General features: G+C 44.5%; 2 protein-coding genes, 4 long non-coding RNA genes and 2 other non-coding genes across 14 annotated transcripts; 2 read left to right on the top strand and 6 right to left on the bottom strand.

The window, feature by feature from the left end:
- Nucleotides 1-15,658: 15,658 nt before the first annotated feature.
- Nucleotides 15,659-20,268, bottom strand: LOC109250752 (rhox homeobox family member 1-like). 2 transcript variants are annotated; one of them, XM_019421851.2, is made up of 5 exons: nucleotides 19,872-20,268; nucleotides 19,397-19,712; nucleotides 19,199-19,293; nucleotides 18,728-18,773; nucleotides 15,659-17,200 (listed from the first exon to the last, which is right to left on the bottom strand). In XM_019421851.2, exons 1-4 carry the CDS (start codon nucleotides 19,948-19,950, stop codon nucleotides 18,745-18,747), a joined length of 519 nt encoding a protein of 172 aa, XP_019277396.1. In that variant the 5' UTR covers nucleotides 19,951-20,268; the 3' UTR covers nucleotides 15,659-17,200; nucleotides 18,728-18,744. The 2 variants fall into 2 exon arrangements, with proteins under 2 accessions (XP_019277396.1, XP_019277397.1); XM_019421852.2 differs by lacking the exon at nucleotides 19,199-19,293 and having other exon boundaries at nucleotides 19,872-20,259.
- Nucleotides 20,269-40,681: 20,413 nt separating this feature from the next.
- LOC128774054 (U6 spliceosomal RNA) lies at nucleotides 40,682-40,788 on the bottom strand. Its single transcript, XR_008418519.1, has one exon. It is a non-coding gene; the product is annotated as a U6 spliceosomal RNA (small nuclear RNA).
- Nucleotides 40,789-41,288: 500 nt separating this feature from the next.
- LOC109250749 (uncharacterized) lies at nucleotides 41,289-85,604 on the bottom strand. Of its 3 annotated transcripts, XR_008418405.1 has the most exons (8): nucleotides 85,490-85,604; nucleotides 84,853-85,016; nucleotides 67,933-68,062; nucleotides 61,971-62,076; nucleotides 51,571-51,675; nucleotides 50,710-50,966; nucleotides 49,511-49,960; nucleotides 41,289-45,173 (listed from the first exon to the last, which is right to left on the bottom strand). It is a non-coding gene; the product is annotated as an uncharacterized LOC109250749 (long non-coding RNA). The 3 variants fall into 3 exon arrangements; XR_008418406.1 differs by lacking the exons at nucleotides 41,289-45,173; nucleotides 61,971-62,076; nucleotides 67,933-68,062 and having other exon boundaries at nucleotides 45,218-49,960; XR_008418407.1 differs by lacking the exons at nucleotides 41,289-45,173; nucleotides 51,571-51,675; nucleotides 61,971-62,076; nucleotides 67,933-68,062 and having other exon boundaries at nucleotides 45,218-49,960; nucleotides 50,710-50,962.
- Nucleotides 53,117-64,049, top strand: LOC109250750 (uncharacterized). Of its 2 annotated transcripts, XR_008418411.1 has the most exons (4): nucleotides 53,117-55,299; nucleotides 56,180-56,324; nucleotides 56,861-56,910; nucleotides 63,773-64,049. It is a non-coding gene; the product is annotated as an uncharacterized LOC109250750 (long non-coding RNA). The 2 variants fall into 2 exon arrangements; XR_002073164.2 differs by lacking the exon at nucleotides 63,773-64,049 and having other exon boundaries at nucleotides 56,861-58,770.
- LOC128773924 (uncharacterized) lies at nucleotides 72,224-72,863 on the bottom strand. Its single transcript, XR_008418413.1, has 2 exons — nucleotides 72,537-72,863; nucleotides 72,224-72,299 (listed from the first exon to the last, which is right to left on the bottom strand). It is a non-coding gene; the product is annotated as an uncharacterized LOC128773924 (long non-coding RNA).
- On the top strand, nucleotides 85,529-121,973 carry LOC109250747 (uncharacterized). 3 transcript variants are annotated; one of them, XR_008418410.1, is made up of 4 exons: nucleotides 85,529-85,643; nucleotides 116,691-116,905; nucleotides 117,402-117,535; nucleotides 120,694-121,973. It is a non-coding gene; the product is annotated as an uncharacterized LOC109250747 (long non-coding RNA). The 3 variants fall into 3 exon arrangements; XR_008418408.1 differs by lacking the exon at nucleotides 85,529-85,643 and adding an exon at nucleotides 85,833-86,408; XR_008418409.1 differs by lacking the exon at nucleotides 85,529-85,643 and adding an exon at nucleotides 109,640-110,534.
- On the bottom strand, nucleotides 86,767-94,260 carry LOC109250688 (homeobox protein ESX1-like). Its single transcript, XM_053892100.1, has 4 exons — nucleotides 94,111-94,260; nucleotides 93,533-93,950; nucleotides 91,352-91,397; nucleotides 86,767-87,406 (listed from the first exon to the last, which is right to left on the bottom strand). Exons 1-4 carry the CDS (start codon nucleotides 94,253-94,255, stop codon nucleotides 86,957-86,959), a joined length of 1,059 nt encoding a protein of 352 aa, XP_053748075.1. The 5' UTR covers nucleotides 94,256-94,260; the 3' UTR covers nucleotides 86,767-86,956.
- LOC128774012 (small Cajal body-specific RNA 20) lies at nucleotides 102,409-102,551 on the bottom strand. Its single transcript, XR_008418492.1, has one exon. It is a non-coding gene; the product is annotated as a small Cajal body-specific RNA 20 (non-coding RNA).
- Nucleotides 121,974-122,211: the final 238 nt, after the last annotated feature.

The following is a 122,211-nucleotide window of genomic DNA, read 5'->3' as shown; positions in this document are numbered from 1 at the left end:
TTTTTTACATTTATTTATTTTTGAGAGACAGAGCACAAGTGGGGGAGGGGCAGAGAGAGGAGACACAGAATCCGAAGCAGGCTCCAGGTTCCGAGCTGCCAGCACAGAGCCCGATGCGGGGCTCGAACCCACAAACCATGAGATCATGACCTGAGCCGAAGTCGGACGCTCAACCGACTGAGCCACCCAGGCGCCCCTCTAAGATTTTATTTTTAAGTATTCTTTACACCCAACATGGGGCTCACACTTACAGCCATGAGATCAAGGGTCACATGCTCTACCGACTGAGCCAGCCAAGCCCCCTACCACATTTTCTTTATCCACTCATCTATCGATGGACACTTGAGTTGTTTCCATATCTTAGCTATTGTAAATACTGCTACAGTAAACATGGGGTGCATATTTCTTTTCAAATTAGTATTTTTGTTTTCTTTGGGTAAACACCCAGGAGTGCAATTGCCGGATTGTGTGGTATTTCTATTTTGAACATTTTGAGGAACCTCCATACTGTTTTCCGTAGTGGCTGCACCAATTTACCCTCACGCCAACAGTGCACCAGGGTTCCCTTTTCTCGATATCCTTCCCAATATTTGTTATTTCCTATCTTTTTGATTCTAGCCGTTCTGACAGGTATAAAGTCACATCTCGCTGTGGTTTTGCTTTGCGTTTCCCTGATAACTGGTGATGTTGAGTATCTTTTCATGTGTCTGTTGGCCATCTCTGTATCTTCTTTGGGAAAATGTCTATTCCACTACTCTGCCCATTTTTAAATCGTTATGTCGGGGGGGGGGGTTTGGTGTTGAGTTATATGGGTTCCTTAGATATTCTGGATATTAACCCCCTTATCAGATATATCATTTGCAATCGTCTTCTCCATTAAGTACATTTCCTTTTCATTTTGTTGATGGCTTCCTTTGCTGTGCAAAAGCTTTGTAGTTTGATGTAGTCCTATTCATTTATTTTTGCTTTTTTTGCCCTCGCCTGAGAAAACAAGTCCAAAAAACATTGCTAAGACTGATGTTCAAGAGTTTATTGCCTAAGTTTTCTTTTTTTAATGTTTATTTATTTTGAGAGAGAGAGAGACAGACAGACAGACAGAGAGTGCACGTGCACAAGTGGGGGAGGGGCGGAGAGACAGAGGGAAACAGAGAATCCCAAGCAGGCTACGTGCTGTCAGCGCAAGGCCTGACGTGAGGCTTGATCTCATGAACCATGAGCTCATGACCTGAGCTGAAATCAAAAGTTGGACACCTAACTGACTGAGTCACCCAGGCACCCCACTGCCTATGTTTTCTTTTAAGAGTTTTGTGGTTTCAGGTTTTACATTTAGGTTTTTAATCCATTTTGAGTTTATTTTTGTGTATGGTGTAAAACAGTGGTCCAGTTTCATTCTTTTGCATGTAGCTGTCCAGTGTTCCCCATACCATTTATTTAGGAGACTGCCTTTTTTCCATTGTATATTCTCACCTCCTTTGGCATAGATTAATTGGCCATATAACTGTGGGTTTATTTCTGGGCTCTCTATTCTCTTCTACTGATCTATGTGTCTGTCTATTTTTATGTCCGTACCACACTGTTTTGATTATTACAGCTTTGTAGTATAGTTTGAAATCTGAGAATGTAATACTTTCTGCTTTGTTCTTTTTTCTAAAGATTGCTTTGGCTGCTCAGGGTCTCATGTTATTTCATACAAGTTTTAGGATTATTTGTTCCAGTTCTGTGAAAAATGCCATTGGTATTTTGATTGGGATTGCATTGAATCTGCAGATTGCTTTGGGTAGTATGGACATTTTAAGAATATTAATTTTTCTAATCCATGAGCATAGTATATTTTCCTACATATTTGCATCATCTTCAATTTCTTTCATCAATGTCTTATACTTTTCAGAGTACAGGTCTTTCACCTCCTTAAATTTATTCCTAAGTATTTTATTCCTTTTGCTGCAATTGTGTATGGGATTGTTTTCTTAATTTCTTTTTCTGACTGTTATTAGTGTAGAAAAATGCAACAGAGAGGCGCCTGGGTGGCTCAGTCGGTTAAGTGTCTGACTCTTGGTTTCGGCTCAGGTCATGAGGTCAAGCCCTGTGTCGGGCTCTGTGCTGACAGTGTGGAGCCTATTTGGGATTCTCTCTCTCCCTCTGTCTTTGCCCCTCCTCTGCGTGCACTCTCTCTATCTCTCTCTCAAAATAAATAAAATAAGCTTAAAAAAAAGAAAAATGCAACATATTTCTATTAATTTTGTATCCTTCAACTTACTGAATTCATTTATTAGTTCAAATAGTTTTTTGGTGGAGTCTAGGGTTTTCTATATATTGTATATCATGTCACCTGCAAATAGTGACAGTTTTTCTTCTTCCTTGCCAATTTGGATGCCTTTTATTTATTTATTTATTTTTATTTTTTTGTTAATCACCACAGCTAGAACTTCCAGTATTATGCTGAATAAAATTGGCAAGAACGGGAATGGGCATCCTTGTCTTGTTCCTGATCTTAGAGTTAAGTTCTCGGCTTTTCACAGTTGAGTATGGTGCTAGCTATGAGTATGTCACATGTGGCCTTTATTACGTTAAGGTACGTTCCCTCTATACTCACTTTGTTGAGAGTTTTTGTCATAACTGAATTTTGAATTCTGTCAAATGCTTTTTCTTAATTTATTAAGATGATCATGGGTGCCTGGGTGGCTCAGTCGGTTGAGCGTCAGACTTTGGCTCAGGACTTCGTCTCAGGCCATGATCTCAGTTTGTGAGTTCGAGTCTCGCATTGGGCTCTCTGCTGTCAGCGTGGAGCCACTTTGGATCCTCTGTCCCTCTCTCTCTGCACCTCCCCTGCTCGCTCTCTTTCTCTCAAAAATAAACACTTAAAAATTAAGGAAGATGACCGTATCATTTTTATCCTTCATTTTGTTAATGTGGTGTATCTCATTGATTGAGATAAGGATGTTAAACCATCCTTTCATCCCTGGAATAAATGCCACTTGATCATGGTGTATGATCCATTTAATGTATCGTTGAATTTAATTCGCTAATATATTGTTGAGGATTGTTGCATCTATGTTTATCAGGGATATTAACCTGTAATTTTCCTTTTTGTAGTATCTCTGGTTTTGGTATTAGGGTAATTTTGGCCTCATGGAATGAATTTGAAAGCATTTTTTCCTCTTCAAGTTTTTGAAATAGTTTGAGAAGGATAGGTGTCGACTCTCTTTAAGTGTCTAATATAATTTACCCGTGAAGCCATCTGGTCCTGGACTTTTGTTTGTTGAGAGTTTTTGACTATTGATTCAATTTTATTACTAGTAAGTGGCCTGTTCAGATTTTCTGTTTATTCATGATTCAATCTTGGAGGTTTGTATGTTTCTAGGAATTTATTATTCTTCCAGGTTGTGCAATTTGTTGGCATTTGGCATATATATATTTTTTGTAGTACTCCCTTAAGATGCTTTGTGATTCTGTGGTGTCACTTGTAACTTCTCTTTCATTTCTGATTTTACTCACTTGAGTCCCCTCTCTTTTTTCTTGATGAGTCTGGCTAAAGATTTATCAATTTTGTTTATCTTTTCAAAGAACTAGCTCTTAATTTCACTACCTTTCGTATTGCTTTTTTAGTCTCTATTTCATTTATTTCTGCTCTGATATTTATTCCTTATTATTATTATATATTTATTACTTTGGACTTTGTTGTTTTTCTAGTTTCTTTAGGTGTAAGGTTAGATTATTTCAGATTTTTCTTGTTTCTTGATGTAGGCTTGTATTGTTATAAACTTGCTTCCTAGAGCTGCTTTTGCTGTGTCCCAAAGATTTTGGAATGTTATTATTTTCATTTTCATTTTCATTTGTCTTATTTTTTAATTTTCTCTTACAGTGCTTTTGTCCTAAGGAAAGTTCCTACAGATTCCTGCCCCTCAGCACACCCCCAAAAATTAGTCAATAAATCTCCTTCATGTAAGGGCCAGGTGCCTTTCAAACTGTTGCCTCTGTGCTGGGTCTGAGTTCACGCACAGACCCTTTAGTAATGGAGCCTGTTTTCTATAGCCCTCTGGCTCCCCTAGGAGATTCCCCTAGGAATTTCTACCTAGACAATCATGTCATCTGTGAACAAAGACAGTTTTATTTCTACCTTCCCCATCTACATACCTTTTATTTTACTTTGTCTTATTGCATTAGTTAGGCCTACCAGTATGATGTTCAATAATAGTAGTTAGAGGGGACATCCCTGCTTTCTTCCTGATTTTAAGGTGAAAGCATCTAATTTCTCACCACTAAGTATGATAACTGTAGACATTTTTATAGATGTCCTTTTTTTTTTAATTTTTTTTAACGTTTATTTATTTTTGAGACAGAGAGAGACAGAGCATGAACGGGGGAGGGTCAGAGAGAGAGGGAGACACAGAATCTGAAACAGGCTCCAGGCTCTGAGCGGTCAGCACAGAGCCCGACGCGGGGCTCGAACTCACGGACCGTGAGATCATGACCTGAGCCGAAGTCGGCCGTTCAACCGACTGAGCCACCCAGGCGCCCCTAGATGTCCTTTATCATGTTGAGGAACTTCCTTTTTGTTCCTAGTTTGCTGAGCGTATTTAACATGAATTGGTGCTGGACCTTGTCAAGTGTTTTTTTCTGCATCTGATGATAGGATCATGTCATTTTTTCTCCTTTAGCCTGTTGATGTGATGGATTACATTAATTGACTTTTGAGTGTGAACCAGCCTTGTGTACCTGAGATGAATCCCAGTTGGTCATAGTATATAATTATTTTCATAACTTGTTGTATTTGATCTGCCAATATTTGGTTGATGGTTTTTGCATCTATATTAAGAGATACGGGTCTTTGGTTTTCCTTTTTTGTAATGTATTGTCTGGTTTTAGTATTAGGATGATGCTGATCTCATAGAATGAGTTAGAAAGCATTCCCCCTGCTTCTATTTTCTAGAACAGATTATAGAGAATTTGTATCATTTATTATGTTTGGTAGAATGCCCCAGTAAACTCATTTGTGCCTGTTGCTTTCTGTTTTGGAAGGTTACTAATTATTGGCTCAGTTTTAAAATAGATATAGACCTATTCATATAGTCTATTTCTCTTTTTATGAGTATTGTTAGATTATGTATTTCAAAGAATTGGTCCATTGCTTCTAAGTTATCAAATTTGTGACCATAGAGTTGTTCATAATATTCTTTTATTATCCTTTTAATGTCAGTGGAATCAGAAGTGATGGCCGCCTTTCTTTTTTTTGTTTCAAAATTTTTTTTAATGTTTATTAAGTTTTTGAGAGAGAAAGAATTCTCAAAAGCAGGCTTCAGGCTCTGAGCTGTCAGCACAGAGCCCAACATGGGGCTTGAACTCACAAACTGTGAGATCATGACCTGAGCCGAAGTTGGATGCTTAACTGACTGAGCCACCCAGGTGCCCCATGATGGCCCCCTTTCATTTCTGATAGTAGCAATTTGTGTCTTCTCTTTTTTTCTTGGTTAGCCTGGACAGATACTTATCACTTTTGTCAATATTTTCAAAATAACCACCTTTTGGTTTCATTGATTTTCTCTATTGTTTTCTTGTTTTCAATTTCTTTGATTTTTGCTCTGATTTTTTAATATCTTTTTTTCTGCTTACTTGCATTTAATTTCCTCTTCTTTCTCTAGGTTCCTAAGGTAGAAACTTAGATTATTAATTTTAGATTTTTCTTCTTTTCTAACATATGCATTCAGTGTGACAAATGTCCCTCTATGCATTGATACCAATGCATCTCCAAATTTTGATAAGTTGTATTTCCATTTCTATTTAGATAAAAATATTTTTTCAAATTCTCTTGAGATTTAGTCTTTGATCCATGTGTTATTTAGAAGTGTGTTTTATGGCCCAGAATATAGTCTGTTTTAGTGAATGTTTCATGTGAGCCTGAAAACAATGTGCATTCTGCTGTTGTTGAAGTATTCTACAAAGGTCAATTAGATCTGGTTTATTGATGATGCTCTTAGTTCAATTATATTTGATTATACTGATTTTCTACCTGCTGTATTTGTCAATTAGTAATAGAGGGGATGTTAAAGTTCTCAAGTACAACAGTAGATTTGTCTATTTCTCCTTGTAGTTCTGTCAATTTTGACTCATGTGTTTTGACACTGGGTTGACACATTAAGGTTTGCTGTCTTCTGGAAAATTGAATCTTTTGCTGTTATGTAATGGCCCTCTTTATCCCTGATAATTGTCCTTGTTCTGAAGCGTGCTTTGTCTGAAGTACTCCAGCTTTCTTTTGCTTAATGTTAGCATGGTATATCTTTCTCCATACCTTCAATGCCTCCATACCTTCAATTTATCTCTCTTTATATGTAAAGTAGGTTTCCTGGGGTGCCTGGGTGGCTCAGTCCGTTAAGCGTCTGACTTCGGTTCAGGTCATGATCTCACGGTCTGTGAGTTTGAGCCCGGTGTCGGGCTCTGTGCTGACAGCTCAGAGCCTGGAGCCTGCTTCGGATTCTGTGTCTCCCTCTCTCTGTGTCCCTCCCCTGCTCACACTCTGTCTCTCTCTTTCAAAAATAAATAAACATTAAAAAAACAAATAAAGTAGGTTTCTTGTTGGCAACATATAGTTGACTCTTGTGTTTTTTAAATCCAGTCTTACAGTCTCTATCTTTTAATTGCCATAGACTATTCACATTTAAAATTGTTATTGATACATTCAGATTAGTATCTACCATTTTTGTAATTGCTTTGTATTCATTGTCATTGTTCTTGGTTTCTATTTTATCTTCCACTCTTTTTCTGCCTTCTCTGGTTTTAATTGAGATTTTTATTATGATTCAATTTTCCCTATTCTCTTAACATACCATTAACACTTAGAAAAAAATTTTTTAGTGGTTGCCCTAGAATTCGCAATATGCATTTACAAGAAGTCTGAGTCCACTTCCAAATAACACTATATCATTTTACTGGTAGTACAAATACCTTATGCACAGTGTTCCCAATTCCTCTCTCCTGTCTTTCATAACATTGCTGTCATTCATTTCACTTATCCATATGCTATAATCACTGAAGACATTTTTACTGTTATTATTTTGGACAAACTGTTATCTGTTAGATCACATAAAAATATTATAAATAAAATGTTTCATCTTACCTTCATTTATTATTTCTCTAACACCTTTTCTTTCTTTATGCAAATCTGAATTTCTTTTTTTTTAATTTTTATTTATTTAAGTAATCTCTACCCCCCAATGTGGGACTTGAACTCACGACCCCAAGATCCAGAGTCGTATGCTTCTCCAAACTGAGCCAGCCAGGTACCCCACAAGTCTGAGTTTGTGACCTCCTCTCTAAGTGCTCCTCCTCTCTAAGTGCTAATTTTCCTCCTCTCTAAGTGCTCCTGTTAACATTTCTTGCAAAGGAGGTATACTGGTGACAAATTTTCTTAATTTTTATTTGTCTGAGAAAGTCTTTATTTCTCCACACTTTTGAAGGATAACTTTGATGGATACAGAATTCTAGGTTAATGGATTTTTTTCCTCCAACACTTTAAATATTTCACCTCACTTAGGGCACCTGGGTAGCTCAGTCAATGGAGCATCTGACTCTTGATTTCAGCTCAGGTCATGATCCCAGGGTCATGGGATCGTGCCCCGTATCAGGCTCCATGCTGAGCGTGGAGCCTGCTTAAGATTCGCTCTCTCCCTCCCCATGCACCTCTTCCTCGCTTGTACTCCCTCTCTCTCGAAAACATTTTTTTTTCCACTTCACCATCTTCTTGCTTGCATGTTTTCTAAAGAGAAGCCTGATGTGATTCTTATCCTTGCTCCTGTATAGGTATTTTTTTTTGATCTGGCTTCTTTCAAGATTTTCTCTTTGCCTTTGATTTTCTACAGTTTGAATATGATATGCCCCAGTATAGATTTTTTTGGTGTTTATCCTGCTTGATGTTCTGTGAACTTTCTGGATCTGTTGTTTGGTGTCTGCCATTAATTTGGAACAAATCTCTGCCAGTATAACTTTTTTTTTTTGAAGGTTTAAAAGAGTTTTTGAGTATAGTTGACACACAATGTTGTATTAGTTTCAGGTGTACAGCATAGTGATTTAATGCAATCCCTACCAAAATACCAACAGCATTTTTCACAAAACGAAAACAATACTAAAATTTGTATGGTACCACAGAAGACCCCCAATAGCCAAAGCAATATTGAGAAAGAAAAACAAAGCCGGAGGTATCACGATTCCAGATTTCAAGATATACTACAAAGCTGGAGTCATCAGAGAAGTATGGTACCGGCATCAAAATAGACACACAGATCAGTGCAACAGAACAGAGAGCCCAGAGAGAAATCCACACTCATATGGTCAATGAACTTATGCCAAAGGAGGCAAGAACGTACATTAGGGAAAAGACAGTCTCATCAATAAACGGTGTTGGGAAAACTGGACAGCGACACGCAAAAGAATGAATTTGAACTACTTTCTAACACCACACACAAAAATAAACTCAAAATGGATCGAAGACTTAAATTGGAGATCTGCCAATTTTACTTTAAACATTTCCTCCACTCTTTTTTCTTTCTCCTCCTTCTGGCATTCCCGTCACGCATGTTACACCTCTTGCAGTTGTCTACGGCTCTTAGGTGGTCTGTTTTGTTTGGTTTCCTTCATTCTTTTTTCTGTTTTTCATTTTCAGAAGTTTCTATTGTCATATTGGGGAGCCTCTGTCATATTGGGAAGTTGCTACTGTCATATCTTCCAGCTCATTGATCCTTACTTGCCTTGTACAGTCTCTCGATAAGCCCATCAAAGGCACTCTTCAGGGGCACCTGGCTGGCTCAGTTGGTGGAATGTGTGACTCTTGGTTTCAGGGTTGTGAGTTTGAGTCCCATGTTGGGTATAGACATTACTTAAAATCTTAAAAAAAAAAAAGGCCCTCTCCAGTTCTGTCACAGTGTTTTTGTTTTCTAGTATTTCCTTTTGGTTCTTTCTTAGAGTTTTTATTTCTTGGCTTTTACATTATTCATATGTTCTTGCATATTGTCCACTTTTTTCATGAGAGACTTTAGCATATTAATCATAGTTATTTTATTTTTTTATTTTTTGATATATTTTATTATTTTTAGAAGTTTATCTATTTTGAGCGAGAGAGAGAGGTAGTGGGGGAGGGGCAGAGAGAGAGGAAGAGAGAATCCCGAGCAGGCTCTGTGCTGTCACTGCAGAGCCTGATGCGAGGCTCCATTTCATGAACTGTGAGATCGTGACCTGAGCTGAAATCAAGAGTCAGATGCCTAATGGACCGAGCCACCCAGATGCCCCAAATCATAGTAATTTTAAATTCCACATCAAATAATTCCAAAATTTCTGCCATATTTGAGTCTACTTCTGATGCTATGTCTCTTCAGAATATGGGTTTGTGTTTTTAGCATATGCCTTGTACCTTTTTATTGAAAGCCAGACGTAATGTACTGGGTAAAAGAACTGGAGTAGATAGTGTTTTAGTGCAAAAGGTTTTCTGTTTATCTGGCTAGGAATTAGGATGTGTTTACTGTTTGCCGTGTCAGAGGCTAAAATTCCCTCTAGTGTCCTTGTGTTTGTCTCGGCTGTCATCTTTGAGTTTTCCTGGAGGCTTCTTCTTAAATAGGGTCTGAGGCTTGCAGTTCTTTTAGGTGTAGTCCACTATTAAGCAGGAGCACTATTCATTTGGTGGTAAGTCTGTGGGGAGGAAAAACGTTCTATAGTCCTATGATTAGATCTCGGTCCTTTAGGGAGTCCGTCTCCCTGGGCTGTGACCTTCACAAGGGCTTCTCAGCTTCTCCACCCTTTCCTCTAACTGAGACAGGAAGGCTGGAAGGGGCCAGAGTTGGGTGTACCTACCCCTTCTACCGTCACCCAGGCTTTGGTAAAACCCAAGTCCCTTAGGCTGTGGTTAAATAGTTTCCCTTCAGGGTAGGCCTTGGTTGAGAAAATCAGAGAGCTCTGGATATGTTTCAAAATAGTTTTCCCCTCTCCCTGCTTTAAGCAAGTGGAGTTTTCTCCAATTTTTACAGTGATAGCTCCTCGGAACCCCTCCCTGGCCAGAGTATTAACTCTTAAGGCAATCCATACTAAGCTTCTAAAATTTGTCAATTACAGGGCGCCTGGTGGCTCAGCCAGTTAAGTGTCCAACTCTTGATCTCAGCTCAGATCTTGATATCAGGGTCATCAGTTCAAGCCCTGCGTTGGGCTCCATGCTGGGCATGCAGCCTACTTAAAAAATAATAAATAAAATAAAATAATAAAATAAAATAAAATAAACTCATCAATTACAGTTTACTGTGTTCCAACTCATATTGGCTCTAACTGTGGGTTTCTGCTTAGGCTTCTGCTTCTGGCAAACTGTGTTTATCGGTCTTCTCCCTACTTTCCAGGGCAGCAGTTTGCCCTATGACCTCAATGCTCTAACAGATCTAAGAAGAATTGTTTCCAGTTTATTCCATTCTTTCTTGTTATGAAGATGAGAACTCCTTCCTTATTCTTTACATTTTGGACTGGAAACTGGAAGTCCTTGTCTTTCTTTTTAAAGTGTGAGAGTTTGGGGTGCCTGGTGGCTCAGTTGGTTGAGCGTCTGACTCTTGATTTTGGCTCTGGTCATGATCTCACAGTTTTGGGGATCGAGCCCTACATCGGGCTCTGCACTAACATGCGGAGCCTGCTTGAGATTCTCCCCCTCTCTCTCTGCCCCTCCAATGAGTGCTCTCTCTCAAAATAAATAAATATTTAAAAATAAAGTGTGAGAATTCTATATTTCCATTAATATTGTGTGTTCACACACTGCTTACCATTCAGACAGGGAAAGGGACTTTGCATTTTCTCTGAAAAATCACAGCTTAATCCACTTTTTTAAAATAACCACTTTTCGGGGCACCTGGATGGCTCAGTCGGTTGAGCGTCCAACTTCCACTCAGGTCATGATCTCCCGGTCTGTGAGTTTGAGCACCACGTCGGGCTCTGTGCTGACAGCTCAGCGCCTGGAGCCTGCTTCCCATTCTGTGTCTCCCTCTCTCTGTGCCCCTTCCCCGCTCATGCTCTCTCTCTCTCTGTCAAAAGTAAATAAACATTTAAAAAAATTTAAAAAAATAACCATTTTTTACTTTATTTACTTATTGTATTATATACATCATTAATGTTATATGTTGCCTTAAGTCCTAAGACAGAGAATAAATGGATGAACGAATGAATAACAAATAAGGTAGTTTAAACCATAGAAAAGAGAACCCATTTAATTGGTGCAAGAACAAGAAGAGATGAGAAATACTTAGTCCATACCTAATGCTTTAGTCTGCTTTTTAATTGAGAAATATCGCATAAAGGTATATTAATGTGAATCTGTCATTCAGCAGAATGTCTAACATATGAGGTTATTTTGGTTAATGAAATGTTATGGTGACCCGGTGGCCCGGGTGGCTCAGTCAGTTGAGTGTCCGACTCTCGATTTTGACTCAGGTCCTGATCCTAGGGTCGTGGGATCAAGCCCCGCATTGGGCTCCGAGCTGAGCATAGAGCCTACTTGGGATTCTCTCTCTCTCTCTTTTCCTCTGCCCCTCTTTCCCACTCACATTCTCTGTTTCTAAGATAAAAAAAAGAAAAGAAATGTGAAAACATGCACTACATTTTTCTCTCAAATTCAAAGAATTTATTAACGTGAATTGTATATTTGTTTCAGTGAATTTCATTGGAGCCGCTTGTCAGTTGTGTGATCTTAGGCATGTTATTTGGCCTCTCTCTGTGCTAGTTTCCTCGTCTGCAGAAGAGGTTAATGGTAATTCACGCAGGTTGCTTAGCACAGTACTTGGTACACAGTAAGCCCGCAGAAAACTGTAGCTATTATTGTCATTATTCATTGCTGTTACATGTAAACCACCACCTCGCCGTACTGGGGGAAACAAAAAATGCAGAAGACTCAATCTCGTGCAAGAATTATTCAAAAATATCAACTTGTCTATTGCTCAGGGGTTAAGGTCTTCTCCTGGTTGTCAGGGGAAGGAACGGTGACAAGGAGCAGGCTGAGGCTAATGGACCTCAATTCTCTGGCCTTGAATTTGAATTTGGTTGCTCTTCTTAGACAGTCACCTCATGATGGTGAGCTCTCTTTCCTCATCTTTCACACCCCCATCTCAACCAGGATGGTGGTCAGCTTTCTTGTTCCTGGAATAAACGGACTGAACACTCTTTTAAGCTAAAGGTTAAGTGGCGTTTTGAAACTATAGAATGCATTCATCTAACGGAAGGACAGGTTTGGCCGTGGAGACCCCTGAAGTCTAAGTCTCTAAAAATAGAGCTACCCTACGACCCAGCAATAGCACTACCAGGATTTACCCAAGGGATACAGGAGTGCTGATGCACAGGGGCACATGTACCCCAATATTTATAGCAGCACTTTCAACAATAGCCAAATTATGGAAAGAGCCTAAATGTCCAGCAACTGATGAATGGATAAAGAAGCTGTGGTTTATATATACGATGGAATACTACTTGGCAATGAGAAAGAATGAAATCTGGCCATTTGCAGCAACGTGGATGGAACTGGAAGGTATTACGCTGAGTGAAATAAGTCAGTCAGAGAAGGACAGATATCCTATGTTTTCACTCACATGTGGATCCTGAGAAACTTCACAGAAGACCATGGGGGCGGGGGAAGGGGGAAAAATAGTTACAAACAGAGAGGGAGGGAGGCAAACCATAAGAGACTGTTAAATACAGAGAACAAACTGAGGGTGGATGGGGGGGAGAGGGGAACATGGGTGATGGGCATTGAGGAGGGCACTTGTTGGGACGAGCACTGGGTGTTGTGTGGAAGCGATGAGCCACGGGAGTCTGCCCCCAAAACAAGAGCACGCTGTACACGCTGTAGGTTAGCCAATTTGACAATAAATTATATTTAAAAAACCCTGAAAAACATAAAATAAATAGCAGAAGAACCAATTTAACACCTTGAAATATTTTTGCCCGAGTCTCTGTTGGAATTGAGGTTTTGATGTGGTGGGTGGGCCTACAGAATTCATTGGAATTTCTTGGAAATTTCTTTTGCTTAAAATGAAGAAATAAGACCCTTCTGGATATTTCTTGGGCTGTTGTGGTTATGCGCCTGGGCCAGGGTTGAGTTAAAAGGAGGGTAGGCAAGTGAGAAAAAGAGAAAAGACAGCTCTGTTGCTTGACCTTGTGATGGGGGCTATGGAAGGAGATGTAAGGAGCTCATCTGCATATGGGCCTGAGTTCTGTTTTTTCCTTTCCCTTCTATGCCCAGCTGGCCAGAACCATCTCCTCGTGCCCCACTGGCTACCTCCCAGAGGAAGTGATGAGCTGCCAGCCTCCCTCACTCTCCCGCTCCCTAAACCTCATCAATAGCTCTGGGCCCAGCTTTTGACGTGGATTTCTTCCTCCCCTAGGGCTCCACAGTCTCTTTTTCCACTTCCTGTTTAAAAACATTTGTTTCGTCCTTTGTCTCTCTTCTTCAAGGGAGAAGTGGACAGAGACTTTTCCTTGGTCTTTATCTTGCCTCCTTTTTTCCCCCCTAAACCAAGATTCTTGGGCCTGGAATATGAGAATGTTGAGCTCCAAATCTGCAATTCTCATAGCAGCTCTAATTGTGTCTGGTCCTGTGCTTAGGATGGGTTGAGGCATCTCAATTATGTACCCAGGCCTGAATGCCACCACTTAAATCTCTTGTGTCCCTTGATTTTATAGTTTTTATTTTTTCTTAAAGTAGGCTCCATGCCCAACGTGGGGCTTGAACTCAGGACCCTGAGATCAGGAGTCACGGGCTCTACTGACTGAGCCAGCCTGGCGCCCCGTGTCCTTTGATTTTAAAAGCAAGAGTGCGTGCAGGCGGCACCTTTTGTATTTTTAGAATCCAAAATATTGGCCTGTAAATGTTGGGAATTAAGACATTCACCGTGAGACCTACCCTTTGTGTGTGGAAGGGATGGAGGTGGACTACAGCTCAACGCATTTGAAAATTGTATTTCTAGGGGTGCCTGGATGGCTCAGTTGGTTACGCGTCCGACCTCAGCCCAGGTCATGATCTCACGGTTCACGAGTTCCAGCCCCGCATCGGGCTCTGTGCTGACAGTGTAGAGCCCGCTTGGGATTCTCTCTTTCCCTCTCTGCCCTTCCCCTCCCTCCCTCAAAAATAAACAAATAAACATTTTTTAAAGTTAATTCACCACACGTTCAGAGCTGGCATTTGCTCACAGGTTGCACCACAGGTTGGCAAACTTGGTTTTGAAAGGAGACTGGGAGAAATGAGGGCGGTTATAATGGAAGCACACCCGGCCTTTTGTGGAAAGGGTACAAATCGCATCACTCTCTCAAGGCCCGAAGTTGTAAGCACCAGGAGGCTGAATGTCTCTAGGGGAGGTTGGTAACTTTTCCTATTTTCCTAGAAGTAAAATGACTCGGCGGGGAGTTGGGAACTTTGAGTCTCCAGCCCTTTGGAGAAAAGAGTTCTAGGCAGGACGCAGGTGGCACGCGCTGAGGCACTGAGCCCCAGCTGGCGTGTGCTGCCCAGAGCTGGATGATCTAGGTCTCGGGGGAGGGCGTGGCCACCCAGGGGCCGAGGAACTCTGCGCGCTTTCTTGAGCTGCCTGCTCCACCGTTCTGGGCCTGTGTCCCAAATCTGTGAAATGAAGGGAGTGGACTGGATGACCTTGAAAGCCCCTTGCGGTGCAGAGACTACTGAGGTTTCTTCTCCTAAGCCGGATACAGAAGAGAAAGGTACTTGGCTTGGAAGAGCCACGTGGCACAATGGGACTGGTTCTCCGTGGATGCCCGTCTTTTACCGCAGGGCCAATGAGCGTTTGTCTCACTTGCCGAATTAAAAAAACCTCATGTGAGAGTTCCACAGAGGAAAATGAGAATATGGTTCCTGAGATGATCTGGCCGAGGCAAGGACCGGCTCTCGCTGGGACACCTTACCGCCTGGGCTTAATGGGGGTGAGCAGAAGTCTCACTGAACCCCGCTGAAGGTAATGGCACGCAGCATTCCTAGGATGAGGGCTATGTTACCATAGCAACTGACTCCCGAGGCGTCCGCTCCAGGCGTTGAGAAGCCCAGGCCACATGTGGGCTACAGCAGGTCAAAGGAGGCCAAGTTTAGCTAACCTAGCAGGAAATGCAGTGGAGGATTCTATTTAGCTCCCTTATTCCACCTCCGGGACGCCAACGTTCCCCAGAGGTATCGTATCAGCACCAAACGACTGCAAGGCAGGTCAGCGCATCCACGCGTGTGCTCCGAGGACGCCCAATGATAAGCACGACGCCCCATCACCTCAATTCTGGCAAACGTATTTCTGTTTTTTATTATTTACTTATTTAAAGCAGGCTCCATGAGGGGCTTAAACTCATGACCCTGAGATCAAGACCTGATCTGAGATCGAGTCAGACGCTTAACCAACTGAGCCACCCAGGCACCCCAAAACATTTTTTCCTGTCCTTTTTAAAACAACTCAGAACGGGGTGCCTGGGTGGCTCAGTTGGCTAAGCATCTGACTCTTGATTTCAGCCCAGGTCATGATCTCACAGTTCGTTGAGTTCAAGCCCTACGTTGGGCTCTGTGCTGACAGATCTCTCCCTCTCTCTCTGCCCCCTGCCCTGCTCGTGCTCTAATTAAATACATAAACTTAAAAAGACTAAAACGACTCAGAACAAACTCCATTTCCCCTACTTTGTATGTAACTGCAGTGACTCTTTGTTTAAAAACTTACTTTTCACACTTACCTAGGAAAATTTACATTGATGTGAAAAAGCTTTAGAGACTTTAGAAAGATCCAGAATTTTTAATTCCTGTAAAATGCTGAAACTACTGTATACTCCCCTCCCCGAGACTGTGTTTATAACTTTTCAGCCCAAACTAACATCTACAGAGAACAGAAAAGGGACTCGTTATTCTCGCAGGCAGTCTGAGCATGAAAAAAGAAATGTTGTTAGTGTGTCAGACTAGATATGAATGTTGACTGCAGGATTTGGGCCGAGTGCCGTCTGGCTTTCAGTCTCAGCATGGCAAAGCCACGTGTTTGACTAAAAATTTTGTTTTGGGGCGCCTGGGTGGCTCAGTCGGTTAAGCACCCGACTCTCAGTTTGGGCTCAGGTCGTGATCTCATGGATGTGAGATCGAGCCCCATGTCTGGCTCTGCGCCGGGCTCGGAGCCTGCTTGGGATTCTCTCTCCCTCCCTCTCTCTCCCTGTCTCCCTCTCTCTCTGCCCTTCCCTCGCTCACGCGCACGTGCTCTCACTCTCTCTCAAAATAATAAAAATAAAAATATTGTTTTCAAAATCATCTGGTGAGGGTGGCGGTGGCATGCACAGGTGCATTCCTGAATGTTCCTCTCTCTCAACAGGGGCCCCAGCAGGTTGGACTTTTAAACAGGTTTCCCTCAAAGATACCTAATGGGTTATTCATCCTCTGAAACCTCTTGAGAGTTAAAAGGATGATCTGACGAGGAAGGCCTGGTTTGGAGGGCCCAGGGGGACTGTGGCTTCTTACTGGGATGTGAGAGCTGCTGACACCCTGAATACTGCCATGATATTTTCGTCTATAGAATTAAGGAAAATTTAGACAAACTGGGTCCAAATTCACTAAAACTCCATACCACCAGATCTACACCCCATCTGCATGACTGCACTCACGTACATACCATGGAACAAAAATAACAAACTCATCCCGGATTTTGTTTTTCACAAATAATCTCTTAATACAACATGACCTGGTACCGTCTCAAATGGTCATCTTTTGACACACAAATTAGACATCACTGCCCGAACAAATGAAAGAATATTTCAAATTAACACAGGTAAGAATCTGGCATAAACTGAAACCCTCCCCCCACCCAGCACCAAATTCCATAAAACCCATCTCTTCAAAATAGTACCACCAAAAAAAAAAAAAAAAAAAAAATCCTTAGATGTTAGAAAGTCCTCGAGAATATTCACTCATAGAGCTCAATCTGTGCCGTATCTTCAAGGTATATGTTTGTATGCAATTCTTCTCTAAGCTTTTCACCCTTCTTAGCTCAGTGAAACTGTATTAAAAATTGTTCTTGGGGCACCTGGGTGGTTCAATCGGTTAAGCGTCCGACGTCAGTTCAGTTCAGATCTCATGGTTTGTGAGTTTGAGCCCCGCGTCGGGTGCTCTGCTGTCAGTGAAGAGCCTGCTTCGGATCCTCTGTCTCCCTCTCTCTGTACCTCCCTCGCCTGTGTTCTATTGCTGTCAAAAATAAATAAATATTTTAAAAAATTGTTCTTAGGGTTGGGGTGCCTGGGTGGCTCAGTCAGTCTGACATCGGGTCAGGTCATAATCTCATGGCTCGTGAGTTCGAGTCCCACATGGGGCTCTGTGCTGACAGCTCAGAGCCTGAAGCGTCCTTCCGATTCTGTGTCTCCCTCTCTCTCTGCCCTCCCTCTCTCGCATTCTGTCTCTCTCTCTCTCAAAAATAAATAACGTTAAAAAAGAAATAAAAAAATTGTTCTTAGGGCACCCTGGTGGCTTTTGATGTCTCTCTCTCTCCCCCTCTGCTCCTCTCCCCGACGTGCACTCTTCCTCTCTCAAATTAAAAAAAAAAAAAAGGTTATTTCCCAGGTTTCGGCACCAAAAAAAATTGTTTGCTTCAAATTTTTCAAAATGTTTATTTATTTTTGAGAGAGACAGAGACAGAGCATGAGCAGGGGAGGGGCAGAGAGTGAGGGAGACACAGAATCCGAAGCAGGCTCCAAGCTCTGAGTGGTCAGCATAGGGCCCAACAAGGGGCTCGGACCCATGAGCCATGAGATCATGACCTGAGCCGAAGTCGGACGCTTAACTGACTGAGCCACCCAGGTGCCCCTGTTTGCTTCAATTTCTAAACAAATCTCCAGTTTCCTCCAACCCTCCACTATAATGTTTTCAGGCTGACACATGAGAGTTTCAGAACATTAAAAGTAGGGCCGCCACTTTCTACAATGCTTTACTACAGACTGAAACAGCAGGAGAACCAGGCACTTGGACTTTAAAGCCGTCTCCCTGCATTCGTCTTGGTGTAACTAAACAGACATTAGTTACTCATATCGTGTGTTCTCTGTATGTGAATAATTCCCTCACCCCAAGGCCTGAATGTACTTTTGTGTGTGTGTGGATTTAGCTAAGAACTTATGCCTGGTTTTAAATATTTAAAGTAACAATACAGTCGAACCCTCTCATAACCTAGGTCCTTTGTGTGTTAATGTGCATAGTTCCCAGATTTAACTGAGCCCAACATGACTCCACACAGAAATGCTCCCTAAAAGACGTGTTAGAAGGAGTTGAGCTTGGGGCACCTGGTTGGCTCAGTTGGTTAAGTGTCCAATTTCAGCTCAGGTCATGATGTCGGGCTCTGTGCTGATGGTGTGGAGCCTGCTTGGGATTCTCTCTTCCCACCCCACCCCCCACCTCTCAAAATAAATAAACTTTTACAAAAAAGGAGTTAAACTTTATCTACCCTTGATTTTGTACAGGGAATTCGAAGAAGCAGTTTGGTTCTCTTTTACTGTTTTCCTTTAAGAAATCAAGATCCTTCTGGTAATGGGCAATTTCCATAAACCGGGGTGTACTTATCCCAACTTCCATTCACCAAAGACCTAAAGTTCAAAACTTATTTCCCAAACATGGAAAAGGTAACCGAAGCAACAACTTGAGAATGTCTGGAACAAAAGTGTCCAAGACCCAAAGCAGATTTTAAAACGGCTGCCCAGCCACATTGCTTTTTTCAAGTTTACTGACCTGTGCCTCGGTTTGAGTCACATCCATACATATGGTAATCTCCTTTCTGAGGGAAGAAAATCGCCAATATTTAGTATCTGGAGTTGTGGATGAAATGAGATATACAATGTACAGTTCATGCTTGTTTTTAGATTTCTATTTTCCCCAATTCCCCAGCACACATTTCTGTAATACCCAAGTCCGGGCTTGCTTCAGGGACAACTTTCCTTTGTGGGCAAAATTTCAGGGTACGTTGAAAAACTCAGAGTTCAAGATCAATGTAACTTGAATCAAACGGATGCACAAAAAATTCCGGGACGACCAAATTATCAGCATTTTAAATAAAGACCAGATCCAACCCTGCACTTGCATGAGGGTGCCTGACTCCTCATCCTGATCTCAATCCTGAGCCAAGAGAATGAGATTTAGGAAAACAGGAGCGCGGCCCAAGTTTCTTGACGATTCATTTACATACTGCAGGAAAATATTTACCTCGATGCCCAGCCCTGTAGGCATCACTCCCACCTTGGACGGAGCTCAAGGGCTGGCAGATTTCGGTGGCTTCCAGCCCATAAGTAGCTTTGGCTCTGGAAGGGAGGGAGAGAGACCCGGGAGAGAGCCAAAGGCGTCCCACGCCGCCGAGCCCCTGGCGTCCTAGAGAACTGGGCCCCTCCAGAGCGAGCCACTCACCGCGCGAACACGTCGGGGTACTGGGTGCGTTGGAAAACGCTCTCCAGCTCCTTCAGTTCCAACCGCGTGAACAGGTGGCGGAGGCGTGGCTGCCTGTCCTGGGGCTGCGGATCCTCGGTGGCCGCGTGGGCCTCCTGCTGCTGCTGCGGGGGCTCCTCTCCACCGTCGCCGCCCTTCTGGATCTCGTCTACGGGGCCGGGAGCTCCCGCGCCGCCGTGGCTTTCTTCCCCTTCTGCTGCTGCTCCCCGCTCAGGTTCGGACAGTAGATCCTTCCCGACGTCTCCTCCAGTTACTGAGATCACGGTAGGCTTAGCGTCTGGAAAAGAAAAGAGAGATCACTACGTTGGAGCCCAGGGTACGTGGGGCAGCGACCCGAGAGCAGCGACGCTGGCCGCGCGTCCCGTCCCCTCGCCTCTCCCAGGGAAAGGGCGTTTCCCACGGTTCGCCAAACGGATGTCCCGGTTCAGGCCCCGACCCTGCCGTTCTCGGAACTCATCGTCTCCCAGGCTTTGGGAAGCGGTGTCTTCTAGGGGGCTCCCGGCCGGAGGTTCCATGTCCCGAGCGCTGTCGACGCAGCCGTGCGCCTTTATAGACTCCGCGCTGCGGCCCGCGGCAACCCCCCGGGTCGGGTCGTCTTTCTGGCACGGGGTCCGGGTTACCGCGCGCCTACCCCTGGATCAACGGTCGCTCGCTTAGAACGCCCACTACCCCGGCACCTGCGTGCGTGGTGGGCGGGACCTGCCGGGGAGCACACGAGGCTGGGGCGTGGCCACGAGGTAGGCGGAGCGCTTGCCGGAAGCGTGCTGCGGGAGGGGGCGTGCCCGAGGGCTCTAACTCGCCGCTTACCCGGGGCATTACCCTGGGGCAGGGGCCTTGCTGGGCGGTGCCAGCCAGCCGGGGGCGGGGCGGGGGGCGGGGCACGAAACCTCCCACCAGCCCCCAGAGCCCTGAGAGAAGTGTGGCGAGAACGTCTCACCGCCGGGCTGTCGCTGCACCGAGGTCGGTGCAGGGCTGTCGCCCTAAGCTCCTCCGGGGCGAGGGACTCAGAGGGAGGGCTGGAGAAAGCGCGGGGCCCCTGGCAGCCCCAGCACGGAAGCGACGGTGGTCGCCCTCGCCGCGTGGGCTCTGAGCGCATCTCTCCCCGCGGAGAAGTCGGTAGTTAATGGACGGGACTCTCTGGTTCGGCTCCCTTCGCACCCAGAGTCCACGAGCCGGGCTGGCGATTCAGACGAAACGATTAGCTGGGGGGTGGGCTGCTTGCTCTGGGGTTTTGCAATAACGCGCTGAAAGCGGAGCCCACCAAGCTTCCCTGGGCGATCAGGAGCGGGAGCTTGAGGCTAGGTTTGCAGAGCACCGTGGGTGCTCAGATCCACGCTGTAAAAAACCCAACCCGTCTCTTGCGAAAGCAACGAATATTCTAGATTGGTAGTAAGGAATTCAGGTTGGTAGTACAAGTGTAGAACCCTGCCCCCAGTTTTGTGCATCCAAGAATGCTTGCACTGCCCGCGGCCCTTCCTTTGGCCCTGGACTGTGGGGCTTGCCAACCTCTGCATGTCAAGCTCCGCTGTCCCCTCTCTAGCTGTAGGTCCTCTGCAAAAGCGCACGTGTTTCTGCGCTGGGCGGGTGCTGGGGACTTGGGTTAGTTTCCAGCTTTTTACTCTCCTCCTCCTCCTGTTCCTCTTGGTCCTCTTCGTCTTTCTCCATCTCCCTTTGTCTAGAACCACCTTCCTGAGTTCTTGCTCTGCGCTGATAAACGTCTAATAAAAAAGAAGGCAGATTGAGGGCTCTGTTTCTCCCTTCCAAAAATGTTTTGCATAGTGTCGAATACCGCTTAATGACAGTCTGCGCGCCCCTGCCACTTCCTCTGGCTATAGTCAAAAAATATGTATGTATATATACCCAGTGCCCAATAACTCGCTGGACCTGGTGCGAATGAAAGCTAACTTACACCCTGATGCCGAATCAGCAATCACGTAATGATCCGGTATCAGAAAGACGTCAGCATCTTAGTCCCTCAAGGAACATATGAACTATTCAGTGCTGTCCTCTTGGATAAGATCCAGGGTCATCGATTTTTCACAAACACCTTCTCATAAACACCATTCATACAATCCAGTTTTTAAGAAGTCCAAATATTTTGATGGTTTTCAATTTTACCCATGTCTCAAGGATGGGTGAAGAATTCATAGAATTTCGAGGATGGTGAAAAGTCAAGTTTTTCTTTATTTTTTTGATGTTTATTTATTTTTGAGAGACAGACAGAATGCGAGCGGGGGAGGGGCAGAGAAAGAGAGAAACCCAGAATCCAAAGCAGGTTCCAGGCTCCAGGCTCTGAGCTGTCAACACAGAGATGTGGGGCTCAAACCCATGAATCAGGAGATCATGACCTGAGCTGAAGTCAGATGCTTAACTGACTGAGCCACCCAGGCGCCCCAAAAGTCATGATTTTAATTATGTCCTTAAGATTTCTCTTTACTTGGGGCGCCTGGGTGGCGCAGTCGGTTAAGCCTCCGACTTCAGCCAGGTCACGATCTCGCGGTCCGTGAGTTCGAGCCCCGCGTCGGGCTCTGGGCTGATGGCTCGGAGCCTGGAGCCTGTTTCCGATTCTGTGTCTCCCTCTCTCTCTGCCCCTCCCCCGTTCATGCTCTGTCTCTCTCTGTCCCAAAAATAAATAAAAAACATTGAAAAAAAAATAAAAAAAAAATAAATAAAAAAAAAGATTTCTCTTTACTTTTCATCAAGCACCAGTAATCTGAGTTCTGGTCCCTGGAATTAAGCACCATCAAGGTCTCGTATTAATAAATTTAATTTAGATCCCCCCTCAAAAAAGAAATGTTTTGCAGGTGGGAATGTGTTAGTATCCTGAGTGCTGAGAATAGCCTCTAATAATGGGTCCCATGCTCGACAATGTACATGATTTATCCTGCTTTTACTTTCACAACCACCACTGTCAGACCCATTTAATAAAAGAAATGAAACCATTTTCATAGGCCCCTAAAATTATGGGGGCCCCTGTCCACCTCACATTATTCCAATTCATAACAATTATCACCTACTGTGCGCGCCAAGTAAACATACTCTCTCAATGCCTCTTGTTCCCGAAGGGTGAGTAGAAAAACAGTTACAGGATGGTGGTGGAATTCACTTTGAAAAAGCTGTCAAGGGGCGCCTGGGTGGCTCAGTTGGTTGAGTGCCGACTTCGGCTCAGGTCACGATCTCGCGGTCCGTGAGTTCGAGCCCCGCATCGCGCCCCTGTGCTGACAGCTCAGAGCCCGGAGCCTGTTTCGGATTCTGTGTCTCCCTCTCTCTGACCCTCCCCCATTCATGCTCTGTCTCTCTCTGTCTCAAAAATAAATAAACGTTAAAAAAAATTAAAAAAAAAAAAAAGAAAAAGCTGTCAAACCATTTCATTTCCACAGCCTCTCCCTAACTACTCAAGCCTCCTCAGGCCGCTCATGCTGGCTTCCGCAGGCCTCCCCCTCTCTCGGCTAGATACTCTACGATCAGTTTGGGCTTGGGATCAGTTATAACATGAGAGACCAACAGTGGTTAGGATCATGGTGTGTGTTAGCCTGGCTAGAACCCCCACTACAGTTTGCGTGGTGTGGTCTCTCATATTTGAGATTTCCACAATTTATTCCAGCGCTTTCTTTTTTAATGTTTATTTATTTTGGGGAGAGAGAGAGAGAGAGACAGAGCACAAGCGAGGGAGGGCCAGTTAGAGAGGGAGACACAGAATCTGAATCGGGCTCTGAGCTGTCAGCGCAGAGCCCGACGCAGGGCTCGAACTCACAAACCACGAGATCATGACCTGAGCCGAAGTCGGACGCTCAACCGGCTGAGCCACCCAGGTGCCCCTATTCCAGCACTTTCTAAACTCCAGCCATTTATGTGCTCCTTGGGTGAGTGTCGCCTCTCTAAGCATCAGGCAGGTTAGTATTTGCTTAAAACTTTTAGTTAATTCGCTTCTTGAAAGCCTTACATACCTAATTGAGCCCCGTCTACGTAAAAACAGGCATAGAAGAGAATCGCGGGTTTGCTGTACCAAATTCATGAGGGCAGAGAGCCTTGGAGTCAGACTGCTGGCATCTGTATTCTGGCTTTCCTTTTCTTGTGCTAGCTGGCTAAGCTGGTGAGTTGCTTTTTCTCCCTGTGCCTCCGTTTCCTCATCGGTAAAATTGAGTAATAATAGTACCTACCTCATGGGGTTGTTGTGAGTATTAACTGAGATAATAAGAGTAGCTCACACATAAGCTGGTTCTTACTGTGTTCCAGACGATGGTCTAAGTGATTTATTTATATTAACAGATTTAATTCTCTTAACAACCCTGTGGACTCAGAGCTGCTATTATCTTCATTTTATAGGTGATGTCATTGGGTCACAGAGATATTAAATAACCTGCTTAAAGTCACTCACTTGGGAAATGTACCAGTGAACTGTTTAAATGATTTGAACCTATCCTCTGAGAACCATCCCTCGCACAGAGGACGTGCTCAGTAACTTTTGCTATTATGCTATATGCTATTATTATACTTTTGTAGTTAGTTAAGGAGAGATAACCAGACGTAAGAGCATCTTTCAGCTCAACACTTTCTTTATTAACTAATAAATTAGTACCATAGAAATCTGGTGGTAACTCAGTCATCAGTAACCCAGGGACAAGTGGTGATACCTAGAATACCAAGTTGAAATCAAGATGCTGAAGAAAAGTAGTTGAATATTCAGGAAGATTGAGGGGGCGCCTGGGTGGCTCAGTCAGTTAGGCATCATGATCTCTTCAGCGCAGGTCATGATCTCACAATCGGTGGGTTCGAGCCCCGCGTCGGGCTCTGTGCTGACAGCTCAGAGCCTGGAGCCCATTTCAGATTCTGTGTCTCCCTCTCTCTCTGCCCCTCCCCTGTTCATACTCTGTCTCTCTCTGTCTCAAAAATAAATAAACGTTAAAAAAATTTTTTAAATAAATAAATAAAAATCTTTAAAAAAATAATAAAATCTTAAAAAAAAATCATTCTTTGGGGCACCTGCCTGGCTCAGTTGGTCGAGCATGCGACTCTTGATCTCAGGGTTGTGAGTTCGAGCCTCACATAGGACGCCGAGTTTACTTAATAAAAAAAAGCATCATTCTTCACTGCTCCAACTTATTTCTGCTCTTTTTTTTAAGAAGTTTATTTATTTTGAAAGAGAAAGAGAGAGAGCCAGGGAGAGGCAGAGAGAATCGCAAGCAGGCTCTGTGCTACCAGCACAGAGCCCTACGTGGGGCTTGAACACCACGATCCACGAGATCACCATCTGAGCCGAATGCCTAACTGACTGAGCCACCCAGGCGCCTTTCCTTCTAATAATGAGTTAGTAGCATATATCTCTAGTGAAAACCTGTTTCATTGGTTCACTGGAAGAAACACGAGGTAACCAGAACAAGTATTTGAAACCTGCAAGCTAAAAACCAGTCTTACAATACCGGGTTTTTATTTCTTGTTGGAATTTTGCCTGAAAACTGGAGATGAGTGATGATACCTAAAAAACAAACAAACAAGCAAACACTAGATAATCTAGAGAGAACTTAGAACTTAGTATATTGACTAGCATAAGCCAGGAAGCCAAAACTCATCCTTCCGAACTCTGAAATCATATTTCTTGATGGCATAGGGGGTGGATATTCTAGAATTTAGGATTCCTAAAGAATGAGTAAACTCAAGATGACCGTAGTAAGTAATTAGTTGAATCCAGAAAGCTGAAAACCGTATTTTTCTCAACTGTGCCTTCTTATTTCTTGTTGAAACAAACAGGTAATACTCGAGTTAACTAAGTGTCCTTGGGGCACTAGATACCTACAAATAAGTAGAGATACGCAGAAAAACTTGCAGACATCCGGAACCTGGAAAATATTTTTTTTTCCCCAAACCTAAATTCGAATTACTTGTGGAAAAATTAGGGAATAGGATGGTCATTTAGTGGTACGTAGGTAATGAGTTCATTGAAAGTGACTCACAATGGCCAGAGTACATCCTTGAGACAAGGCCGTTGAGAACAACATGATTCTCGGATGTAGCTGTTGTTTCTTGTGATCATAATGAGTTAGCATTGGGGTGCCCGGCTGGCTCAGCCAGTAGAACATGCGACTCTTGATCTCAGGGTTGTGACTTCGAGCCCCTTGTTGGGGGTAGAGTTTACTTGAAAAAAATAAGGAGAGGGGGCGCCTGGGGGGCTCAGTCCGTTAAGCGTCCCACTCTTGATTTCGGCTCAGGTCACGATCTCCCGGTTCGTGGGGTCAAGCCCCGTGTCGGGCAATGCGCTGATAGCGCGGAGCCTGCTTAGGATTCTCTCTCTTCTTCTCTCTACCCCTCCCCTGCTCTTGCTCGCGCTCTCTCTTTCTCTCAAAATAAATAAATAAACGTGAAAAAGTTAAACATGAAAAAATAGAGTTAATCGTATAAAAGCAGAATAAATAGTTGAAGCCAGAAGTCTAAAAGCACATTTTTCTTACACGTTAGTCTTAACAGAAGGAATGAGCTATAATTTCGCACCCAGCAGGTTGGCTGTTAACAGCAGTGTGGAGGAATTGGAACCCTGTGCATCACTGGTGGGGATGTAAATGGTGTCGTCACTGTGGAAAATGGTAGAGTGGCTCCTCAGAAATGTTGTCAGAATTACCACGTGATCCAGCAATCCCACTTCCGGGCACACACCCCAAAGAACTGAGAGCAAGGACACGAACAGATATTTGCATACACAAGTTCGGAACAGCATTATTCCCAAGAGCCAAAAGATGGAAACCACCCAAGTATCCGTTGATGGGTGAATGGGTAAAGACAGTGTGGTATACACATACAATAAAATTTGATTCAGCCTTAAAAAGGAGTGAAACTCTGACACATGTAGCATATGGGGATGAACCTTGAAGGCATTAAGCTTCAGAAAGACAAATATTGTATGATTCCATTTATCGGTGATACCTGGAGTAGTTAAATTTCTAGAACTAGAAAGTAGAATGGTAGGGGCGCCTGGCTGGCTCAGCCAGGGGGGGCATGCAACTCTGGATCTTGGGGTTGTGGGCTCAAGCCCCAGGGTGGGTGTAGAGATTAGTTAAAAAATAAAATCTTTAAAAAGATATCCCAAGGGGTGCTTGGGTGGCTCGGTCGGTTAAGCGTTCGATTCTTAATTTTGGCTCAGGTCATGATCTCACAGTTTATGAGTTCGAGCCCCACATCGGGCTCTGCGCTGACGGTGCAGAGCCTGCTTGGGATTCTCTCTCTCTCTCTTCCTCTTCCTCTGCCTCTCCTGCACGCTCTCTCTCTTTCTCTCGCTCCCTCTCTCAAGATAAATAAAGTTAAAAATAAATAAAAGAAAGAGATATCCCAGAAGAAACTTAAGAAAAAATAAAAATCTTTTAAAAATAATAAAAACTTAAAAATAAAATTAAAAAGAGAGAGAGAGAGAGGGAATCCAATTTTGGAGTGCCTGGCTGTCTCAGTCCGAAGAGCCTATGAGTCTTGATCTCGGGGTCGTGAATTTGAGCCCCACATTGGATGCAGAGATTACGAAAAAGTATAAATAAACTTAAAGAAAGAAAGAGAGGGAGTGAGGAAGGAAAGAAAGAAGGAAGGAAGGAAGGAAGGAGGGAAGGAAGTTAGCCAGTTAGTTAGTTAGTTAGTGTTTCCAGGGGCTGGGAGAAGCTGTACTGGGAAGTTATTGTTTAAAGGGTATGGAATTTCAGTTTGGGAAGGTGAAAAGTTCTGAAGATGGGTAGTGTTGATGGTTGCACAAAAATGTGAATGTGCTTAATGTCACTGAACTGTACACTTAAAAATGGTTAAGATGGTAATTTCTCTTTATCTGTATTTTATAACAATGAAATGACATTCGTCTTAATTCTGGTTGGAATGATGATTTTGTACTATGGATATTGGCACTACGTGTCTAGTTACTTAGGGGTAGGTAGAGATATCTAGAATAAGTAGTTGAAGTTAGGAGCTTATTTGATTTGATTTTACTTGTTTTTGAGAGAGAAAGAGAGCATGAGTGGGAGAGGGGCAGAGGAAGAGGGGGAGAGAGAATCTGAAGCAGGCTCCACACCAAGTGTGGACCCCGACACAGGGCTTGATCTCACAACCGTGAGATCATGACCCTGAGATCATGACCTGAGCTGAGATCAAGAGTCGGATGCTTAGCCAACTGAGCCACCGAGGCGTCCTTGAAGTTAGGAGCTTAAGTATGTAGGTTCTTCTGGACTTTAAATATTCTTTTTCTCCTGGTGGGTTAATGAATTAATAATGCAGATGAATAATGTTATTTAAGTAACTGAATACCTAAGGAATATTAGTATAAGGAGTTGAAGCCTTGCATTGGAAAACATTTCCTTCTCAATCTAACTTTGTATTTCATGTTGAAAGAACTCACAGGGGCGCCTGGGTGGCTCAGTCAGCTGAGTGTCATCAGACTCTTGATTTCGGCTCAGCTCGTGATCCTGGGGTTGTGGGATCGAGTCCTGCATAGGGCTCCATGCTGAACGTGGAGCCTGCTTAGGATTCTCTCTCTCCCTCTGCCCCTCTCCCCTGCTTGAGCACTCTTTGAAGTAAGTTTTTAAAAAAGAACTAGGGACGTCTGGGTGGCTCAGTCAGTTAAGCATCTGACTCTTGGTTTCAGCTCAGGTCATGATCTCACGGTTTGTGAGTTCAGGAACGCCCCACATCCGGCTCTGTGCTGACAGTGCAGGGACTTCTTGAGATTCTCTCCTCTCTCTTTCTCTCTGCCCCTCCCGTTCTCTCTCTCTCAACATAAATAAATAAACTTAAAAAAAAAAGAACTCATAAGTCTGAGATGAATAGTGGTTCATAGGTATCCAGTTTATAGGAGATACCTAGAAATAGCTAGTAATACTTGATATCAGGAAGCTAAAAAAGACATTCCTCTCAAATCTGAATTCTTATTTTCTTTTGGAACAATGAGTTAGTACCATAGATATGCAGGGGGACCCAGATGATTAGTTAACAATAGATAAGTAATGATAACGCGAATAACTGGTCCAAACCAGGAAGCTGAAAACCACAATCATTTCATGTCTAAATTCTTATTCCTTGTCCTAAAAACGAGTTCATTGGGGGCGCCTGGCTGGCTGAGTCAGAAGAGCAAGGGACTCTTGATTTCACAGTGGTGAGTTCGAGCCCCACGTTAGGTGTAGAGATTACTAAAAAAAATAATTAAACTTAAAAAAATAAAAATGAGTTCATTGTAGAGCATCCAGTGGGATCTAGGTAAACCAGAAAAATATGAGTTGTAAATGTTCAAGAGATTTCTAGGCCGACTAAGGAAAACTATATGACCACAAGGTGGCAGTAAGATACACAAGACTTACTTGGGTGAGGCTTTGCCAGTTTTCTCAGTGGGCAAGGCTTGTGTCCCCAGGATAAGGCTTGTGGGTGCCACCATTTGGAAGGGGGGGTAGGTAAGTTAACTCCTGGGGGAGAAGGGGATCAACGAGAGAGGCTTACAAGTTTAGGTGATGTCATTTAGCAGCACGTTGGAGAGTATCTGTGTCAAAAAGAACCAAAGGGCAGGGTGCCTGGGTGGCTCAGTTCAAAGAGCAGGAGACCCTTGATCTTGGGGTCATGAGTTCGAACTCCACATTGGGGGTAGAGATTACTAAGAAAATAAAAAACTTTGGGGCGCCTGGGTGGCTCAGTTGGCGGGTCAGGATCCTGTGGTCTTGAGCTTGAGCCCCAGCATCGGCATGGAGCCCGCTTAAGATGCTCTCTCTCCCTTTGCCCCTCGTGCGTGCTCGCTTTAAAAAAAAAAAAAAGGCACCAAAGACGGGGCTTGCAGTCTTTACGGCCCGGGGCCTATTTTATCTATGGCTAGCATATGTTGGGAACAATTTCATGGAGTATGTAAAGCAGCTGGGCTATAAATGGCTAAAAATAAGGCTACGGGGAGTGCCTGGCTGGCTCAGTCAGTAGAACATGTGACTCTTGGTCTCAGGGTCACGAGTTTGAGCCCCGTGTTGGGTGTAGAGTTTGCTTTTTAAAAAAAATGTGATTATGATTATTTCGGATAGGTTCTAAAGCATTTGGATGTGTGAAAATTTGAGTTTGGCTCCAGCAGGCTTTTGAGGTAATGGGTCTCAGCCTGGAGTGAAGAAACAAAGCAGCCTGGAGGCCAATAGACTGAGGCCAGTCTTGGCTCCTTTATAGAAACTGAAGTCACCAAGTGGAAAAAAACATCTTCTGAACCCAAATTCATATTTCATGTTGGAATAAATTATTAATACAGGAGATGACTAGTATACTTTAAGCAACTACTTTACTAGAGTTAACTAGAGGCGACTAAGAAAATTGATGAAACCAGCAAATTGTAAAATCACTCTTTTCAACACTAGCTTCTTATCTCATTTGAATAATGAATCCGTACAAGAAATAGTTAATGGTAACAAGTTAAGCAGAAATGTAAGGTGATCACATGAGATCGGGAAACGGGAAACAACTTATCCTCACATCTAAATTCATCTGTGTTGTTGGATTAGTGTATTGGTGCAATGGGACATTAATCATACGTACACATTTATTTTATCAGAGGTATCTAGATGTAACAAGATGCACTGGCATATTGATGCTGTTGAAAAAACCGTTCTTCCTTCTCACATACAAATTCTCGTATCTTTGGGCGCCTGGGTGGCTCAATCGGTTAAGTGTCTGACTCTTGGTTTTGGCTCGGGTCATGACCTCACAGTTTGTGAGTTTGAGCCCCGCATCGGGCTCCGCCCTGTCAATGCGGAGCCTGTTTGGGATTCTCTCTCCCTCTATGCCCCTCCCCCACTCACCTTCTCTGTCTTTCTCTCAACATAACTAAATAAACTTTTTAAAATTTTTAAACTAAAAAAATAAAAATAAATAATTTTTAAAAATCTTTTTAGAATGTGGAAGTGGTACTATAATGTTTATTTATTTTTGAGAGAGAGACAGAGCATGAGCGGGGGGTGGGGGACAGACACAGGATCCGAAGAGGCTCCAGGCTCTGAGCTGTCAGCACAGAGTCCGATGCGGGGCTCGAACTCACGGGCTGTGAGATCATGACCTGAGCCGAGGTCGGACGCTCGACCGACTGAGCCATGCAGGGGCCCCTGGAAGTGGTACTATAAATAACTAGATTCATCATGTTCGGTTTATATAGAGGTAATTGTATATCATCTGAATATACAATTCAGGTGAAGACAGGAAGCTGAAAAACAAGTGTTTCCCTTTTTCTCTTTTCTCATTGAAATGTGTTAGTAATATAATTAAAATTAGTGGTAATTGGGTAACTTTACCCAAAGACAACTACAGAAAACTAGAAAAGTAATTGAAATCAGGATGCTAAAAAGCAGATTCTTTTGAAGTGCAACTTATTTCTCCTTGAATAAGATATTGGAAAGGTAGGTAATTAGTAAGTAAGGAAGTAAGGCATGGAATGGGACATACAATTTAACTAGAAGTAACTAGATATAACTGGAAAACTACTTGAAGCCCAGATGCTGAGAAACACATACATCTCATCTCTAAAATCTTTTTTTTTTAACATTTATTTATTTTTGAGACAGAGAGAGACAGAGCATGAACGGGAAAGGGGCAGAGAGAGAGGGAGACACAGTATCAGAAGCAGGCTCTAGGCTCTGAGCCATCGGCCCAGAGCCCGACGCGGGGCTCGAACTCACGGACTGGGAGATCGTGACCTGAGCTGAAGTCGGACGCGTAACTGACTGAGCCACCCAGGCGCCCCTCTAAAATCTTTTTTTTAAAGGAAGAACGAATTATCACTAGAAATAATTAGCAGTATATAGTAAACTATGGCTATCGAGAGCTAAGAACAACTAGTTAAGTCTGTGGATGTGAAAAACATAACCTGCCCAACTACGGATTCTCATTTCTTGTTGGAAAAATGAATTACTGCTGATTTTCATTGTACTTTTGGAAGTACTTACCTAGAGACAACCAGAGATAGTGAGAATAACTAACTAGTTGAAGGCAGGGAGCTAAAACTCAAGTTCTCTGCAGCTCTAAATTCTCTTTACGTGTTAGTGCCATATATATCTAGTGATACCTTAACCTTGTGCAACCTAGGGATAAATGATGACATTCAGAATCATGAGTCAAAACCAGGATACTGAAGAAAAGTGGTTGAATCCAAGAATTTGATAATAATTCTTCTCAATGCTACATTCTTATCTGGAGTGTGAATAATGAGTTAGTACTACAGATAACAACTTGTACCCAGGAAACTAGTTAATTGGAGATGACTAGAGAGATACGCAGATGAAGCCAACGAGTGAAAACACATTCTTTTTATACTCTTGCTACCATAATCAGTTAGTTCCATATAACTAGTTGTACCTAGGTAACTACTGAACTGGAGACCACTAAAGATAACTGAAAAATTGAGAGAAGCCCAGAAGCTGGAAAGCACATCCTTCCCAATTCTGAATCCCTACTTTAAAAAAATGAATGTGTACTATAGATCAAATATCTATAGTGGTACCTAGGTGGGTGATAAAATTAAGCTCATGGGAAATTGCCACAGGAAATCTTTAAAACCAGAAACTGGGGGCACCTAGTTGGCTCTATCGGTAGAGCACGCAATTCTTGATCTGGGGGTTGTGAGTTCAAGCCCCCACTGGGGGTAGGGTTTACTTTTAAAACTTGTATTAAAATAAATAAATAAAACCAGAAGTTGGGAATTCATGACTCACCACTCGAAGTTCTTATCCTTTGGTATAATAGTGAGTTAGTACAATAGACGGCTGGTGTACTTATTTCATCAGTTAACTAGAGGTAACTGGATATAATTAGAATGGGTATTTGAAGCCTGAAAGCTGAAAAACATAGCCTTCTAATACTCTGTTGTAATTCTTTGCTGGAACATTGCCTTAGAACTATACAGCCTACAATTGAGACGACAGAACTAGGGGCTCCTGGGTGGCTCAGTCAGTTAAGCATCCGACCGTTGATTTCAGCTCAGGTCATGATCTCACGGTTCGTGGATTCGAGCCCTGCGTTGGGCTCTGCACTGATGGTGCGGAGCCTGCTTGGGATTCTCTCTCCCCCTCTCTCTGCCGCTCTCCTGCTCTCCCTCTCTTTCTCTCTCAAATAAATAAACTTTTAAAAATTAAAAAAAAAAAGAACTAGCACCTAAAAAACTAGATATTGAGGGATTACTGGAGATAACTAGAATGAGCCGAGTAAGCCAGGAAGACGAAAAGCATTCTTCTCAGCCCTAATGAATCCCACTTCCGATTGGCATAACGTATTGGTATTCTGCTAATTCATGACACCTAGGGAATGAGCAAACTACAGTTTGTGATAATTAAGATAATTAGTTGAATCCAGCAAATTGAAAACATAGTCTACTCAACCCTTTCTTCTTCTTTCTCTTTGGGATGATGAATTACTACTACAGTTAACCAGGTTATCAAGCGAACTAGTTAACTAGAAATAAGCAGAGAGAAGTAGAAAAACTGGTAGAAGCCAATAACCCAGAAAACACTTTCTTCAAATTTAAACCCTTATTTCTGGGAATAATGAGTGAGTGGTATGGTTATCTAGTGTTACCCCAGGTAGTTAGGGACATAGAGATGAGTAAAAGTAGCCAGAACAAATATTTGAGACCAGGAAGTTAATCAAGACATTATTCTCAAATCCAACGTTTATTTCTTTTGATAATATTGGGTTAGTATTATTGATAACAGTAAAAACTATTTAATAAGAGGTAGCTAGACATACTAAGAATAACTGAAACAGGAAGTTGAAAAGCTGTTCTTATCACTACTAGACATTAATTCTTACTATTTTATTTATATTTATCTATCCATCCATCCATTCATTATTGCTGTTATTTATTTATCTATTTTTATTTTTATTTTAGAGAGAGTGCACAAGCTGGGGTGAGGAGCAGAGGGAGGGAGAGGGAGAGAGAGAGAGAGAGAGAGAAAGAAAGAATCTCAAGCAGTCTTCCACGCTCAGCACGGAGCCCGACGTGGGGCTGGATCCTATGACCCTGGGATCATGACCTGAGCTGAAATCAAGAGTCAGATGCTTAACCGACTGAGCCACCCAGGCGCCCCTCGAAATCCTAATTCTTATCTCTGTGGTCATAAAGGTTTGCTACTGTAGCTTACTTGGTACTTGTAGTAAGTATAGATAAATAGCTGAAGCTAGAATATAGAAACCACATTATACTCAACCAAAAATTCTTATTTGCCAGTGAAATAATACATCGGTTCCTCAATGTTCAAAGACTGGGTAGGGAAAAGGTCACCAGGTAGCTGAATTCCTCAGCCCTCTATTGCAAAAAAAAAAAAAAAAAATTTTTTTTTTTACTTTTGCTATCAAGCTATTCAGCAAGCCACGAGGTTAAAAAGAAAGAAAAACCAAGAAGCAAGGATCTATCAAGCCAAAGTAATTCCAGTATGGCCAAAGGGCAAGAAGTATAATTCCTGTGAAGCATTACAAAATGCCTGAAGAAGCACATAAAGTTAGGCTTGGAACTAAACGCAAATATGTATTGTGCTATGTCCGAGTATGTACTAACACAGAGAAGAGAGGCGGAATGAGTTACAAAGGGCAGTTTATTAAAAAAAAAAAATTCTGCTTCAGCATCAGGCATTAGGCTTTCTTCCATTTCAGCAGAATTCCTCTATCAACTTAGGTTGTTGGAGGTGACATTAAAATTGTTCTTCCTCAGGGCGCGTGGGTGGCTCAGTCAGTTGAGCATCTGACTTTGGCTCAGGTCATGATCTCACGGTTGGTGAGTTCAAGCCCCGCGTCGGGCTGTGTCTGCTGTCAATACAGAGCCCGCTTTGGATCCTCTGTCCCCCTCTCTCTCTGTCCTTCCCCCATTTGTTCTCTCTCTCTCTCTCTCTCAAAAATAAGCATCTAAATAAATAAATAAAATTGTCCTTAATGAAAGTAGGACTAGATAAAGGACTAGCTGGGTGACAGGGCAGTGGCAAAGACAAGTCACCTTGAAATGTAAACTGTATTGGGGCACCTGGGTGGCTCAGTCGGTTGAACGACCGACTTCGGCTCAGGCCATGATCTCACGGTCTGTGAGTTCAAGCCCTGAGTTAGGCTCTGTGCTGACAGCTCAGAGCCTGGAGCCTGCTTCAGATTCTGTGTCTCCCTCTCTCTCTGCCCCTCCCCCGTTCATGCTCTGTCTCTCTCTGTCTCAGAAATAAATAAACATTTAAAAAAAAAAGGGGGTGCCTGGGTGGCTCAGTCGGTTAAGCATCCGACTTCGGCTCAGGTCATGATCTCACAGTTCGTGAGTTCGAGCCCTGTGTCGGGCTCTGTGCTGACAGCTCAGAGCCTGGAGCCTGCTTCACATTCTGTGTCTCCCTCTCTCTCTGCCCCTTCCCTGCTCATGCTCTGTCTCTCTCTGTCTCAAAAATAAATAAACATTAAAAAAAATTAAAATAAAAAAGAAATGTAAACTGTATTACTCAGGAAGGTGACAAGGGCTTCTGTGACATTCTCCTGAGCCTATACATCCATCTAGATGCTATATACAGCTCAAAGTCAATGGACTCCATTATTGATACGTACCAGGTGACCCACAAAGCATTCATGGTATTAAAGTTAGCAATATAGAAGTGAACCTGAGAAAACAAATTAGCAATATATAAGCGAACCTGAGACAACAAAGTACATGCAAAACAGAAGCTGGTCCTGGTCCTTCTGATCAGCTAGAGGAAAACCATGTCTCCAGGAGAATTAGGCAGAAATTGAAAATGGAAGGGATGTATTAATATGGAGGCAACACAATCTGGTCTTGAAAAAGAATAAAACCATGTGCAATTTAAATAAAGTTTCTGCTTTCCCATGCCAGTTACAAAGAGTACTCCCAGAGGATTCCAACAGAGATAGTGCTGGTCTGATATCTTGAAACATGATGTTGCTCGAAGAGAGAAGGGACTGCAAGTTTCACCCTAGACGCCCCTGGTTGAGTAAGACTTGGAAGGAAAAAATAAACATTCAGTATTCGACCGTCAGAGTCTGGAGTAGGTTACAATAATTAACGTTCTATAGTGTTCAATTTCTAAATTTTGTAATTTGTCCAACAGAATAGGTGCAAAAATGTCTTAAGCAGTAGGGATGAGTGAAAACAGAAGCCACATTCTAGTACCTTCTTTATGGAAAGAGTGCGAAAATAGTGCTTTAAACTTTCAGCAAGTTTACACTTTGTGTACTCAGCAAAAGGTGAGGGAAAACCATTTTATCTCACTATCTTGAGCAGCCAGGGTTAACTCGATTTTAACAGAATCTTCCCAAATGCTTCCAAGAACATAGGTGCCTTAGAACAACCAGGAAGATCGTACAACATGGTACATTTTTTTACACCTGGACAAAATAGAATATTTTAACTTCTTTCTCTAAAGTCCTACCTTCTCTCTTTCCTGATGAATCCTCTGCGTAGCTTTGTTTCTTCACCACTCTTACCGCATAGATGTGAATCCAGCTTTGCCGTAAGCTGGCCTGGAAGTTATTAACAACAGCCCTTCTCAGGGGTGCCTGGGTGGCTCAGTCAGTTAAGCGTCTGACTCTGGACTTCGGCTCAGGTCACGCTCTCACAGTTTGTGAGATCGAGCCCCATGTCGGGCCCTGTGCTGACGGCATGGACCCTGCTTGGGATTCTCTCTCTCCCTCTCTGCCCCTCCCTCGCCCATGCTCGTGCTCTCTCTCTCTCAGAAATAAATAAATAAAAATAAAAAAGCATATATAAAAGAACAGCCCTTCTCAGATCCAGGCAACTTTTCTGGCCCAGGGAGGAAAGATGACAACGAAGGCAACATCACACGAATGACACCCGCTGTACACAGTCTGTGCAGTGACAGCTTGGGTATATTGGTCAACCTAGGAGAGGATAAATTCTCCATAACCCTAGTAAGTGCCATCTATTCTTTGTACTGTGTCCTTCAGTTCTGGAACTCTCCTTTTGTAGAACATTACTTTGAAGTTGCCCAAACGCCGTCTTCCTATGATATTGCCTAAAACGCACGCTATCCCCCACGCTGGACTTCCAGCGCTCCACGTGTGGGGCGTGCTGGCTCAAACTCTCCTGTATTGCCCCCGGCCCCCGAGACGCAAGAATGCAGAGGCTACATGTGCACACTTGTTGATTTATCCCGTGTCACCACAGCATGACAGTTTCGAGCAGGGGCCTGATGTCAGACAGACAGGAGGCGAAGACTCAGCTCTGCCACCTGCAGGCACAGGGATCTTGGGCAAATCACCTAACCTCTCGGTTTTGGCATCCGTAGGCTGGGAATAATTATAGTCATAGAGCTAAGACATAAAGAACAAGAGACGATGTCCTGGTAGAGTAACACCCAGCTGCTGAGAACACGCATGGCTGCAGCAGAACTCACTTATCTCTCCCAAGAATGAGATGTAACGTGGGTCAAATCATATTCCTACCAGAATAAGCTACATACAGAAAGCTTATAAAATCATCTTAAGCTATTTTCTCCAGATATCAGCCTTAAACTAGGAGTGGAGTATAATTTAAAAAAAAAAACAGGATTAATGATATCTAGTACCATGTGTGGCCACATGCCACACAGATTAGGTATTTTATTTATTTCAACTACTCTAAATCATGGATTTAGAACACGTGACCAAGGAAGCCAAAAGCTAGAGTAAGTGAAGAATAATTATGTTACAACTGCAGTCCTGTAGGGGGCGCTGTGCGATTTGGTTTCAAAATGTATACCTTTAAACTAGGAGTGCTGGGGCACCTGCCTGGCTCCTCGCCCGCAACTCCTTGATCTCACGGTTGTGAGTTTGAGCCCCACGTTGGGTGTAGAGATTACTAAAAAAATAATAAAATAAGAGTACTGGCATGTTCTAAAATCATTTATTTCTGCCAAGACCATGGTTTCAAGATACTATTTCCTGCTAAAAGAATCAGAGTTCCTTGGTGAAATGGCTGATCTGAGATGTAGGGCAGGAAAAGTAAAAGGGTTGCTTAGGAAATTTTTGTTTTAGAAAACAACAAGTACACGCTCAAAGACCAATAAGGCCATGCCAGAAGGGATCAAAAGTACTTTCAAAGGAGTTTCTATTAGCAAATGTGGCAACTTGACCATCAAAGAGAATAATCAAAATAAAGAATAAAAAATAATGAAAATACAATCCACTGGCTTATGAAACACACGAGTCTATAATGAGAGAAAGAAGGAGAGAGAGTGGGAAAGAAGAGACAGAGGGTCAGAGGAAAGGAGGAAGAGAGGTGAGAGGGCCAGGGATAGAAAGAAAGATTTCTTTTTTTTTTTTAAAGAAAGATTTCTTTTTAAAAGAATACCAACTCAGATGGTAACTGCATTTATGGTGGTGAGCATTGCATAATGTATAGAATTGTGGAATCACTATGTTGTACACCCAAAACTAATATAGCATTGTGTGTCAACGATAGTTAAATTGAATAAAAATGGGTATCCCGGGGGGGAAAAATTGCATTATTGGTAATACATTCTAAATAGGCATTGTTGACTGTCACGGTCTCTAATCTTCAAAAAACAAAAAATATAAAAATATAAAAAATAAAGTACTATCAGCTTATAAAGGAGGAAACAACATCAACATTTATGAAGTAGTCTTGTCAAAATATTTAACCTGAACTGATTCAATTATATTGATAGATCTACCCCTCAGTTGATTGGAAATACAGGAAATATGGGACCAAATTAAATGACACCATAATAAAACAGGATAATTCAGAAGGTGGGACAATCTAGAAGACATTTATTATTATTATTATTATTATTATTATTACTATTATTTTAATTTAAATCAAAGTTAGTTAACATATAGTGTAATAATGATTTCAGGAATAGAATTTAGTGATTCATCTCCTATGTATAACACCCAGAGCTCATCCCAACAAGTGCCCTCCTTAATGCCCATCATCCATCTAGCCCATCCCCCCACCCAACACCCCACCAGCAACCCTCAGTTTGTTCTCTGTATTTAAGAGTCTTTTTATGGTTTGTCTCCCTCTCTATCTTATTTTTGCTTCCCTTCCCTTATGTCCGTCTGTTTTGTGTCTTAAATTCCACATATGAGTGAAATCGTATGATATTTGTCTTTCTCTGACTGACTTATTTTGCTTAGCATAATACACTCTAGTTCCATCCAAGTAGTTACAAATGGCAAGATTTCATTCTTTTTGATCACCAAGTAATATTCCATTGTGTGTGTGTATACATATACCACATCTTCTTTATGAGTTCATCCATCGATGGACATTTGGGCTCTTTCCATACTTTGGCTATTGTTGATAGTGCTGCTATAAACATTGGGGGTGCATATGCCCATTCGAATCAGCACACCTCTATCCTTTGGATAAATACCTAGTAGTGTACTTGCTGGGTCGTAGGGTAGTTCTGTTTTTAATTTTTTGAGGAACCTCCATACTGTTTTCCAGAGTGGCTGCACCAGTTTGCATTCCCACCAGCAACGCAAAAGTTTCCTCTTTCTCTGCATTCTTGCCAACATCTGTTGTTGCCTGAGTTGTGAATGTTAGCCATTCTGACAGGTGTGAGGTGATATCTCATTGTGGTTTTGATTTGTATGTCCCTGATGATGAGTGATGTGGAGCGTTTTTTTCAAGTGTCGGTTGGCCATCTGGATGTCTTTTTTGGAGAAGTGTCTATTCATGTCTTTTGCCCATCTCTTCACTGGATTATTTGTTTTTTGGGTGTTGAGTTTTATAAGTTGTTTATAGATTTTGGATACTAACCTTTTATCTGATATGTCATTTGCAAATAAATTCTCCCATTCCATCAGTTGCCTTTTGGATTTGCTGATTGTTTCCTTCGCTGTGGGGAAGCTTTTTATTTTGATGAGGTCCCAATAGTTCATTTTTGCTTTTGTTTCCCTTGCCTCTGGAGACATGTCAAGTAAGAAGCTGCTGTGGCCGAGGTCAAAGAGGTGTTTGCCTGTTTTTCCTCCAGGATTTTGATGGATTCCTGTCTAGGTCTTTCATCCATTTTGATTTTACTTTTGTGTGTGGTGTAAGAAAGTGGTCCAGGTTCATTCTTCTGCATGTCGCTGTCCAGTTTTCCCAACACCATTTGCAGAAGAGACTGCCTTTTTTCTGTTGGATATTCTTTCCTGCTTTGTCAAAGATTAGTTGGCCATACGTCTGTGGGTCCATTTCTGGATTCTCTATTCTGTTCCACTGATCTATGTGTCTGTTTTTGTGCCAGTACCATACTGTCTTCATGATTACAGCTTTGTAATACAACTTCAAGTCCAGAAGTGTGATGCCTCCCACTTTGGTTTTATTTTTCAGGGTTGCTTTGGCTATTTCGGGTGTTTTCTGGTTCCATACAAACTTTAGGATTGTTTGTCCTAGCTCTGTCAATAATGCTGGTGTTATTTTGATAGGGATTGCATTGAATACATAGATTGCTTTGGGTAATATTGACATTTTAACAATATTATTTAAAAATGGATTGTTCTTCCAATCCATGAGCATGGAATGTTTTCTTGTTTTTTTTTGTGTCTTCAGTTTTCATAAGCTTTCTATAGTTTTCAGTGTATAGATTTTTTGCCTCTTTGGTTAGGTTTATTCCTAGGTATTTTATAGGTTTTGGTGCAATTGTAAATGGGATCGATTCCTTGATTTCTCTTTCTGTTGCTACATTATTCGTGTATAGAAATGCAACCGATTTCTGTACATTGATTTTACATCCTGCGACTTTGCTGAATTCATGGATCCGTTCTAGCAGTTTTTTGGTGGAATTTTTTGAGTTTTCCATATATCATGTCATCTGGGAAGAGTGAAAGTCTGACCTCCTCCTGGCCGATCTGGATGCCTTTTATTCCTTTGTGTTGTCTGATTGCTGAGGCTAAGACTTCCAATACCGTGTTGAGTAACAGTGGTGAGAGTGGACATCCCTGTCTTGTTCCTGACCTTAGGGGGAAAGCTCTCAGTTTTTCCCCATTGAGGATGATATTAGCGTTGGGTCTTTCATATATGGCTTTTATGATCTTGAGGTATGATCCTTCTATCACTACTTTCTTGAGGGTTTTTTTATCAAGAAAGGATGCTGTATTTTGTCAAATGCTTTCTCTGCATCTGTTGAGAGGATCATGTGGTTCTTGTCCTTTCTTTTATTGATGTGATGAATCACATTGATTTTTTTACGGATACTGAACCAGCCCTGCATCCCAGGTATAAATCCCACTTGGTCGTGGTGAATAAATCTTTTAATGTTGGATCCGGTTGGCTAGTATCTTGTTGAGGATTTTTTTTTTTTTTATATGGAATGCTTCACGAATTTGCATGTCATCCTTGCGCAGGGGCCATGCTAATCTTCTCTGTATCGTTCCAATTTTAGTATATGTGCTGCCGAAGCGAGCACTTGTTGAGGATTTTTGCATCCATATTCATCAGGGAAATGGGTCTGTAGTTCTCCTTTTTAGTGGGGTCTTTGTCTGGTTTTGGAATCAAGGTAATGTTGGCTTCATAGGATGAGTTTGGAAGTTTTCCTTCCGTTTCTATTTTTAGAACAGCTTTAAGAGAATAGGTGTTAATTCTTCTTTAAGTGTTTTGTAGAATTCCCCTGGAAAGCCATCCGACCCTGGACTCTTGTGTTTTGTGAGATTTTTGATTACTGATTCGATTTCTTTACTGATTATGGGTCTACTCAAATTTTCTATTTCTTCCTGTTTCAGTTTTGGTACTTTATAAATAGTTTCTAGGAATTTGTCCATTTCGTCCAGATTGCCCATTTTGTTAGCATATAGTTGCTCATAATATTCTCTTATTATTGTTTGTATTTCTGTTGTGTTGGTTGTGATCTCTTTTCATTCTTTTTTTTTTTAATTTTTAATGCTTATTTTTGAGAGAGAGAGAGAGAGAGAGAGAGACAGACAGACAGAGCATGAGCAAGCAAGGGGCAGAGAGAGAGGAAGACACAGAATCCAAAGCAGGCTCCAGGCTCTGAGGTGTCAGCACAGAGCCTGATGCGGGGCTTGAATTCACAAACGGTGAGATCATGACCTGAGCCGAAGTCAGACACACAACCGACTGGACCACCCAGGTGCCTCTTTCCTCTTTCATTCTTGATTTTATTTATTTGGGTCCTTTCCTTTTTCTTTTTGATCAGTCTGGCCAGGGGTTATCAATTTTGTTAATTCAAAGAACCAGCTTCTGGTTTCATTGATCTATTCTACTGTTTTTTTTCTTTTTGTTTTGTTTTGGTTTGGTTTCGATAGCATTGATTTCTGCTCTGATCTTTATTATTTCCTGTCTTCTGATGGTTTGGGGCTTTATTTGCTGTTCTTTTTCCAGCTCCTTAAGGAGTAAGGTTAGGTTATGTATCTGAGGCACAACCCTCTTCCTTCTTTCTTCTTTAGGAAGGCCTGGATTGCTACATGCTTCCCCCTTATGACTGCCTTTGCTCCATCCCAGAGGTTTTGGGCTGTGGTGTTATCATTTATGTACTTTTTAATTTCCTCTTTAACTGCTTGGTTAGCCCATTCATTCTTTAGTAGGATGTTCTTTAGTCTCCAAGTATTTGTCATCTTTCCAAATTTTTTCTTGTGGTTGATTTTGAGTTTCATAGCATTGTGATCTGAAAATATGCATGGTACGATCTCAATCTTTGTACTTGTTAAGGGCTGATTTGTGTTCCAGCATGTGATCTATTCTGGAGAATGTTCCATATGCACTGGAGAAGAATATGTATTCCACTGCTTTAGGATGAAATGTTCTGAACATATCTGTGAAGTCCATCTGGTCCAGTGTGTCATTCCAAGCCATTGTGTCCTTGTTGATTTTCTGTTTAGATGATCTGTCCATTGCTGTAGGTGGGTGTTCAAGTCCCCTACTATTGTGATATTATTATCAATGAGTTTCCTTCTGTTTCTGACTAATTGATTTATATATTTGGGTACTCTCACATTTGGAGCATAAATATTTACAATTGTTAGATCTTCTTGATGGATAGACCCCTTCATTATGATATAATGCTCTTCTGCATCTCTTGTTACAGTCTTTATTTTAAGATCTACATTGTCTGATATAAGTATGTCTACTCTGGCTTTCTTTTGGCGACCATTAGCATGATAGATAGTTCTCCACCCCCCTACTTTCAATCTGAAGGTGTCTTTAGGTCTAAAGTGGGTCTCTTGTAAACAGCATATAGATGGATCTTGTTTTCTTATCCATTCTCTTACCCTATGTCTTTTGATTGGAGCATTTAGTCCATTGACATTTAGAGTGAGTACTGAAATATATGAATTTATTGCCATTATGTTGCCTGTAGAGTTGGTGTTTCCAGTGGTGTTCTCTGGTCCTTTCTAGTCTTTGTTGCTTTTGGTCTCTTTTTTTTTCATCTTTTCTCCCCTCAGAGTCCCCCTTAAATTTTTTTGCAGGGCTGGTTTAGTGGTCACGAACTCCTTTAATTTTTATTTGTCTGGGAAACTTTTTACCTCTCCTTCTATTCTGAATGACAGCCTTGCTGGATAAAACGTTCTTGGCTGCATATTTTTCCGATTTGGCACATTGACTACATCCTGGGGGGCATAATTATTTACAATTGTTAGATCTTCTTGGTAGATAGACCCCTTAATTATGATACAATGCCCTTTGTCATCTCTTGTTATAGCTTTTATTTTAAAATCTAGTTTGTCTGATGTAAGTATGGCTACTCCAGCTTTCTTTTGATGACTGTAGCATGATAGATGGTTCTCTATCCCCTGACTTTAAATCTGCAGGTGTCTTTAGGTCTAAAATGGGTCTCTTGTAAGCAGCATATAGATGGGTCTTGTTTTCTTATCCATTCTGGTACCCTGTGTCTTTTGATTGGAGCATTTAGTCCATTGACATTTAGAGTAAGTACTGAAAGATATGAATTTAGTGCCGTTGTGTTGCCAGTAGAATTGGTGTTTCTGGTGATGTTCTCTGGTCCTTTCTAGTCTTTGTTGCTTTTGGTCTTTTTAGTTTTGCTTTGTTTTGTCTTTTCTCCACTCAAAGAATCCGCCTTAAAATTTCTTGCAGGGCTGGTTTAGTGGTCATAAACTCCTTTAGTTTAGTTTTGTTTGTCTGAGAAACTCTTTATCTCTCTCTCCTTCTATTTTGATTGACAGTCTTGTTGGATAAAGAATTCTTGGCTGCAGATTTTTCCGGTTCAGTACGTTGAATATATCCTGCCACTCCTTTCTAGCCTGCCAAGTTTCTGTGGATAGGTCTGCTGTGAACCTGATCTGTCTTCCTTTATAGGTTAAGAACTTTTTTCCCCTTGCTGCTTTCATAATTCTTTCCTTACAAGACAACTTTTCAAAAAGCCAATGTCATAAGGAAGGTGGTAAATACAGTAAAACCTTGGATTGCAAGTAACTTGTTCTGGGAGTGTTCTGCAAGATGAGTGGAATAAATTTTAATTTAAAATAAATTTTAACTTGATAAATGAGTGATGTCTTGCAATACAAGTAGTACATGATGCTGAATGTCACATGATCATAACTGAGCCAATGGTTCTCGAAATTCACTTTGATATACAAGTGCTTTGGATTATAAGCATGTTTCCAGAACAAATTATGCTCGCAAACCAAGGTTTTACCATAGATGCGTTACAGATTAAAAGAATCTGAAGAGACATAATATCTAAACACAAGTGCAATGCATGAACTAGATACTTATTCTCAAAATAGCTATAAAAGACATTTGGGTAATTGGGGAAATTTGAATATGGACTAGGTATATGATGATATTATTACATTATTGTTAATTGTTTTTAGATGTGGCAATAGCATTGTGGTTATGAAGGAACATTTCTTTTTTGAAGAAGTTTAATGGATATATCTAGAATTATAAGTGTCATGACAACTGTAACTTATTTTCACAAGGTTCAGGAGACAGACACAAAGAAAACAAATATGACAGCATTTACATTAAAAAAGTATATAGGTGAGGGGCACCTGGGTGGCTCAGTCAGTTGAGCGTCTGACTTCAGCTCAGGTCATGATCTCACAGCTTGTGAGTTCGAGCCCCGTGTCGGGCTCTGTGCTGACAGCTCGGAGCCTGGAGCCTGCTTCAGGTTCTGTGTCTCCTCCTCTCTCTGCCCCTAACCCACTCGCATTCCTGTCTCTCTCAAAAATAAATAAACATTAAAAAAATTTTTTTTAAGTATATAGGTAAAAGATGTGCCAGGTTCATTATCCTAGTATTCCTTCAATTTTCCTGAGCGTTTGTGATAATTTGACAATAAAAATAAATTGGGCAAGGAAAGGATATAAAAATAAGTATTTCCAGACATGATATATGTCGCCATCATAAAACTCATTTTCAAGAAAATTATATAAAATGTCACTAATACTTGTAATACATTTATAAGGGGATTTCTAAATGAATTTGAGTACTTAGTTAAGCACCAGATTTACATTCTGCAAATTATACGCCCCAACAAAGTTACTCTTGTGCCTGGGGAAGTTTGTATACAAAACTGGTTAAAACAGGCAGAGGCAGGATCACTAAAATGCTTCTAAGGGTTTTGTTCTTGACAGAGAATGCAACCAAATCCAGCAGAAATACTACATATAGCTAGTACGTGACATCTTATACCCACCACATTTCCAGAGGGAGGGGTGGTTAGGTGGCTCAGTTGGTTAAGTGTTCGACTCTTGATTTTGGCTCAGGTCATGATCTCACATTTCATGGGTTCAAGCCCTGAGTTGGACTCTGCATTGACAGTGTGGAGCCTGCTTGGTGTCGTAGACTCTAAGTCTAAAGTTCTCTTTTGGCCTGCAAAAGAGCGGATGCAGGATTAAAGTGAGAGATGGCTAATGTCTGGGAAAAGACAAGAGCCCCGAATAAGGGTCCTTGCCCCATTTTTATTAGGATCAGAAGGTTTACAAACATGGCAATGGACACGCACAAAGGGACAATGCATCTGTGAACATTAACTTGTGGACATGAGGGAAAGGGAGTCTTGAAGATATTCGTGGTTAGGGGTTTGGGTTAATACAAAACAAAATCCGGGCCCCGGGCAGTCGGGAGGAGGGTTGTTTACAGCAGACTTGAGGCAGCATCTCTGTTTACCTTAGCCAGCCTAGGGGATGAGACAGGTAGGGGGAGTAACCTCAGGGTTGACAAGGCACCTTTTGTTTTGTTAACCATCTCCATTCCGGACTGCTTTGCCTGCAGGGCAGTGGGTCCATAGTCCAATTCACCAATTTACCTAACCTGGCCCTATTCTCCTGTGAAAGCAGCTTTCTGCTATAGTACTAAATTTGGGGTGCTTTCAGCCTGAATATATAATCTTGTTATTCCTATGTATTGGGCACCTTTGTGCCGTTTCTATTTCAGGCCTTTGCCTCTCTCTATTTTGGGGAGCTCTGCACCCTCTCACCCAAAATAGGGGTGCTTTTGCACCTCCCTAATCCTGGCACCTTTGTGCCTCCCTACTCTCGGGGTGTCTTTGCACCCCCCTATTCTTGGAGTGCCAATCTGGTTTCCCCAAACTCGGCTGTGAGCATTTTATGACTTTGTATTTCTTTATGCCTTGTCAACCCATTGGTGTAAGCCCGGGGGATTCTTGAGCTTATCCCCCACAGCTTGGGATTCTCTCTCTCCCTCTCTCTCTGCCCCTACCCATTTCTCTCTCAAAATAAACAAACTCGAAAAAAAAATTCTGGAGATAAAGATAGAAACGAAAACCATCAGGACTATAAAACCAAAGAGAAACTCACTTCTTCCAGGAGATCCAGTACAACCATTCCCTAATTTTCCCTTTTCCCATGCAGGGTTGAGATAGACAGGAGCCATGACAAATACCTTTTATTTCATGGTTAATATTTAGTGTGGCTAGTAAAACAAAATACTTAGCAAGTGTTCCTTAGCTAAATAATGAGCAAACCTTCTGATAAGCAATAGGTCCAAACCAAACATGGATGCTCGAAGGGGAGTATGATAATTACATGTTCATGCTAGAATTGAAAATTGCTTATATTTCAAGTATGCAATTTAAAATGGCTAAGTAATTTTTTTAAAAATCTCAATCAGCACCTGGTGCCAACCCCTCCACTCTGTCGCAAGGTCTGAGGCATGTCATGAAATAATTAAATATAATGCAAACTTCCTCAGTTAGGTAATAGGGACTTATCACTAAATTCAATTTAGTCACAAACACAAGGAACAATAAAATCTAAAGCAAACATCATATACTCAGGTTAATAGAAAAATGTCTACATTTCCAGAGCCCCACGCCAGGGGTGCTATATCCCAGGATAAGCAGGTCTGAGAACAAACTTAAATGTGTGTGTGTGTGTGTGTGCTCACATACACGTGCAGTTTGGCTTTGTAAGCCATTTGACTTCAAAGGGTGTGATATTCAGAACAATCAATGTGAAATGAAGAGTTATGGAAGCACTTTGGTTTTTGTTTTTAAGTTTCTTATTTTTCTTTATTTACATAATCTCTACACCCAACATGGGGCTTGAATTCATGACTCCAAGATCAAGAGCTGTATGGTCTCCTGGCTGAACCTGCCAGGCACTCCGAAACTACTTTGAAAAGTGAAGCCCTCATTCACTTTGGGTAAGAACATTTTATGTAGCGGCAATTTTCATTTTCCGAGTAGGAAGTCTTAACAAAAATACAGAGTTTTCTAAGTAAGTCATCAAATTGGCTGTCATGGGTAGACCCTGTGGTGGCCCCTATGTTCATACCCTGTATCATCTCCACCTTGAATGTGAGTGGGATTTGTGATTTGCTTCTCACTGACAGAATATGGCAAGAGTCATGGGATGTCACTGCTGTATGTTACCTTATACAAGACTATGTGTGGGGTGCCTGGGTGGTTCAGTTGGTTAAGCGTCTGACTCTGGATTTCAGCTCAGGTCATGATCTCACAGTTTGTGAGATTGAGCCCCATGTCAGGCTCTGTGCTGATAGTGTAGCACCTGCTTGGGATTCTCTCTCGTTCTGTCTCTCTCTGTCTCTCTCTCTGTCTCTCTGTCTCTCTCTCTCTGCCTCTATCTCTCCATCAAAATAAATAAAATGAACTTAAAAAGAAGAATCAAACTTAAAAAGAAAGACTATGTGTTAACAGACTAGAGAGAGACACAGAGAGAGAGGGACTCCCCTTGCTGGCTCTGGAAAAGTAACCTACAATGATGTGAGATGGTCTATGGTGAGGGCCCCACGGCCAAGAATTTCAGGCAGCTTCTAGAAGCTGAGAGTGCCCTTTGGCAGAGAGGCAGCTAACAAATACGGACCGTGGCCCTAAAACCACGAGGAGATGGATTCTGCCAACAACCTGAATGAGCTTCGGAGTAGATGCTTCCTTAGTCAAGGCTCCAGATAAGAACATGGTCTGACTGACACCTTGATTACAGGTCGTGAGAGCGTGAATGGAGGATCCCGTTAAGCTATGCTCAGACTCCTCTGACACAAAGAAATGATATAATAAATTTGCGTCGGTTTAAGTGGCTAAGTTCGGGGTAACATGTCACACAACAATAGAAAACTAACACACAGGGGCGCCTGGGCAGCTCAGTCGGTTGAGCGTCCAACTTTGGCTCAGGTCATGATCTCACGGTCGGTGAGTTCGAGCTCCGCGTCAGGCTCTGTGCTGACAGCTCAGAGCCTGGAGAGCCTGCTTTGGATTCTGTGTCTCCCTCTCTCTCTGCCCCTCCCCTGCCTGCGCTCTGTCTCTTTCTCTCAAAAATCAATAAACACTAAAAAAAAAAAAAAAAAAAGAAAAGAAAAAGAAAAAGAAAAAGAAAACAACACCCAGGTTGCAATGGGCGGAACCAAAGTCTAGATGTGTGGCTGCAAAAGGCCTACAACTCCCTATCATGATCTAGATCGGGGATGGCAAAGAAGTTTCATCTCCTCTTCCTATGCCAACTAGTGATAGCTCTCTGGATTGTCCTGTGGTAGATGGAACAGTTCACCAGAGGTGTCCATGCACAGATCCCTATATCCCCTGACTCTATTATGTTACGTACCAAAAAGGACACTTGGCAGATACAGTTAAGGTGATGGACCTTAACAGAGGGACGCTATCCTGGGTTAGCTGCGTGGGGCCGGTCTGATCACAGAAGCTTTTAAAAGCAGAGAACTTCACCTGGCCAGAGGCAACAGACATGTGGGAAAAGGAGCGGGTGGAGAGATGCAGATTGTGGGCGGGGCTCCACCAGCTGTTGCTGGAGGAAAGCCATGTGAAAAGCACGAGAAGGAATGAGAGCAGTTTCTAGAAGCAAAAACTGCCTCTCGGCTGACAGACGACAAGGAAATGAGGTCCTTAGTCCCCAAACTATAAGGAACTAAATTTAGCTAAAAACCTACATGAGCTGGGTGGTGAATTCATCCCCAAAACCTCCTGAAAGAAATGCAGGCCTGTTGACGGCTTGATTTCAGCCCTGTGACATTTTTTAAAATGTTTTTTCACTTTTGAGAGAAGAGTATGAGTGGGGGAGGAGGAGAGAGAGAGGGAGACACAGAATCCGAAGCAGGCTCCAGGCTCCGAGCTGTCAGCACAGAGCCCGATGCGGGGCTCGAACTCACGAACTGTGAGATCATGACCTGAGCCGAAGTCAGACGCTTAACCGACTGAGCCATCCGGGCACCCTGTCAGCCCTGTGACATTGTAAACAACGGATCCACGGAGCGACATACTACCTAGACTGCTGACCTACAGAACCGGGAGATAAGAAATTCGTGTTGAGTGACTGAGTTTGTGGCAGTTTGTTATGGCAGCAATGGCAAGTTAATACAAGCTGTGTTCGAGAGGATTCCAAGGCCATATCTGGGTACTGTGGGAAAGCGCTCATCGACTCATCAAAGATATGTGCCATGGAAGCAACATACGGGTGGCTTACGTGGTTCTTCATTTGTCCCCCATGATCTACATGCTGTGCTCAGGGGTAGAAATTACATAGGTATTGTTTCTGTTTGGAGAGCCCTGCCCCAAGGTATCTGTAAAGGCTTGTCCTCTCACTTTCTTCTGGCCTCTACTCCAAACCAATTCACCAGGAGGTCTTTACTGCACATTCTAACTAAAATTTCGTCTCTTCCCCCTCTCCTGGAAACATTTTCACCATGTCCCTGCTCCATGTTTCCCCTTTAGCTCTTACCACCTCGTAATATCCTTATTTGCTTGCCTTATTGCCTGTGTCCCCACCGGTAGAAAGTAAGCTCCGTGCCGACAGAGGTGTTTGTGTCTTTGGTTCGACGCTGCATTCCCAGAACCTACAACAGGTTATGCCAAGAGCACAAATGATGAAATAAAGAAATAAAGAGATAAAATTACCATTAAAATGAAGAGGCTTGTTTTTTTCTAGTTTGTCAAGTTCACACATCCCAACATCCTACAGTCATCTCCTGTGGAGGGGCTCTAAGGGGGGGTCGGTTGGCACAGAATACAGAAGGCATAACTGTGGCGGGCACACATGCCCATGGCGGAGCCATCACAGCTGGCAGCATGAATGGGAGCCAAGTCACCACACCCCCTTCAGGTCCCGGGAGGACTGGAGGAGAACGTGGTCGTAATACGCAAATGATTCCTCTGGCACTAGTCCTTTCCCCTGGAAGGAAGCAGAACGTGTGACAAAGTTGGACGTCCTCCCGGCCAGTTCGGTCCCTGGTGCTACAACACAGGGAAACCCTTAGGATTCTGGGCCAGTTCAGCTGCTTAGCCATGTAGAGCCTTCTTCTCACTCCAGGCTCCAACCAACTGTGGCTGTACTTTGCTTAAATGCTATAAATAACCAGATTAACCCATCCAGGAGGTGTGGGCCACAGACACTAAGCTCATGAAAAGAGAGGCTAGAACGTTCCCCAGGATGATGGGATTTATAGCAGGTTTACAAAGCAAATGGCCAGCACTACAAAATAACACTTGTGGGAGAGCCTGGGTGGCTCAGTCAGTTAAGCGTCCGACTCTTGGTTTCGGCTCAGGTCATGATCTGTTTTGTGAGTTCGAGCCCCATGTCATGCTCCACGCTAACCACGTGGAGCCTGCTTGGGATTCTCTGTCTCCCTCTCTCTCTCTGCCCCTTCCCCACCCGTGTTGTCTCTGTCTCTCTCAAAATAACTGAATAAACTTAAAAAAAAAGCACTTGCCCTGTGGAGGACTGCTGATTTCAGGGTCAGCAGAGGTGGATTTAGATTTGTGTACCCCTAAAGTGAGATACAAGCATCATTCTTGCTGGATACAGAAAACAGATTAAGGCCTGGCTGCAGGCCTGGGAATGTCCTGGTGAGCCTCTTCAATGAAGTTCTTGAGAGGCAGGTTCCCATTGGGAAGTGAGCTTCCAGATGAGTAAGCACTTACCTGACTATAGGTGGCCACAAAGGGCACTTTGGTTTGGGGCAGTTGAGGCAGTGAACTTGGTCGTCCATGATCTGGCTTCCAAAGTAGTCTCTCAAGGGGTGCCCAGGTGGCTCAGTCGGTTGAGGGTCCGACTCATGATTTTGGCTCAGGTCGTGATCCCAGAGACATGGGATTGATCCCCACGTTGAGCTCTGCGCTGAGTGTGGAGCCTGCTTACGTTTCTCTGTCTCTCCCCATTGTCTGCGTGCTCTCTCTTTCTAAAATAAAATTTAAAAAAATATTCCAAAGTAGTCTTTCAAACAGGCTCTGCCGTGTACATGCATTCACTGGCCAGCTTGAGCCAGAAACTGATATTAGCTGGGTGCATTTTCTGTGAAAGCACTTTTTTTTTCTGATTTTGATCAAAGTCCAAGACTACTTGGGACAGAATCAATAATCACACCACATCTGGCACAGCTCTGTCATGTGCATCTTCTTTTGGACTTTTCCATTGCTTCTCCAATGCCTAGTTCCCTTTTGGGAGGGGCTGGGACTGTCCTTTTCTACACGTTCCCCTGAGCACCCATCTTGAGCTCAAAGGGAGAGATCATGTTCAGATATGCGAGGGTCCCTTCCTTAAGAAATTGCACCCATGCAGACAGGACTGCTCTCACATTCTTTCTGCAGATTTTCTAAGTGCTGGAAGAAAGCAATTAGCTGCAAGAAATAAGGACACTGGTAAATTTGGAAAAGAAAGAATATGTTGCTTTCAACTCCTGACTCATAACTAAAAAATAAATTGTTATTCCTGAAACTCTCTGAAAATTGATTCTGTCACTTCTGTGACATCCCGTGCTGCAGAAGGAACTAATCATCTTATACCTCTGCTTAGAAATGTTTGCCTGGCCTGGTTGGCTCAGTCGGTGGAGCATGTGACTCTTGATCTCAGGGTCGTGATTTCGAGCCACACGTTGAGCATGGAGACTACTAAAAAAAAGAGAAAGAAATGAGAAATGTCTGCCTCAGTAAAGTCATATGATACGAGAAAGAAACATGATAAAAACAAGACGTGACTGAAAGACTCTACATGCATTGAGGACATTAAAAAAAATTTTTTTTAACGTTTATTCATTTTTGACAGAGACAGAGCATTAGCAGGGAAGGCATAGAGAGAGAGGGAGACACAGAATGTGAAGCAGGCTGCAGGCTCTGAGCTCTCAGCACAGAGCCCGATGTGAGGCTCGAACCCATAAACCGCGAGATCATGACCCAAGCCAAAGTTGGACCCTCAGCCAACTGAGCCACCCAGGTGCCCCTAGAACAGTTTAGATAAGAACTATAGCAATGAGGGATTTTTCTTCATTTCTTTGCGTTATTTTAAAATGTATCGTAGGGAGGCAAAAGAGAACTGGGTTGGGAGTAGAGTGTTTCTGATTCACTACAAGCCTGTCCTTTAGATACTCTGGAATAATTATTAGAAATAGAAAGATAAAAAATACTATCATGCTTACACCCATTACAAGTGCCCAAAAGGGTCTGACTCATAGGGGAAGGTCACATTTCTCAAGTTTAAGCAATCAAAGTAAAAAGCCTTTGACTGTTTCTTCCTTAAAAGTGGTCTGATCAATTTAATTTGGAGGGCACCTGTGTGGCTCAATCGGTTGAGCTTCTGACTCTTGGTTTCTGCTCAGGTCATGATCTCATTATTCATGAGTCTCTGGGCTGACAGCATGGAGCCTGCTTGGGATTCTCTCTCTCTCTCTCTCTCTCTCTCTCTCTCTCTCTCTCCCCCTCTCCTTCTCTCTGTCCCTTCCCCACTGGCTTGCTCACCTTCTCTCTCTCCCTCAAAATAAATAAATAAACTTGAAAAAACCTTTAATGTGGAAAGGGAATATGGAGGATTTTAAACTGAGAGATTTACAGTATTTTTCAGCGGAACAACTGTGATTAGAAAGTTTTTTTTTTTAAGGCAAATGTATAAAAATATACCTTCTGCAGGACAACGTTCTTTAAAAAACTGATGATATAAAATTAACAAGGAGTGGGGCACCTCTGTGGCTCAGTCAGTTGAGCATCCAACTCTAGCTTGGGTCATGATTTCATGGTTCATGAGTTCTGATGAGGGAGCGTGGGGCAAGCTGAGGGCAAAGTACATGCTAACAGCACCGCCCCTTCCTCCCCCCGCCCCCCCCAGGAGTATGTGTGCTATTCCTCGGACACTCCTGGCTGCCCAAGGACAGGGGAAAGGAAAGAAAGCAGATAGTTGGCCGATAGAGATCACAGTCATGCAGGACAGGAGTCTCCTTCAGTTCACGGATAACTGAGTAAATTGCAAGAAAAAGGCAATCTTCTCCATAGCCTAATCTCCGGAAACCTATAGACTCCGTTTCCTACAGCCTAATACCACCCTCACCAAGATGGAAGGGGGTTTAAGTGCCAGCCATGATGATGTGGGAAACTAAGGCAAGTGAGAAATTAAATTCCCTTACTGCCTACAGCCCACTGACAAGTCCTTGAGGCCAGCAGAGTGACCTCCCTCTAGGAGCTCAGCTGCCTCGATGATGACACTTTGCTAGGGGCAAAAGGGAGTCTTGGGTTAACATTATCCTGACGCCCCAGGATCCTGTAAGTCTACTGTACCATATAAAAATTCCTTTGGAAACTTCCTTTATCTCAACTCCCCGGAGATATATGCTGGCAATCATACTCCAGGCTTCTGGCCCCTGATATACATCTGAGGGGTCTCATGACTGAAGTTTTACTAAATGGTAATACATTGCATTTTCCTACCAGCAGCTGGCCCCTCAAGATCCTGGAAACCTTGCTTCCAAAATTCCTTAGAAACTTATGCTGTTCCTGACCCCCCTCCTAACCTGAGGGTATCTAATCAGTTACTCGTCACAACCCCAGTGCAGCTCTTTTGCCCACGGGTCCTGTCCCCGTGCTTTCATAAAATGACCTTTTTGCACCGAAGATGTCTTCAAGAATTCTTTCCTGGCCATCAGCTGTGAATCCCAACATCACCCCAAGACCTCACCAAAACCATCAGACACGCTGGGCTTTGTCCCCCACTGCTTCTCCCCGGGCAGACATCTGGTGAGGACACTGCCTGGAAAGAAGGTAGAGGCTTCAGCCTCTGGGAGAGACGAAGCCTCAGAGAGGATCACCTGAGGAAGAGGACGGGCGTGCTCCCGGGGGAGGCGGCACAACACCTCCCTGATGGTGATGAGAAGTGACCCTCTGCTTTGCTGTAACCACCCACAGTAATAAAGACAGAAAAGGTGAAGTGGGAGGGCCAAGGAGGGACCAGCTGCCCTACATACACACACACACACACACACACACACACGCACACACACACACACCTTGGCCCAGTCTTTCCCTAAGGGCCTAATCCAGGAGCCGAGCGAGAAGGGGGCTGCCGGCTACGTGGAATGAATCTGCTGGGGCGTCAGCTCCACTTAACGGGGGCTGGAAGGAAACAACTGGCTGCCGGAGCACAGGAGATAAAAATCCCCAGTAGTGTGGGAGGTGGGGATTCCTCCCGGAGGAGGCTTCACCCTGGGTCACATACACCTGGGTGAGGTGGTGTTTCTGGTGGGGGGGGCTGCCCAACCGAAGGTGGGCCTCGTGCCGACCCAGGCCGACTCAACGGAAAACGTTAGCTGAGGCCTCGTCTCCCTGTCCCGTGTCAGTACGTGCTCCTTCGGCCGCATGGGTATGTGGTCTAAAAAAGCCAGCGCTTGGAGCCCAGTTTGGGGGGACCCAAGTTTACCGGAGGTCAAATCTGCACGAACATAAGCCAAAGCACAAAGCGGGCCAACTGAAGAATCAGCTGGTACTGATGAGGGAGCGTGGGGTGGGCTGAGGACAGAATGCATTCCCCCCCCCCCCAGGTGGGGTATGTGTGACATTCCTCAGGTACTCCTGGCTGCCCAAGGACAAAGGAAAGGAGAGAAAACAAATGGTTAAGTGATAGAGATCACAGTCATACAGGGCATGAGTCCCCATCAGTTTGCAAATATCTTAGTAAATTACAAGAAAAAGGCAACCTTGTCAATAGCCTAATGTCCAGAAACCTATAGACTCAGTTTCCTGGAGCCCCAACATCACCCCTCCATAGTGATGTGGGGAACAAGGGCAGGAAGGCAACGGCAGGTAAAATTAAATTTCCTTATGACCTGCAGGCCATTGACAAATACTTGAGGCAAATACAGAGTATAACATTTCTCCAGGAAATCCTGCTGCCCTAATGCCAATGCCTTACTAGAGGGAAAAACAACCTTAGCTTGACAACAGCAAGGCCTCAGGTATCTTAGGAATCCTCTTTAGCACATCAAAGTCCCTCTGGAGGCCTCCCTTTCGTCTTGACCTCCCCAACTCCAGTGTATATAACCAGCCACACTTCACAACTCCAGTGCAGCTCTTCCTGCCCACGGGTCTTGGTCCCATGCTTTAATACAATCACCTTTTTGCATCAAAGACATCTTCAAGAATTGTTTCTTGTACGTCGCCTCCAGAACCCCCACCATCATCCCAAAACTTCATCATATGGTGCCCAGCTTGGGGCTACAAGTCCTTCCATCTGGACTCTGAGCTGGTGCAAACCCCGTGAGTACTTTCTCTTTTCTCCCTTTACTCTCATTTCAGGGGCTTTTCGAGGAGGATGGTCTTACTGGAACACTTTCATGTCAATTGCTCAGGCCGCAATCCTCTAGCCCGTGGCTACTCTATGGGGAGGAGAAAGCCTGCCTTTTGGCTGGTAGTACCCTCCCAGGAATGGTAATAAGACCCAGAAACTTGATGCCCTCTCTTTATTCCTGTCCTTATACAAAGTTGTCTGTCTTGGGCACGGGACAGCCACCTAAGTCACTAGGAAGGCTGCCAATCTAAAGACTCCCGGGTGAGGTTTCCTCCTCATTGGTCTAACGTGATCCCCTCCACATCTCTGGTCTAGCCGCTTCTGGCCGAGAGACCTCCACTGGGAGCCGGCGGAAACCAGTACCCCATTGAATGGAAACCATAGGGGGACTGTTTTCTAGGGAAGTTGGCTATAAAGACTAGGTGTTGGAATGTTGCTTAGATTATGATGGGTTTCCATCTTTACTGTTTTCCGTCAGTGTCCTCTACTAACTACTTAAATCATAAAATTGTGTTATCCCTCCTTGTAAAACTTTTCTAGTGTTTTCCATGGTTAAAGACGGAGGTTTCTTCTCTGCCTTCTCAGCAAGGCTAACTCAGGTCCATACACCAGGCACCCATCTGTAGCCTAGGATGCAATGGGGAAGCGGCGGGACGCTAGTATCCCTCCTCAGGGGCCCTTAGTGGCTGGTCAGCAGTCATAACGATTTCATTCGAGGGATGCCTCAGGTTGCTTTGACACCTCAGGAACCTCTGACATATCCTGTACGTGGGACGCCACCAGGGAGTTGGGGGATTCTCGTGGTAATGGGCCTTCACTACTTCTCTCTCTCTCTACTTTTCTCTCTAGGAGGAGCATGGGAGCATCTCTTCGGTCCCCAAGGGTTCTCCTTTGAGATGCCTTTTAACCACTGGAAACAATTTGGATTGCAAAATGTAGACAAGGACTGTCTCCTGTAACACTGCACGGCCTTAAACAGGGCAAAGGAACACAGGTACCCTAGGTCTAGCCTTCACGGCTCTAAATCAGGACCCAGACCAAAAGGCCTCTTGCAGAGAGGCTCTGGACCTCCCACCATCACCCCAAAACCCCATCAGTACTAGTGTTGTATATTTCTAAGGCTGGTTGCATAAAACAGCTCTTGCATAATAAGAGTATATGCAACATAAGAGTTGCATAATACAACTCTTACTGTATTTGCAAGATAGAGAGGGGGGCGTCCACTAACATTTTCTTCAGACAAACACGTTATTGCCTCAATTATATGTGGAATCTAAAACAGAAACAAAAACACCCCAAACTCCTACAAAAAGAGATCAGACTTGTGGTTAGCAGGGGAGGTAGGGAGGGGGATCTGGACAAAGGTGTTCAAGAGGCACAAACTCGCGCTGTAAGAAAAGGAAGTACCGGGTGCGATGCACAAGGGCCGTCTATAGGCAGCCCTGCAGGAGGGAGGATATGGAAGCTGGTAAGAGGCTCAGTCCTAGCAGCTGTCATCACAAATATCGTTTTCTTTGTTTGCATCTATAGGAGATGCTGGATGGTGACTAACTTATCGTGGTAATCACCTCACGACGTATGTAAGTCACATTATTATGCTGAACCCCTTAAACTTATACAGGGCTGCGTATCAATTGTATCTTAATAAAAAGGGGGAAATTTGTCTTCAAGAATTCATGCGTCGAGTTTGGAGACGGAGGAGAACAAGATGTCTTTTTTCTGATTTGTTTCCTGTGGCTCCTTTTCCCTTCAGAACTCCATTGAGAGAGCACTAGGCAAGCCCGGGGGGCGGAAATCAACTCAGCCAAATTCACCAAACTGAAGGGTTTCTTTTCCTGAGCTTTGCTTTGCCGGCCTGACAAAGCAGAGAGGCCCGGGGCTCCCAAGCCCTGGCCAGACCTGCCTGGGAGCCCCGTGCCGGGTCTCCGGGGCCCGCTTTGTCCGGCTGCCTGTCTGGCCTCCCCAGGTCCACCTGTGCTCGACCTTTCCGTCTCAAACCTACTCACACTCTCTGCAGCAAGGCTAATAAGCCCACCCTGAGTTTTCCTTTTCTGCTCTATTTTCTCCTTATTCTATTTTTTTTCTCCAAATTATCCTTTGATACAATTTAGCGTTTTCTATGGTCACAAACAATCCTCCCTTGATCCATTGACCCACAAATCAGCCATCACTGACTAAGCCAATGAAAAAGTATTTGGAATTAATACATGGAAGAATCCAGCCTGAGGTAATAGCCAGCCCCCATCAGTGACAAGTTCCAGACAAGGTCTTCAGCATAGGTCACAAAAAGGAAGATAAAAATTTGAGGTGTTAGAAATTTCTCAGAACTTTGACTCTTGCATTTGGTAGTTACAGAATTTTGAATGTGACCGATATCCCTAAGGCATAATTCTCCCCTAACATTTCTACCTTTGTTAGGTGGGTGGAACTTTGCTTGAAATTGTTTTTTTTTTTATTTTTTTTTTAACGTTTATTTATTTTTGAGACAGAGAGAGACAGAGCATGAACAGGGGAGGGTCAGAGAGAGAGGGAGACACAGAATCTGAAACAGGCTCCAGGCTCTGAGCCATCAGCACAGAGCCTGACGCGGGGCTTGAACTCACGAACCACGAGATCGTGACCTGAGCCGAAGTCGGACGCTTAACCGACTGAGCCACCCAGGCACCCCTGCTTCAAATTGTTTTTTATAGTCTGTTTCCTCTAACCTTCAAGGTACTCCTTGCTGTTTTAAGAATTAAAATCGACAGGAAAAAAAGAATTAAAATTGACAGGAGACAGACTAACAGGAGAATCAAAATTACATACATGGGGAGAAGCCACCATAAACATGAGAGATTTCAGACAGATAAAATGAGGTATAAATGTCCTTCTGGACTAAGGAGGAGGAGTGAGGAGTCTGGGCTTCAGAGGGAAGGAGGACAATTCACAGGAAGAATGGAAAGATGTTTGGTAAACAAATCTTTATGGGTCATAGAGACAATGGGACTTAGAGAAGAATTTTAACAAACAGATTTTACTAACTTCCTGCCTACCACCCCTAGTTCATATTATAATGTAGTTGTCCTTGGTGACTGCTCCTTTCCTGGAGCGGGTGCTCTATCTAAATTCTTTTTTTTTTTTTTTAATTTTTTAAAATGTTTATTCATTTTTGAGAGACAGAGAAAGACAGAGCAGGAGCAGGGCCAGGGCAGAGAGAGAGGGAAACACAGAATGTGAGGCAGGCTCCAGGCTCTGAGCTGTCAGCACAGAGCCCGATGCAGGGCTCAAACCCCACAAACTATGAGATCATGACCTGAGCCGAAGTCGGATGCTTAACCGACTGAGCCACCCAGGCGCCCCTCTAAATTCTTTAAGCAGTTAGTGGGAAGGTCTTCCCCCCACCCCAGCCCTAAATCCCAAATATTCTCTTCTATGTTTTTTTCTAAAGTTTTTAAATTTTACTTTTTTTTTTAAACATTTATTTATTTTTGAGACAGAGAGAGATCATGAACAGGGGAGGGTCAGAGAAAGAGGGAGACACAGAATCTGAAACAGGCTCCAGGCTCTGAGCTGTCAGCACAGAGCCCAACGCAGGGCTCAAACTCACGAACCGTGAGATCATGACCTGAGCTGAAGTCGGTCGCTTAACCGACTGAGCCACCCAGGCGCCCCTAAATTTTACTTTTAAGCCCATGATGCATTTTGAGTTGACTGTTGCATAAGAAGTGAGCTCTGATTCAAGGTCAGCTTTTTACCTACAGATGTCTGACTGCTTCCGCATCACTTGTTTAAAAGTCTACCTTTTGGGGCGCCTGGGTGGCTCAGTCGGTTGAGCGGCCGACTTCGGCTCAGGTCACGATCTCGCGGTCTGTGAGTTCGAGCCCCGCGTCGGGCTCTGTGCTGACAGCTCAGAGCCTGGAGCCTGTTTCTGATTCTGTGTCTCCCTCTCTCTGACCCTCCCCCGTTCATGCTCTGTCTGTCTCTCTCTGTCTCAAAAATGGATAAACGTTAAAAAAAAATTAAAAAAAAAAAGTCTACCTTTTTTCCATGAAATTGCTTTTGCAGCTTTTGCAAAAATAATTTGAGCATATATGTGTGAGTCTGTGTTTGGGCTATCTGGTTCTACTGATATATGTTTTTCCTTCTGCCAATACCACACTTTCTAAATTTCATTAAGTATATAATAAAACTTCACATCTGGTAGAATAATTCCTCCTCCTCTCATTCTTTTTTTTTTTTTTTTTTTTTTTTTTTTATTCTTTTAGCTCTGGGGATGCCTGGCTGTTTGAGGAGTCCTGACTTTAAGCCCCACGTTGGGCGAGGAGCCTACTGAAAAAAAAAATTCTTTTAGCTCTTCTGGGTCAATTGTCTTCCCATGTAAATTTTAGAACGTCCTAGCCTATGTCTGCAACAAACATTGCTGGAATTTTTATAGGAATTGCATTAAATATACAGATCAATTTAGGGGAATTTGAGGGTTACTGTTTCACTTTCATGAGTTATTCACTCATTCATTCCCTGACCACTGGGGAAACGATGTGTTTGATAGTCTGGATTTTCTATTATCTTCCCCTAAACCACGTTATGGTTTCTTCTAGTTACATTACTGACAGATTGTGTCTTTTTTGAGCACACGTCTGTCAGTTTTCCCTTTCTTTCCAGGGAGAATCTCCTGGTCCAGGTGTATGCTCTTTCATCCTAAAATGTGGCTTATGTTTTCCGTGGGAATCCTGGTGTCTTGTCCAGTGCCCCTAACTTGGGTTGAATAAACTCCTGCATGTGTCTCCACAGCGGTGGGCACAGCGGGACTCTTAGCTCATGTCTTTTCACCGTCCAGCTGTTGCCTTGCACCTGCACTCTTTGGATCTTAACTCCACACATGTACAATTTAGGAGTCTCTCAAGAATTTGAGAGAAGTTTGGGGCACCTGGGCGGCTCAGTCGGTTAAGCATCCGACTCTTGATCTCAGCTGAGGTCTCCATCTCAGGGTCCTGAGTTGAAGCCCCATGTTGAGTGTGGAGCCTACTTAAAAAAAAAAAAAAAAAAAAAAGAACTTGAGAGAAGCTTCTATGCAGATTTGAGAGCTTCCCTTCCTCCGCTCCCCATAGAACCTCCCTTTCCTAGTTTATCCCCAACATTCACAGCCATCCTAGCACCCCCTGAACGCTGTTCTCTGCCTGCAAAGACCATGGAGACTCCAGCTTTGCTCAGTTTCTATGGCCACATGCCACACAGCATGGGGGTTATTTGGGGGCAACAAACCTTGCAGATGGGGATGTGAACTATTCCCTTCTTCCAATGGCCTGATCCCTTTCAATTTCTACCTCTTTTAGGTCACTCTCTAATGCCTGCAAGCAGTTTTTCACTTTTGCCAGAATTTATACTTGTTATTGGCAAATGGGTTAGTTGGACATAAGCCAGTCCACCATCATCCTCTTTGTTCTTTCTTCTCCTTGTGAATTTTATATTTTTAATCTTTTTGTTTAATGTTTTATTTTTATTATTTGAGAGAGGGTGAGTTAGGGATGGGCAAAGAGAGAGGGTGACAGGAACTGAAGGGGGCTCTATGCTGACAGCAGACAGCCCAATGTGGGGCTCGAATGTGATGGGGTTTTGGGGGTGATGGTGGGGTGGTCTGGAGCCGATGGCCAGGTAAGAATTCTTGATGTTTTGGTGCAGAAAGCTGATTTCATTAAAGCATGGGGACAGGACCCGGGGCAGGGTAGAAAGGGCTGCACTGGGGTTGTGATGAGTAACTGATTTGATACCCTCAGGTTGGGGGGGGGTTAAGTTTCTAAGGAATTTTGGAAGCAAGGTTTCCAGGATCTTGAGGGGCCAGCTGCTGGTAGGAAAATGCAATGTATTACCATTTAGTAAAACTTCAGTCATGAGACCCTTCAGGTGTATATCAGGGGCCAGAAGCTTGGATTATGATTGCCAGCATTTATCTCTGGGGAGTTGAGATAAAGGAAGTTTCCAAAGGAATTTTTATATGGTACAGTAGACTTACAGGATCCTGGGGCGTCAGGATAATGTTAACCCAAGACTCCCTTTTGCCCCTAGCAAAGTGTCATCATCGAGGCAGCTGAGCTCCTAGAGGGAGGTCACTCTGCTGGCCTCAAGGACTTGTCAGTGGGCTGTAGGCAGTAAGGGAATTTAATTTCTCACTTGCCTTAGTTTCCCACATCATCATGGCTGGCACTTAAACCCCCTTCCATCTTGGTGAGGGTGATATTAGGGCTGTAGGAAACGGAGTCTATAGGTTTCCGGAGATTAGGCTATGGAGAAGATTGCCTTTTTCTTGCAGTTTTCTAAGTTATCCGTGAACTGAAGGAGACTCCTGTCCTGCATGACTGTCATCTCTATCAGCCAACTATCTGCTTTCTTTCCTTTCCCCTGTCCTTGGGCAGCCAGGAGTGTCCGAGGAATAGCACACATATCCCACCTGATGGGAGGGTGGTGGGGGGGCAGTGCTGTTACCCTGTACTTTGCTGTCAGCTTGCCCCACGCTCCCTCATCGTATCCCCCCTGAACAATTTTGACCCTTAAACCTTTATGGTTGCTGAAGGTGGAAGGTCTCATATTCTGTAGCTTCTTTCTGCCGAGTAAGGGTGTAGAGATGTCCCTACCTTTATGGGTCAATATTGGTCAGGGAACATACAGGGGAGTTAAGGTGGAGGCAGCAGAATCCAAGGCGGACAACGTGGATGAACCTTCTTGAGTAGAAAGGATCGTCTGTTGGCTTGAAGTTCCTGCAGTGATGGAGTCTTGGCACCAGGCAGAGAGACGGAGACATGGGAGAAAACAGCCAAAGATAATGAGAATAACTAGAAAGATTAGCCCAAATAAAAGTCCTTTGGTAGTTGACAAAAATCCTCTCGTCTAGGAGTTTAACCAATCACGAAAGGGAAGAGAGGGATTGTTTAAAGTGCCAATTCGAGTATTCATGGCAGTTAGAAATCCAAAAATATTTTTGTGGTCATCTGGGATGTATACACCGCATTTCGTTTTTATGACAGCTCAAGTTCCACCTTGTACAGCAGCTAAAGCATCTAATGCCATTCTATTTTGTAGAATGGCTGTATGCATATGAGGTATTTTAGCATTTAATAATATCATGTTACCTTGAGAGCCACTTAAGTCCTTCACTGTGTAGCAGGTGGTGTTTAGCCATCATATAGACTCTGTTTAGTAAGCAATTAGGTGATTAATAAGAGGTCCTTTTACAGAAATAAGAAAAATATAGGTTAGTGGTTAGAGCAAATTAGAAACCCAGTGTCTACCAGTGAGATTTTTAGATGTGAGGCTTGAAGCATCCTCAGATGGGAGTGGGAACAGGCAGCTGGAATCAAATTGGTCGTTCTGGTTTGTAACTCAAATGTCTGTGGTGATCCTTTTGAACGACCCGTTATAAGAAGGAATTGTGAATAGAAATTGGGAAAGGGGAATGAAAAAGAAAGGTACAACCATTATTTCCACTTGAAGAGAAGTTTGAGGTCTTCTACAGGTTTACGGGAATAGGAAGGCACATTAGTTTGCTCATTGAATTCCTGTAAAGGGGGTACAGGTTTTATTTAGATACGGGAGCCCATGAAGACCGCTCCTCTAACTTGACTGCAGTGGGAGTACATAATATGACCCAATATAGACCCTTCCATTTTAGAGTTAAATCCCCTGTTGTATTGGCTTTCAATCCTTTAAATAAACCAGGTCTTTTGGGTTTATGTGGGGTGGGTTTCTAGTAACTGTCAGATCAGGTTTAGGGAGGATATGGTTTGCATACTGAGAGATTTATGAATTGACCTCAAGTGAATAATTTAATAAAGCACCATAGTCTTTATCTATTTATCTATTACAGTGAGAAAAGTCTTTTTATGTACAATTGTTGGAGGAATCCATCCCATTTCCAGTTGTTTAAATAGTATGCCCATGGGGTTATTATTCCCACAGAATAACAAGCAAGACAATTGTCCATATACCTGTACTTATTGGGACAATTTTTCTGAAGTTGGCTAGTTTAGGCAAACAACGAACATTTCAAGACAACCAGAACTAGAATTTAACATCCATATGGTACATTATTGAAACAGTTTTTCTCTCTTAAAAATCCTCATTTCCAGAGACAGCCAAATCAAGACTCATTCTTTTGTAAAACAAATCCAGTTTAACAAACTTGGCCTAATTATTTACATATGCTCAGCAAGAATAGCGATTGATCATAAGGGTCTTTTAAAGTTTGCTTTGCCAACCTGGGTGGCTCATTCAGTTGAACATTCGACTTCAGCTCAGGTCGTGATCTCATGGTCCATGAGTTCGAGCCCCGCGTCAGGCTCTGTGCTGACAGCTCAGAGACTGGAGCCTGTTTGAGATTCTGTCTCCCTCTCTCTCTGCCCCTCCCCCACTCACGCTCTGTCTCTCTCTCTCTCTCTCTCTCAAAAATAAACATTAAAAAAAAATTTTAAGTTTGCTTTGCCAGAACCTGCCTCTCCAGGCCAGAAGCCAACGCAAGTATTTGCCCTCAGACATGCCTGCAACACCTGTAGAATTGGGTGAATTACTCTTCGCAAGGTTCCCAAGATATCCTGAGGTTCCTGCCCCTGCCAGGAAGTGACATTCTTTACTCACCTGGTAAGCCTGGTAGGAATTCTGTAAGCAAGGTATCAGCCCAACATTTCCAAGGGGCTTTATGGCTCCAGGTTTCATAAAGTCAACCCTAACTCCTTAGAGCTGTGGGGTCATATCTGAGTCTATGCATGTCTCACAAGTATGACATTCCAGTCAAAGCCTTGGGAAAGCAACCAGTATTTCCAATGGTGTCCTGTTACAAGGAGAAGATTCTTATTGAAATTATGCAAAAAGTATGATTGCTGGAAGAATACTCACTGAGACTTTTTGAATTTTAGAGGGTTCAGGTAGAGAGAAAATATAAATGCTTCAGTTTACAATTGAATACTTTATGAAATTTCTGTATATTATATATATCGAAAGAGAACATTTCCTCAATCTGGAAGAGCAAACATTAGACAACCAGCAATATTTCCAACAAGAGTCACAAAACTATAATCTTCCTCAGTTCATTTAGTCCCATGTTCCTAATTCTTGTTCAGTTTGAATGCAACTTTTTAGTTCTGGAAATTCTTACCCGTTTTAGTTTTAGGATTTTAAAGATGTCAAATACCTGTATTTGTCTTAAAAGTCCTTTTTATGAATCTCCTTGAAGATGAAATACATTTTGTGAGAGAATAAGAACAATTATAAATGACAAAATCTCAGAAATGGACATTGTGCCAGATCTGAGGAGAGTTCATTAGGATGCAATTGACAAGGAAACTGTTCTTTCTGTGACATATAACACTTCAATAATCAGAATATCAAGCGAGGACCTTATACCAAAACATTAAAATTTTAGGAACGGCAATACATACTTGAGCAGTTATAGCACTTACTCATGAAATACAACCTAAGGTTTACCATTATTTGAGAGCGCTTTTCCAAGTAACTTAACATACCAAATAAAAAGACTTCATTTACAATTTAAACCCTGGGAAGTTTGTTAAAATCTTAGAAAGTTTATAAAGCACATCCTACATGGGATTACAGATCATTACAAATCTTTATTTACCCAAGATGCCAATAAGAGATTCAAAGGCAAATATGTAGGGTTATGTACTTGTTAGCAAAGCTACGCTCCTTTAACACTGAGAAGTTTTAACTAAGTAATCAAAGACCTGAAAAAATCAAAACATAAGCTTTGGTTTTCCCTGCAGACAAAAGAGAAAAACGCCTTTGTTTACATTTTCTTATCAAGAGCAGATCAACAGTCCAAGAAAACATTGTCTTTTGAGCAGAAAGAATGGCAGAATTTTAATCTTGTACCAGGATACTTTTAAAATCCATTCATCTCAACCTCAGTCCATCCTGACCACACATATAGTTCCTTTCCAAAGATATCCCTTCACGAACCTTCTACAACTTTCCTTTGCCTTCAGATTTTCTCCCAAGCCAGTTCTCTCCAAATAACAGTCTCATTTAGGACAAAATTACTTTCTTTTACCTTCAACAAAAAATGTATTTCCACTCCTTGTATCTTTCTTACATATCACCTACTTTTCTACATACAGAGTTTTTTCCTCATTTCCATCAGTCTTAAGTACACTTAGCAGAATTTTAACTCTTGGAAACCTTCAACTCCCATGAAAACGTAGTAACCAATTGTAAACTGTTACACCAGAGTTCTTTAGATGGCAAATTTGCAAATCAATTAAGCACAAAAGCATGCTTACCAATAGACCCAAACAGCCTTAGTTTCTCTGCAGTAAGTCAAAAGCACAAACCTACAGCCAGTAATCAACGCTTTAGCTTCTTATCTCATTAGATATCCAATGAATTTAATCCCATGTATCATGCAATCAAAACTTTAAAGTTTTAGGTTACCAAAGGCTTTGAAGGCTATCTTAACAATTACCCATAAAAACTTTGAGACAGACAAAATTAACCATTAAGTCATCTCTTTGCTAACAAATTGCAACAGAGATAACATGAGTTTACTTGACCTTCAGTGAACCTTGGTAGAATAAGTTTCATATAATTTTTTTTTTAATGTTTATTTCTTTTTGAGAGAGAGAGACAGAGTGCGAGCAGGGGAGGGGCAGAGAGAGAGGGAGAGGCAGAATCCAAAGCAGAATCCAAAGCTGACAGCGCAGAGCCAGACACAGGGCAAGAACTCACAAACCTCGAGATCATGACCTGAGCCAACGTTGGATGTTTAACCAACTGAGCCACCCAGGTGCCCCTAAAAGTTTTATATTTAATGCTGGTAACTCTAAAGACAGATCTATCTTAATTAAACCAGCAAACTTAAATTAGCTTAAGCACCGAATATGTTTCACCTGCATCCATTTAAAAGTCAATCAATTTTTCCCCATTGTCAGTTTTTACCTGGGACACCAGTGCAGGAACCTGAGGTGAGCGGTCCAAGTGGATGCTCTTCACTCCTTGACATCGAGGGTGGGAGGAGGAGCCAGTGGTGCTGGCTGAGGATGGTATAGGAACCAGTAACGTAGGCCACACCCAAGGTGGTGCAGAAACAGGAAGAGGGGGAGGGGAAGGCAGGAGAGATGAGATGCCAGCAGAAGGCAGACAGAATTCCCGGTTCTAAACCTTGTCCACTCGGACAGAGGAGCAGACGCCATGTTTTTTCCACCAACGTGGAAATACGGAGTCCACGTTTGGCCGGAGTAGACAGGGAATTTCCCGGAAACAAATGGAGTTTTGGCAGCTGCTTGGGAATAGTCCTTAAAGTCCCCGTCCTGGGGTAGGCTAACCAGAGTTGGCTCCAATTATCATAGCCATTAACCTGGGAAATGAATGAGGGAGAAGCCCTCACATCTATTAGGAGGAGGAACAGGCAGAAAGAGTCAGCGTCTCCTTTGTCAGGGATGGCTGGTGCTTCCTCCAGCGACTGAGGTCTATTAGGAGGACGCCTATTTAGATCATGATCATCGGTATATCACAAGGGAGTTTACTGGCCTGGTTACTGACTAAACATGTTCTGCAAGAGGCCCTTGGGTCCAGGTCCTGATTTAGAGCGGTGAAGGCCTGGACCTAGGGTACCTCCGTCCATTTGCCCTGTTTACTAAGGCCATGCAATGTTACAGGAGATCAGTCCTTTCCTACATTTTGCAATGTTTTCATTGGTTTGTTTCCAGTGGTTAAAAAGGCATCCCAGGGGAGAGTCCCTGGGGACCGAAGAGAAGCTCCCATGCTTCTCCAGAGCAGAGACAGAGAAGTAGTGAAGGTCCATTACGAGAATCCCCCTGACACGTGGCATCCCATGTGCAGGATATGTCAGAGGTTCCTGAGGCATCCCTCAAACGAAGTCGCTATGATCATGGACCAGTCGCTATGGCCCCTGAGGAAAGATGCTAGTGTCTCCCCACCTCCCCATTGCATCCTAGGCTACAAGTGGGTGCCAGCGTATGGACCTGAGTTTGTCTTGCTAAGAAGGCAGAGAAGAAACCGCTGTTTTTAACCCATGGAGAATACTGGAAAAGTTTTACAAGGGGGAATCACCCAATTTTGTAATTTAAGTAGTAGTTAGTAGAGAACATTGACTAAAAACAGTAAAGACAGAAATCCATCATGAGCTAAGAACATTCCAACACATGTAGTCTTTACAGCATACTTCCCTAGAAAGCGGTCCCCAGTTGGGTTTTCATTCAATGGGGTACTGGTTTTGGCCGGCTCCCAGTGGAGGTCTCTCAGCCAGAAGCGGCTAGACCAGAGATGTGGAGGGGATCATGTTAGACCAATGAGGAGGAAACCTCAAACAGGAGTCTTAAGACTGACAGCCATCCTGGTGACTTAGTGGCTGTCCCGTGCCCAAGACAGACAACTTTGTATAAGGACAGGAATAAAGAGAGGGCATCAAGTTTCCGGGTCTTACTACCATTCCGGCCGGGGTACTAACTTCCAGCCGAAAGGCCGGCTTTCTCCTCCCCGTAGAGTAGCCACGGGCTAGAGGATTGCGGCCTGAGCAATTGACATGAAAGTGTTCCAGTAAGACCATCCTCCTCCAAAAGCCCCTGAAATGGGAGTAAAGGGAGAAAAGAGAAAGTACTCACCGGGTTTGCACCAGCTCAGAGCCCAGATGAAGAGACTCGAAGCCCATGTTAAAGTCACAAAATGATGGGGTTGTTGGGTGATGGTGGGGTGGTCCGTAGCCAACGGCCAGGAAAGAATTCTTGAAGACGTCTTTGGGGCAAAAAGGTGATTTTATTTTATCTTTATTTCAAAAAAATGTTTTAATGTTAATTTTTTTTGAGAGAGACAGAGTGTGAGCAAGGGAGGGGCAGAGAGAGAGGAGACACAGAATCCGAAGCAGGTTCCAGGCTCTGAGCTGCCAGCACAGAGCCGGATGTGGGGCTCAAAGTCATGAACTGCGAGATCATGACCTGAGCTGAAGTTGGACGCTTAACCGACTGAGCCACCCAAATGCCCCAAAAAAGTGATTTATTTTATTAAAGTGCAGGGACAGGACCCGTGGGCAGAAAGAGCTGTACTGGGGTTGTGACGAGTAACTGATTAGATACCCTCAGGTTGGGAGGGGGTCAGGGACAGCATAAGTTTCTAAGGAACTTTTTAAGCAAGCTTTCCAGGATCTTGAAGGGCCAGCTGCTGTTAGGAAAAGGCCATTTTTACCATTTAGTAAAGCCTCATTCATGAGACCCTTCAGATGTATATCAGGGGCCATAAGCTTGAAGTATGATTGTCAGCATATATCTTGGGGGAGTTGAGATAAAGGAAGTTTCCAAAGGAATTTTTACATGTTACAGTAGACTTACAGGATCATGGCTGGGGGGGGGGGGTCAGGATAATGTTAAGCCAAGATTCCCTTTTGCCAATACCAAAGTGTCGTCATCAAGGCAGCTGAGCTCCTAGAGGGAGGACACTCTCCTGGTCTCAAGGACTTGTCAGTGGGCTGTAGGCAGTAAGGGAGTTTAATTTCTCACTTGCCCTAGTTTCCCACATCACCATGGCAAACACTTAAACCCCTTTCCTTTGTTCTTGGGTAGTCAAGAGTGTCCAAGGAATATCACCCATATTCCACCTGCGGAGGAGACGGGCTCCTGCCGGCCTACTTTGCCCTCAGCTTGCCCCACGCTCCGTCATCAGTTTGAAGCACCTGTTCCAGAGGACGGCAGCCTCCGTCCTGGGAGGGACAGGAGTAGCAACCTCTCTGCCTTTTAGTCACTTCCAGGAGCACTAGCCAGCTCAGCCCAAGGATGGGGGGCCTCCATACCCCTGTGGGGAGAGGCTAGAGTGATGTCGTCTTCAACAGCAGAGGCAAGTGTGACAGCAGCAGAGACAAGCTTGCCGTTTACGAAGGTGACTGCTCCCAGTGTCCTCAGCATTCGGCCTCAGCCTGCCGTCTCCGCCCCGTGGGCTCCTTTACCTGCCACGGTGGTCCCCAGGGAGAAGGACATCCTCTTGTCTCAGAGCGCTGAAGCGGAGGAAAAATAAGTTCCCCTTTACCCTTCTATGTCTGGCTGTGTAGGGCAGCACAATTCGGACCCCCTCACCATACATGTACCTGTCTCATTGGAGTGTGGATTATTTTAGGTAGTTATATATATATTTTAATTTAAATCCAAATTAGTTAACATATGGTGTAATAATGATTTCAGGAATAGAATTTAGTGATTCATTCATCACTTACATATAACACTCAGTCCTCATCCCAACAAGTGTTCTCCTTAAAGCCCCTCACCCATTGAGCCCACCCCCCCCACCCAACAACCCTCCAGCAACACTCAGTTTGTTCTCTGTATTTAAGAGTCTCTTACAGTTTGTCTTCCTCTCTGTTTTTATATTATTTTTGCTTCCCTTCCCTTATGTTCATCTGTTTTGTGTCTTAAATTCCACATATGAATGAAATCATGATATTTGTCTTTCTGTGACTTTTTCGCTTAGCATAATATACTCTAGTTCCATCCATGTTGTTGCAAATGGCAAGATTTCATTCTTTCTGATCGTCAAATAATATTCCACTATATATATATATATATATATATATATATATACACATATATATGTATATATATATGTGTATATATATATATATACATACACCATATCTTCTTTATCCATTCATCAGTTGATAGACATTTGGGCTCTTCCCATACTTTGGCTATTGTCAATAGCACTGTTATAAACATTGGGGTACATGTGCCCCTTCGAATCAGCATACCTGTATCCTTTGGATAAACACCTAGTAGTGCAATTGCTGGGCCATAGGGTAGTTCTAGTTTTAATTTTTTGTAGAACTTCCATGCTGTTTTCCAGAGTGGCTGCATCAGTTTGCAGTGCAAAAGGTTCCTCTTTCTTCGCATCCTTGCCAACATCTGTTATTGCCTGAGTTGTTAATTTTATTTTATTTTTAAAAAAATTTTTAATGTTTATTTATTTTTGAAGGAGAGAGAGACAGAGTGTGAGTGGGGGAGGGGCAGAGAGAGGGGGAGACAGAATCTGAAGCAGGTTCCAGGCTCCGAGCTGTCAGCACAGAGCCCATTGCGGGGCTCAAACTCACGAACCGCGAGATCATGACCTGAGCCGAAGTCGGACGCTCAACCGACTGAGCCACCCAGGCGCCCCCCGTGAGTTGTTAATTTTACCCATTCTGACAGTTGTGAAGTGATATCTCATTGTGGTTTTGATTTGTATTTCCCTGATGATGAGTGACGTGGAGCATTTTTCATGTTTTGGTTGGCCATCTGGATGTCTTCTTTGGAGAAATGTCTATTTATGTCTTTTGCCCATTTCTTCACTGGATTATTTGTTTTTTGGGTGTTGAGTTTGATAAGTTCTTTATAGATTTTGGATACTAATCCTTTATCTGATATGTCATTTGCAAATATCTTCTCCCATTCTGTTGGTTGACAGTTTTCTGTGGTTTTGCTGGTTGTTTCCTTTGCTGTGCAGAAGCTTTTTAATTGATGAAGTCCCAATAATTCATTTTTGTTTTTGTTTCCTTTGCCTGCAGAGACATGTAGAGTAAGAAGTTGCTGTCGCCGAGGTCAAAGAGGTTGTTGTCTGTTCTCTCCTCTAGGATTTTGATGGCTTCTTGTCTTATGTTTAGGTCTTTCATTCATTTTGAATTTATTCTTGTGAATGGTGTAAGAAAGTGGTCCAGGTTCATTCTTCTGCGTGTCGCTGTCCAGTTTTCCCGGCACCATTTGCTGAAGAGACTGTTTTTGTTCCATTGGGTATTCTTCCCTGCTTTGTCAAAGATTAGTTGGCCATATGTTTGTGGGTTCATTTCTGGGTTTTCTATTCTGTTCCACTGATCTATGTGTCTGTTTTTCTGCCAGCACCATACTGTCTTCATGATTACAGCTTTGTAATACAGCTTGAAGTCTAGAAGTGTAATGCCTCCAGCTTTGGTTTTCTTTTTCAGGATTGCTTTGGCTATTTGGGGTCTTTTCTGGTTCCATACAAACTTTACAATTGTTTGTTCTAGCTCTGTGAAGAATGCTGGTGTTATTTTCATAGGGATTGCATTGAATATGTAGGTTGCTTTGAGTAGTATTGACATTTTAACAATATTTGTTCTTCCAATCCATGAGCATGGGATGTTTTTCTGTGTTTTTGTGTCTTTTTCAATTTTCTTCATAAGCCTTCTATAGTTTTCAGTGTATAGATTTTTCACCTCTTTGGTTAGGTTTATTCCTAGGTATTTTGTGGATTTTGGTGTAATTGTAAATGGGATCGATTCCTTGATTTCTCTTTCTGCTGCTTCATTACTGGTGTATAGAAATGCAACTGTTTTCTGTACATTGAGTTTATATCCTGCAACTTTGCTGAATTAATGGATCAGTTCTACCAGTTTTTTGGTGGAGTCTTTTGGGTTTTCCATGAGTATCATGTCGTCTGTGAAGAGTAAAAGTTTGATTTCCTCTTTGCTGATTTGAATATTAGGTGGTTATTTTCATTTTATTTTATTTTTTTAATGTTTATTTTTGAGAGAGAGAGAGCAGGAGAAGGGTAGATAGAGAGGGAGACACAGAATCCAAAGCAGGCCCCAGGCTCTGAGCTGTCAGCATAGAGCCCAATGTGGGGTTCGAACCCACTAACTGTGAGATCATGACCTGAGCCGAAGTCAGACGGCTCAATTGACTGAGCCACCCACGCACCCCTAGGGAGTTATTTTTAAGAAACAGAAGACTTTAAGAAGTTTTTCTTTTTTGCCTTCCTGCTAACTGCCTAAAAGAATTTAGATAGAGGACCTGTTCCAGGAAGGGAGCTATCACCATAACATAACTATATATAATATGAACTAGGTATGGTAGACGAGGAGAAATCTAGCATGGTATGTTTCATTGTTTCTTGATATCCCAGAAAACCTTTTGTTTAACAAACATTTACTCTTCCCTTTCTTCCTGTGACTTGCCTTCCTTCCCTTGAAAACTCCAGATCCCTACCCACTTTCTTTCTTTCTTTTTTTTTTTTTAACGTTTTTATTTATTTTTGAGACAGAGAGAGACAGAGCATGAATGGGGGAGGGGCAGAGAGAGAGGGAGACAGAATCGGAAGCAGGTTCCAGGCTCCGAGCCATCAGCCCAGAGCCCGATGCGGGGCTCGAACTCACAGACCGTGTGATCGTGACCTGAGCTGAAGTCGGACGCTCAACCGACTGAGCCACCCAGGCGCCCCTCTACCCACTTTCTACTTAGTCCAGCATGACTTACATACCTCATTTTGCCTGTCTATGGAATTGTTCCTGTTTATATGGCTTCCCTGTATTTACATAATTAAATTTGATATTCTCATGTTAATCTGTGTGATGTCAATTAAATATTTAGGCCAGTCAGAAGGACCTTCCAGGATAGAGAAAAAATTTTCCTTCCTAACACAGTATATGATATATGTGCAGGTGTGTTATATAGTACTAAATTTTTTAAAAATTAAAATGAGGGGTGGGGCACCTGGGTGGCTCAGTCAGTTAAACGTCCGACTTCAGCTCAGGTCATGATCTCGCGGTTTGTGAGTTTGAGCCCCTCATTGGGCTCTGTGCTTGTCAGCACAGATTCTGTGGCTTCCTCTCTCTCTGTCCCTTCCCCACTCTCACTCTCTCTCTCTCTCTCTCTCTCAAAAATAAATAAACATTAAAAAATTAAATTAAAATGAGGGGTGCCTGGCTGGCTTAGTCAGTAGAGCATGGGGCTCTTGACCTCAGGGTTTTGAGTTCAAGCCTCACACTGGGCATGGTATCTGTATGGTATCTATCTAGTTTTTAAAAAATTAAGATGAAAAAGAAAATTTTACTTATTTTAATAGTATTACACGACCAAAAAAATATAACTAATGCATCTTTATCACTTAAAAAAAACTAGAACACAACTGAAGTTTGTAAAATTATAGACATAATGTATCTCAAGCACCTATCACTGTGCCCAGTGCCTAATACTTCATAAAAGGTAGATCATTGAGCAATATAGGAAAAGCAAAAAGTATTGTTTCTTTCTAGTCCCTTTTCTGTGTGCAACCCAGAATGTTTAAATTTTCAGTTAGGGGGCGCCCGGGTGGCTCAGTCCCTTGAGCATCTGACTCTTGGTTTCTGCTCAGGTCATGATCTCACGGTTCGTGGGTTCAAGCCCCGCATCGGGCTCTCTGCTGACAGTGTGGAGCCTGCTCAGGATTCTTTCCCTCTCTCTCTGCCCCTTCCCCATTTGAGCGCCTGCACTCTCTCTCTCTCTCTCTCAAAATAAATAAATAAACTTAAAAAAATTTCGGTTAGGATTCTCTTAAAACTGCGATTTAACCTCCAGCTTTCATGCATTCTGTATGGTATCTAACGCATAATACTTGTGTAAACATTGATATTGATGTCGGTATAGAACAGAACAACAACGACCACAAAATAACCACAGGCACAACCAGAAACAGTTTTTGAAATGTCTATTACAAGGAGACTGTAGTGGTCAACTCAAATAAAGTGTCGCATGTCCACCCTTAAATGAAACCAAATAACATCTGTAAGAGCATGACTGCTCCTTATGTACACATCAGTGTCACAGGTGACATCGGTATCTGCAAGTGAGAAAACAAAATCGTGTATCATGATCTTTTGTGCCATCTAACTTTAAGTTTATTTATTTATTTTGAGAGAGAGAGAGAGAGAGAGAGAGAGCATGCATGGGAGGGGCAGAGAGAGAGGGAGAGGGAGAGAATCCTAAGCAGCCTCCACACTGTCAGTGTAGAGCCCCACACGGGGCTCGAACCCACGAACCATGAGATCACGACCTGAACCAAAATCAAGAGTCAGACGTTTAACCGACCGAGCCTCCCAGGTGCCCCTATGCAACCTAACTTTTGATCTCATGATGACCTTAAAAACATCTGCCCTGTGTGACTGCATTCACTTCATCATATAGGGCAGAGTTTACAGAAGGAAGCAGGTAGCCTTCCAGCCGAGAGGAATACTTTATATTGTGCCATCCCGATGATAAGGCAATGACCTTTAACTGTTAAGGGAAAGGTGTATAAGCTTCATGTACTGCAATCTCTAGTGTTGATTAAGTGCTTCACGGGCCTAATTGAGTTGACTGTTAAGGGAACTGTCTCTGTAAAGGAAGACAAATTAGGTGCCATGGAGATGATATTACTAAGTCTCCTTCTGAATCTCTTGATGCCTGTCTATTTCTCTCAACTTTTCTTAGAGCAGCTCTGACTGATGTGGTCCAGTCAATATGTGATATGCTCTTTTTTATAAGTTTTCTAAGGTTCATCCAAATTGTAGCATATATCAGTAATTTATTTGTTTGTTTGTTTGTTAGTTTAACTCAGCTCTACACCCGGTGTGGGGCTTAAACCCATGACTCGGAGATCAAGACTCACATGCTCTACCGAGTGAGCCAGCCAGACACCCCGATATGTCACCTGCTCTTAAAGCCTGTTGAAATGCTACTTGGAAACCATGCCATTCATTTGGTTTCATTTACTATCTTTAACATAATGGTATAGCTCAAAAATCCAAAATATAATATATTCAGTGAAAAGAATCACTGAAATCCCCTGCCCCACATGTACCCAATTACTACCCAGTGTATTATTTACGCAAGCATAAATATAAAAACACAAGGCGCCTGCATGGCTCAGTTGATTAAGCGTCCAACTTCGGCTCAGATCATGATCTCATGGTTCATGGGTTCAAGCCCCACATCAGGCTCGCTGCTGTCGGCGCAGAGCCCACTTTGGGGCCTCTGTTTCCCTCTCTGCCCCGACCCTGTGTGCATACGCTGCACGCTCTCTCAAAAATAAATAAAATAGGGGCGCCTGGGTGGCGCAGTCGGTTAAGCGTCCGACTTCAGCCAGGTCACGATCTCGCGGTCCGTGAGTTCGAGCCCCGCGTCAGGCTCTGGGCTGACAGCTCGGAGCCTGGAGCCTCTTTCCGATTCTGTGTCTCCTTCTCTCTCTGCCCCTCCCCCGTTCATGCTCTGTCTCTCTCTGTCCCAAAAATAAATAAAAAAACGTTGAAAAAAAAATTTAGAAAAAAATAAATAAAATAAACATTAAAAAATACAAAAACACGTTCTTGTGTCTTCCCTTTGTTACACAAAGGTAGAATTTTACAACGTTCTTCACCTTTATGCCATTTGGTTAGAAAAATGGTTTGTATAACAACAAAGAGTTTCTTTTTAACGTGTATTTATTTTTGAGACAGAGAGAGACAGAGCATGAACGGGGGAGGGGCAGAGAGAGAGGGAGACACAGAATCCAAAGCGGGCTCCAGGCTCCGAGCTGTCAGCACAGAGCCTGACGTGGGGCTCGAACTCAACAGACCGCGAGATCAGGACCTGAGCCAAAGTCAGACGCTTAAACGACCGAGCCACTTGGGCGCCCCAAGAGTTTCTTTGTTTTGTTTTTTTTTTTTTAAGTTTATTTATTTTGAGAGGAAGAGAGAGTGCAAGAGGGGAAGAGGCAGAGAGAGGGAGAGAGAGAATTCCCCAGATGTGGGGCTCGAACCAATGAACTGTGAGGTCATGACCTGAGCCAAAATCAAGACGGTTAACCGACTGAGCCACCTAGGTACCCCACAAGGAGTTTCTTTGTATGGATAGAAGAGTCCTATATCCTAATTTTGGCGACGGTTACATGCATTTACACATGTGATAAAATTTCATAGAGCTGTACAGCACAAATGAAAAACAAGAACCAACCAAACAAAACCCCCCAAACAATTAAAAAGTATATGTGAAAACAGGTTAAATCCAAATATGTTCAGAATTGGAGTTACTACAGTGGGTATCAATCTGAAATGACTTTTCACCTGGGTCGCATTAGTGAATGTCTGGAGATATTTTTGTTTATCACAACTGAGGGAGGGTATGAAAACTACTCCTTGAAGAAAGTTTTTCTGACGTGAAGGAGAGATGTTGGGAAGTTGCCAGAAGGAGAATGCAAAGTCCAGAGGAATTTTTTTTTGGTATTAAAGAATTTTTTTAAGTTTATTTATTTGGGGGGGGGGAGGGGCAGAGAGAGAGGGAGGGAATCCCAAGCAGGCCCCGCACTCTCAGTGCGCAGAGTCCGACGTGGGGCTCAAACTCGAGAACTGTGAGATCAGGACCTTAGCTGAAATCACCAGAGCCACCCGGGCCCCCTAGTGTTAAGGAAATTTGAATATGACTAATGTGGAGAAGGGAACTCCAGGGCTCCATCCCACCCCCCAGAGCAACTACTGAGCTGGCAAAAGCTGTCAGAATCCATTTCCGGTGAATGTTGGAATTCAGCTAAAAACTCACAACAACCTCATAAGGTTTGGTGTAAAAAGAATCCACTGCTTTGTGGTGTGGGGGCTCAAGGTGAGCCACCCCAAGATATGCCACAGTGAATAAACAGCCAGTGCAGGAACAACACTCTGATCCCCCTTTGTCTCCAGAAAGTGGGGAATAAATCTCCCATGTGAAAGGTACCCTCTCTGCACCAGGAGGTAGAGAAACATCTTTAACATCAGAGACAGGGAAGTCAGGGCCCAAGAAGTCTATGTAAACAAACCTTGTAACTTTGACTAATTTACTACCCCAGCCCAAATTTTGTTTGGAATTCCTTACTAAGTGAAGTTCCCAAACAGAAGTTTTCTTTGTCCTGTTGATCCCTCACAAATGTATCGTTTCTTTGTGTGAACAGTATAAATGCTACCTGCCTTGATCATTTCTTTTAAGTTTGTTTATTTTTGAGAGAGAGAGAGAGAGAGAGTGCAAGGGAGGGGCAGAGAGAGGGGGAGACACAGAATCTGAAGCAGGCTCCAAGCTCCGAGCTGTCAGCACAGAGCCCGACGCGGGGCTTGAACCCACGAACCATGAGATCATGACCTGAGCTGAAGTCCAATGCTCAACCGACTGAGCCGCCCAGGTGCCCCTGCCTTGATCATTTCTTAGGTCCTGCATCTTTGAGGCCTCCATACGTATGAATTAAACTTGATATTCTCTTGTTAATCTGTCTCATGGCAATTTAATTCTTAAGACTGCCCAGAAGAATTTGGAAGTCTAGAGGCAAATTCTTCCTCCCCGACAGTGGTAAGAGAACACTTTGGTGTTTCAAACTGTCTGCCTACCATCCCTCACACCCCAGACTTGCAGTGGCCTTGAGGATGGGAGGCCCGCACTCCTGGTACTAGAGGGAGCAGTATGGACCTTATTCTCAAAGGATTGTGGTTCCGGGTCTTTTCCACTCTGCCGGCTCCCTCAAGGACTGGCATGGTGTTTTGCCTTCGTTTTGTCCGACTAGGAGCGAACCCTGGGCCGAGGCTGCTTGCTCAAAGCGTTTAAAGGCACAAGCACTGGCCACAGCATCCTGGGGCAAGAGACAACAGTCAGGACAAGCAACAGACAACTGAAAAGAGTGGGAAACACAAGCTTGAGAAAATGTAGATGGAAGAACAAAGGCTTTGAAAAGATCTCAGGTATACAGAGGAATCAAGAAGGTCATGTGCTAGCCACATGCTCAGAAACAGCTGAGAGGACCACAAGCTTTCACTTCCGGATGGCTCTCAGGCTCTGTGCAAGCAGGAAGTAAGAGAGAAGGCAGACTTGTGAATAGTCTGGCTAAGCACTGAAGAAAAGCATAGCACAGACGCGATCCCCAAACACTGGGAGAGTATTACGTCTCCTTTTTCTTTTTTTGTCTTGCTTTTTTGAAGTAGAGTTGGCATATGATATTATATTAGCTTCAGGAGTACAACACAGTGATTCAACTTTATATACATTACGAAATGCTCAGGACTGTGAGTGTAGTTAACAGCTGTCACCGCATACGATTATCACATGATTATTGCCTGTATCCCCTGTGATGTACTTCTCATCACCCTGAATTACTTGTTTAATCACTGGAAACACATACCTTTTATTTATTTATTTTTTAAATACTTATTTTGGAGAGAGAGAGACAGGCAGAGAGAGAGGGAGACAGAGGATCAAAGCAGGCTTTACACTGTCAGCGCAGAGCCTGATGCAGAACTCAAACTCACAAACTGAGATCATGACCTGAGCTGAAGTTAGACACTTAACTGACTGAGCCACCCAGGCCCCCCAGAAACCTGTACCTTTTAATCCCCTTCTCCCACTTTGTCTATCTCCCCATCTTCCTCCCCTCTGGCAACCACCAATTTGTTCTGTTTCTGGGTTTTTTTGTGTGTGTGTTGTCTGTTTTGTTTAAGATTCCACATATAAGTGAAATCATACAGTTATTTGTCTTTGGGTGTCTGACTTACTTAATTCAGCATAATATCCTCTAGGTCCATCCATGTTGTCACAAATGGCAAGATTTTATTCTTTATCTTTTAGATTTTTTTAAAATATTTATTTACTTTTGAGAGACAGAGAGAGACAGAGCATGAGCAGGGGAGGGGCAGAGAGAGAGGGAAACACAGAATCCGAAGCAGGCTCCAGGCTCTGAGCTGTCAGCACAGAGTCCGTCGTGGGGCTTGAACTCATAAACTGCAAGATCATGACCTGAGCTGAAGTCAGACACTTAACCAACTGAGCCACCAGGCACCCCAATTTTTTTTTTTTTTTTTTTTTTAGAAGCGAGGCAAGATTTTATTCACGGCTGGGCCAAACCTGCTCTCCTGATCTTAAGGAGAAAAGTGCAGAGAATAGCCCCCTATTTTTTTAAGTTCATTTTATTTATTTATTTTGAAAGAGAGAGAGAGAGCATGAGTGGGTAAGGGGCAGAGAGAGAGAGGGAGAGAGAGAGAGAGAGAAAGAGAGAGAGAGAGAGAGAGAGAGAGAGAGAGAGAGAATTCCAGGCAGGCTCCATACCTGTCAGTGCAGAGCCTGACATGGGGCTCAAACCCACGAACCATGAGATCATGACCTGAGCATAAGATGGACGCTTTTAACCAACTGAGCCACTCAGGTGACCCAGCAAGATTTTATTCTTTATATGGCTGAGGAATATTCCAGTGTGTGTGTGTGTGTGTGTGTGTGTGTGTGTGTACATGTGTGTGTATCACATCTTCTTTATCTATTCATCTATTGATGGGCACTTAGGTTATTTCCATATCTTGGCTATTAAAAATAATGTAGTCAAATGCTCTACCCCTGAGCTATACCCCCAAATGCTACAATAAATATAAGAGTGCATATATCTTTTCAAATTAGTGTTTTTGTTTTTTTCAGCTAAATATCCAGGAGTGGAATTACTGGCTTGTAGGGTATTCTATTTTTAATTTTTAAAATTTTATTCATTCATTCACTCCATTCATTCACTCATTCATTCATTCATTTATTTATTTTGAGAGAGAGAGAGACAGACAGAGTGTGAACTGGGGAGGGGTAGAGAGAGAGGGAGACACAGAATCCGAAGCAGGCTCCAGGCTCTGAGCTGTCAGCACAGAGTCTGATGCGGGGCTTGAACTCATGAACCATAAGATCATGACCTGAGCTGAAGTTGGGCACTCAACCAACTGAGCCACCCAGGAGCCCCTCTATTTTTAATTTTTAGAGGAAACTGCACACTGTTTCCCATAGTGACTGTCCCAATTTACATTCCCACCAACAATGCTCAAGGGTTCCCTTTTCTCCACATCCTCACTAACACTTCTTATTTCTTGTCTTTTTGATATTAGCCATTCTGACTGGTGTGAGGTGATTTAGATTTGCATTTCCCTGACGATTAGTGATGTTTCATGTGTCTGTTGGCCATCTGTACGTCTTCTTTGGAAAAATGTCTAATTAGGTCCCCTGCTCATTTAATATTTTGATTGTGTCGTTTTTTGGGGTTTTTTTTTTTTGGTATTGAGTAGTAGGAGTTACTTATACATTTTGGATATTAATTCCTTATCAAAGATATCATTTGCAAGTATTTTTCTCCTATTCTTTTTTTCAATATTTAATTTTGAGAGAGAGAGAGGAGAGAGAGAAAGAAAGTGAGCGGGGGTGGGGCAGAGAGGGAGACAGAGGATACGAAGCAGGCTCTCCACAGACAGCAGAGAGTCTGATGTGGGGCTTGAACTCACAAACTGAGATCATGACCTGAGCCAAAGTTGGACGCTCTCCTATTCACTAGGTTGCCTTTTTGTTTTGTTGATCTTTATTCATTTTGAATCCAGGAATTGATGGTAAGTATTTCAAAACACTTGCTGGCCACTAAGCTAACGGAATGTAGATTTGAGTGGCTCTACGTGACAAAGAATGCAGGTGTTATGGAAAACAGTACGGAGGTTCCTCGAAAAATTAAAAATAGAAATACCATATGATTTAGCAAGTCCACTACTGGGTATTTACCCAATGAAAACAAAATACTAATTTGAAAAGATATATGTATTCCTATGTTTGCTGCAGCATTATTTACAATATCCAAGATACAGAAGCAATGTAAGTGTCCATCAATAGATGAATGGGTAAAGAAGACGCCATACACACACACACACACACACACACACACACACACAGCATGGAATATTATTCAAACCATAAAAAAGAATGAAATCTTGCCATTTGCAACAACATAGATGGACCCAGAACATATTATGTTAAGTGAAATACAACAGACAGAGGAAAGACAAATACCATGTGATTTTACTTATATATGGAATTCAAAAAACAACAAATCAGAAACAGAGTCATAAACACAGAGAACGAACTGGTGGTTGCCAGAAGGCTGGGGGTGGGGGTGGGGGACATGTGCAAAATAGGTGAATGGGGATTAAGAAGTACAAATTTCCAGTTATAAAATAAATGAGTCGGGGCACCTTGCTGGCTCAGTTGGTAAAGAATGTGACTTTTGAACTTGAGGTCATGGGTTTGAGCCCCACATCTGGGGTCGAGTTTACTTAAAAATAAATAAATAAATAAAATAAATGAGTCATGGAGATGAAAAGTACTGCATAGGGAATATAGTCCATCATACTATAATAATTTTGTATGATGGCAGATGATATCTACACTTATTGTGGTGAGCATTTCATGTTGTATATAATTGTCAAATCACTAAGTTGTATAACTGAAACTAATATAATATTGCATGTCAAATAGTGAAATTTTACTTATTTTCTTTGTATTTATTTTTATTTTTTAATACTGAAATTAAAAAAAACTAACACAGATATTGCCAAAAATAGCTTAGGAAGTCACTAAATAAGCCAACCACAGCAGCCCAAACAATTAGGAACAACAAACCTAGAAGAGGGGAGAAAATGTGTCTTCCAAAGTTGTCACATTCTAATATTCAGAGTTTCTGGTTTTTAACAAGAAATGTAAGGAACAAGAATTCTAAAATCATATGGAATTATAAGGGAATATAATAAGCCAAAATAATCTTTAAAAAGAAAATAAAAGTTGTAGGACCCTGACGTCTAAATTTCAAAACTTACTACAAAGCTACAGTAATCAAAACAGCATTGTACTGGCATAAGGATGGTCATACAGATCAATGGAATAGACTTGAGGAACCAGAAACCATAAATAAACCCATACACCAATGGTCAATCGATTCTGGATAAAGGTGCCAAGATAATTCAACTGGGAAATAATTGTTCAGGAAATGATGGACAACTAGATAGCTATATGCAAAAGAATTAAGTTGGAAATATACCTCATATCATATACCAAAACTAACTGAAAATGGACAAAATACCTAAATATGAGTTAAAATTTAAAAACTCTCATATGTATAGTTATATAAAACTCTCTCTCTCTCTCTCTCTCTCTCTCTATATATATATATATATATCCCACTATATATAGAGAGAGAGACAGAGAGACAGAGTATATATATATATATATATATATATATATGTATATATATATACACATATATATACACATATATATATACGTATATATATATACATATATATATGTATATATATATACACATATATATATATACACGTATATATATATACACGTATATATATATATATATATATATATATAGTGAGATATATATGGGGGGAGGGAGAGAGAGAGGGAGAGAGAGAGGAAGAGGGAGTTATAAAACTATAAAACTCCTTTTCTTCAGGAGAAAACGGAAAAACTCATGATCTTGGATTTGGCAATGGATTCTTTTTTTTTTTTAATGTTTATTTATTTTTGAGAGAGAGAGACAGAGCATGAGCATGGGAGGGCAGAAAAAGTGGGAGACACAGAACCCAAAGTAGGCTCCAGGTTCTGAGCTGTCAGCACAGAGCCCAAAGCATGGCTCAAATCCACGAGCCATAAGATCATGACCTGAGCTGAAGTCAGATGTTTAACTGACTGAGCCACTCAGGTGTCCCAGCAATGGATTCTTCAATATGACACCAAAGCATAATAGCAACAAAAGAAAAATTACATAACCGGATTTCATCAAAATTAAGAACTTCGTGCATCAAATGACACTATTAAGATAGTGGAAAGACAACCAACACAACGAGATAAAATATTTATAAGTCATATATCTGATAAGAGTATAGTTTCCAGGGGCGCCTGGGTGGCTCAGTCCGTTAAGTGTCCAACTCTTGATTTCAGCTCAGGTCATGATCTCACGGTTTGTGAGATCCGGCCCCTCGTCTCTGCACTGACAGTACGGAGCCTGCTTGGGATTCTCTCTCTCCCTCTCTGTCTCTGTCCCTCCCCTTCTTTCTCTCTCAAATCAATAAACTTAAGAAAAAAAAACCCTTAAAAATGAGTAGTTTCCAGGATACATAAAGAATCCTTACAACTCAGCAGTGAAAAAATAAACCACCAAATTAAATGAGTAGATGTTTTTTTCCCAAGAATATGTACAAATGGCCAACAAGCATGACAAGATGCTCGATATCATTCGTCGTTAGGGAAATGTAAATCAAAGCCACAACGAGATACCGTCTCACATCCACTAGGATGTCTGTAATTTAAAAAATGGGATATAAGAAGTGTTGGTGAGGATGTGAAGAAACAGGAGCCCCCGCACATGGCAAGTGGGAATGTAAAATGGTACAGTTGTTATATTTGACAGTTCCTCGAAAATTCAAACATAGAATTGCCTTGTGACCCAGCAATTCCAATTCTACGTATATACGTTAAAGAATCGAAAATGGGTATTCAAACAAATAATTGTACATGAATGTAGATAGAAGCACTATTTACAAGAGCCAAAAGGTGGAAATAACCCAAATTTCCATCCACTGAGGAATGGATAAACAAAATGTGGCATATTCACATAATGGACTGTTATTCAACTCAAAACCGGAATGAAGTACTAATACTTGCTACGAACTGGATGAACCTCAAAAACATTACGCTGTGAAAGAAGTCAGACACAGAAGGTCACATATTTTATGATTCCATAAATATTAAATATCCAGAAGAGGCAAATTCATAGAGACAGGAAGCAGACTAGAAGTTGCCAGGGGCTGGAGGAGGGAGGAATTGGGGGAATGATGGCCAAATGAATAAGGGGTTTCATTTTGGGGTGATGCATAAGCTTGGAAACTAGATGGTGGTCATGGTGGCAGAATATTGTGAATTAGGGCGCCTGAGTGGCTCAGTCGGTTGAGTGTCCGACCGGGCTCAGGTCATGATTTCACGGTTCGAGTTCGAACCCCACTGTCAATGCAGAGCCCGCTTTACATCTCTGTCCTCCTCTCTCTGTCTCTACCTCTCCCCTGCTCATGTGCTCTCTCTCTCTCTCAAAAATAAATAAACATTGAAAAAAAAAGGGAACATTGTGGATGCACTAAATGCCACTGAATCGTACACTTTAAAGTGGGTACTTTTGTTATTTGAATTTTACCACGACTTTTAAAAAAGATATAAGGGAAAAATAATCATTATGGAAAGACTGTGATAAAGGGCACAAGTGGCCGAAGACGTGGGACAAGGCATCAGTTTGAAGCTCATAGGCCTCTTGTATGTACTATGCTCCCCCAATTCAATCCCACTCTCCTGAAAATCTAGATTATTGTCTGGGCACGTACTGATGAAATGGGCAATAATAGAATGAACACTGAGAAAGAAAGCCTGAAGGTATAAAGGGTCAAAATCTAAAAGTAGGTCATTAATCCCTTTGTATTTTTTGTTCTTCCTGAAATTGGTTTCAAATTTTGAATTGTGGGAGGCTTGATGGTATTTTTTCCCCCCGTGGATAAATAAGGTCTAATATCCAGATTTCAAGATCAGGTAGAGCTTAAAACCATATGCTACTTTTGGCCTTAAGTTTTTTACACTGAAATGAATGCAGATACTGCCAAGTGAGACTTTGAATGAGCACTGAAAACGTGACCTGTGTCAAGGCACCATTCCATCTAAGGTCTCATGGTAGTTAAATCCCTTAGGATAGCGATGAGGACCCATGAAGCCAGATATTACAATTACAAACAGCCAGTTTGATTATCGAATCGCTACATTGTGCACCAGAGACGAATACAAGATTGTACATCAACTAAACTTTAAGAGTAATACTTTTTTTACAGAAATTAAATTAAATTAAAAATACCCAGTTTTCCTCTGGCATCTGACACTGTTAAAATACGCAAAAAAGAATAATAAAAAGAATACATTGATCTCCATCAAGGAACATACCTGGAAGTGGATTCAAAAACTGCTATTGAGACTGCAGATCTAGACAGTAGCCCAGTGAGTCTGGAATCCTCCCACCTGAGAAGATGGCTAATCCTTCTTGACAGGAATGCAGGGATTATGCAGTAACCTTAGCAAGGCGGGCTGAAGAGGTGGTTATTCAAGCTCTAAAAAGTGAAATGAATGTTATGGTTAAAAGTTTCCCATTGCCTTGCTATCTGAAACTAAACAAAAAACGGGGGGGGGGGGGATGCTTATCTGTTTTTCCTCAAACCTGCTTTTTAATTTCATAGCCACTGGATTCTATTCAGGTTCTAAATAGTCCTTGATGGTCCTTGGCTTATCAAATTCAAAAAGAAAACTGTCCTGGCATAAGATATTTTAACACTTTAATTTACTGTTTAGGCTTCTCCCTTGGCACGTGAACAGACTGTTAAGTGTTATTACAGTCTCACGTGAGCCTTGCGTTTGATAACACTTAAAGTGAACCGACAAAATTTTCATGGAAGAGGTGATTTTATTGTTGTGTACATTTAATATATATGATACAAAGATCTGACTATTGTAATTACTGATTTGGACCACAGGTCATGTGTAGTAAAAACGTTTCATACTGTTAAAGAAAAAAATTGCTATTTACACGCAAGGATCCTGGGGTCAGAAACGACGACGGTGCCCAGACTGCTCCTGCAAACACACCTGCCCGGGGAGATGTAGGATGGGCTTGCGGAGCCTGGGTGGAGGGCCCACGGCTACAGACCCAGGCCGCCCGGGTCCCGGCAGGGAAGAAGAAGGTGAGTCACGGCGGCGGCTACGCAGACAGCCTGCGGCTTCGCGGCGCTGGGGGAGGGGCGGGGGGCGGGGGACCGGCCTCGATGGGAGGCTACGCTTCCGCCAACCAGAGGCCACGGCCTGGAACCATCGCCACCGCGGAGGGCGGGGGGGGGGGGGAGGTGGTGGCCCGCGGGGGGGGGAGGTGGTGGCCCCCGATATCAGATCGGGGAGATCTGCGACGCCCCGGCTCACAGACCCCGCTGCGGCGCCACAACCCAAACCTGGGGGACGGGGGGAGACATTTTGGGTGCACCGGCGAAACTCGTCCCCGGGGCCGGGGTCGTCCTGGCAACGAGAAGGGCTGTGTGTGCCAGTGTAAACAACCCGATCGGGCACCAGGTACACGGTCTCGGTTCCGCAGGAGCCCCTCCGCCACCCCAAGTCCGAGGGGACAAAGACCCAGGTCCTTTCTCAGCTGCGGACTTGAAATGACCGCACGCGAGGGCGGCGGGCCATAGGAAGGATTTCGCGGAAAGGTGCCGGGCAGCTGCGAGCTGGGGGCCGAGCGATGCCGGGCCCTGCAACGCCTGGGGAGTGGGGGACAGGGGAGAGAGAGCGAGCCCAGCGCCGGCCTGGAAGGGGGTCTCGCCTCGCGGTGCCTCCGCAGGCGCCGGACCCTCCCGCTGGAAGGCCGCGCGGCCCGGTCTGGTCCGCCCGCGGGGCAGGCGCCGGACGCAACTTGGAGAGCACCAGATGCACACCCGGCTGCCGCTTCTCCGGGAGCTGTGAGTAGCCCCTTCCGAGTTTCCCTGCCAGTGCTCGGCTGTGCCCCAGCTCCTCGGGGCGACTGGGGCCCAGCCCCGCCCGGAAGCCCGCCGGTCCCTCCTTAGGGGCTGACGCCACCCGCTCCTGCACCTCTGCGGGGTCGGGCTTGCGCGCGGGGCGGGAGGACGGGGTGGCGGAGGAGAGGGTGGGTCTCTGTAACCCTGCCCCGGGCACGTGGGCACCTTCGGGGATGCGCCTGGCCTGCCGATGGTGGCTCAGGGACAGTGCTGCGTGAGAGCAGGTGTCCTCGCCTTTCCCTATGAATGGCATTGCCCATGCAACTGACTGACCCCACACCACACGCAAAAACAGTTGTAGAGAATTCACAACTTTATTGAAAACGTAAAAATTGCCCTAAAATAGAGGGTCAGTGAATTTGACTTCTCTTTAATACATTCAGCACACATTTAATGAACTATTCTTTATGGCGACAGATACAGAAACTTGAATCTGACTCAAAAACACCTCGGAAAAAAACTGTCACAGATCCCATTCTTTGGGAAAAGGATTAAAGAAGAGCCAAGGGTGGTACCGCACCAGGATGGGCCATAGGAGGACAGCCATAGCGAGGGAAAGGTGGAGGGCAGCCAAAGGGAAGGGAAAATGGAAGGCAGCCAGAGGGAAGGAAAAGTGGAGGGCAGCCATAGGGAGGGAAAGGTGGAAGGTAGCCATAGGGAAGGAAGGGTGGAGGGCAGCCATAGGGAGGGAAAGCTAGACAGAACCAAGGTTGAGGAAACAGGAACATAGGAGGAAAGGGTTGCATGGGCGGGCGAGGTGGCCCCGGCATCACTGGCTCCTGAAAAATCCACACAAAATTCAGCTGACGAATGAAGATGCCACGGTAGGGTCGACCCATGTTTATGATGGAAGGGGGGACCGTGGCCATGGGGGGCATGTTTCTGTGCCTCAGTGCCCTCCGCTGTCTTCTCAACTTGGCCCTCCTATTCTTAAACCAAACCTTCAATCAGAGAGAAAAAAGGATCGTTTTAGTATGTGGAGCATTGAATGTCATACATGAAAAAAAAAAAAAAAAAAAAAAAAAAAAAACAACCCAGCAGGCTACTCTCTACACCCTCAGGGTTTTAAACTGCACCAGGGAAGCTACTTCCTTGTTGCTAAATTATCCTAGGAAAGTTACCACCGAGGGGTCTCCCTTCAGCTCACCCTCAGACGGCACCCACTACGTGCCAGGCTGTGGCTTGGCTTATTGCTTTCACTCTGTCCTCCCACCTTGCGTATTATTTTTCCCCACCCTGACAAACAGGTGTAGCTGAGGAATGGCACTCCGTCCCTGCTGTTACTCTTACACGTGCTGGGCTGTGTCCTGACAGCTGGCCCTCAGCTGTCCAGCTGCCACTGACTCCTAATCACTAGGCTAGTGTCACCCTGCTTGTGGGGAAGCTCAGCATAAAGTCCTGCTGCGGCGACAACCCCCAGTTTGCAAAGCCCGTCTTCAATGTGCAGTAAATAATCCATAGGCACGTGTGGGATTTTGAAACCAAAGGTTTCTTTGAAGGATGACTAAAGGGTCATTCGTTTTCTGAAACCTCTTCATAGTTGAAAGGATGGTACTGTGAGCGAGGCTTGGGCTTGGAGGGCCCAGGAGCCTGTGGCTTGTCTTGCTGGGACACAAGTTAAGCTGAAGCACCGGACAGCACCTGGACGTTTTACACTTCGGGGGCAACGAAGGTTTAGCCTGACTAGGGCCACATTCACTCAAGTTCTCAAAATCTCTGCCCAGCCAACAGTTCGGGGGCAAAGAGGCACAGCACCGTTGTCCACTCTGCACCCTCCACCCTGCCCCACCCTCCAGACTTCCCTGGGCTCAGCACCCGGTCAGCGCCCTCTGCTCTGGCTACAGTTCCAGGACCCTGGACAGGAGCCGCTGCTGCCCAGCAGGGCAGGGCCCCCTAAGCCCCTCTCCTCAACCAGGAGAGCCCCATCCCATCCCTCCTTCTCCTTTCTTTTTTGAGTCGAAGCATAGCTGACAATACAGTATTATAGTAGTTTCAGGTGGACGGCACAGTGATTCGTCATTCCTCTACCTTACAAAATGCTCACCACGATCAGTGTAATCACCATCATCACCATACAAAGTCATTGCTGTATTTTGACTATATTCCTTCTGCTGTACTTTTCATCCCCGGGACCGATTTACTACATGACTGGAACTTGGCGCCTCCTAATCCACTTCACTTGTTTTGCCCGTCCCTCTCCCCCTACCCCGCAACCTCCAGTTTCTCCTCTGTATTACAGTCTGCTTCTGTTTTGTCTGTTCGGTTAAGATTCCACACATAAGTGAAATCATATGGTTTTCCTAAGGCAACAAGGCGAAACTGACACTTTAGGGAGACAGCTAAGCATGTGGGAGAGGAGTCACAAAATGGCTCCTCCCGCCTATCTGCCAGCTATGAACAGTACAAAAAACAAAACAAAACAAAACACCTGTCCTTTGGACTCCACTGTCCTTTCCACATCGTATTAATGGAATTCCTTTGTATTTAATATTTGTAGACATTCCCAGTTGGCAAAGGTTACTTGAGACTAAGGGCCTCTACTCTCTCTGTTGCCTCATTTTCCCTCTCCCAGCTTCGTAGTTACTTGGTCTTTCTGCTGCTTGAATATGAAAAGTCTAAAGAAACCAGTGCTGGGAGCTCCTTTTGGGGGATCCAAGTTTACCAGAGGCCAAGTCTACACAAGTGCAAAGCAGCCTAACTGAGGTGGGTTATCAAAACAACTCTTAACTGTATTCGCAAAATAGTCGAGGGGACACCCATTAAAATGTTCTTCACACAATCGCTTTATGTTCTCAGTTATATGTGGAATCTAAAAAAAAGCTCAACAAACTCATGGAGCAACATCGGGTCTGTGAGTGCTAGAAGGGTGGGTGGAGGAAGGGCCTAGAGTCGGTCACAAGGTAAAAATTGCCACTTTTGAGATAAACACGTACCAGGAAGATAATGTGACATAACGACTAGACTTAACACTGACACTGCCACGTGGCATGTATAGCAGTCAAGAGATTCAATTTTCTTAATGTTTTTTTATTTTTGAGAGAGAGCGCGAGCAGGCGAGGCCGGAGAGGCAGACAGAGAGGGAGACAGAGGATCCCAAGAGGGCTCCACGCTGACAGCGGCAAGCTGGGAGCCCCCTTCCTGCTCTTGTGCCCCCTGTCTCTCCCTCTCTCAAAATAAATAAGTACACTTAAAAACAGAAAAAGAAGACCAAAATCTCAGGTGTTAGACACTCCTCGAAGGACCATTCGCTAATGTGTTTGGTACTCTCACAAATTTGAACGTGAGTGATATCCCCAAATAATTCTCCCCTTACCCTCCACCGCGTTAGACTGGCTTCCCCCTTTGTTGAGCTGATGCAACCTTGTTTGAAATTGTTGTTTGGGTTTATTTTGTCTTGGACAGATTTCAAAGGTTGCGACTCCCCCCTCCCACGTCTACCATAATGCACAATCTACTCTTTAACTATGTTTTCAGGCTGACAGATCAAAGAATTCTGGGAAATTAAAGTGGAGGCCTGCCACTCTCCACACCCCTTTACCAAACACTTAAAAGCAATAGCTCCAAATTGGAATTGACTGAATTTTAAAATGTTGAAATAAAATATTTTTTTAATTAAAAAATAAAACTGCCTTACTCCAAATCCTAGAGTAACAAATCATAGATGTTAAAAAAACAAACAAAACACAAAACAAAACAAAACGAAAAGCAATTAAGCAGTGAAAATCAAAAACATTTTTGAAATTTTTAAATAAAATTTAAAAAATAAATCAAACGAATTTTATAATTAAAAAATAAAATTGCTTGGGGCGCCTGGGTGGCGCAGTCGGTTAAGCGTCCGACTTCAGCCAGGTCACGATCTCACGGTCCGTGAGTTCGAGCCCCGCGTCAGGCTCTGGGCTGATGGCTCAGAGCCTGGAGCCTGTTTCCGATTCTGTGTCTCCCTCTCTCTCTGTCCCTCCCCCGTTCATGCTCTGTCTCTCTCTGTCCCAAAAATAAATAAACGTTGAAAAAAAAAATTAAAAAAAAAAATAAAATTGCTTTAGCCTGGATCCTAGAGCAAAAGATCATATTCAAAAGGAAAACCACCACATAGGGCGCCTGGGTGGCTCAGTTGGTTAAGCGTCCAGCTCTTGATTTCTGCTCAGGTCATTATCTCAGGGTTCGGGAAATTAAGTCCCCATGTCAGGCTCTGTGCTAACAGCTCAGCACCTGCTTGGGATTCTCTCTCTGCCCCTCTCCTGCTCGCACAGACTCTCTCTCTCTCTCTCAAAATAAACTTAAAAAAGGAATATACGTGCAATATACTACATATTTTTTATATGTACATTTATATATTAAGTGAATTTCTACTTTAGATAAATATAAGCATTATTCTATGAATTAAATGTATTGTATATCTTATATAATTTATATTTACTCCATTACACACGTTTTTGTATTTATAATATATATAAAATACATATATAGTTATATTAGCACGTAAATATATATTGCACATAAAAATAAGTATACTATACATGTGACATATAATTATAAAAATATGTGTATTATAAGTCTAATTTAGTGACCTAAGAAAGTACATCCAGTAAGGTGTAGCTTAGACAAAGGTGTATATATATGTGTATGCAAGGGATACTATACTCTACCAATTTTTTCATTCCTTTAGGAAATCATGTTCCCTCTGGTAATGGGCAATTTCCAAAACCTGGGCTTTATGTATCCCACCTTCCCTTCCGCAAGACCCAAAAGTTCAACACTTATTTCCCAAATCTAAAAAAGGCAACAAAAACACAGAAACGTGAGAAAGTCTATGACCAAGGTGCCCCAAATCCTGAAACAGGTTTAAAATGGCTCCCAGCGAAATTGTTTTTTTCGGGTTTACTGACCTGCAGTCTGGCTACAGGCACATTCATGAATCTCGAAAGTTCCTGGCTGAGGGGAGAAAAATCGCAAAGATCAGTATATGGAGTTGGTGGTGAGTTAAAATACAGCATTTTTCATTCACCTTTTGAAAAATTGTTTTCGGGGAGAGGTCAGTGACATTTTATGAACCAGTTTCTGCACTAGGAAAAGTCACGCCATTTCAGGATTTACAGTGAGGTTCAGTTGACAAAGAATTTAAGGGAAGCCAAGTCTTGGTGGGTAAAGGAGGCACAGTCCCCAAGAACACGTGACATTCTAATTCAGTTTCTTTTAGTGTTATCAACACCAAAATGAAAAAGAATCTGACTGAGGAACTATCTGTATGGACTTTCAGTCATTGCTCTTACCCAATTTATGGGTTAAATTAGAGCCCTAAGGGGCACCTGGGTGGCTCAGTTGGTTGAGTGTCCGACTTTGGCTCAGGTCATGATCTCGCGGTCCCTGAGTTCCAGCCCCGTGTCCGGCTCTATGCTGACAGCTCAGAGCCCGGAGCCTGTTTCAGATTCTGTGTCTCCCTCTCTCTCTGACCCTCCCCCGTTCATGCTCTGTCTCAAAAATAAATAAACGTTAAAAAAAAATTTTAATGAAAATAAAAAATGATAAATTAGAGCCCTAAAACAACATGCGTTCTCTCTCTCTCTCTCTCTGTCTCTCCCTTCCCCTCCCATCCCGTCCCCTCCCCCATCTCTCTTTATCTATCAGTAATGAACCCAGTTAAGAGTACATTCCCACTAGAGGCTAAAGGATGGCACAAACTGCTGTTTATTCCTTGGTCGTGCTTTGTTACATTTTTCTATCACTAAATTCCCCCCTGCCATCCACCATCCACCCCCCAACACACACACACACACACACACACACACACACACACACACACACTCTCTCTCCCCCCCACCCCCCGCCCCCACTATTCTGTAAGGGGTAGCTTGAGGCTTCCTTTGAGGGCAGTTTTTCCTTCGGCACGATTTAATTTTAATTTTTTTTTCAATTTTATTATTTTTTCTTTTCTTTTTTTTTAAATGTTTATTTATAGTTGAGGCAGTGCCACGCGCAAGCGTGGAAGGGGTGAACAGGGAGGGAGACAGAATCCAAAGCATTTCAGGCAAAGTCAGAGGTGGGGCTGGAATCCCAGAACGCTGAGAGATCTCTCGACCTGATGAAGTGGGACGCTCAACCACTGAGCCACCCAGGCGCCCGATTTACGGTTTTCTTAAGTAGGCTACGGGTCCAAAATGGGGCTTGAACTCCCGACTCGAGATCAAAATTCATATGCTCTACGGACTGAGCCAGCCGCGCCCCTTTTCTTCTTTTTTAAATTTTAATTGATTTTTAAAGACCTCTAGCAAAGTTTAAGGGAATGCAGAACATTCACTACTCGAGACCGTTTTCCGGCGCACTATTTAAAAATATCGAAATCAGGGCAGGGCCGACTGGCGGGTTCGGTTGGAGGAGCCTGGGACTCTCGACGTCAAGGGTCATGAGTTCCAGCCCCACGTTGGGTGTATTTAAAATACATAAATTGGGATTACTTTAGTGAGTTGGGATTACCTCAAATACGTAAATAATTTTAAAATAACACTAAAATTTAAAAATAACACTAAAAACCGGTGCAGAAATAATCCACAACGAGCAGATTTATCACCATTTTAAGCAAAGGCGGGATCCTACTAGCCCGTTTGCTCCCGCGTCTCAGACTTCTCGCCCCCCCCTTTCCCCCCCTCCCCCTCCCCCCCGCTTCTAGTAGGATTTTCTAGGACTTTCTTCTATTAGCCGCAGCGGACAGTTTCCGGGCTCCAGATGTTCCCCTCCACCCGAACGTCCCCCTTGGTCCCCCCCCGCAGAGCCCTCAGCTCCCGCCTAAACCAAGGGAGGCGCGGGACCCGCAGCCTCGAGGGCCCGGTAGGTTTTACTTCAGCCACGAGGAGAGAGACACGTGACAAGCCTCCGCGCCACCCCCCCCCCCCCCACTCGCCGCCGTCCCGTTCCCGCCGTCGCTCCCCCCGCCAGTCTCCGCCGCGGTCCCCCCAACGCCCTAGTCCGCGTCCCTTCCCCCCCCCCGCCCCCTCCCCCCCGCGCCGTCCCCGCCAACCCCAGCCACTCCCCCCAAACCCGGGCACCCGCACCCAGCGCAGCGGCCCACTTACCGCGTGGTGGTGCTGGGATAGTGGGTGGTCTGGAACAAGCTCTCCAGCTGGCGCATCTGCTGGGGGGTGAACTTGATGAGGCGACCCACCGGCCACCTCCCTCCCCGAGCGGGACCCGGAGCCGGAGCCGCGGCCGGGGGCAACCGCCCCTCCGGCCTTGGCTCCTCCGGCTTCGGCTCCTCCGGCTTCGGCTCCTCAGGCTTCACATCGCGGGTTTTGCTACCCGCGGGCCACGGATATCCAGCGCGCACATCGCCGGCCCCCTCCTCGCCGTCACCGTCACCATGGTTGTCGTCCCCATGGCTGTCTCCTTCCTTCTTGATTTGTATGCCTGCCGCCTGCTGCTGAGGTGCGAACTCGGCCCCTGCTTCCTCAGCCGCATGGTCTCTGGTAAGCGACATCCCCACTTGCTTGCTTTCTGCTAAAGAAGAAATCCAGAGACAGATATCAGCATCAGAGCCCGGGCTGTGGGGAGGAGACCAGGGGAGGCATCTGAGGGGTGGCCAGACCGCTCCCCTCGCCCAGGGACCCTTCATTTCTGGGACTTGGCGAAGACGCTTGTCCCGACGGGCACAGACCACGCAGCTCTTCCCGGTCCTCGTCGACTCCCAGGCTGGGGAAGCCCGTGACTTCGCGCTTGAATTGGTTGAAAGGATCCATAGTATCCCTCTGCCGTCCTGTGTGGATCTGCGTCTGGATCTGCTGGATCGCTGGGTCACACATGAAGCGGTGGCCTGCTGAGCTCCGGCTACGCTGCCGTGCCGTCGAGTTCAGCTACCCAGCGTCCGGCTAGGCGCTTTATATATACCACCCTTTAGTGGGGGTTGGGCTCGCCGAGGTGCGCATGCGGCTGGGCTTGGGCACCAAGTGGGCGGGTGCTCCTGCCAAGAGGGCTGGGGTGGGGAGCACTTGCTCTAAGGCATCGGAGGGGACTATGGATAACCAGAGCTGGCGGCTTCGGTTGTAACTTAGCTCGTGTCCCCCAAACTGGCGGCATGTCTCCCCCACTCCCGAGCAAGGGGCTGTGCTGCATTGTGTTTGCCCATTTCCGTAGGGTGAGAGACAGACCTCACCCTAGGTCTGGAGACCTGGCAGAAATGTTGGGACAATCTCTCTTGGGCCAGCCCCACCCCCACCCCCCAACCTCTGGACCTAGCAGCCGGTACAAAGCAGGGAATAGTCATCAAACGAATGCGATCAGCTCTGAGGTGGCACACTCTGAGTTTTTTCAGCGAGATGCTGAAGTTAGAGCCCGCCAAACTCCCGGGTACCCGGGAACAGGAGCTGGGGCTTGGGGTTGCTGATCGTGCCTGGTGCTCAGATGCACTATGCAAATAAAACCACACGTGCCCCTTGGGAAAGTCCGGTGCCTCCAGAATTTTAGTGATGAAGCTACATCTCGGTGCCTGCACAGTGCATTCGAGGCTGCTTAAAGTGCACAAAGCTCCTGCTTTTTTTTTTTTCTTGCAATTTTTCTTTTTCAAATATTTGTTTCTTAGTCTCATTGTATCTGCGTATCCTGAAACATTCCTACACAGCAGCTATGCCTCTGGCTATAGATTTCTCTATACAAGCATGCATGTCCCTCAAGGGTTGGGACCTTTTGGACGCGGGTAATTTCCCGCCGCCATTTCTCCCTTCCCTCAGCCTCTCGGTTTTTCTAGAAAGATCTTCCTGAGCCCTTGCTGAGGGAATAAATGAAGTTTACTTCTTTTGTTTTTAAGTTTATTTATTTTGAGAGAGAGCACAAGCGGGGCGGGAGGGACAGAGGATCTCAAGGGGGCTCTGTGCTGAAGGCAGAGAGCCCGATGGGGGGCTGGACCTCATGAACCCAGAGATCATGAAGTGAGCCAAAGCCAGATGCTTAACCGACTGAGCCACCCAGGCACCCCTAAATAAATTTCGTTTCTTGTTGGTTGTTTTCCTTTTTCTTTTTCTTTTCTTTTCTTTTTCTTTTCCTTATTTATTTATTTATTTATTTTTCTTACGGCAGGGATACATTTTTATTGGTTGGAGAGTTGAATTTATGTAGGGTTTTGGTTTCTCCAGGTGAGTACAGAAAAGAGACAAGGGACAAGAGATTTGGGGTATAGCAAGGAATCCGTGATAAAGAGTGACTCTACATAGTTTTATATAGTTTTCAAAACTCAACAAATGTAAGTTTGAGATTTGTGCAGTCTTTGTATGTCACTTTTACATCAACAGAGGAAACCTGTAAGCAAATACTGTACTCCACTTAATGGTATGCATGCTTATTTCTTGTCAAATAAAAGGGAGCAGACCAGATTGAGGGCTCTGTGGTTTTCCCCGCCAGAACTGTTTTATTGATGTTCCAAGACTCGTTAATATCCTAAATATTGAAAACAGCTTCCCACAGTGGGCCTTATGCTCGACAACGTGCTCGATTTATCCCTCGTTTACCCCACGGCCATTCTCCTCACCCCCACTTGAATTCAGACACTCCATCATTTCTGTGGGTTCCTAAATGCATCACGGGCCCTAGTCACCTCACCCACTGAGTCTCAGGGATAAGTGCCCCTGCCTCATGCCCCTGGAGGATGGGTAAGAAACTAACTAAAAGAGGTTTGCGGACCAATTCGTCTTCAAAGAGGTGGTAAGGGATGCAAGGTGACTGCGTCCTCCTGACGACTTTAACCAGATGTTTCCTCCTCAGGGAGGCCCTTGTTGAATGCCGCAGGCACCTCCCCCGCCTCGGCTGGACACCCTATGCCCAGTTTTGACTTGAGATTAGTTATTGCGTGAGCGACCTACGAGGGCTTTCATTCTGTTTGTGCTGGACTAGCTGCGATTCTCCGTGACCGCTGAGGGGACGCGTTCTTTCGTGTCTCCCGTCCCCATGGAGCCTTCCCGCTGGCTCCATCCCAGTCCCTCCCGTGTCCCGAGACAACTATTGCCCTACCTTGACATCAGTTGTGGTAGTATCTTCTTCAGTAACTTCACACTTTGCAAACCTTAACAACCGAATGGAGCCTCGTCCTAAGCAAAAATAGCCACGACTGGGGTTCGATGTGCCGGGTTTATGGCCGTGGGCGCTCTGGAGGCAGCCTGCCGGGATGTGCGTCGCGGCTTGCTCGCCCTGGCTAGCTGGCTAACCTGTTGAGTTGCTGAGTCTCACTGTCCTCAGGTGTCCTCATCCGTATAACGAGGACAACAATAGCCACCACCTCACCAGGGTGCTGCGGGAGTAATTGAGGTGACAAAAATAAAATATTTCCAGTGGCCACACCACACTGTCTCACATTTCTGATTTCAGCCAATTTTGTGTTTCTTTATTCGCAAGGGTCCGTGAGAGAAGACAGGTGCTGGTTGTTCTCTGGCAGTTGACAACGAGGACAGAAAGTTTTCTTGTGACCGTCAGGTCTCCAGGGCTACCTGTCATTTGGGGTCTTTGTTTTTTTAACTCTTTTTTTCAGTCATCTCTCCACCCAACGTGGGGCTCGAGCCCATGGCCCTGAGAGCAAGAGTCACACTCCCCCAACTGAGCCAGCCAGGCGCCCCGCTGCATGTCTGTGTGTACCTACCTGGGCTCCAGTCACCAAACCTCGTGGCCTGCCGTGCTTACAGGGCCCCGTGGCAGGTAGTGTGGGCAGCGCCTCCAGCGCAGACTCAGCCTTTGTGCCCTGGCTTCTCCCAGTCTGAGCGGAGGGATCGGCCCACATGAGAGGAAGAAGCTGAAAATGATGGAGCCCCACCCCCACTAAGTTGCTCTGTGGCCCGGGTGAATCAGCTGACACCCCCGTGCCCCCCGTGCCGCATCTGTACGATGGGGATCACGATGGTACCCCCTCTCCTGAGCTGAGAAGTGTACAAGGTAATAGAAGTCAGGCCCACAGGACGGGCTCAGACGACCGGAGCTGATGCTGGAGGTAAGGGGTCAGGGCTGAGGGGGCTCAGGCTGTGCTTGGGCCCTCGCTGTGATCGAAGGTGCCGGACACGGAGCATAACCCCTGCCCCTGGGCGGATGTGCGAGCCTGTGGAGTGAACGTGGCCGTGCTTGCTCGTGCTGGTGACCTCACGTGAGTGCTGGCTGTGCACCGGGGCCTGGCTGACGAACCTTGCAGCTGTCCGCGGGGAGGGGAGGAGAGTGGCGCGAGGCATCACTGTTTCTTACTGAAGCAAGGCGACGGAGGCTTGGAGAGGTTGGGTGACCTTCCCAAGGCTATGCAGCTTGGTGGAAGTGGGCAAGGGTCCAAACCTCTGAAGACTGCTCCTGGCAGCCCCTGGTAGAAGCGGAGTTGGCTTTCGGGGAGTAGTGGGGCTTCCCTCACGTCTCAGCGTGAGCCAAAGTTTGGTAAATGCTAAGCAGGCTGGGCGCAGAACTGCAGTTAAAGGGGGGAGGAGAGGGGCGCCTGGGTGGCTCAGTCGGTTAAGCGACAGACTCTTGGTACTGGCTCAGGTCATGATGTCGTGGATGTGAGATCAAGCCCCATATGGGGCTCCGGCCCAGCGTGGCTCCTGCTCGGGATTCTCTGTCTCCGGCTCTCTGCCCCTACCCGACTCGTGCGTGCGTGCTCTCTAAATAAACAAACGTCCGTACAAACAAAGACAATAGGAGAGGGTATTAGGAGCAACCCCAGGAGGGAAGAAGTAGAAAGCTGATCTCAGGAAACCCGGACACAGCCAGGGTGGCTGTGGAGCGTGACCTCGAGAGGGAGCTAGAGAAGAGCCTGCAGAGAACTCCATATCCAGCAGGGAAATCAAGTTTAAATATTACGTTGGGGTCGAATTCAAGGGAGGTGTTGGGATATGTGCATCTGGGAGCATGGAACCCTGTAAGTTTGGGGCAAGCGAGACTCATGAAAACAGTGTTTTAGGACGAGGTTCTTGGAGGGGAGTCCCAGATGGCCCTGGGTTTGGCTCACTGCAGTTACTGGGCTAGGGGATCAAGGTGGAGAGCCAGAGTCCCTGCCTGGAGGCCACATCGGTCCACAAGGTGCATGAGGCGTCCCCTGGAATTGGAATGTAAACGTCTCTGTGTGTAGTGGCATTACGGTGATGTGTGCACCTTTCATCAGCTAGAGTGGCGACCGCGCCCCTAACCCCCCCTTCCGCCTTCATAAATGTTATAGGAGAGAACAGGGGGCTGAGGAAAGCGAGCAGGCTCTGGAGTTGGGTGGAACACACGTGTCTGGTTTCCGTGCACAGCCGTGTTCTTCTGCTTTCATGGTATAGTCTCACCTCATGACACTGGCAAGCCTTCCTGTCTGTGTGCCTCCGTTTCCCCAACTGGAAATAGGGCAACTCTTCCTATTACTACCACTGTTTACTAAACTAGTGATGGTCAGCTCACAGAATTCTTAGGAAGTCGGAATGAAGTATGGAAAAACAGTTTCCTTCCCTCTCCTTCCCTCCCTCCCTCTCTCTCTTCCTTCCTCCCTTCACCTGTTCTTCCCTCCCTAGATTCCTCCTTCCCTTTCTACCTCTCTGCCTTCTTCCCTGCCATCCTCTTCCCTCCTACCTCCTTCTCACCCTCCTCCCACTCTGTTCCCTATCCATCCCTCACCTCCCTCCATCTTCCCTACTTTCTCCTCCCTCTTCCCACTCCCTCCTTCCCTCCCTGTCTTTTCTCCCTCCTCCTTCCTTCCTTCTCTCCCTCCTCTTCCCTCCCTATTTCCCTCTCTATTGTGTGTGTGTGCACACGTTCGTGCATGTACCTCATGGCATTTAATTGTATAAATGTGTCTATGTACTAAAAACAAGCACCAAAGATATAAGCAAGTCATGGAGAGAAAGAAAATACATGAGTTAAAATCACATATAATCTAGAACAAGGCAAATGTCACAGGTAAGTAATAAAGCAATATATGGAAGTGCAAAGAAGGCAGAATTTACATCAGTACAAATATGAAAACAGTCAGAGGAGGTAGATTTTAAGATGACTCTTGAAGCGTGGGTAGAAGGTCTTCCTGGCCTTCCCCAAATAAATGCTTCTTCCTCAATAACAAAAGTGACACGTATTGGGCACTCGGCTGGTTCAGTTGGTAGGTCTTGGACTCTTGATCTCAGGGGTGTTAAGTTTGGGCCCCATGTTGGGCGTAGAGTTTACTCAAAATCACTAGGTATGGAAAGAGCCAAATGTCCATCGATGTATGAATGGATAAAGAAGATGTGGTATATATATTTACAATGGAGTATTACTTAGCAATCAAAAAAGAATGAAATCTTGCCATTTGCCACTACGTGGATGGAACTAGAGGGCATTATGCTAAGCGAAATTAGTCAGCCCAGGACAAATATCATTACTTCACTCATGAGGAATTTAAGATACAAAATAGATGAACATAAGGGAAGGGAGGCAAAAATAATATAAAAACAGGGAGGGGGACAAAACGTAAGAGACTCTTAAATATGGAGAACAAACAGAGGGTTACTGGAGGGGGTGTGGGAGGGGGGATGGGCTAAATGGGTAAGGGGCACAAAGGAATCTACTCCTGAAATCATTGTTGCACTATATGCTGACTAACTTGGATGTAAATTAAAAAAATAGATACATAAATAATAAATCTTTAGGGGTGCCTGGGTGGCCCAGTTGGTTGAACGACTGACTCTTGATTTTGGCTCAGGTCTTGATCTCATGGTTGGTGAGATTGAGTACTATGTGAGGCTTGCGCTGAGAGTGGAGCTTGCTTAAGATTCTCTGTCTCCCTGTCCCTCTGCCCCTTCTCCGCTCATGCTCTCTCTCTCAAAATAAATAAATAGACATTTAAAAAATAATTAAATAAAAATAAAATATTTAAAAAAGGTAACACATTATTGTGATTTATATGGAAAGTATGAAGACACCAAAAATAAAACTTATTAAACTCGGCGCGCCTGGTGGCTCGGTCGGTTGAGCATCAGACTTTTGATTTTGGCTCAGGTCATGATCTCAGGGTTTGTGGGATTGAGCCCCATGTCAGGCTTGGTGCTGACAGTATATGGAACCTGGTTGGGATTCTCTCTGTCTCTCCCCATCTCTCTGCCCTTTCCCTGCTCGGTCTCTCTCTCAAAATAAAGAATGAAAAATAGAAAAGCATATTAACCTCAACTATAACCCTGCCAAATATCCAAGGGTAATAATGAAAATGTTATTTTTCAGGTTGTTTTCCTATAATTTCTTTTCCAAGTACTACTGTATTCCACATTGTATCTGATATTCTGACATTTCATCACAAGCATTTCCTACATTTTTAAAAAGTTTGTATTTATTTATTTTGAGAGAGAGAGAGCACACAAGCAGGGGAGGGGCAGAGAGAGAGGAAGAGAGGGAATCCCAAGCAGGCTCCGTGCTGTCAGCGCCTGACAAGGGGCTCAGACTCACGAACTGCGAGATCATGACCTGAGTGGAAACCAAGAGGTAGGCGCTTAACCGAATGAGCCACCCAGGAGCCCCAGGCATTTCCCACATCTTAAAAAATATTGGAAATCTTAGTGGCCATTCACAACCTCACTCACAGGGACCGTGATTAGCTGCTAAGGGGTGTTCTTCCTACCCATGATTATACTGTAATTAACAGACAAGCCAGATAGCCTCCTGGTAAGGCCGCCATTCCCTACAGAGTAAAGAGATAACCAGAATTTCTTCCAGACCCTGCTAAGAATGACCAGGAAGTGGTTCAGACTGAGGCCAATGTTCAGGGGCTGATAGCAGCAATAGAAGAGGCTTTCCCTCCTAAGGTGAGTTGGCCTAAGGCTGGATATTTTGACACTGGAGTTAGGGAATAATCCACACATAGAACGCAACAGACGAGCAACAGATGTATGTTTAGTGAGGCTGAGTCTGATAGGTAGGGTCCAGCATAAAGTCCAAGTACCTGGGCCTCCTGCGGTCGCTTTTTTCCCCCCTTTTCCCCACAGAGAGTAGTTTATTGCTTTTAGAACAAAATAAGATGCTCTCAGAACTTGTCTTACTGAAGAAAATACTTTTAGAACTTTTTGAAACTTTCTAACACACTATTTTGTCAACTGATGAAGTAGGTACTTCGATGTAGAAAACGTGCCAGAGATTTGTGCCCAGGCAGCATGGCACGGCCCACAATCGTGTGGGCCCAGAGCTGTCCCAATGGATGCAGCTAACTGCTTGGAAGCACACTTTGTGGGGGCGCCTGGGGGGCGAAGTCGGTTGAGCGTCCGACTTCGGCTCAGGTCATGATCTCGCCGTTTGTGAGTTCCAGCCCCGCGTCGGGCTGTGTGCTGACAGCTCAGAGCCTGGAGCCTGCTTTGGAATCTGTGTCTCTCTCTTCTCCCTTCCCCTCTCTCCCTCATGCGCTCTCTCTCTCTCTCTCAAAAATAAATAAACATTAAAAAATTTTTTTAAAAAGCAGGCGTTGTGCTTGCTGCCAGTGCACTGTCAGACCTGCAGTGTTTCTTCTCCCCCAGAACCCACTCCCGGGTCTTGCTCACTGCCCTGGGCCCTGCATTCCTGCCCCAGACCCTGCCCAGGAGGCACAGGTGTGGGCAGATAGCTGGAGCTGCCAGACTGGCCCCCAAGTTAATCCAGGCAAGGAAAAACGGTGTGTTTCCTCCTCGGTTAGGTGGCCTCAGATGCCCCTTCCACAATAGGCGTCACCATTTCTGGACACCCCTCTTCCAGGTAACATCTACTCGGCGGGCCAAAGCAGTAGGACGCCTGGGACGGAGAGGTCCCCCTCATTCACTGGCCTCTCTGTGGCAGGTGACTACATGTTGTGTGGGCGCGCGTCCTCGCCTGTGCAGCAGGCTGGGGGGGGGGGAGGCCCAGCCACTTTTGGGGCAACGTAGCCCCGGATCAGCGCACAAGAGCCTGGTGGTGTCTAAGGAAAGCCCCAAACCCTGAGCCCCGTGCTGCCCATGAAGGCCCTAGCCTAGTAACACCCAAATAGGGCCTCACAACTACAAAAAGTCTCACGGAGGAAAACAAGGCTTCCCGACACGTTGCAGCCATGACGGTCACCCTCAAGAGCTGATCTTGGCCTCCAGTCCTGGCCGAGGAGAAAAGGGACACTCCTGCGCCCCAACAGAGCCCCATGAGACAGAAGCCCTCTCCCGCTGCAGTTGTGGTTTTCTTTCGAAGTAGAGTTGACAATGTGGCGTTGTTTTCAGGTGTACAACATTGTGGTTCCGCAATTCTACACGTTTCGACATGCTCGCTGCGATAAGTGTGGCTACTGCCTGTCACCGTGCAACGTTATCAAAACACTAATGACCATATGTCCCATGCTGTACTTTTATCCCTATGAAATCCTGAAGTATTTTATAACTGGAAGTTTGTACCTCTTAATCCCCTTCATCTATGGAACCCACGCCCCACCTACCTCCCCTCTGGCAACCACCATGTTGTTCCTAAGGGACCCAGGGTAAGCCACCCCAAAATATACCAAAATGGCATATTGATTATTTTGGATTGAAGCTGCTTTCTTTTTAAAAAATGTTTATTTCTTTTGAGAGACAGCAAGAGCACAAGCAGGGGAGGGGCAGAGAGAGAGAGGGAGAGAGAGAATCTCAAGCTGGCTCCACGCTGTCAGTGCATAGCCCGATGTGGGGCTCGATCCCACAAACTGAGATAATGATCTAACCCAAAATCAAGAGTCGGGCACTTAACCAACTGAGCCACCGAGGCGCCCCTATTTTTTCTTTTTAAGACATCTCTACGCCCAAGACAGGGCTCAAACTTGTGACCCCCAATCACATGCTCTACCCACTGAGCCAGCCAGGTGCCCCTAAAGCTGCTTTATTTTTATTATTTTTAAAATTTTATATAGTCAATGTTTTTTATTTAAATTTTTTTTAATGTTTTATTTTATTTTTGAGAGACAGAGAGAGAGAGCATGAGCCGGGGGAGGAGCAGAGAGAGAGGGAGACACAGAATCTGAAGCAGGCTCCAGGCTCTGAGCTGTCAGCACAGAGCCTGATGCAGGGCTCGAACCCATGAACACGAGATCATGACCTGAGCCGAAGTTGGATGCTCAACCGACTGAGCCACCCAGGCGCCCCTAGTCAATGTTTATTTAGATTTAAATATTCATGTTTTCCATTGTTCTTCATTTCTTTTTTTTCATGTTTTTTAAAATTTTATTTTTTAAATTTATATCCAAGTTAGTTAGCATATAGTGCAACAATGATTTCAGGAGTAGATTCCTTAGTTCCCCTTACCCATTTAGCCCATCCCCCCTCCCACAACCCCTCCCAGCAACCCTCTGTTTGTTCTCCATATTTAAGAGTCTGTTATGTTTTTCCCCCTCCCTGTTTGTATATTATTTTTGCCTCCCTTCCTTTATGTTTATCTGTTTTGTATCTTAAAGCCCTCATATGAATGAAGTCATATATTTGTCTTTTTCTCACTAATTTCACTTAACATATGAATGAAGTCATATATTTGTCTTTTTCTCACTAATTTCACTTAACATATGAATGAAGTCATATATTTGTCTTTTTCTCACTAATTTCACTTAACATAATACCCTCCAGTTCCATCTCCGTAGTTGCAAATGGCAAGATTTCATTCTTTTTGATTGTTGAGTAATACTCTATTGTGTGTGTGTGTGTGTGTGTGTGTGTGTGTGTATATATATATATATATATATATATATATATATATATATACCACATCTTCTTTATCCATTCATCCATCGATGGGCATTTGGGCTCTTTCTATACTTTGGCTATTGTTGATAGTGCTGCTATAAACATGGGGGTGCATGTGTGCCTTCAAAACAGCACACCTGTATCCTTTGGATAAATACCTAGTAGTGCAATTGCATAGGGTAGATCTAGTTTTAATTTTTTGAGGACCCCTCATACTGTTTTCCAAAGTGGCTGCGCCAGTTTTCATTCCCACCAGCAATGCAACAGCATCCCTCTTTCTCCGCATCCTCGCCAACATCTGTTGTTGCCTGAGTTGTTAATGTTAGCCATCCTGACAGGTGTGAGGTGGTATCTTATTGTGGTTTTGATTTGTATTTCCCTGATGATGAGTGATGTGGAGCATTTTTTCATGTGTCAGTTGGCGATCTGGATGTCTTCTTTGGAAAAGTGTCTATTCATGTCTTTTGCCCATTTCTTCACCGGGTTATTTTTTGGGGGGGTGTTGAGTTTGATAAGTTCTTTATAGATTTTGGATACTAACCCTTTATCTGATATGTCATTTGCAAATATCTTCTCCCATTCCATCGGTTGCCTTTTAGTTTTGCTGATTGTTTCCCTCGCTGTGCGGAAGCTTTTTATTTGATGAGGTCCCAATAGTTCATTTTTGCTTTTGTTTCCCTTGCCTCCGGAGATGTGTTGAGTAAGAATTTGCTGCAGCCAAGGTCAAAGAGGTTTTTACCTGCTTTCTCTTCAAGGATTCTGATGGCTTCTTGTCTTACATTTAGGTCTCTCATCCATTTTGAGTTTATTTGTGTGTATGGTATAAGAAAGTGGTCCAGGTTAATTTTTCTGCATATTGCTGTCTAGTTTTTCCCAGCACCACTTGCTGAAGAGACTCTCTTTATTCCACTGGATATTCTTCCCTGCTTTGTCAAAGATTAGTTGGCCATACATCTGTGGGTCCATTTCTGCGTTCTCTATCCTGTTGATCCATTGATCTGAGTGTCTGTTCTTGTGCCACTACCATACTGTCTTGATGATGACAGCTTTGTAATTCAACTTGAAGTCTGGGATTGTGATGACTCCTGCTTTGGTTTTCCTTTTCAAGATTGCTTTGGCTACTTGGGGTCTTTTCCAGTTCCACACCAATTTTAGGATTATTTGTTCTAGCTCTGTGAAGAATTCTGGTGTTATTTTGATAGGGATTGCATTGAATATGTAGATCGCTTTGGGTAGTATCGACATTGCAACAATATTTGTTCTTCCTATCCAGAAGCATGGAATCTTTTTCCATTTTTTTTGTGTGTCTTCTTCAATTTCTTTCATAAGCTTTCTGTAGTTTTCAGTGTATAGATTTTTCACCTCTTTGGTTAGGTTTATTCTTAGGTATTTTACAGTTTTCGGTGCAATTGTAAATGGGATCGATTCCTTGATTTCTCTTTCTGTTGCTACATTATTCGTGTATAGAAATGCAACCGATTTCTGTACATTGATTTTATATCCTGCGACTTTGCTGAATTCATGGATCAGTTCTAGCAGTTTTTTGGTGGAATTTTTTGAGTTTTCCATATATCATGTCATCTGGGAAGAGTGAAAGTCTGACCTCCTCCTGGCCGATCTGGATGCCTTTTATTCCTTTGTGTTGTCTGATTGCTGAGGCTAAGACTTCCAATACCGTGTTGAGTAACAGTGGTGAGAGTGGACATCCCTGTCTTGTTCCTGACCTTAGGGGGAAAGCTCTCAGTTTTTCCCCATTGAGGATATTAGCGTTGGGTCATTCATATATGGCTTTTATGATCTCGAGGTAGGATCCTTCTATTCCTACTTTCTTGAGGGTTTTTTATCAAGAAAGGATGCTGTATCTTGTCAAATGCTTTCTTTGCATCTGTTGAGAGGATCGTGTGGTTCTTGTCCTTTCTTTTTGATGGGATGAATCTCATTGATTTTTTTCCAGATATTGAACCAGCCCTGCATCCCAGGTATGAATCCCACTTGGTCGTGGTGAATAATTTTTTTTAATGTATTGTTGCATCCAGTTGGATAATATCTTGTTGAGGATTTTTGCATCCATGTTCATCAGGGAAATTGGTCTATAGTTCTCCTTTTTAGTGGGGTCTCTGTCTGGTTTTGGAATCAAGGTAATGCTGGCTTCATAGAAAGAGTATGGAAGTTTTCCTTCCATTTCAATTTTTGGGACAGCTTCAGGAGAATAGGTGCTAACTCTTCCTTAAATGTTTGGTAGAATTCCCCTGGAAAGCCATCTGGCCCTGGACTCTTTTTTTGGGGGGGAGATTTTTGATTACTGATTCAATTTCTTTACTGGTTATGGGTCTGTTCAAATTTTCTATTTCTTCCTGTTTCACTTTTGGTAGTTTATATGTTTCCAGGAATTTGTCTATTTCTTTCAGATTGCCCATTTTATTGGCGTATAATTGCTCATAATATTCTCTTTTTTTGTTTTTATTTCCACTGTGTTGGTTGTGATCTCTCCTCTTTTATTCTTGATTTTATTTATTTGGGTCCTTTCCTTTTCATTTTGACCAGTCTGGCTAAGGGTTTATCAATTTTGTTAATTCTTTCAAAGAACCAGCTCCTGGCTTCATTGATCTGTTCTACTGTTTTTTGTTGGTTTCGATAGCATTGATATCTGCTCTGATCTTTATTATTTCCTATCTTCTGCTAGTTTTGGGTTTTATTTGCTGTTCTTTTCCAAGTTCTTTAAGGTATAAGGTTAGGTTATGTATCTGAGAGCTTTCTTCCTTCTTTAGGAAGGCCTGGATTGCTATATACTTTCCTCTTATGACCACCTTTGTTGTATCCCAGAGGTTTGGGGCTGTGGTGTTAATATTTTCATTGGCTTCCATATACTTTTTAATTTCCTCTTTAACTTCTTGGTTAGCCCATTCATTCTTTACTAGGATGTTCTTTAGTCTCCAAGTATTTTTTACCTTTCCAAATTTTTTTCTTGTGGTTGATTTCGAATTTCATAGCGTGGTGGTCTGAAAATATGCACGGTATGATCTCGATCTTTTTGTACTTGTTGAGGGCTGATTTGTGTTCCTGCACCTGGTCTGTTCTGGAGAATGTTCCATGTGCACTGGAGAAGAATGTATATTCCACTGCTTTAGGATGAAATGTTCTGAATATATCTGTGAAATCCATCTGGTCCTGTGTGTCATTCAAAGCCATTGTGTCCTTGGTGATTTTCTGATTAGATGATCTGTCCATTGTTGTAAGTGGGGTGTTGAATTCCCCTACTATTATGGTATTCTTATCAATGAATTTTTTCTGTTTGCGATTAATTGATTTATATATTTGGGTGCTTTCACATTTGGAGCATAAATGCTTACAATTGTTAGGTCTTCTTGGTGGATAGACCCCTTGATTATGATATAATGCCCTTCTGCATCTCTTGATACAGTCTTTATTTTAAAGTCTAGATTGTCTGATATAAGTATGGCTACTCTGGCTTTCTTTTGTTGACAATTAGCATGATAAGTGGTTCTCCATCCCCTTGTAAAGCTACTTTAAATAGAGCCATTCAGGAAGGACAGGCAGACCTTCCTCTGTCCCCTTGGAAGCAGGAAATAAGTCTCCCCTGTGAAAGGTACTTTCCCTATACCAGGAGGTAACAAGACATCCTTAGAACCATAGATGGGGAATTTACAGCTTAGTAAACTGCATAAAATACACTTGTTACTTTTTTACTAATTTTCTGCCCCAGCCCAAATTCTGTTTAGAATTCCTTACAAATTGAATCTTCCAAACACAGTTTCTTGGTCCTGTCCACTACTCACAGATTTTTTTTTTCTCTTTATCTAAAGTGTATAAAAACTACCTGCTTTGGTCATTTCTTTGGGTCTCAATTTCACTATTGGGCTCTGTGCACATGTCATAAAACTTTTAGTTTTTTTCTCCTGTGAATCTCTCTCCAGTAAATTTAAATCTTAGTCCAGCTGGAAGACCTTGAAGGATGGAAAACAGTTTTCTCTCCCTTTAGCAGTAACCTTGGGCTTAGCACTCTGTGCTGACAGCTCAGAGCCTGGAACCTGCTTCAGATTCTGTCTCTCTCTCTGTCTCTCTCTCTCTGTCCCTCCCCTGCTGGTGCAGTCTCTCTCTCTCTGTCTCAAAAAGAAATAAAAACATTAAATTTCTTTTAAAAAAACATTGGCCTTAGCAATATTTTTCAGGATCAGTGTCCTTAGGCAAGGTAAAACAAAAACAAAAATGGACTATGAGATTACATTAACATAAGCTTTTGCACAATTATGGAAACCATCCTACTGTTGTTTCTTTTTTTTTTAATTTTTTAATGTTTATTATTTTTGAGAGAGAAAGAGAGACAGAGAGCAAGCGGGGGGGGGGGGGGCAGAGAGAGGGAGACCTAGAATCAGAAGCGGGCTCCAGGCTCTGAGCTGTCAGCATAGAGCCTGGCAGGGCTCGAAATCACAGACTGCGAGATTATGACCTGAGCCGAAGTTGGCCGCTCAACTGACTGAGCCACCCAGGCGCCCCAATCCTACTGTTGTTTCTAAGTATCTGGTAAAGAGGTATAGACAGAGGCAGGCCTCAATTTTAGTTTTCTGGAATTCTTTCATAAGTCAGCTGGAAAACATTGTTAACATAGCAAGGTGTGCATTATAGTGGAGATGGGGGGGTTGCAACCTCTGAGATATGTCAATAATATGAAACAAAGTAAAATAATTCCTTTTATTAATATTTTATTTCATTTTTAAAAGTAATCTCTACACCCAACCTCGGGCTCCAACTTTTGACGCCAATATCAACAGTCATATACTCTACCAACTGAGCCAGGCAGGTGCCCCTAAAAAAACAATTTCTAACAAAGTTTCGCCCACATAACGAACGTGGAAGTGTTAGGTGAGAATTATGCCTTGGAGAGACCAAATTCAAATTTTAGCATCTACCAAATGCACTAGTGAATATCCTATTGAGGAATTTCTAAAACCTGAGATTTTTGTCTTCATTTTGATGTTCCTGTTCTGAAGACATTGTATGGAATTTGTCTTTGGTAGGGGATGACTCTGGCTCAGGCTGGATTCTTACATGTGGTCATTCCAAAAACATTTTCATTGGCTCAGTCAGTGATGACTGATTTGTGGGTCAATGGATCAAGGGAGGATTGTTTGTGACCATAGAAAACCCTAAATTGTACCAAAGGATAATTTGGAAAAAAAATAGAATAAGGAGAAAATAGAGCAGAAAAGGAAAACTCAGGGTGGGCTTATTAGCCTTGCTGCAGAGAGTGTGAGTAGGTTTGAGACGGAAAGGTCAAGCACAGGTGGACCTGGGGAGGCCAGACAGGCAGCCGGACAAAGCGGGCCCCGGAGACCGGGCACGGGGCTCCCAGGCAGGTCTGGCTAGGGCTTGGGAGCCCCGGGCCTCTCTGCTTTGTCAGGCCGGCAAAGCAAAGCTCAGGAAAAGAAACCCTTCAGTTTGGTGAATTTGGCTGACTTGATTTCCGCCCCCCCCCCCCCCCCCCCGCCCCGGGTTTGCCTAGTGCTCTCTCAATGGAGTTCTGAAGGGAAAAGGAGCCACAGGAAACAAATCAGAAAAAAGACATCTTGTTCTCCTCCATCTCCAAACTCGACGCATGAATTCTTGAAGACAAATCTCCCCCTTTTTATTAAGATACAATTGATACGCAGCCCTGTATAAGTTTAAGGGGTTCAGCATAATAATGTGACTTACATACGTCGTGAGGTGATTACCACGATAAGTTAGTCACCATCCAGCATCTCCTATAGATGCAAAGAAAAAGGAACAAGGTTCTTTTCTTTGTAATGACAACTCTTAGGATGGACCCTCTTAACAGTTTCCATATATTCCCTACAGCACGGTTGCCTATAGGCATGTCGTATATTAATTATATCCTCAGCGTGGTAGACTCCCCTCCCTAAGGAGAGAGAAAAAAAGGGAGAAAAAACTTCAAGGTAACCTGGCTATGCGCCTACGTGACAACATCCCTCATGACCTTGTAAACTGAGATTACTTAATCAGACTGCGTGTTTGTGTGTGTTACCATATACGGGAGACAAAGAAATAGAAAATGTATAAAAAACTATGCCACGTGACATTTGGGGCTCAGTTCTTCTGGTACGAACCCAACTTAGTGGTGCCGACACGAATAAAGTTGCTTCCTGGAAATTAAAAACCTCTGCGTCACGACTCTCTGGGCGAGAACACCACTACATTAGTTGGCAGCTTGTGTCCGGGATTTGGAGATGGTGCATTTCCACTTCCTTTGCCACCGAGGTAGAGCCTGAGAGCCGGGAGAAGCGACCTCGACTGGCGCCAATGGACCACTTGGTCCGTAGGAGATTAGCCTATCCCGGTGTGCAGGGGTGAGGGCCCCGTGTGCACCAACGGAACCCGTGAGGCCCAGGAACCAGCTTAAGGAGCGCCACCCATCAGACTGGTAAGAACCCAGGTTCGTTTTGGCAGACCTGCCCCTAAGAGGCAGAAGGGGAGCCTGACCACCTCCGAGTTGCCCTGGTAGTTCTACAAGGGATGAGGAACGACGCTGCAACTCTAAGGCGCTGAATGTAGGGCGGTGGGTTGGAGTCATGTGAATGTGTGTGAATGAGATGGACAGCTTCCAACCTGACCAAGGGCTGAAGCCAGTGTTGAGTCCTGATCCACAGTTCCGTGGAGACCTCATACAGCTTAAGGCAGCATCAGGCTTCCTTGGGAGTCTGATCCGGGTCAGGGGTTGGTACTGAACCCGCCAATGCCAAGAGGCTCCTGAAATATCTCCGAGAGGAGACTGTCTGGAGACAGACAAAGCGATGCACGTCCTCTCCAAATTAGCCCCCCTTCCCCCTTTTTCTTCTCTGGTGCATGAAAGTTGTCCGTCAGGGGGAGGAAATGGGTGGAAAGGAGAGTAAACCGGCTCCCCTAGAGTGTCTGTTGAGAAAATTCGAAAAGGGATATTCAGGAGATTATGGTGTGAAATTAACTCCTGAAAAGCTCTGGACGTTCTGTGAAATTGATTGGCCATCATTTGGGGTGGGCTGGCTCTCCGAGGGCTCACTTGAGAAGGAACTAGTTTGCTGAGTGTTCAGGGTCATCGCGAGAGACCCCGGCCACCCTGACCAATTTCCTTACAGTGACTGTTGGCAAGACCTGGTCCTATCCCCACTGCCTTGGCTGAAAGTCTGTATCACAGATCGCTGTCAAGTTATGATGGCTCGCATCGCAGCTTCCTCCAAATACAGGCCAGCAACTAAAAGGCCCAAATCTGTTAGGAAAAGGTTAAATATCTTGGCTTCCACCTGTCTCAGGGGCAGCACCAACTCAGCCCAGAGAGGAAGCAGGCCATCTGCTAGATCCCGGCCCCAACAACCCGACGCCAGGTTCGAGATTTTCTCGGGGTCGCAGGTGTCTGTGGAATCTATATACTCAACTTTTCAGTCCTGATGAAACCCCTCTATGAGGCTACAAAGCGGGGAGAGAGGGAACCCTCGATGTGGGAGTCAGTACAGCAAAAGGCCTTCGAGGAAATATAGTGAGCCCTCACTAATGTGCCTGGTTTGGGGCTCCCAGACACGACTAAGCCTTTCTTTCTCTACGTCCATGAGTGCACTGGTATTGCAGTGGGAGTCCTAACTCAGATGTCATGGCATGGCCCGGTGGCATATCTCTCCGAGCAGCTTGACTCCGTGGCCCAAGGCTGGCCACCCTGCCTATGGGCACTTGCGGCCACGGCCCTCTTAGTGTCTGAGGCTGACGAGTTAGCTATGGGACGAGAATGGACAGTCCGAACGACACATCCAGTACTGACATTAATGGAGTACAAGGGACAATACTGGCCACCCAACGCGGGGATGGTCAGATATCAGGAATGCTACGTGAGAACCCGCACATACCCCTGGAAGCAGGGCCCACCCTGAACCCTGCAACCCTGCTGCCCGTCGGGCCCGGCCAGCCAGACCCTGACTGCATTGAAGTCACCGATGAGGTGTCCTCCAGCCGAGCAGACTTGAGGGGCCAGCCTCTCGAGGACCCCGGCGCCGAGTGTTTCACCCACAGTAGCAGTTTTGCGAAAGAGGGAGAACGCCGTGCAGGGAACTCCGTGGTGACGCCGAATTCCGTCACTGAGGCCAAACCCCTCCCCCAAGGGACTTTAACACAGAAGGCAGAGCTCATCACGCGAAGCTGCGCCCTCCAGCTGGCGGCAGGGACGCGTGTTAATATACACGCAAACGCTATGCCTTCACCCCCCTCCACGTGCATGCGGCTTTATAGAAAGAGAAGGGTCTAATACACTCAGGAGGAAAAGACGTAAACTATGGTAAGGAAATCCTGGGACTCTTGGACGCTCTGTGGGCCCCTAAAAGGGTGGCAGTCATGCATTGCCGGGGACATCGAAGGATGGGGAAACACCACGGCTGCACGGGGGCACCGTAAGGCAGACCGAGAGGCAAAGCTCGCGGCCTCCAAACGAACGGCGGAATCGGCGGCTTTAACCGCCGCGCTGTTCCCCACCCCGCTGGCACAGTGGGAGCCGAATTACTCACACCACGAAAGTACCTGGTGTGGGACTGAAAATGGAAGCTGCCTCCCGGGCGGATGGTGGAAATGCGAAGACGGCCGGGTAGCCATTCCTGAGGCCCGGGCCCCAACTCTCGTCCCGCAGTTCCATCGGGACACCCGTGTGGGCCGGCCAGCCCTCGACACTAGTGAGCCGGCATCCCCCCCCACTCTCCGGCCCAGCCCCGGGGGGGGGGGGGGGTGGGAGCAATGTGAAACGTGTGCCCGGAATGGCCCACGTCAGGGACCCAAGGCCGCCCCCGGGGTGCAGAGCGTCGGGGAGCCCCACTTGAAAGCGCGATGGTGGCCTTCACCGAGCTTCCCGGGGGCCGAGGCCCCAATACCCGTCGGCGTTTGCGTGCGCTTTCTCGGGCTGGGTGGCAGCCTTCCCGGCTCGCACGCAAAAGGCACAAGAAGCGGCCGGACTACTTCCAAAGGAAATTATCCCACGATTTGGGATCCCTGTCGCTGTGGGGTCACGTGACAGGCCAGCGTTCGTGGCTGAGGGGGTGCGGCTGGTGGCAGAGGGGTTAAAGATCACCTGGAGGTTACATGCTGCGTGCGGACCCCAGAGCTCCGGGAAGGGGGAATGAGTGAGCTGAACCCTGAAGCTGCAGTTAAGTAAACCGTGTCAGGAAACCCACCTGCGCTGGGACCAGGTGTGGCCGATCTCCTTGTTAAGAATCGGGCGCAGCCCCGCTAAGACTGGGTTCTCCCTTTATGAATTCCTTTATGGGCCCCCTCCCCCCATTATCGAGGGCATAGGGGGGATTTAAATGAGATAGGCAGTCTATCCCTGAGGCAGCAGATGCGGGCCCTCGGCTCTACTGTAACCACCCTGCACCGATGGGTTAAAGAGCATTCGCCTGTGAGTCTGACCACAGGTGCTCACTCCTTTGAGCCAGGAGATGCCGTATGGGTAAAGCAGCGGAATGTTCAACCACTCAAATGCCCCTGGAGGGGCCCGTTCACTGTCATTTTGTCCACCCCTACTGCAGTAAAGGTGGCTGAGGTGGGTCCCCAGATTCACCACAGCAGAGTCAAAGCCGGCACCTCGAAACTGGGAGTGCGTTCCTGATCCATGGGTGCCGTGCAAGCTGACCGTACGGAAGAAGCAATCTGCAGCTCCAGAGGCCTGGGGACACTGCAGCCCTGCTTCAGTCACTCCGGAAGCTGACTAATCTACACACAGCAGAAGCTTGGGGAATCGCAGGTCCGGTGAAATAAACAGACTGTCCTTGTTGTCCCTATCTGCGCTCTTACTGTGATGCGCTGCCACCCCTTGTCTCTCACTGTTACTGCAATTTTTGCCCTACTTCTTGCTATCGGGTTGGCAGAGATCGCCCCAGCCAGCTGGAAATGTGGTGAGAGGTTTCTGTTAGCGTTCTCTCTCCTCTAGTGGGCAGGATGTTTTGTTGGTATTAGTTGCTTTTAATCTGGACCCCGTTTGTATCATCATGTGACCCATGTATTCGCATAACCAGGTCAGGCCAGGGAGTCACCTGGACCTTACTATACCGTACCCACTTCTCGTGCCAGGGAAAGACCTTGGGGACCTACAGACACAATAAGACCACCTATGCTATCTGCCAGTGGGGGAGTCAATATACTTGCTTTGACCTGCAGGACTCCCCAAATGAAGATTGATTAAAAGTCCGATCCTACCGGGATGGAGGGGGGGCTTGATCAGCCAGACACAAATCACTGACCCCAAACGTCCGGTGTCAATACTGTTTGATGTATGTGCAGTTATAGGGATTGGCCCAGAGGCATTTGTTATGCGAGAAAAGCGGGCACTTATCATGGAGGGCCCGAGGACTCTTGATATACCGTTTGGAGGCTTAGATTGGGAGCGAAAATACCGACTCAATGACAAGTACGTAATGTGAGGAAAAGGGCTTAGGTGCCTATACATCTAAGTTTTTATGCATCAGTTGGAACTGTGTTTCATGGGCTGCTTGGGGGAAAAAAAGGCACAACAGCACTCCTTCAGAAGGGGACACTACATCAGGTTGTCAATCAAAAGCCTGTAACCCTGGCCACCTGGGTGGCTCAGTTGGTTAAGCGTCTGACTTCGGCTCAGGTCCCGATCTCGCGGTTCGTGAGTTCGAGCCCTGCGTCGGGCTCTGTGCTGACAGCCCGGAGCCCGGAGCCTGCTTTGGATTCTGTTTCTCCTCGTCTCTCTCTGCCCTTCCCCCGCTCGTGTTCTGTCTCTGTCTCTGTCTCTGTCTCTCTCTCTCAAAAATAAACATTTAAAAAAAAAAAACCTGTAACCCTGTTAATTTCACCATCATTAACCCAGAAGGCTACAAGTGGCAATGGGGCACCTGATTTGGCGTCCGAATCTATGGGCGAGACAGAGACCCAGGGACTGTGCTGTATTTCAAGAGGGTCACTACCACCCATCTGACCGCGTCCCATCAAGTCTTCCACTCCTTCTATGAAGAAATAAGTAGTGCCCCTCCCATTTCAGTCCCAGCAGGGAACTGGTTTCTAGCCCTGCAGAGACTATAGCCCAGACCCTAAAGATCTCTTCATGTTATGTATGTGGGGGAACCAGCGTGGGGGATCCATGGTTAGGGGAGGCCAGGGAATTAGATCCCCTGAGCCTTATAATGGAACAAAATACCCCAGTTCTACTACCAGGGTTTGGCTTCTCAAAACCTCAATCATTGGGAAGAACCGTCTTGCCCGATGGGGGAAAAAGTTCACCATCCCTGTTGGAAACTTATCATGCTGAAGTCAAAAGGTTTTATAATTCAATCACCTGGGAAACCCAATGGTGGGGGTCTCCGGGTCACCTCGAGCCAGACCTTCATCCCTTGTTTATCTTCTCTCATCTCCGAGAGGCCTGGGACAACATCGAATGGCAGGCCCCAGGTGGCCTATACTGCATATGTGGGAAAACAGCCTATACGGTACTCCCTTCAGGCTGGTCAGCGTCATGTGTGCTGGGGACTATCCGTCCATCTTTCTTCCTGCTCCCACTTACAAGGGGAGAACATCTGGGAGTTCAAATGTATGCAGATAGAGAGGCTCAAAGAAACCAGTGTGTCCTACAAACTGGCAAATGGAAAGATGATGAATGGCCTCCTGAGCGTATAATCCAATATTATGGCCCTGTCAGCTGGGCAGACGTTGGGTCCTGGGGCTACCGCACTCCCATTTACATGTTAAACCGCATCATCAGACTGCAAGCGGTTGTAGAATTTATAACCGATGAAACTGCCAGAACTCTTAACTTGCTAGCCAAGGAGCAAACCAAAAAAGCGCAATGCTATCTATCAAAATCGCTTGGCCTTAGATTGCCTGCTTGCTTCTGAGGGAGGTGTTTGTGGAAAATTTAACCTGAGCAACTGCTGCCTACAGATCGATGATGAAGGAAAAGTCATAGAGGAGATGACAGATGGGATGAGAAAGGTTGCTCGTGTCCTGTCCAGACCCGGGACGATTGGAACCCTGGGGAGTTATTTGGAGGATGGTTTTCAACTCTCGGGGGATTCAAAACCCTCATGTGTATTATCCTCTTGATTTTGGGAGCTTGCTTAATCCTACCTTGCCTCGCTCCCCTGGTCATATGGTCTGTCTCCAGTCTCATTGAGGCCATGGTTGAAAGAAAGATGGCCACGCGTGTAATGATGTTCTGAAAATATAAACCTCTAAACCAAGATGATGCTCTTTGATCCAAAATAAGGGAGTCTGAGCATCAAAGGTGGGGAATGTGGTGGAGCCCCTCCCAAAGGAATGTGATGAAAACCTCAAGACAAGGGAGGGTAACCTGGCTATGTGCACCTATGTGACATTCCTCACGACTCTGTCACCTAGACCGCCCCATCAGACTGTATGTCTGTATATTACCATGTATGGGAGACAAAGAAGTAGAAATCGTATAATATCTATATCTATATAGATATAATATCTATATCTATACCCAGCTGTGCGCGGGGCTCAGTTTTTTGGGTACGAATCCACTGAGCCCAGGAATAAAGTTGCTTCCTGGAAAGAAAAGCCTCGGTGTCATGACTCTCTTTATGAACCTCAGTCCTGTTACAGACCCAGTCGTGACACCTCTGCTCTGGCCACTGGAAGAACCACATTCAGCTTTCCCACCTTGAGAGTGAAAGCCAGAAACTACTCAGCACAAACCCCTCGGTTAACCCTCACATCCGGTGAGACACACACGAACAAAGAGCAGTCTCTTTTGAAGCCCGGGCTGCCTGGAAGAAACAAACAACAACAAAAATGAATAGCTTTCCCGTAAGTGCATGGCATTTTTGTCACATCCACGATGTTTTTAAACTTGTCTTTCCTTCTTTCAGATGCCACATGTATTAAGGCAGAGCGGTGGCTTGAGGCACAAGAAATAAGCAGAACATCGCTGTAGATGATAATTTACACTTAGCCTAGGTTTGCAAAGAGAGAAGTCTTCCTTAGTCCCCCAAATTAATTAACACCCCCCCCCAAAATTTTCTCTTAATGTACATTTCAAATATCCCGAAGGCATAGATCAAGAATGAATTATTCTGAGATATGGAAATAATAGTTCTGGATGTAGTCTTGCTTTCTACTGTTCTCCACAGTAAACAACACATGCCAGCGAACTTTCAAAATTGGAAGGTTGATGGTCAAATTAAGTAGGAAGAACTCATGAACTATTTGGGGGAAGTAACATTTTTTGATTAAAATTAGATTTGTGTAACCTGGATCTTGATCAAACAAGTATCATCAGTTAAATCAGAGGATTGTGTTGCAGAACCAGAAGCCAGAGGCACCGTAAGAATGTCCTGAAGGAAAGGGACGGAGCAGCAAGGAACTGAAAGCAGATTGGAAAGCTGCCGGGACTGCTCGTTCTCTCCAGAAGGACATCATATGGGCACCAGGTCTGGGGTAAGAATGTTTCGTCTGGCGCCAGATGTACTCATGACCCAGTATGGAATACACTGCAGGTGCACGACCTGTCAAGATGCCAAATACTATTTGTACGTGCTTGCTGTTATCAGACAGTTTGCAAAAATAAAAGAGGCTTGGGCCAGGGGACCGGTGCTCGGCTCCTGGAGAGTCCTAGCCCCCTGCTTTCCAATTCTCTTGTCACCGCACCTTTAGGACCTGTCTCACTACAGATTGAACTTGGAAGTAGCTGGCAATCAAAATTCTAAACAACTATTTTAACCACAAGTACTTAGAAACAAAGGGTCAGGAGGAAAGGGAGGGACCAGAAACAATTCTTTATCTCAATACAAGAGTGTGGCTGGCTCAGTCAATAGAGCATGTAACTCTTGATCTCCGGGTCGTGAGTTCGAGCTCCATGTTGGGTGTAGAGAGTACTTAAAAAAAAATCAATACAGGACTGCCTGGGTGGCCCAGTTGGTTGAGCGTCCGACTCTTGATTTCGGCTCAAGTCATGATCCCGGGGTCATGGGATCAAGCCCCACATCAAGCTCGGCATTGAGTGTGGACCCTGCTTATGATTCTCTCTCTCTCCCTTTGCCCCTCTTCTCTGCTCATGCTCTCTTTCTCTCTCTAAAATAAAGGAAAAAAATCGATGTAAGAGAGTGGTCCCTCGGGGGCACCTGGCTGGCTCCACTGGTAGAGCATATGACTCGATCTCAGGGTTGTGAGTTCAAGCCCCACCTTGCTTGTGGACCCTACATTAAAAAAAAAAAAAAGTTTGGTCCCTCAAACAGATATGAAACGTGACTTTTTTAAAAATACTTTTTAAAATGTTTTTTATTTATTTTTGAGAGAGAGAGCACGAGCAGGGGAGAGGCACACAGAGAGGGGGTCAGAGGATCTGAAGTGGGCTCCTTGTTGACTGCAGTAAGCCCTATGCGGGGCTTGAACTCACAAACCGTGAGATCATGACCTGAGCCGAAGTCGGACGCTCAACCGACTGAGCCACCCAGGCGCCCTTGAAAAGTGACCTTTTAAATAAAGATAATGATTACTATAAATGTGTACAAAAGAGAGGAATGGAGTTTGTTCTCAGTGGTCTTCAGAAGAACAGAAGTACGTTTGCCAGAATTGAGGTGATGGGGCGTCGTGCTTATCATTGGGCGTCCTCCGAGCACACGCGTGGATGCGCTGACCTGCCTTGCAGTCGTTTGGTGCTGATACGATACCTCTGGGGAACGTTGGCGTCCCGGAGGTGGAATAAGAGAGCTAAATAGAATCCTCCACTGCATTTCCTGCTAGGTTAGCTAAACTTGGCCTCCTTTGACCTGCTGTAGCCCACATGTGGCCTGGGCTTCTCAACGCCTGGAGCGGACGCCTCGGGAGTCAGTTGCTATGGTAACATAGCCCTCATCCTAGGAATGCTGCGTGCCATTACCTTCATCGGGGTTCAGTGAGACTTCTGCTCACCCCCATTAAGCCCAGGCGGTAAGGTGTCCCAGCGAGAGCCGGTCCTTGCCTCGGCCACTTCCTCTCAGCAGACTGGCACTTATTCTCCTTTGTGGAATATTCTGTCACCCAAGCCCGCTTTCATTTGGCAAGTGAGACAAATGTTCACAGGACCTGTAGTAAAAGGTCAACACCGAGAACCAGTCTCATCATTTCATGCTGCTCTTCCAAAAAAAAAAAAAAAAAAAAAAAAAAAAAAGGACCTCCTTGTCTTCTGGGAACACCCAGGTCAAGGAAGTCACAGTAGTCTCTCTGTTCTGTAAGGGACTTTTGCAGGCATCCGGTCCATTCCCTTCATATCACAGACGAGGGAACACAAGCCCAGAGCCGGGGGGTGGTCTACAAGACAGAGTTCATCCCGCAGAAGTCCAGCCTCTAGGGAGCCATGCCCTCCCCTGGACCCAGAGCCTTCCAGGCATGGGCATTGCTCACCCAGGTTGAGCGCATCAGGACTTCGCACTACCTTCCTACACAGAACTCTTCATCAAAGGGCTGCTCATTCTAGGTTTCTCCCTCAGTCTCAGCACTGAGCCACCCCTCGCTTAAGGCGGGGAGTCCTGCTGTTCACTCTTGCTCACCCTTTGCATATAGATATGGATTGATAGTTGTTTGCTTGTATTTGGAATCCGTGACTCCACGAGTCATTGGCTGTGCTCTGGGACCTGGATTGCTGGCCTAGGTTTAGAGCTTCCTCATCTTTCCGTCCCTCCCAGATATTGAGGACGAGTGTCCGCACACGCAGCATTAGTCCCTAGCATAGTTGGCCACCATCCTAAGGGCCTGGTGGGCAGCAGAGCACAGACAGACAAAAAACAAACGGAAACACACACTGGTAGTTGCCAGAGGGGCAACCACACCTACTTTACCTTACACTGTAGTTATCTAGGCTGATAGCTCTCTTTCTGGGGCAGGTCTTCTGTATAAATTCTATCTATCGATCTATTATTTAGAGAGTGAGTGAGAGAGCAGGGGAGGGTCAGAGAGAGAGAGAGGGGGAGAGAGGGAATCCCAAGCAGGCTCCGCACTGTCAGCGCAGAGCCCTACATGGGGCTTGAACCCACACACCGTGAGATCATGACCTGAGCCAAAACCAAGAGTTGGTTGCTTAACCAGCTGAACCACCCAGGTTCAGCTAAATTCTTTTAGTCAGTTAGGGGCACCTGGCTTGTTCAGTGGTGGACCACATGACTCTTGATCTCGGGATTGTAACTCTGAGCCCACGTTGAGCGTAGAGATTATTTAAAAATAAAATCTTTTAAAAAAGAAATCCATTCAGACGATTAGGAGGCAAGAAAACTTGTGAGTTTTCTATTTCTTAAAAATACCAAAACTAGGGGCACCCGGGTGGCTCAGTTGGTTAAACATCTGACTCTTGATTTAGGCTCCGGTCATGATCTCACAGTTTGTGATTTCCAGCCCCTCGATGGGCTCCGCTCGGACAGTGCGGAGCCTGCTTGGGATTCTCTCTCTCCACCCCTCTCCCACTGTCTCTCTCTCTCTCTCTCTCCACCCCCACCCCAAACAAAACAAAACTAATCCACACTCCAATGAGACAGGTACGTGTATGGTGAGGGGGTCCGAATTGTGCTGCCCTACACAGCCAGACATAGAAGGGTAAAGGGGAACTTATTTTTCCTCCGCTTCAGCGCTCTGAGACAAGAGGATGTCCTTCTCCCTGGGGACCACCGTGGCAGGTAAAGGAGCCCACGGGGCGGAGACGGCAGGCTGAGGCCGAATGCTGAGGACACTGGGAGCAGTCACCTTCGTAAACGGCAAGCTTGTCTCTGCTGCTGTCACACTTGCCTCTGCTGTTGAAGACGACATCACTCTAGCCTCTCCCCACAGGGGCATGGAGGCCCCCCATCCTTGGGCTGAGCTGGCTAGTGCTCCTGGAAGTGACTAAAAGGCAGAGAGGTTGCTACTCCTGTCCCTCCCAGGACGGAGGCTGCCGTCCTCTGGAACAGGTGCTTCAAACCACCAGGCACGCTGGGCTTTGTCCCCCACTGCTTCAGACATCTGGTGAGGACACTGCCTGGAAAGAAGGTAGAGGCTTCAGCCTCTGGGGGAGACGAAGCCTCAGAGAGGCTCACCTGAGGAAGAGGACGGGCGTGCTCCCGGGGGAGGCGGCACAACACCTCCCTGATGGTGATGAGGAGAAGTGACCCTCTGCTTTGCTGTAACCACCCACAGTAATAAAGACAGAAAAGGTGAAGTGGGAGGGCCAAGGAGGGACCAGCTGCCCTACACACACACACACACACACACGCACACACACACACACCTTGGCCCAGTCTTTCCCTAAGGGCCTAATCCAGGAGCCGAGCGAGAAGGGGGCTGCCGGCTACGTGGAATGAATCTGCTGGGGCGTCAGCTCCACTTAACGGGGGCTGGAAGGAAACAACTGGCTGCCGAAGCACAGGAGACAAAAATCCCCAGTAGTGTGGGAGGTGGGGATTCCTCCCGGAGGAGGCTTCACCCTGGGTCACATACACCTGGGTGAGGTGGCGTTTCTGGTGGGGGGGGCTGCCCAACCGAAGGTGGGCCTCGTGCCGACCCAGGCCGACTCAATGGAAAACGTTAGCTGAGGCCTCGTCTCCCTGTCCTGTGTCAGTACGTGCTCCTTCGGCCGCATGGGTATGTGGTCTAAAAAAGCCAGAGCTTGGAGCCCAGTTTGGGGGGACCCAAGTTTACCGGAGGTCAAATCTGCATGAACCTAAGCCAAAGCACAAAGCGGGCCAACTGAGGTATGGGCTGGTTACGTAGTTCTAGTTAAATATTTCCAAGACTGATTTCATAAAATAACTCTCACTGTATTTGCAAAATATAGGGAGGATCCATTAATATTTTATGTGCCCTAATACTGTATAATCTCACTTACATGTGGAATCTTAAAAAAAAAAAAAAATCAAGGTCTTAGAAAAAGTAATGAGCTTTTGTGGTTACTAGAAGGAGTGGGGATGGGGAATTGAAGGAAGGTCATCAAAAGGTACAAATTTACACTTAAAAAATAAGTACTGGGGTACCTGGGTGGCTTAGTCTGTTAAGCATCCACCTTCGGCTCAGGTCATGGGCTCATGGTTCATGAGTTCGAGTCCCTCACCAGGCTCTGTGTTGACAGCTCAGAGACCAGAGCCTGCTTCGGATTCTGGGTCCCCCTCCCCCAC

Source organism: Panthera pardus, unplaced genomic scaffold (assembly GCF_024362965.1).
Source record: "Panthera pardus isolate Hobbes unplaced genomic scaffold, ASM2436296v1 HiC_scaffold_27, whole genome shotgun sequence".
Taxonomy (NCBI): domain Eukaryota; kingdom Metazoa; phylum Chordata; class Mammalia; order Carnivora; family Felidae; genus Panthera; species Panthera pardus.
This window is presented reverse-complemented; position numbering and strand designations above follow the sequence as displayed.

Bases quoted from the DNA above. Each gene is read 5' to 3' on its own strand.
- LOC109250752 (XM_019421851.2), bottom strand. From the start codon at position 19,950: ATGGAACCTCCGGCCGGGAGCCCCCTAGAAGACACCGCTTCCCAAAGC. The intron at 19,713-19,871 runs GTCGGGGCCTGA...TTTCTTTTCCAG, and splicing joins TGAGTTCCGAGAACGGCAGG to ACGCTAAGCCTACCGTGATC. The intron at 19,294-19,396 runs GTGAGTGGCTCG...CCTCCCTTCCAG, and splicing joins TACCCCGACGTGTTCGCGCG to AGCCAAAGCTACTTATGGGC.
- LOC109250688 (XM_053892100.1), bottom strand. From the start codon at position 94,255: ATGTGTGACCCAGCGATCCAGCAGATCCAGACGCAGATCCACACAGGA. The intron at 93,951-94,110 runs GTCTGTGCCCGT...CTTCTTTAGCAG, and splicing joins GGACCGGGAAGAGCTGCGTG to AAAGCAAGCAAGTGGGGATG. The intron at 91,398-93,532 runs GTAAGTGGGCCG...TTCTCCCCTCAG, and splicing joins TATCCCAGCACCACCACGCG to CCAGGAACTTTCGAGATTCA.